The sequence below is a fragment of the Sinohyriopsis cumingii genome, chromosome 5 (assembly GCF_028554795.1).
Source record: "Sinohyriopsis cumingii isolate HCF-2022 chromosome 5, ASM2855479v2, whole genome shotgun sequence".
NCBI lineage: Eukaryota > Metazoa > Mollusca > Bivalvia > Unionida > Unionidae > Sinohyriopsis > Sinohyriopsis cumingii.
Window position 1 is genome coordinate 47175029 of NC_142965.1, and position 127142 is coordinate 47302170.

Genomic DNA, 127142 nt, shown 5'->3' on the forward strand with positions numbered 1-127142 from the left:
AGGGCCCAGCAACGTGGAATGAATTGTCCACTGAACTTAGGCACAAAGACAGAGTGATCACATTCAAGAGGGCTCTCAAAACTCACTTATTTCGACTGCAAGAACAAATTTAAAGACCTAATAATGTTTCCTACCTGAAATATTCTCAGTATGTTTTTTATTTTTTAATGTTTTTCTAATTTCGTGTTGTTTGTTTTTGTAATAATAATATTATGTTTCTTATCTTATAGGTGTTGTCTAATGTTGTAAAGCGCTATGAGCTTCTAAAGATTAGGTGCTACACAAAGTCCTCATTATTATTATTATTATTATTAAAAATCACTAGTGTTGGTATCTCAGGCGTAGTGGGGCTGTTAACAGGACTGGAGTGACACCATAAGTTACCACACATGACTGTCTAAAAAAAATTTGAATTTTTGTGCAGGAAGGGGATTCATGGTGGTGAAACCATGAGTTACCGCACTGGGTGACATCAACCCTAGTGATGCCACTGAAGAAACAACATTAAAAACCTTGCTATATCAATTTGCGAACATTAAATTTTAAATATAAACACCATTTGTTACATACTGAAGTGTTATTGAAACATTTTGGGAAAATCAAACACGTGAAAGGAATGAAAAATGAATTACGTATCTCATGTTGTTTGAGAAAAATAGACTCGCCGCTAGTGTATGCTATGGTATAGGCTATAACTGCTCATCGAAGGAACTTTGCTGGCTGTTTACAGATTTTTGTCAGAGTAATAATGTAAAAATATTCCACAGCAACCTATCTTTTTATTATATGTTATTGTACACATTTAACGTTCAAAACTTCGATTGTGTAAGGATCGCCCAGCACCAATCACACAAGAATTTATTTTTAGATTCTTTGCAATACTTGCCCTACACCCACTTTGTACACAAATCGCACTCATGCCATCTCAATTCCCTGTTGAGAAATGTTGCAAGGAATCATGGTCACTGGATTCATCGCTGATGGCATCATAGAGGCCATCATCATCTGTCAATGTATCGTCATAGGAACCAAACTCCTTGGAATATGTATCATCGTTTCACTGTAGTTCAGTTCAATCATCACTTGGTCAATGTTTTCTTTTTCTGATGCCATTAACTTACCAAAATCTCTCTTCCACGTCCTTGATAACATGACTTTCAACTTTTTCCTATTGAATCGATTCTCTGTCTGGCATGACTGTACAGTGTTATGACGGTATCCGGTATCCTTTCTACAGGAAGACTTGTTTCTGGCACCATACGTCAGCCCAGACTGACTAGGGTTTCATTTACAGTGCCTGGGGTGTAGACGAAGCACATCGTGACCATGTTCAGCTACAAGTTCATCAATTATGCACCCTGGATTAGGATTGGTGATCTTTACTAACCCAAAGAGTTCAGTCTTACACATACCTGGATCATAATGAACTCTGCATCTATCATGCCAGGCTTGAGCCTCAGTTTTATGGCTGGCGCTGGTAAGAGCCTTTGAGGATCAAGCTGGGAATAATAGATTGTCCATTTCGATGACCGAGATCCTGCCTAGATTAGGGACGATTGTGTCTCTGAACCACTCTGTAAAACACTATGTGTCAAAATAATTAGTCTTGCTGGTTTTGGACTCAAATACCAGAAAATTTCTTCTTTATCTGAAAAGAGAAAGAAAATGGAAGATTGAAAAAAAAAATAAGCACCAGTACTATTACGGTTATTGAAAGAAATTGTATGATGGATATTGACGAATCGTTGTTATTATGAGGTAATAGACACAAGTTTTTATGAAATATTATGATGAAATTTCTTCAAAGCATGTCCATAAACTACAATATAAAAAAGACTTGAAATATCTTTAAACATTTTATTGCCAAAAGGTCACAGACAAAATTCTGATAAATCAGAATAATTTATTGGGTTACATCTAATTTTTCTTGGCCCGGCAACAAACTTGCCGATTAGGACACTGCTTTAAGACTTTGATTTCAATTTTTACCCAAATCTTAAATAAATACACATTTCTAATTAACATATTATTTTAATTGTAAATACATCGACACATCCTTGTAAGATATAGCCATCCGGTGCATTTTATCCGATTTCATAAAAACCAGCAATGAGGCATCTGAAAAATATATGCAGTGGAATGGGTCTTTAATTATTTCCACAATTCAAACACCGTATACATGTACCGGTAATATGAATACTGGTTGAATTTTCTGATGTTATCATTGTTATCTCCCTTTGATTTATTGGACACTTTTGTATCTGTAACAAATTTGAAATATTTTTCTCCGTGAATATTACAGAATCAATATCCGCATTGTTTGATATTTGGAATGTTTTGAATATCAATAATTGCATTATTAAAAGTCAATAAAAACTTTATTTAATTCTTAAATCCACGTCGTTTTCAAGGAATCAATGGATGATGGTCTGTGAAATAAATACAACTTTTCCCTCGGAACGACCTGAAACTTGCTTCACTGGCAACGGGCAATATTTAATATGCCCATCCTTTTCACTTTCAAACAATTTTAGCATTTTCGGAATGACATATTTTACCTGTAAAATAATGTATACCTCATTTTCAAATGTTACTTTTACGAAAGATGAATAATAAATGTATACTAAATCTCTCTAATATTATAAGATCACCTTTACAGGAATACAGAATGATTTAAATATAACTTCCTACGCATTTTGTCGCATTGTTGCACTATATATATCTATATATATATGTATATATGTATATATCTGTCTATGTGTATATGTATATGTATATATGTATATATCTGTCTGTCTATATGTATATGTATATATGTATATATGTATATATCTGTCTGTGTGTATATGTATATGTATATATGTATATATGTATATATCTGTCTATGTGAATATGTATATGTATATATGTATATATGTATATATCTGTCTATGTGAATATGTATATGTATATATGTATATATGTATATATCTGTCTGTGTGTATATGTATATGTATATATGTATATATGTATATATCTGTCTGTGTGTATATGTATATGTATATATGTATATATGTATATATCTGTCTGTGTGTATATGTATATGTATATATGTATATATGTATATATCTGTCTATGTGAATATGTATATGTATATATGTATATATGTATATATCTGTCTATGTGTATATGTATATATGTATATATGTATATATCTGTCTATGTGTCTATGTATATATGTATATATCTGTCTATGTGTCTATGTATATATGTATATATCTGTTTATGTGTCTATGTATATATGTATATATCTGTCTATGTGTCTATGTATATATGTATATATCTGTCTATGTGTCTATGTATATATGTATATATCTGTCCATCTGTCTATGTATATATGTATATATCTGTCCATCTGTCTATGTATATATGTATATATCTGTCCATCTGTCTATGTATATATGTATATATCTGTCCATCTGTCTATGTATATATGTATATATCTGTCCATGTGTCTATGTATATATGTATATATCTGTCCATGTGTCTATGTATATATGTATATATCTGTCCATGTGTCTATGTATATATGTATATATCTGTCCATGTGTCTATGTATATATGTATATATCTGTCCATGTGTCTATGTATATATGTATATATCTGTCCATGTGTCTATGTATATATGTATATATCTGTCCATGTGTCTATGTATATATGTATATATCTGTCCATGTGTCTATGTATATATGTATATATCCGTCCATGTGTATATGTATATATGTATATATCCGTCTATGTGTCTATGTATATATCCGTCTATGTGTCTATGTATATATCCGTCTATGTGTCTATGTATATATGTATATATCCGTCTATGTATCTATGTATATATGTATATATCCGTCTATGTGTCTATGTATATATGTATATATCCGTCTATGTGTCTATGTATATATGTATATGTCCGTCTATGTGTCTATGTATATATGTATATATCCGTCTATGTGTCTATGTATATATGTATATATCTGTCTATGTGTCTATGTATATATGTATATATCTGTCTATGTGTATATGTATATATCTGTCTATGTATATATGTATATATCTGTCCATCTGTCTATGTATATATGTATATATCTGTCCATCTGTCTATGTATATATGTATATATCTTTCCATCTGTCTATGTATATATGTATATATCTGTCCATGTGTCTATGTATATATGTATATATCTGTCCATGTGTCTATGTATATATGTATATATCTGTCCATGTGTCTATGTATATATGTATATATCTGTCCATGTGTCTATGTATATATGTATATATCTGTCCATGTGTCTATGTATATATGTATATATCTGTCCATGTGTCTATGTATATATGTATATATCTGTCCATGTGTCTATGTATATATGTATATATCTGTCCATGTGTCTATGTATATATGTATATATCTGTCCATGTGTATATGTATATATCTATATATCTGTCTATGTGTCTATGTATATATGTATATATCCGTCTATGTGTCTATGTATATATCCGTCTATGTGTCTATGTATATATCCGTCTATGTGTCTATGTATATATGTATATATCCGTCTATGTGTCTATGTATATATGTATATATCCGTCTATGTGTCTATGTATATATGTATATATCCGTCTATGTGTCTATGTATATATGTATATATCCGTCTATGTGTCTATGTATATATGTATATATCCGTCTATGTGTCTATGTATATATGTATATATCCGTCTATGTGTCTATGTATATATGTATATATCCGTCTATGTGTTTATGTATATTTGTATATATCTGTCTATGTGTCTATGTATATATGTATATATCTGTCTATGTGTATATGTATATATCTGTCTATGTGTATATGTATATATCTGTCTATGTGTATATGTATATATCTGTCTATGTGTATATGTATATATGTATATATCTGTCTATGTGTATATGTATATATGTATATATCTGTCTATGTGTATATGCATATATGTATATATCTGTCTATGTGTATATGTATATATGTATATATCTGTCTATGTGTATATGTATATATGTATATATCTGTCTATGTGTATATGCATATATGTATATATCTGTCTATGTGTATAAGTATATATGTATATATCTGTCTATGTGTATATGTATATATCTGTCTATGTGTATATGTATATATGTATATATCTGTCTATGTGTATATGTATATATGTATATATGTATATATCTGTCTATGTGTATATGTATATGTATATATGTATATATCTGTCTATGTGTATATGTATATGTATATATGTATATATCTGTCTATGTGTATATGTATATGTATATATGCATATATCTGTCTATATGTATATGTATATATGCATATATCTGTCTATGTGTATATGTATATATGCATATATCTGTCTATGTGTATGTATATATGCATATATCTGTCTATGTGCATATGTATATGTATATATGCATATATCTGTCTATGTGCATATGTATATGTATATATGCATATATCTATGTGCATATGTATATGTATGTATGCATATATCTGTCTATGTGCATATGTATATGTATATATGCATATATCTGTCTATGTGCATATGTATATATATATATGCATATATCTGTCTATGTGCATATGTATATGTATATATGTATATATCTATCTATGTGTATATGTATATGTATATCTATATATGTATATATCTATCTATAGATAGATATATATAGATAGATCTATATATGTATATATGTATCCATAGATAGATATATATAGATAGATCTATATATGTATATATGTATCCATAGATAGATATATATAGATAGATCTATATATGTATATATGTATCCATAGATAGATATATATAGATAGATCTATATATGTATATATGTATCCATAGATAGATATAGATAGATAGATCTATATATGTATATATGTATCCATAGATAGATATATATAGATAGATCTATATATGTATATATGTATATATATGTATATATGTATGTATATATCTATGTGTATCTATATATGTATACATATATAGATATATATAGATATAGACATATATATGTATACATATATAGATATATATAGATATAGACATATATATATATATATATAGATATGTATATATATATATATATATATATATATATATATATATATATATATCGATATCTATATATATATATCTATATATATCTATATATATATATATATATATATATATATATATATATATCTATATGTATACATAGATAGATATATATAGATATAGACATATATATGTATACATAGATAGATATATATAGATATAGACATATATATGTATACATAGATAGATATATATAGATATAGACATATATGTATACATAGATAGATATATATAGATATAGACATATATGTATACATAGATAGATATATATAGATATAGACACACATATATATATATATATATATATATATATATATATATATATATATATATATATATATATATATATATATATATATATATATATACATATATAGATATATATAGAGATATATCTATACATTTATACATATATATATATAGATATATCTATACATATATATATATATATATATATATATATATATATATATATATATATATATATATATATATATATATATATATATATATATATATATATAGATATATCTATATAGATATACATATATATATATATATATATATATATATATATATATATATATATATATATATATACATATATAGATATATTCATATATATATATAGATATACATATATAGATATACATATATAGATATATAGATATATCTCTATAGATATACATATATAGATATACATAGATATATAGATATATCTCTATAGATATACATATATAGATATACATATATATATAGATATATGTATATGTATACATATATATAGATATGTATATCTATATAGATCTATATATTATTTGAAACAACATGGCTTTTAAAGTAATGATATCAAGTAAATTGAAATACTAACAGAACTGGAATATCAAATTGTAGTCCGCCCATGGCACACTATTATGCTTATATCAACATTGTTTCAACTATACGCTATCGATTCTATAGATTAATGATGAATTTCCACTGCATACTCATTGGAGACGTCAGAAAATAGCGATAACAATATTAATAATCGCCGTTTTCTAAATGAATTTAACATGGTACATAATTTCATCGCAATCCTTTCTGCTTTCCGTTTCATCTCCGCCACCCAAACCCCTTGCATATGGGACAAAATACTATATATGTGGAGCGAGAATTATAATTTGGACTTGATGAAACTGGATTTACACCGAGTAACCTACAAGAATCTGGGTCGTCAAGGGTATGTGTACACTTTACTTAGGATTTATCAACAGTATTAATAAAATCATTGATAAAAGTTGCATTAGCCTCTTTGGTAAATTTCTTTTTCACGTGGCACGCGTACTGTAATCTAGCTAATGCTAGGTATTTTTGCTTTCTTGGTTCTTTTTTGTTGTTGCTGTATTTTTTCTTAAAAATATAATAAGGTTCTAAAAACATAAAGTTCTAAACAAAGATTATTTTGAGTTTGAAAGTAGCCGAAGGCCGCCCAACCCTCACTTTTTCTCACTGTGTTAGTTGGGTAGGCAGCACACTAATCGACCAACAGAGAACAAAAAGATTTCAAGTATCAAAAATGTCCTTATTGTAAATCTTCCTTAACGTGTAAACATCTCTCTCTCTCTCTCTCTCGATCGATCGATCGAGATCTCTCGACTATCGGAGGAAGATCATTTTTCGCCTGTGTCATGCGACGATGTCTCTGGGCCTATTAATGATGGTAAAAGTTAACGTCCAACAGACCAAAGGAAAAGGGAAAGAGAGATAGAGATGTGGATAAAAACAATTTTAAGGTCAGCAGCAATGTTAATTAAAGCAGAATAATGACTTCGATCAAATGTAAATACATATGATGTTATTACCTTATGTTGGTTCTTCGTTCCGCTTAGTTTATAGTCCACATGCATTTAAATACATTATAATCGCTGAGCTTTCAGTGTTCAAGAAGCTAACAATGTGTTTGTAGTGCTCAACTTTCATCATTGAAAAACCGTTCATGTTTAAGTCATAAGTGTCTTATATTTATTAATCAATTATTTAATCAATATGAATGAAAATAAAAGTTCAATAAATCAAAGATCCAACTTATCGATTTGCAAAGAAGATTATGATTAGCCGCAAAAGGTAAAGAACTATGTTTTGTAGCGGACGAAATCGGCAGGACTATGATAGCATATTTTGTACTCGTCAATATCAGCTTCTGAACCTTGGTTTGTTACACTATGGATATTGCGCGTGGATGATTGCTTACTATTCTTGTTCTTTTCGCACTATTTCTTTTTGGTAAATTATCCAACTTTCATTTCTGTGTCTGCATCTGATTGTATGCTTCCACCACTATTATTGTCCCTGCTGATAATGCAGGTGGGCATATGGACGGTTTGCATCTGTTCATCCATCCAGATATTTGTCCGTCCATGCTTCCGACCGCCAGCATTATAAAACTTCTAGCATTGACATTCGTTATTAAACATATTTGCTGTGAAGCTTCATTTCAAGACGTTACATTCTGCTTTAATCATATTTAGTTTATCTTTCACTAATATAAGTATGCAGATAAAGGGAGTAGGAGATTGTTAAAATGATTCCATTTATTAGTACAGCTGACAATCTTTGGCAGAAGCAGGCTTATTTTAAAGCGTGACCATATGATCACAACAATAAATACAGGGAAACAATTCATTCTGTTACAGTTATGATTATATAAAAGAGTTATATCCCTTGAAATGTACTGCCAGCGAGAAGGTCTATATTGTATCTGGAAAAAAAAATATTATGGTCGCTCAACGAATTCACAGAAACAGATGAACTTGAGGGTTTGAGCCTTGGAAAGTTATATTTTAAGAGATAAGTACCCATTCTATGATCAAACATACATTTGTATAATGGAATAAGTGTGATACAGGGACAGAAATATTCTCAACCAACGACAACTCAAGTTTTATGATAGTCAAAGCGTGGTAGGTGAAAAGAAAATTGACTCGTTCAATAACCACACACAGATTAATAAGAAATAAGTGATATGTGGTAAGAAAACGTCACCCATGATCACTCAAAACAAAGATGTATAATTGTAATATATTCGAATGCCAAGACAAACTAATTTATAGCGTTTCCATCAGGAGATGCAAACGAATCTTCTCCGAGAAAAGGAATTAAGTATTAAATCCATAAATATTTAAATCTCATGCTCTACCGGCATGCATTGATGGATTGAATAAAGCCCAGCATTTGTTTAACAAGCGGCATGCACTGATGGATCGAGTGAAGCCTACTTTTTGTTTAACAAGCGGCATGCAATGATGGATTGAATGAAGCACATAAGTTTGTATAACAAAAGACATGCAATGATGGATCGAACGAAGCCCAGAAGTTTGTATAACAAGCGGTATGCAGTGATAGACTGAATGAAGCCCAGTAATTTGTTTAACAAAAGGCATGTATAATGATGGATCGAATGGAGCCGAGAAGTTTAGTTTGTATAACAAGCAACGATATTTATTAGATAATACTTACGTTAATTAAAAAATTGTTTCTGCAGTCATTGTGAATGCGACCTTCTAAGTCGTCACTATGTCACACCACAGGCTTTTGAAACTTTAGGAACATAATGTCAGAATAACTGTCAAAAATGTTTAAGAATTTAAAACAAAACAAACATAATATTCAGGAATATATAATAAAGGAATGGTTGGAAGCCAATATTCTAGGCGAGTAGGGTGCCTTATATAAATTCGGCCTTTATCTCGATGCCATTCAAAATATTTTTTACAAATCCTATCTTGCCTAAAACGAATTAATGCTAATCGTCCATTCGCCATGGTAAATACGGACTATAAAATACTAAGCAAAATTTTAGCGAATAGGATAAAAAAGGAAATGGGGAAAATAATAAATATAAATCAAACATGTGGTCCCAAAGGCAGAGATATACAAAATAATATATTAAGTATAAAAACAATTATTGAACATATAAATGATAGTGGACAAAAAGCTGCCATGGTACTTTTTGACCAAGAAAAAGCCTTTGATAGATTAGAACACAACTATATACAAAAAGTCTTAGAGAAATTTGGCTTTGGAAACAGATTTCAAATATGGACCAAAATCCTGTACAAAAAATAACTTCAAGAGTGCAGGTGAATGGAGCAAAGACGGGTAAATTTGATATTAAAAGATCGGTGAGGCAAGGCTGCCCACTATCTATGCTATTATATGTAATAGCGATTGAAATACTAAGCATGAGCATTAAACTAAATAAAGATATTGAAGGTATTAAAATACCGAATATAAAAGAAGAAGTGAAAATGTTACAACACGCCGACGATTGTACAAACTTTATAAAGGATCATAACTCCTTTAAACACCTGATCCAAGAATTTGACAGATTTAGCAAAGCATCAGGATCACAGATTAATCACGACAAAACGGAAATATTCAAAATAGGAAACTGGAGAGGTAACCACCCAGGTTTGCCCCCACATTTAATCAAGAAAAGGGTCAAAGTTTTGGGAGTCAATTTTGGAGAAAATGAAGAGAAGGAAAACTGCAGACAAATAAGAGAAGCAATCGAACAGAATGTGAAAATCTGGGCACTAACGCCACTATGCCTAATGGAGAGAGTACAAGTAGCGAAAACATACATGTACGCCCATATTAATTATATCTTAAAATCTATAGATATTAGTAACAAAGCATTAAGCACAATAGATAATAATATAATAGACTACATTTGGGATTTTAAACTTCATTATATTAATAAAGAAACACTATATAAAGCTAAAGAAAGGGGAGGGGTAGGACTCCCCAGCCCTATACTACTTAAAACCGGCAATATTTTAAATAGATTTAAGAGGCTAAGACTAGAACCAAAGAGTCCATGGGAAGGTATTTACATATACCGTTATGGATTCTCCATAAGAAATAGGGGCGATATATACAAAAATAATAAGTTAATAAAACAATTAGAAATTCCAAGAAAATTCAAAAACATTAAAGATTTACTAATAAAATATAGAGATAAAAAAGAACTATGGAATAAAGAGGAAACTTTAACATATAACTGGATAAGGGAGGACGTAACAAAAAATATTAAAAGCACGGCAGAAAAAGAAAATTTATACGTTAACTGGGACAGAGCATGGGGGCACTGGATGAAACTAGGCTCCCTGAAAATTCAAAGCCTCTGCTTTAAATACATGCACAATGCATGGTTGACAGGAGAGGCTGCAGTGAGACGGCGCATGGTCAGAGTACCGCCAAAATGTCCACTGTGTAAAAGAGGCCCGTTTTCTAAATTTTTTTCCCCCCTAAAAATATTATTACACCGTTACTTCGCCCAAATTTCAAAATTCTTATTCTAAAAGCTTGGAAATATAAATATGTACAAAATTTAGAAGATCCATGTTATAAGGATCACAGGACAACTGGGGAAGAATTCGATATAGACGGCTGTCCCAACACGAACAAACATATAGCACATTCACACATAGCAAACACGGGACGTAGGCAACCTTTAGCCAAGGTAACAAAGATACTAGGAGAGGGACTCCGAGTCAGGTGATCGAAACCGACTCGGAAGAACAATCCTATAGAATACACTAGGAAATAAATACCCCGTCAAAAATTCATTTAAAATTTTTGATCGAAATTCTGTTTAAATTTAAAAAACAAAGCAACATATCTGGGGGACTCAGTGAAACATAAAAACACTCTTATTCTTTGGCTAGGTGGGGGGGGGGGGCATCTGTCTGGTGCCCAAAAAAAAAAAAAAAAAGACTGTAAGGACGGTTATTCCAAAGCAATCCAGAACAAAAAGTGAATCCAGTAGGAACAACATTACGGGTAACTCCATTACAAAGATCAAGGCAATGCCTGTCTGTGCTCACACGTACATGTCAGCATATTGTGGTTGAGTTCTGACTATTCTTATTAGGCTTAACTTTAATTCGCTTCTTGTTATCCAAAAGGATCAAACCATAACCCACCCAAATGTCCCCCCCCCCCAAAAAAAAAAAAAAACCAAAACACGTGTTTAGTAGACAATGTGTGGTAATCTTCTCAGTCGTAGACGGCAGTGACTGATGAACAGTACACACTACATAATGTTCAGTTGCCGTTCAGGATGGAAAAAAAATTAAGTCTAAGGTATAAACACACACACTATATATATATATATATATATATATATATATATATATATATATATATATATATATATATATATATATATATATATGAAACAATAATGAAACTATATATATATATATATATATATATATATATATATATATATATATATATATATATATATATATATATATATATATAGTTTCATTTTTTATGAGTTCACATACACAAAATACGTTTGCAACAAAATAATGCAATGAAACGTTTCTAACACATAAATGATAGGTGCCAGTTTAATCGACCGCATTTGGAAGAGAAACTTCATTCAAAAAAGCGGAAAAGGTCATGCTGGGCCACCATGGCGAGATTTTACTTGCGCTCGCAGAGCTTAGTTCAGCAGGTTTATGCATATTCGTGTGAAACGAGGAAATCTCAGGAAAGGCGGTCATTAGTGATAAAGGAACCTATATAAGTCCAGCATCTTCGCTAGTTCCGATATGTTAACCTATCTACACCTTGGTCATCTTCGCTAGCCAAGGTTTCGATCTATAAGCCTATCTACAGGTTAACATATAGGAATCTTGGCCAGTGAAAATGTGGATTCCCGTGGCTTGCGATAATGCCAGGCCGATCGCGTTCAGAATCTGTCGATTTCTTTTGCAAGTGTACAAAGCTTCTAAGGACGACTAAACAAACGTGACACAAAGAAAAAGTCAAAACAGACAAGCAAAATAAAAAACGACGCAAAAACGTAATCACTATAGCAGCTACACCGTGTTGGGCTGTGAACAACTTACAAAAGCAATAAAAGACAAAAATAAAAGAATAAAAGAGACAAGTTTGTACTGCCCCAAATGTTAGGATGGGTCTTAAATGTTCGCTGGCAATGCGGGAAGTACCTGGTTATAACAAAATTAGGTCTGTCATGAAAGATGTACGCCGCCATCAGAATGATTTTCCAAACTTTGCTATTAAATATTTATCCCGGTTATAATATTGTTTGTTAAATGGCGATAACTTTGCATTACTTAAAGCATTGTTCTAAAGTACTTGTACCCAGTTGTGGTGTGACTTATTAAAGTATTAGCAGTTATGGGATTTAACGACACGTCAGTCAGCTTGAAACTCTTGCTGATTGGAACTAAAGTAACCCCAATGTAATTACAACTAATTAAAAAAAGATTAATAAGATGAAGCTTTCCAAAATATCTCGAAATATTAAGTACCAAATTATAAAACCTACAAATAAATAGTACAGGAATAAGAAAATTAATGGCAGCCAATTTGGACTGTTCGAGACGTAAGCCGCTTGATTTGAGTGTTCGCAGCTAGCGAATTCAACACAGTTCTTTTGATTTTCTATTTATTGCGCTCCATTTTGAGTTCAAGATTATTCCTGTAGTGATTATGTTATTGATGGTGTGGGCAAGAAAGAGAAATGTTCTACTACTGGGACCTTTCTCTGTTTTAACTTGCCAATTTATTTTATTCAGTTTAAAACTTGTTTCTTCAAAATGCTGAATGCTGCACATCTCTTATTATAACAATTCAACTGTAAGGGACATGTATGGACCCACAGATTGAGGCCAAACTATCAGGGTTCCTTGAACCCATAAAAGCACCATTCCCTTCCCCAGTAACAACTAGCAGGTTGCGGTGCAGTCAGAAACAGTAGCACATGCACAATTGTGCGCACGCCACTATAATTAAACTCAACAACAAAAGATACATTATATCGTACTGAAACGTAGTAAAAAATTATTTCAAAATAATAGATATGACAGAAATAGAACTACTGTATGCACAGAGAACTCAAGATGACAACTTATCTTAAACCAAGATTAGACCGCACCGGTGGCCAAAGTGGTTAGAGTGTCCTCTTCGGATGCGGGAGTTGCGGGTTCGAATCTCGAGCGAGTCCTATCTAATATTTATTTTAAACAATGGTACTAACATCTGCCTCGCTTGGCGCTCACATTAAGCTGTTATTATTAGGACCGGTTAGCCTGGTGTCAGGATAATGAGGCTGGGTGGGACATGATGGCCCATGTCTGCGACATGATTTCCCAGTGCTAGACACTACTATAAACTGCCACACTGCACGCGCAAACCAAGATTAAAAATAATATAATATCTAAATGGTAACTACAATAAAGACTTTGTACTAAACTGTGATATAAAAACCTCATTACCGTCAGGAACTCAAACTTAATATGCAATAAATATAACTTCATTTTGGGGGGTTGGGGAAGGGAGATGGGAAACATAAAAATAAATAATTACATTTCGAACATATGAGTAATCGACCTAAACGCAAAGGTTACCGAAGGTCACTGATGCAATAAAGATAAGTCAGTTCTACCTACTTATTGTGGAGTGTGTTGAATTTGCCAGGAAGGATTAACACACACAGTTGCATGCCCATACAGCCAACACGAGAAACCCACCTAAACTCTAAACGTAGCCAAGGTGTGACTGAAGGACATACGGAGTAGGGAGAGACAATGACCCTCTTCCGAAAACGTAGGCTAGTTAAATTGAGAAGAAAACAAAAGTGCTCAGAAGGTGCGTGCAGCAGTATCAATGACTCATGATACTAATTCACTTCCCGTAGTAAACCTATGCAAACACCATGGTATTAAAAATTCGATAACTTTAAATTTCTAAGTGCTCATGATCAAACCAATAGCATAGTTGCATCCTGGATGACAGCTTCTGTGCAGAGAAAAGGATATGAACCGCGGCATTTTCTTGACGTAAACGTGTTTGAAACATGTGCTTTCAATTCCGCTCCAAAGAGTCAGGTGCTAATTTCAGTAATGAGTGTTCCACACTCTAGACTGTTAAAAGACTGAAATTCCATTAAAAAAACCAATGTCTTTTTTTTTCTTCGAAAGATTCTTTTTACTAAATTCAAACTTTCATTATCAACCAATTCTGGTCAGCCATCCCCATATATGCTATATTTTATCTTCACCCATTTCCAGACTGGATCCCATTTTTCCATACCATTTGTACCGTGTGTCTTCAAGGAAACACTTGCAGGAAAAGAAGAAAGAGAACACATGTGCATAAACTGTTTAGTAATGTCTGATATCTGATACTTTTGACGGAGATATTATTGGTTGGCAACTTACATCATATCAGGAAATATTAGAGTTTGGCTTACATGTAGTGACAAGATTTTTGTGCGTTTTTATGTCACAGGACAACCAAAGATTTTGTATCGTCTATGAAACTATTTGCAAAATGTAGTAAACATTGTTTTCGCCATGTCGTAAATATCATCTGAGACTCAGACAACTTTTGAGTTTTTTTTAGCACGAGCGCCATCATCAACCAATCAAAATGTTTCGTTAAGAAACGCAGTCACCTGCCACTGAGTGAATATAAATCTCAATATTAAACTCACGCTCTCGAGATTTATGATCTCCCTACAATGTTCAATAATGAACATGTATATGATCTATTTAAACTAACCACCGAGGCTGTTTCTGCATCCACCTCAGAAACGGAACGGATCATCTGCTGGGTAACATCCAGCAAAAAGGTCATTAACCAACTACTGCCGACTATTCCTGTCCAACAGAAAGGTCAATGACCATCTACTGAAGACTGATCCTATCCAAGTATGATAAACCGTTTCAGACGTACGAATATGTTGTAATCCGAGGCTACACCCCCTCCCCAACGTTGGTCTACCCTCAGACTCAAATATCGTTTTATTAGATTTAATTGTATTAATTCATTTTGCTGACAAAAAATAGCAATATGTTTTCAAACCATATAAATGTCAAACCTTTAGTTAGTTCTTTTGTTTGGTAGATATTGATTATCAAAATCTGAGTTTTAAAGTGTACTCAGTTTCTGGAGTTTCTTGAATATGGGACCATGAACTGCATTTACATAGCTCATCAGCCTGAGTGCATATCCACACTCAAATTTGTATCTATGGTAAACAAAAAAAAAATATTTCTTCAGTTTTTCATGAAACATATTTACTTGACATTATAATACTTTTAACTTTGATAAATTTCAGCCCTTCAAAATTTGCTACATTAACAAACATTGTTTATTAGTCGTCTATTACAAGTTGACTTTTAGTATGCAACTGAGTTGAGGAGTTTTGTGAATACGATGCAAGGTGCAGATGGAGAGGAAAGGCTTTTTAACTGTGATCAAAAGTAAAGGCAGACATTACCAATTCTAGAGTAAGAACTTGTTTTGTGACTCCACAACGCTGTCTGATGTTGGCATGGCAACAAAAATCTTTCTTCTTTAATTTTGCTGCATGCTCACCTGTTCTTTTGCAATCTCAGTGCTACCGGAACATTGCAAATTGCTATCATCTTCATGTATTGCTTAATTCATACGAATGGAGGACACTGTTAAAACTGGTGTTGAGATATTATCATGGTTTTGACAAAATCTGGAGTCAATAGTGCTAATCGATTTGGTCAAGTATAGGGACACACACACACACACACACACACACTAGTGTACATTTGAAGGTAGCAACTAACTGTACATGAAGACATTTTGCAAACATGAAGGTATATATTTTTGTCACTTAGCGTTGTAGACCATCCATCGACTTTTAAGGAACTCGTGACAAGTCACAGCTAGAAGCAATTAACATTGCTTTCGAATTAATCAATAATAGAACAATACACCTTTCCGATAAGGTATAAACCTTTCGTGTAATTTATTTGTTTTTCTAAACCTAATAAGCGAGTGAATCTAATTGTATTCATACGGAACACATCAAAGAAGAAAGCGGGAGAATACGCAACACACATATATTCAATGACGAGATTTTGAATCTGATGATTGTTATCGAGACATTTATTATTATTATTATTATTATTATTATTATTATTTTCTCGTTTGATTACTCATTACATTATTCATCGTCTTCGTAATGTTTATAAGCTTGTCCAGTAAAACAAAAAGATTGGACCTGCAATAATGATACTCAACATTTTGCTTAGCTATTCATACTCAGATTAAGTCTGTCACGACATTTTTTTTCTCAATATAGGGATATAGCTATTGCCTGCTGGAAGCGATTAGTGGTCACCATGGACTATTTCAATGCATAGCCTCTCTACTGACTTCGAATAAAGTGCAGATATAATTCGACGGCAGATCTGGGTCTGTGCAGTTTACAGCTTGACTCTACTAATAATCCAGTATATAAGTTATGTTGTCATTTCAAGAAAACAACTTTTGTAAGGATAGAAGTCAAAGTCGTAAGTTAGTGTCGCCTTTTTGTGTAATATAAATGATTTCTTAGTGACCCACATCCATAATCTTAGAGCAATACGTGCAAATTATGACAACAATGTCTAACTCAACCATAATATATCTAAGTGCAATATGTTAATTTGACAGTTGCTGAGACTCGCTACCGGCCTAAAACTGAGCGAACACTGAATAGCTGACAGTTATCCGCTTTCGTTTTTATCATTTGATTTAATGAGGCGCTAATTGTTCGCACCATTTCGACTCCGGCTATATATTTTGATAAAATGATTGTTCAGAGTATATTTTAGACATAATGATTAAAGAACAAGAGACTCGCGGGGTTCTGAGACCGCATCACTTGACTACAAGCCAAAATAAGACCAGTTGTCTATGTAATTTTTTGTTAAAAGTATTTTTTACCTGGTTGCCAAGGAGATGAAACAGTTGACAGAAAGAGATCTAAAAAAGGTAAACCTTGATAGGACATTTATAAAATACGTCACGTAAAATATTATATACGTTTCTGCAAATTTGTCAGCAAGTGCTTGAGGAGATAAAAACAATTAACCTAATTGTCAAAAAGTGAAAATATTGCTAGGGATCGAAAATGCGATTTGAGTACCACATGTTCAAGTAAACATTCATGCAGAGTTTAGTAAAAACCGTCTGCGTGGTTTTAGAAAACTCATTCATGAATGCACTTTCCTCCAGCTGCTCTGGAAGCTGCACGGTTGTTTAAAAATAAACCCAAAATATACTTTGGAAAAACATTTTTACAAAGTGTGATAAAAACTAGCCTGTCAGCATTTTGAAGTTATACAAAATAAAAACAGTTGATAGGAAAATCATGTAAATGCACGACTTTGGCTAATCATGCTCTTCACAAAATGTATGCAAAGTCTGCTTAAGATTGGCTCAGTACTTTTTCAAGTGGTTGCCAGGAAAGCATCCCGACTCCGCAGAAATGTAAATTTGGTGGAACGTGTCCTGAACAACATTTCTACAAAGTGTGATTAAAAACTGGATCTGCAAAGTTGATGATGTCACATACAGATGGGCACTAATGATGCGAAATGCACGACAGACGCATATATATATATATATATATATATATATATATATATATATATATATATATATATAGAGAGAGAGAGAGAGAGAGAGAGAGAGAGAGAGAGAGAGAGACTCACTAACGAATGTTTGAATCTAATTCAATTTTTGGAAACAATAACTTTCTTTATCCGAAACTGTGTTGTTCTAATTAATAATTGTGTAGGGATTATTAATTATTGTAACTTGTGACTTTTCAAAGTTTGAAGTCAATAATGGTCGATCGTGTACAACTCAGTGTAACACTGATTTTGGTATGGGCCCAATTTAGCAAAATGCGTACATGTACAATCATCTTGACATTTAAGATTGTCATGTATATATTTTGCTCTAACATGTACAATTTTTACAACGTTCATTTGTAGAGCGGAATTACCCCTGCTTAAAAAAAATGTGTGGTGGTACAAATGTATGTTCCTTTGATGCTGTAATATATTAGCTGCATTGGCTTATCGTATTTTATAAGCTATAAGTACTGTTTCAAACTATAAAACATATTTTTAAAAATGTGACAAAATATTTCGTTTCTCCTGCCCAGGCAAGACAAGTCTAATTTGGCGGCCTTGATGTGTCCGTCACTAAGCAAGGCATTTTATTTTCATTTACTCGACACTATCCTTTCATGGGCTGGTCTGCCCTTATAAACCGATCAATCAAGCTAAGCTACGAAATCAGTATGTAAACGTGGATCCCCCTCCCCCCCCTCCCCCCGGCCCAACCCACCATGTGACCTTCCACAATATATTCTGCTTGTTGCCTTATCGTCTACTCCAAGTGCAGTTAGTGATGTAAAAGAAGTTGCGATTTGTTTTCAGATTGTATGGATAGTTAATGGAATTTTCATCCCCATCCTTTGTCAGCTGTCAGTATTATCTTGATTGTTGTCGTGGCGTTCGCCTCTGATAACTAGAATGTTCTATCACGTTACTAACAAGAACCAACTTCCCTCTTTACGTACAACACTTCTCAAAATAAATATCAGTTTCCCTCCCTAAGCTAATGCCTTTTGTGTGGGTGGGTGAATGCATCAGTTTATCCCTAAATCCTACTAATTATATCTCCTTTGCTCTAAGAACGTAATCTTAGAAACTGCAGGCAACGTAGTTTAATGATTCTTACAGCAAGTATTCGGAAGAAGAGTTTGAGGAGAAAATCCAGGACGTAACTCAGCAGGTGTCATTCCAAAATTTCTATATACCCCCCTCCTTTTGGACGAGTCTACTTTTCTTCCACTCCTCTATATTCTTATAGCTACAAACAATCCTGAACTGGGAGTTCATCAGGGAACACTTGTGGGATAATTAGTTTGCGCAAGACTCATCAAAATGCCACCAAAGGTAAGCTGGAGTGGAATCTAACTAGAATTAATTAGTAATTGAATGAATATATTATGTAAGTGTAATGAGCCTTATGTACAAGTGTAATAATTGACATATATGAAACGTATTTTCTAATAACTGTAGAAATGCGGGACATAAAGTCATATATTTCTTTGTATGATTCAAAACGCTGCAATTTCTACCCATACTAAAAATCGAGGCGTCTTATTTTTTTTCTGTATTATTAATCAAACTGGCTTTAAAAGGTCACTCTTGGCGGAGTTTTTATTTTATTTTCCTGTAGACTCAATCTCACTTGAGCATCTAAAGAAGGGTGAAATGCTTTGTATACATGCAAAGAAAGAACAACGTGCTTCTGCATAGGAATTGTTTTCCGTTTAATAATCAGCAAAAGAAGAAAAAAAACTTTCTTAGACCCAATATCTTAAAAGTTTTCAATTTTATCAGTACTCTTAATACTTGAACTTTACAATGTACACAAGTACTCATGTGATCCGAAATGATTTATTTACGTACATTGTAAACAGAAATCGGAGGACACCGTGTAAAAAATAAATTATGGACGTGATGACTCGTCTATTGGGTTTCTTCAAGCATCGATCCTTTTCTGTGTGACAATTTCCATAATTTCTATTATTTTCTCTTTGTGTGTTTGTGTGATTGAAGTTCTATAAAACTGTCTTATTCAGTCTCATGTTAACTTAGTACAATGCATCAGTAGAATATGGAATGTGCCATACATTTTACATGTGGTGTAAGAACTTGCAATACTTTGCTTGATATGGCAGAAATTCAATGCAGTACTGGGCAATAGTAAGCGGAAATCAACTATTTTGAAAACGGAAGGGAAGTCCGAGTCATTTTGTTTAGCTTGAATAATGGAGAATATATGATTCTTCACATAGCCCAAAGAAAAGTGAAAATACTTGATCTTGGATGGGTGACCCCAACCCGTGTGAAACAATTTTATTTTCTTTCATTATTTTACTTTACTGTGTTTTCAAACTAACGAAGATAATGCATTTTCATGTGTAGTGATCATATCTTGCATTATACAGTGCTATTATCCCATAACTGAATAGAAGGGTACTTAAAGTCGATCTGGTCCACGCTCTGTGTCATTTTATTTCGATCTGGTCCACGCTCTGTGTCATTTTATTTCGATCATGACTGAAAGCTTCAGACACTCAAAAGGGAGCCAAAGATTATCTTAGCTGCAACAAAATGGATTGAAGTTGGCACATTGACTGTGTGCCGTCTGTTTTTCTTGTGTTTTCAGACTTATCGCTTATTTCATGTTTGAGTGAATGCGTTGAGAAACTGATCCGTATGCTTGAAGCTTCTTATCGCTGAATCCCGCCAGCTTGACCTCCGACCATTGTTTTGTACAGTTAAAATGTAACGAATGACGTTATTAATGTTATCTGCTATCTCTCTTTTTGGAGAGAAGTAAAAGCTTTATTGTTAACAATGGTAATGAGTCGTGAAATACAAGAAAAGAAAGCGACAAACAACAACACAAAAATAATTTGTGCAGTAAAAACTGAAGTGACATTTAGAATGAAATTTTAATCCCTAATGTACTGTCTTGTCTTATTTAGTGAAACGTTTAGTGTACGCATCAGAAAAAGATTGAAATTTACTTTACTTTAATTTTGGACAAAAATAGCACACAAAAAATCAAATTTAAAAAACGTTCAAACTATTGACTGTTTTAGATATCATGCAAGTTAGGTTTTGTAGGAAAGATATTGGTGGTGTATATGCTATTAACTCATCCGCTGTGTCAACAAAGACAGTCGTAACAGAGGATAGCTCCTATGAATTAAAGTTCGATCACAAAATGGGTATTCATGGATTGAATGGTGTCAAATGAAAAGCTCTGAGTTAGTCAAATTCCGAGTACTTAAAAGATCTAGTCTTCTGATGGTTATATTGCAACCTAGTGATAGACAACTTTCCAGAAGAATATCAAGCGACCACTAAAACTGCGCTTTTAAAAAGTTGTTCAGTTCAGTAATATTATTATATCGTTGACAGAACTAGTGTACTAGTATTGATTTTGCAGCATTTCAAGTAGATCGAAGTTCCACTGTTCCAATTTAGTTGATGGGATTTAAGTTATGGAGGTTCCAAACACAACAGCTCTATTCTACTGTTGGTTTTACATAGGATAAGTATGCTCTTTACCGTAAATACGCCATTATAAGTAGAGTCCAACAGAAAAAACATAGACCCTGATCGAATGTCGTATAATGCGCTTGCAGATTAGGGTCTATGTTGTTTGTTCTACTAATTACTTCTAACAAATTGCATAGACCCAGATCCGCCACTGCCCATTTATCATTCAGGTCTTCTAGTTGTTGTTGGCTTGACTTCGCTTGCGAAGATTTAGGAAGGGGAATGCCCACGTCTGTTGCAGGAGCGCTGGTGACTGACGAGCCCAATAAGTGACATGCACGTCCGTCCACAGAGGCTAAAGGGGAATGACTGGGTTGTGGTGGGTGCTGCGGATTGTTCACGGTTCTTTCGTCGCCATCATTTTTCCTCTAAGCTGGCCCATATGTTTTGTTCAAAAGTGGCAGTGGCCTGGTGAACTGTAAGTTGCCAGCTTTCACGGTCAGCTGCTTGTGATGCCCATTGACGGTAGTCGATGCCACAGGTGGTGAGGGTCTTTTTCAAAGAGTTTTGATATCTCTCCCAGGTGCTCTTCTATCACGGTGGTCAGTGGACAGCTCAACATACAGTGCGATCTTTGGCAGGCGATGATCCTCCGTCCTGGAGACATGCCCTGCTCAGCGTAGCTGTATCTTCATGAGCGTGGCCTCAACGCTGGTGATCACTGCTTTGTTTGAGGACTTCAGTGTTGGTGATGAAGTCACTCCAGTGGATGTTGAGGATGGTGGGAGGCAGCTCTGATAGAAGCGTTCAAGGAGGCGGAGGTGGTGGCTGTAGGTGACCCATGATTTTGCGCCATAAAGGAGGGTGATCAGTACGACAGCTCTGTAGACGCTGATCTTTGTATCCCTCTTGAGACCTGTGTTGTTCCACACTCGTTTATAGAATCTGCCGAAGGCGCTGTTTTCCTTGGCCAGTCTGCTGTCTATTTTATTTCTTTGTCGATCTTGGCATCAGAGGAGATCACAAAGCCCAGGTAGGTGAACTGGTGGACTGCTTTCAGCTCTGTCTGGTCAATGAAGATACTTGGTGGCCGGTACTCTTCCTTGGGTGCAGGCACCTCAGTTTTCTTTAGGTTTTAAAGGATATTCAACCTTCCAGTTTTGCACATCATGTAAAATGCTTCCGTCAGGTCCACAAATATGATGAATATTCCTTTATTTTATTCTCGGCATTTCTCCTGCATCTGTCTCAGGACGAACACCATGTCAGTTATGCCCCTATTGGTTCTGAAGCCACACTGACTCTATGGGGCACATTCTTCTGCAATGGTGGGTACCAGTCTGTTCAGCAGCTCTAGCAAGGATTTTGCCTGCAATGGAAAGCAGAGTCATCCCATGGTTGTTTGAGCAGTCAGACTTTTCCCCCTTATGTTTGTATAAGCTGATGATGACTGCATCTCAGAGGTCTTGTTGAGGTTTCCCTCACTCCCATCAGCAAACGAAGAACTCGTGGAGTTTGGTGTGCAAAGCTGGGCCTCCTCTCTTCCACATCTCTGGTGGGATGCCATCTTTTCCTGTAGCCTTTCCAGTCTTCAGCAGTTCTATGGCTTTTACAGTCTCTTGCAGTGTGTGTGCCTCATCGATTTCCATCGTTAATGGCTGTTGTAGGATGTGGTCAATAACTAACTCCTGGACTATGAGGCTAGTGCTGGAGAGGGTGTGGAAGTGCTCTGACTAAAGATTCATGATAGATTCCCTGTCAGTGAGTAGCTCTTGGCCATCTGCACTTCGTATGGGGCTCTGTTTTTGGAAGGAAGGACCATACACTGCTTTCAACGCTTCATAGAACCCCTTGTAGTCACCGATGTCAGCGTACAGTTGGGTTCTTTCTGCAAGCTTTGTCTACCATTTATTATGTATGTCTCGGAGCCTGCGTTGGAGGGAGTTAAGGCGGAAACTTGCTTTCTTCTGGAGATAGGATAGTTGAGCGAGGTGGGCTTGGTGCGCTGATCTCTTTTTGTCAAGCAGTTCTTGTATTTCTTGGCTGTTTTCATCAAACTAGTCTTAGTTTGTCTTAGTGGTGAATCCAATTATTTCTTCTGAGGTTTGCATAATGGCAGCCTTGATGTGGTTCCACATCTCTTCCGGAGGTAGATCTGGAGGAAAATTAGGTTCTTCAAGTCGAGACTGCAGGCTCTCTTCAAAATCTGCCTTGACGTCTGCAGATAAAACGTTTTTGACCTAGAGCATCCTTCTCGAGGAGCCTCCTTGTTGTCTGGGCCTGGGCTTGAAATGGAAGTCGAACTTGCATCGGACAAGACGATGATTTGTGTGTCACACTGCAATGGGCGTCACTCTGGTATGGAGGACATCTTTTAAGTCCCTCTGACGTACTATGATGTAATCGATTAGGTGCCAGTGTTTTGATCTAGGATGCATCCAGGTCGTTTTCAGGCTGTCTTTCTGTTGCAATACTGTGTTTGTGATGGTGAGCTTTAGTTCTGCTCAATATTCAAGAAGCAGGTGCCCATTGTCGTTACAGTCACCCACGCCATGTTTCCCAAGAATGGCTTTCCAGGCTTCCTAATCTCGGCCCACTCTTGCATTGAAATCTCTGAGGATGAATATTTTGTCGCTCTCTGGGCAGCTCTTGAGAAGTCTACGCAGGTCAGCGTAAAATTTATCCTTTTCAGAAGGATCTGCCTGGAGTGTTGGTACATATACACAGAAGAGTGTAGTGTGTTGTTGGTTCCCTAACGGGAGACGCATGGACATGATGCGGTCGGTATGATCAGTGGGAAGGTTTGTTAACTTGGTTGCGATTGAGTCCTTGACCGTGAAACCGACTGCTGAAAGCCGTTTTCCAGTGTTTGGTTTTCCTGACCAGTACAGACTTCCTTCCTCTGAAATGCGGACTTCGCTAAGTGCAGCAATGTCAACATCAAGGTGAGAGAGTTCGTGTGCGATTAAGGCAGAACGTCGGTCTGGTCTGTTGATGTCGGTTGAGTCTAGCATTGTTATGATGTTCCAACAAGCCAGTTTTAATCCTTTCCCACGATGTGAGGCAGGTGGGGGATGCATTGTTTTTCCTTTTATGTTTTGACCACGTTGGAAGATGCCCTTTGGCTGCGGCAGGCCATTTTGGGGGATAAGGAGACGAGCTTTGGTTAGGCCACCTTTTATATGCCCCTCTTCATGTGGAACAAACAGCGTTGTCCTTAGAAAAGGCTGCTTGGTCACTCATGCTGCTGACGGGTGATGGTTTCGTCTCGGGATCAACATCAGATGACTAAAGACCTGAGTCGCCTGCATGAAGGATTGGGACTGCGGCTTCCAGTGACATCTTTCACCTGCAGTTTTCGCCCCTTTCCCATCACTGCATGGCTTGATAGATTCGTACAGATGCAGGGGTAGACGTAAGCAGTAGACAGTAGACAATTCATTAGTGTCTGCGCAATGGAGCTTTTAGGTGGAGTGCAGTCTGTGCAAACTGGCGCTATCCTTTAGACCTGGGGTTTATCTACCATGGCCCAGCAAGCCAGGACGGTGACAACGACACAATCCTACTGACGCATCCATTTACCCAGAATCCTACTGACCCATCCGTTTACCCAAGAACATAGTGTTAATGTATCTTGCTTCGATCATCTGGCGCATCAAGAGTGCACAGCTTTAAAACACATTCCTTATGTTATTCATATCTATCTATGACCCATAAACTTAATTTGTCAGTAGTTGTATTGTTAATATAAGTAGTTCAATTTTACAAAAATCCAGCGTACCGTACATAGCAATAAAGATTCGTTAAGGAAAGATTGTTGCAATCATTAACACCAAACTTATTTTAAAAATAGTTAGTCATACGTTTTAAGTGCTTCTTTTGGAGAAAGAAAAAACCTTATTGCTTTCCATACTACCTCGGCGTGTCAAAAAACGTTCGAAGTACGTTTGTTTCATTGTTAACATCAAAAACATATTTTTGTCTAATAACGTTCAAAATAAGAGTGTGACATTGTTAACGACAAAAACATATTTTGGTCAAAAACCGTTCAAAGTACGTGTGTGACATTGTTAACATCAAAAACATATTTTGGTCAAAAACCGTTCAAAGTACGTGTGTGACATTGTTAACGACAAAAACATATTTTGGTCAAAAACCGTTCAAAGTACGTGTGTGACATTGTTAACGACAAAAACATATTTTGGTCAAAAACCGTTCAAAGTACGTGTGTGACATTGCTAACGACAAAAACATTTTGGTCAAAAACCGTTCAAAGTACGTGTGTGACATTGTTAACGACAAAAACATATTTTTTGTCAAAACCCGTTCAAAGTACGTGTGTGACATTGTTAACGACAAAAACATATTTTTGTCAAACGCCGTTCAAAGTACGTGTGTGACATTGTTAACGACAAAAACATATTTTGGTCAAACGCCGTTCAAAGTACGTGTGTGACATTGTTAACGACAAAAACATATTTTGCCCAATAGCCTTCTATATTTGAAGTGAACTCTTCTGAACTGTGTCATGTTTTATCTGCCATAGAATTTTGTAATCTGTACTGATTATTTCGGAACAAGGATTCTCAGATTAGGGATTTTTTTTCTTTTATGTTTGGCCCTTGTAATTTCAGGCACATCATGTTTTCTCTTAATATTAACTGATCTAGTTTTAATATATCACGATAAATTATAGAAAATGTCATGAAAGAAAGCGTATATATATATATATATATATATATATATATATATATATATATATATATATATATATATATACAACATTCGCTTAATCAGCAGATACCCCACCCATGAACCCAGAGTGGTGAATATCGGCTTTGTTTAGGATAAGCTACGGTAAGTGGCCAGAATGTTTCTCTTAGCAACACAGAACATGATTGCCTTCAGTTTCTAAATAAACACATGAGTGACTAAATTATTGAATCAACATGATTGGCACGTGGCGATAGTCTGAGTTCACAACATGTTAATTGTATTAGCAGAGAATGTTTATATCTGGCATGATTTAATTTGGGCTGTATGTTCACTTCTCAATGAGCTGTGGATAGGAAATCTCAAGGGTAGTTGCTTTACCGCTGCCGTACGTAAGTGTATGAGGCACCGTAGCGGATAATAGCTGGTCTAATCAGAACGCTGCCGTTGAAATTTTAATGTTATATGTCCTGAATTCCAATTTCACGGGTTGTATCAGAAATACTTGTCCTTAAAGTTCCATTTTCTAGGTCGAGATTTTAGAATGTATCTGTTGAATTAAACAGTAGTGGTTGAAAGTTACATTTTCTATGTCGAGGATTTTGATTGTGTCGTTTGAATTACACGACGATGGTTGAAATTTCAATGTCATAAATCGAGAATTTCTAATTTACGTATTGTTTCAACGAGTTTATGTTGAAAGTTCCATTTCATATGTTGAATATTTTGATTTCATCTGTTGAATTACACAGCGCTGGTTGAAAATTCGATGTCCGATGTCGAGTTTTTAGATTGTATCTTCTGACTTACACGGCGGTTGTTGAAATTTTAATGTCATATGTCGAGAGTTTCAATTTAACATGTTGAATCACATTGATTGTACTCAAAGTTCCATTTCATATGTTGAGTTTTTAGATTGTATCTGTTAAATTACACAGTGGTGGTTGGACATTTTATTGTGCTAGTCAGAACTGCAATTTTTATATGGTGAAATGTTGTGTTGGTGTTAAAGGTAACAGTACGCAATGTCCACTTTAACAATTCAGAATGATATCGAGTTCTAAGATACATCATTCGTGTATTAAATTATGAGGCGCCATTACATTTCATGCATTTACAGTTTGAAAGTTACCATTCACAGGTCGAGAAGTACTATGAATCTCTTCACTAGAGATCGCTCTCATGAACGGACCGCGCTATTTTTAAACAAGGAGGATGCTTCTCGTTGCTGTGAAATTCAAGAGATGAAATCTAAATACTCGTCATATGAAATGGAACTTTCATCACAAACAGTTACATACAACATGTGAATTAGGGATTTTCGGCATATGATATTGAAATTTCAACCACCGCTGTGTAATTCAAAATATACACTGTAAAACGTCGACATAGGAATTAGAACTTTAAACTAACACTGTATAATTCAACATGTAAAATCTAATATCTCGATCTTGAAAATGGAATTTTAAGGTCATGCAGTTTGATCCAACACCTGATACGATATCGAAATTTCAAGAGCAATTTTCTCATTGGACCATCTTTTGTCCGCTACGGTGCCTCATATAAGTGACCAACGCCGCTGAGCGGTGCTAAAAATTTGAACAGAATACAACTCCGAGCCTCAGTCTTCTTTCTCAGCCAGTAAAAGGTGACTTTTGAAAAGTAACGACCAGCTTGAACTTAAGACCAACGGTTTTATTACCTCCATGGGAGCTTCTGTTGCATTGAAAGTAATTTTTTTTTAAAAAAAAAAAAAAACAGAATGAACGGACATTGCAGTTCAGCAGGTGAAACTATATTTTTTATGCGTTTCACGAGGTCTTTGATCTTAGGCGGCATATATCTTTTTCAACTAGCATTTCTTGGTCATTTATGTTCAGGTAGATTTCAACCACAAATGTTTTTTGTAAGCTTCTCGGTGTACTAGCTTAATGACATACAAATTACTTATCAGACTCGTTTGTCAAAAATGATTATTACAGCATGCCTGTAGAAATATACAGAAAGCGAGTCTCATTCACCAAAGCTTTCAGTGAGAAAAGCTTGATGTAGGATGAATAAATAGATCTTGCATAGGATGCCTTATTGACGTCCGCAGACCATATGTTGTATGAAATTAACAGATTGTTCCCGGATTCTTTCAATTTTAAACTTAACCTGTTGAAGCCGAATGTGTTTCCACTGGTTTCACGAGAAAGAAAGAAAATAAATCACTGCGAGGTTACGAACTGAATTTGTTTGTTTATTTATTTATTTATTTATTTATTTATTTATTTATTTTCTAAATTGTATCGTATGATCGCTGACATTATGGAACACTAGAAAAAGAGCTCATTGTCCCCATATTACATCATGTCCAGATTTATGTATTGTCAGCATCTTACCCGATGTCTGCAGATTTGGTTTAAGCGTATTTTATTGTCGTATTTACAGTACATCGGATCGGGGTTAAACGTTTTCGCAACTTAACAACTGCCCCCCCCCACACACACACACACACAAGTAGGTACTTGAAAAGTGGCAAGGACTAATATTGCGTGTATATATTTAAGCGTGGATCAGAAACACGGTACATTAATATAAATGAATAATGGTAAATTCATCATACTAGTAAAGTTAATACAAAAAAGTGTAAATAACTAACTAAATGAAGAGAAAGGAAGCGGAAGAATGGGGAGAATGATTCAGTGGCTTGTGTTGGAGAGAGATCATAAACGGAAGAATGGGAAGAGTAATTCAGTGGCTTGTGTTGGAGAGAGATCATAAACGGAAGAATGGGGAGAGTAATCCAATGGCTTGTGTTGGAGAGAGATCATGCCAGTAGGTACTTTATCTTGGACGATTACTGAAATCTTTTAGTATCTTTAACAGAAATCTGGAAGATTTCAGACATGCGAGCGTTGAGGTCATTTGATAGGTCAGCTGATCCAAACAGCAAGACATTAGTACTAACAGGTTATTACTTTAGTATTAGTTTCAGTCTTGGAGTTGTATATTTATTACATATAAAAATATATCATCTACACGTGCACAATGGGCTATCAGTAAGAAAAAATGATAAAGTCATCGGTTAAATCATTGCGGTTGTTTCTTGTCCTACCATGAATAATTGATGTGTTCCTGTTACCTGTTTCCCGAATGATAATATGGCGGGACATAATCAGGTGCAAGTGATATATTACGTTTGGATATTACATAATCCGTTTTATGGTGTACTGGATCCGGCAGTGTTTCAAACCTTTATTACGCAAGATATAAAGGAATTTCTGGAGATTTATGCTCCAGCATGTAGTTGTTGAAAGTTATTTCTATTTCGCAAATTATTTTATGTTGTGAGTCCAACTAACGGAGGTACAAGATCTTAGAAGTAAGAGGGAGAAGAACATATATGACGTTTGAAAGGTACAGAGTTTATTAAATTTCCTTCTTTCCGTTAATGGCTGTAATATTTTTAGCAGAAGCGCTACGGGTAAGTCCAGTTACAATTCTTTCTGATTCAAGCTGGAGTCTTAAAAAAGTCAGCTGCAGAGCAAATATATGTGGATACTCAAGGAGATGGCGTATATAAGAGATATACGCTTTTTCTGATGTTTCCCTACCTATGTTATATCTAATGGACCTTAAACCATTCAGTATTTCTGGATGCATGCAGGCAGATATTATCAACACATTTCCAAAATCCAACAGAGTTAGTTAATGCTAGACCTAGGTCTTTATGATGTTCAACAAAATGTATATGCTCACTTTGAAACTGAAGCTTAGGAAAAACGGGGTGTAATTTCTTGGAAAAATAGATAACTTTTTTCTTTGAAGAGTTTAAAAGTGCTAGCCATTTTTTGGGCCATTAGTCTGTAGTTTTAAGATCCGAGTTAAGCACATATTCGCCGTCGTTGCTATTGGATGTGGAGTAGCTAGTGAACTATCATCAACAATAAGTATTGTGACCCTTGTTAGATTACCAGCAAGTAAGGAACTGTCAAAAAAGATCATTATTTATCCACAAGTTATTTAACGTCCGTAGACAGTTAGCAATTTCCAGAGACTAAGGCCACTTTTGAGAACGAAAGGACAAGACCTCTTAAAATCACACACTTCTAACTTTACTTTAGTGGAACATGCTTTGACATCTAGACTACACCTAAACGATTTTGTATAGAATCATTAGTTCCGAGGTCTATTTGTAGGGCTTTCCTGTAACATTTGGTTAGGTTACAATTAACCATATATGCTTGTTGATATAAAATATGCGGAGATCGTTCGTTGATTCATAGAACAAGAAAGAAAGAAAGAAAGAAAGAAAGAAAGAAAAGACGATTTCTTGATTTAAAGAGAATTCTATTTGGTTTCCTTTCAATCACACCACAATCGTCCTGAACTGACATTATTATTATTATTATTATTATTGCTGCTGCTGCTGTTGTGGTTATTACCCAAGTGTACTATCCAAAACACATTTGCTACAAACGTTGCAGATAACATCAGCAGATAGGCATAAACATAAACATTTCAAAAATCAATACCATCCTCCACACCTACGATATGGTATTGACTAAATCAAATATTAACAGTAAGTGACGTAATTAGCGTTAGATCATGGAATTTTTTTTGACGAAAGCCCTTACACAGCCCCATATTTAGTTACATAACCCCATTTTCAGTTACATAGACCCATGTTTAGTTACATAGCCCATTTTAATTATATAGCCCATTTTAGTTACATAGCCCCATATTTAGTTACATAACCCCATTTTTAGTTACATAGACCCATGTTTAGTTACATAGCCCATTTTAATTATATAGCCCATTTTAGTTACATAGCCCCATGTTTAGTTACATAGCCCGTTTTAATTATATAGCCCGTTTTAGTTACATAGCCCCGTATTTATTTACATAGCCCCATTTTTTATTTTTTTTTATTTTTGCTCTTGTGAAGAAAGTGATACAAATGTTAAATTTGCTATTTACCAAAACAATTTTTTTTTCTGGTAAAATATTACAATTTGTGTAACCATAGCACTTTAGCAAATGGATAGGTGAGTCATACTCGAGTGTTTAGAGTTTTAAGTATTTGCTCCCCTTCCTAAAAATGGGATCTGCCTCCAAATGAATTAAACGGTATATTAGCCATTCACTAATGGTTTTGAAAGACCTAATTTCGTAGTCAAATTAAATATAGAAAACACCTTAATACAAAGCAGCTTGCACCGAATACAGTAAATGAAGCATATAAAGACTAGTTTAAAACATGTCATAGACCTGAAATTATTGATCTAAATCTTACTGCGATTTTACCCTGTATCGTGTAAATGTTAGAGAAAAGTATTTCATGTTTATGGTGAAACTCAAAGTACATCGTCTTGAGAACAAAATAATATCAGTTTTACCGCACTGGAAAGACATATATTCGTGAGAACGTGACGCATTACAACTACCATATTTAGTCGCTTAAAAGTTAAACTGTAAACTCAATAAACCCAGATTTGCCGTCGCATAGTGTGCTGGCAGGTCGCAGTTTATGCATTTTGTAAGGACTGATCAGTAGAACTAACCCTTCAGACCTTGCGCTGCTGGCGCATTATAACGGTCGATCAGGGTATGTATTATTTGTAGTTGGACCCACTTCAAAAGCAAGTATATATGGTATATGAATCGACTGAATAGACAATGAAAGTTACCAACACAATGCCGCCATGGCATTATCCGCTTTCAGCTTCGCTGTCTTTGATGGTCGTGGCATCTTATTAACGCACGCTTTTACAGCTAGACGCACCAATCATCACAAAGGGCATCTTAAAATAGTTTAAACTTGTTTATTAACGGATTTTGATGTACCGGTATTTCAAAACATCTAAATGAAAAATGTTTGGCTAACTAATAGCCCCACTTCTCTCAAAGACGACTTCATGTAATATAAGAAAGTTTTTTTTTATGGTGAAATGAAAACTTATCTGGATGCTTTCGACCGCTCCGGTTGCCTAGTGGTTAGAGCGTCCGCTTCGGATGCGGGAGGTCACGGGTTCGAACCCAGGCCAAGTCAAACCAAAGACTTGCAAAAATGGTACGTTCAGCTCAGCATTAAGAGGTTGGTGTTAGGACTGGTCGGCCTAGTGTCAGGATAATGTGAGTGGGTGGGACATCATGCTACATATCTACGTCATGATACCCAAGTGCTAGACATCACTATAAACTGCCACACTGCAGATATTGTAGCGACATGACTGAAAATTTTAAAAGCTACGTTAAAAATCAAAATCACACACACACACACACACACACACACACACACATCTAGATGCTTTCAAAAAACAGTTACATTAGGCAGATAATCCAGCGAATCTCAGCAGGGTTTAACAGAAAGATTTAATCTCCTTATATTATAGTTCTCATGATTTTAAAATAGATGCTCATTGGTTATAACTTGTATAAATTTGAGCGGTAAGAACAAACGATGGTACTTAAATTCTGTCTTAGTAAAATCTCATTGATTTAAGTACGGATACTTTCAGCGCGAACATATACAAAAAAATTAGAATCATTCCAAATGCTACAAATGAAATAAGGTGTAATAGAGATTCTTTCCAAATGCTACAAATTAAATAAGTACAATATATATCTATATTAGGTGTTACAGAAACCGAAAAAAGTGTGGAAACAACTCCACATCTTGCACCATTATTCGGTAAAACAGAATACACACCATTCATGTATATCGTGATCTTCTACCAAGTCACTTAGCCTGAGCGTGTACATCCAGTGGCATACCTCAAGGTAACTTCATGTTTTTAAGGAAGCTGCAATCTGGCTTCTGTGTACGGAGGCATTAAAATAGCAATGAATAGGAAACATTTGGCTAGTATCCACATTCCACTATAACATGACTTTTTAAACTGCCAGTATATATGTATATGTATGTACGTTGACGTGTATATGTTTCATAAGACTTGAGGTATTTCTAGTGGTTTATACGAATAAGATAATTTAGGCACTAAAAACGAAAATCATGTCTGGGCTTTTCAGCATGCACTGAACGAGCAGTAAATGCCAGGACTGGTACTAATCTATGTTCCAAAAAGGTAATGAAAGAACATTAATGGAATATAAAGACTATGTACAAATATAAGCCTGTCAGGAAGTACAAGAGTACTGTTTCATATCTGTCAAAATCTAAGTAGTTCAGATTGATGGCGGTGCACTCAGAAATATTGCAGACACTTTCTAATGTAGACGGGTGCTATTCCCTCATATTGCAGTGGCATTTAAAAATGTATCACAAATCAATGTGCCTCCTTATTTCAGGTAACTGTAATTCGAAATATTGATATCCACTTAAACATTCTCCATCAGACAGTACCCCTGCAGTATACACTAGTCCTTCAATGTAAGACATGACCCTACTGTTTATGTGTTGGGGTCGAGGTCTTGCTGCCTCAATAACGGTGCTGTGTAGCGTGTTCATATGTCAATTAACATCGGAACGATAAGTCACATTTTCGGGAATATCTCACTCACCTGGCAGCCCGTATCGATGCTTTGCTACAAATGAAAATTATAATGTTTTAGACAGACTTTACTTACTCTGATATCTTTTTTTATCAAATAATAAATTCAAATTCTCACACAAGCAAATGGATCACTTTTCAAGTTCCGTTGGCCTACTTTTCAGTTTGGTGGAATGTGATGGAGGCCGGGAATGACGAAATCGGATTAAGTTGAAGTATGTTTCTTTAATGTAACTAACAAAATATATTGATATTGCAGAAAGTGATTAGATAGCGTCGTTTCGTTCAAGATACTTATCTTTTAACCAATTTCTCAATAGACACACTTCGCACTGACACACTTGGACTAAAGAACGGATGGGCGCATGAAAGATTGACGTCAGTTAATACATTTTGCAGTATGTTAAATGTCCTAACCGAGTCTTTAATATGATACACTCTCCACATACATGCAAAAGTCCTGAGCAGTAAATCACAACAACCTGCTTAAGCTCGATATTTGCTATTGCTTGTGCCACCTTGTTTCACGAACATGACACGATACCACCCACTTGGCCAAAATCTGAACGTGAGTTACTCTCTTTGGAAAGTAGCTCATCATTTTGATTGCTGAATTCCCATAAACGAAACTGGGGTTCAGTTCCTAGACTAAACCGGGTCGGATGATGTGGTTCGTCCTTGGGCATGAAACATTAACCAAAGTTAATCAAAGTCACTAGTCAAAACACATTTAAGCGGGTTTAGCTCAACCAAACCAGAAATGTTCTTGTCTGTTTCTGATACACACAAATAATCATGTTTCTTTCTGGATAATACCACACCTTTGGCATAGTTCCACCGTTATAAATCACATAAAAATGTAAATAACAGTTTCTTCATTATATTTATATAGAAGAAACAAAACGCACCAGGAACAACTCTACAAAATGTGCCATTCTTCTAAAATTAAACGCTGAAAGTTGACATGCTAAATCTGGCATGCTGCTAGAGGAACAACGCTGAGAAATATGTCATACTGCATTATGAACAACGCTGACAAATATGTCATGTTAGATTAGGAACAACGCTGAGAAATATGTCATGCTACATAGGAGCAATGAAAAGAAATTTGTCATACTACATTAGGGACAATGCTAAGTAAATTGACATGCTGCTGGAGGAACAACGCTAAATAGTTTACATGCTACTGGGGGAACAACGCTAAATAGTTTACATGCTACTGGAGGAACAACGCTAAATAGTTTACATGCTACTGCGGGAACAACGCTAAATAGTGTACGTGCTACTGGGGGAACAACGCTCGATATTTTACATGCTACTGGAGGAACAACGCTAAAACATTCTACATATGAGCAACAACGCCAAGAAGTTCACTCGAATTTCTAGCTCAAAATAGGTTTGAGGGATACTAACTCTGAAATCGAAAGACGCCAAGATATGCAACCACTAGTTTAGAAACAATGTGTCACAACAATGGACTTAAAATATGTAAACATAACTTTGTAAATGAAACTCGGCCGCTCGTTAATTCTGTATACTGCGTTGATGTACTGTTAGTCTTCTGGTTTTCTGTGTCAGATGTTGTGCTCATAATCAAAGGTTCTGACATAGAGAATCAGTCCGAAATTCAAAGAATGCACTGGCCTTATCCACCACCAGACCAGAGTGATGAAACAGTTCCATTGTCTGCTATATTTAAGTTTTGACTCAGATAAGTTGTACTTCAGTGATATGTGATCCTGATAATTTTTAGAGTGCGAAGAGCTGAAGAACACATGTTCCACATGTTTATCAGGTCACAATAAACATGGAATGAGTGAAGAACTGATCAACAAACTTTTACCTCTGTTGTCCATTAAATGATTTCCTTTCCAGAGTACTTCAGGTTTTATTTATGTCGCCAATTTCATCTGTGGGAATTGCCCATTTATATCCATCATTTGATACCACCATCTTATTAGTATGATAGAAAGGATCAATACTTTTTTGCATATTTTAACTTTTCTCAGAACACACATAAGCTGCATACGTACATACATGCATACCTATTTACGTACATACATAACGTGCGTACATACATGCATATGTTTTCTATATCTTGCAAGCATTATAAACGTTTCTGGACAGATGCGTAATCTTGCCTTTAATGGTGAAGCTCTTCTGGCAAACGTATAAAGCATCGGACTTGGCTCAGTACGTGTCCGCTGCTTTCTCTACGATCAAAGGCAAAGGTTGTGGATAAATATCGTTTTACCACTAAACATTGCTTCCAAACTGTACACAAACACTAATCAACAGGGTCTTGCTTATTGGCTCAGGACTATCGCCGCGTGGCAGTGGATGGGTCCCCGACGTATCGTATCATCAAGAAAAGTTTATTTCTAAATTCTGACAGATTTTAATGAGGGTTTAAAGTTTGCTTCGCCGTTTTTAAGCCTATTAATCGTACAAGAGCGATGTTGTTACCATAGAATCGCATTCTAGTTGGCGAAAAACAGGAAATAACTTTAGCCCATACCCAAAATTACAAACAGATCTCACAAACGGACTCACATTGAACCAAAATTTCTGAACTGTATATGAGAGAAACATAAGAAGGACATTCAACATGCCCAAATAATTGTGGTCTTTACGAGAGGGAAGATTAATAGGACATCCAGCGTGTCCAAAGACTCTGGACTTTTATGAGAGGGAAAGATAATTAAGAAAGTCCATGTTGCAAGATGAGTGCGGGCTGAATGAGAGGAAAGCATCAATGGAACATATAGTGTGATCAGACAGATGATTGCGGACTGAATGGTAGTGGACTGCGTGAGGGTGGAGCATAAAGAGTACATCCAATGTGACCAGGTGATTGTGGACTGCATGAGAAGGAAACCTAACTAATACATTCAATGTGACGAGATCAGTGGACTTAGGGAAACATAAGTAGTACTATCCGTGTGAAGAGATGATTGCGGACTGCTTGAGAGGGAAACAAATAGGATATCGATTGTGTTCAGATGATTTTGGACAGCACGTATCAAAGTTACGGAAGAAAAGCAAAACTAAATGTCAGTCAATGAAGAAAAGTGTATTCTAGAATCACTGCTAAAACTTTATCAAATGTGTCCCTCTTTTTTTAAAAAAAATACATTATCATGAAGGTACTTAAAGCTAGACGATGTTAACATACCATCCATTTGGTCGCTAAATATATGTAATTATGCAAAGGGATAGTAGTTAAACAAACATGGTGATGTTCACGCCAGTTCTGTTTGAGGAAACGTTAAATGCTTAAGTAAACGTACCATTAATTACACCTCTCTCTATTTGCACAAGCAATTTAAACTTTCAAAATATGCTTTGAGACTAGCGTTAACCTTTAAATAAACATATCAACCTGTTCTAACAAGACCAGACGCATTAAGTGTAAATGAGATCCGCTGTGGGGGATGTAACTTAGAAAGCACTGGTAATTGTTACCTTATTTCCTACAAGAAAAAAACCAATAGCCCTTTAAGTGCCTCATAAAATGTGCAAGCTGTCCCTTTGTTGGTTGGAAATAATAATCAATCAACAAGTTGTTCTCTGAAAATTAAAGCTTCTTAGTCCCTCCACCCCACCTCACCCCAAACCCCTGAGAGTACCTCTTGAAATCAGGCAAAATCTTTTCAGACCATGCAGACTCTCATGCGAGATAATGCAACATTAATACCACTTATATATTTATGAGAACAAATACAAAGTGCTTCAAGGGCAAGGCTACCGTAGTTTATTGATATCATTTGAGTAACATCTCTCTTCTTCATGAGTTAGTTATACGTGCAAATCAAACAGCCGTGTTGGAATCGTAATCTCATACCTTATACATCCCAGTATGAGATCTTTTGCACGAAACACTTCCGATATACTCCTTCATCACATTTTTGTTGGAATGCCATTTTGGGGGTTGTTAAAGAGCTCGTCCAATGTGGATTTTTAATTCCATGCAGTTTGTACGTTGTAGTGACTCATAGAAAGTAAGTAAGCAGGTTTCCACGAAGTGTTGGGCATCTTTCTCGGTACTAACGAGATTTATAAACGAATATCGCTACAGATCCAACGTTACACACTGTTCTACGCTAGTAGATTGCATAATAATTTAGAGTTAAAAAATGCATCCCCATAGACTTGGAAACTTTTATCGGACTGTATGCATAATGTTAACAACATACAAGACCTTGCGGTGTTCAATTTACATCTAGTTTCACTTTCAATAAAATCAGATGTTTGTGGAAATATAGGACGTCAACCTGCCTGGAGGCAGTTTAATGATAACACTAATAGGAAACAACTGACTTACACTGACATTTCGTTGATCGTTTTCGGGAATATTTGCACATGACTTATAACTCCATCATCTGTATGTGTTCTTATCGTGTGTGCGTGTGTGCGTGCGTGTGTGCATGTGTTGACTGAGACAAAAATGTGGGGTGGACTACAAAAAGTCCTTCAATTAAACATTGTCTTTCTATTTACTGTAATGACTCTGGTTTAGTTCGGATTCCAAAAAGATCTTCAAAAAAACATTAAACTGTATAAAAAGTAAATTCATGTAGAATAATAGAATAAAGAAAATTGTAAAATGCTTGCCACAAGATTTACACTTCAGATATTGATGGTTGTGCATTCATCAATATATTGTTGATTATCATATTCAGGATAATAGTTGAAATAGTTGTTGCAGCTCGAGAACTTTGTTGTTTAACCGAAAAGTCTATGCAGGGCACGACTAAATTATTCGAATTTCTTCACACCCATTTTCACATCTTGTTACTGATTAGCAAGGGAGGAACTATGTTTCTTACATACCAATGACACATCAAGTCCCACGAGGATCAGTCATCGTCACTTTAAATTCGCTTGTTCAATATAACCATAGTATACTTCTTTTTTTTTTAAATTTCCGTTCCTAAAACTGTAAATAAAAAGTAAATCTACCAATTAGCCTTCGTCTGAAATTTTGCATCATTTATGAGTTTCGATATTACAAGCAACATATTACAATCAAAACCCCATAATCGTTCTTAAATTAATCTTGTTTTCTCAAATTTGAGAATTTGTCAGCTCTTGTCTCAGGGTAAGGGTAATAAGCTTCCATGTGTTACATTTTGAAACTAAAGGTGATTTTGCATCCTTTGCTCTCTCTCTCTCTCTCTCTCTCTCTCTCGCTCTCTCTCTGCCAAAATATTGATATTGTTTGAAGTCTCATAAGCAAGAACTCAATTGACGAGAAATTTGAGATTTTTAATAAAACTGGGGCCTGGAATTGAAGGCATTCAAGGCTACGTTAGCTCAGTTGGTGGTACATGAAGTTTATTGTTAGATAACGAACTATCGAAATTTAACAAAGCACGTAGCAAGGTCCCTTCTGGTGTTTTATGCACTACGTATCCTCGGTTATCACGAGATTCGGATTTTACGATAAATCTGTAGGGTCCCAAAAAGTTAAACCGTATACTTGAGTAATTATATCACCCAGTCCATCGGACTTAATGTTTGACTTCTATTTTTTTTCTTAAGGCAGAACAAAATGTATGATTTCATGAACGTTATATTACATACCTTTCACACGTGGAAATAGTGTTTGACACCTGCGGTTGATTTTTGTAATATACTGTTTATCACAATAGCACGTCAGCGTGCTTTATTCTTTGTATAAATCAGCATGTTCTTCACACCTGGCAAAATATGTGGAATGAAAACCCCACAGACAATTTTTAAAACACCAAATTCGTCACTGGAGAGTGGCTTTCATCGTATACAAGAGAAACATATACCTGTTACGCGCATAACTCCTAAGCCAAACCGGAACCAGAAAGCATACCAATCGGAACCAGAACGCATACCATGCCCGTGTCCTGATAGTAGTGAAGGGGGGCACCCTACGGACAATGGGAATTAGCATTAAAAACACCCCTGGGGCACTCTACGGACAATGGAAATTTAACATGGCTAAAAATCGTGGGTCACTCTACGGACAAGGGGAATTTAACATGGCAATAAATCGTGGGTCACTCTACGGACAAGGGGAATTTAACATGGCAATAAATCGTGGGTCACTCTACGGACAAGGGGAATTTAACATGGGATTTTTTTTTTTTTTTTTAAAATTTTTTTAAAAAAGGGGTAGGCAATGGAAAGGCTATCTCTTTTCGAGAAATATGGCTGGCCCTGAAAAGGGCCTTTGGTTTATGTTAATATGCCCTTAACATAAAGGGCATTTGCGACATCTTCTTTTCCTCAAACTTCGTCTTACAGCAGGGCCATACATCAGAGTCCTCTTGAGGCAACCTTGTCTCTCTATATAGACTCTTCTTATCCACAGACTGCTGTTGGTCCTGTAGACAACGGTCCACTTGGATCGGACATACATGAGCATGTCCGTCTTGAACATCATTGTTGACACAAGGGTTGAAGATTCAACGTCGGTCCACATGTTGAGGCTCCGAGAATAGGTGAATCAATGCAGTGAACTGCGCTTATTTATAGGGACAGAAAGGATTGAAACGGATTGAGTTCATTCACCAATCCGAACACGCGTTACAGAATTCAGTCAGCCCGCATCCAATCCGAAGAGAGCAGTCTGTGACGTCACTTAGTCAATATAGATTCGCTAGCGCTTGTGTGCAGTCAATCTATGCGATAGTGATTCAACATGACGGAAACTCAGAAAACGATCCATTGGGGTGCACCAGCAGGGGAGACTGCCCAAGGGAACTCGGACTTACTTTCAGAAGAGGTGAATTGGGATTTTGTGGATTTTCTCTCCTCGCAAGAATTTGTTCCTGAACCTTCGTTACCTTCTTCATTACCGCAAGTGGAAAATTTTAGACAGAGACAGAAAGAAGAATTGGAGAAATTTATACAACGACAAAAGGAAGCGGAACAGGCTTTTCTCCTACAGCAACAGCAACAAGAAGAAGAGGTAAGAAAAAAACAACAACAGCAACAGCAAGAAGAAGTAGCAGCAAAGAAACAAGAGGGTGAAAATCAAACGGTCACGGTACTGTTGGACATTTTAGCAGAGTTAAGAAGTCTGAAACAAATGTATCAGACTTCTTTATCACGACCGAAGAGAATACGACCTTCCCGAGCTAAACACGTCAACCCTGTGACTAAGCCTACCGTACCACCCTTAGTGATTTCAACCCAATCATCATCAACATTACGCAGTCCAGAAGTAGGCCTTGGCCGTGGCAAAGGCATAAGGCAGTTAAAGTTGATTGCTTAAACTCACCCCTACACCATGAAGAAAAAAGGCCCTTTTCAGGGCCACCCACATTTCTCGAAAAGAAATACAATTTCAATTTGCCAATAACTCAAAAAAACCCCACCCATTTTACCCTTATAGTACGTGTCTGTGTATGAGTGCGTGAGTGTACGTTCTTATTTTAAAATCAGAACTCAAAGACTCTTACCTTATATCATTCATTTATTCTTTTCTCCATTTTTTACAATCCAATTCACAATTCACAACACATCACTTTAATTAAAAGTTCATTGACTTCTTCTTTCTCCTTGTTTACTCTCTCTGTTTTTTAAATTTCTTCACCGTCTTTTCCTCATTTTCTTCCCATCTTCTTTTCTTCTTCTCCTCTTTCTTTGCCTCTTGTAAACAGAATTGTCTTTTTTCTTCCTCTTCTTTCTCTGAAGAATCCCTCTCTTCTTCTGAAGAATCCCTCTTTTCTTCTGACTCCTCTTGTTTCTTTTTTGGGCAATCTGGAGACCAATGTCCTTTTTCTTGACAATAATAACAGGTATCTTGACTTTTGTCTTTTTTAGTCCCTGTTTTTGTTCGTTTTTGACGGTCTGGACACTCTGAAGACCAATGCCCTTTCTTCTGACAGATATAGCAAGTATCTTGACTTTTATCTCTAAAGGAAGGAGAGTAGTCCGTAGGCTGGTCTGAAGAGAATTTTCTAATGACCCCTCGCAAAGCTCTGACGAAACGTTCCATCTGGTTAGTCTCTTCCATCGTTGTGCTCGGCTTGAGAGTGAAATGAATAGTGAAAGGACAAGACACACACCCTTTTATATACGCTCGTCTGCTATGACTATAAAGTAGTTTATGGTGTTTGAACTTGAGTCATTTGACTTTTTGCTTTCAAGATGAAACGATCCCATTCATTCGAGAAGAAAGAAGAAGAAAGTAAGAGGCAGAAACGTGATCTATCGCCTCGTACCAGGGCTGAAATCTTGGCACAAATTCATGCCAGTGATTTTGAAGAGGACATGAGTGAACCAGAATTTGAAACCTCTAAACCAAGTTCACCACCCTTAGTCAACCCTGAAAAGTACTATTCCATTCGAGAGACTGAAAAGCGCTCCTCTAGAAAATTTAGAACCACGGCTTACAAATACACGGTGAAGTTTAAAGATTTCAAGGCTGAAGTGCCGTTAGAGAAAGCAGAAGTGTTCATCACCGAGGTGTGGGATTCTTTGCTCACTGCACTCAAGCGACAATGTCAACCCAAAGAAGACGATCGCTTGAGACTTTCCATACAACACGACGGTTTGAAATCCCCTGTTTGGATCGAGTTTAGCACCCCTGCAGAATTGACTGCTTCCAAAGTCATGGACAAGATTCAACACGTACAACAATCTAATGATCAGTTTGACATCACCGATGGTAAAGCCACACTGGACATGACCCACGTCTCTCCTCCTCAAGGGACAGGACGCAAAAAGATGTTATTGGTGGACGACCTTCGCAACACCAAAACGAGTCTCGTCCGAATTAACAACCCTCATGACCAGATGTGTTTAGCCCGTGCCATCGTGGTGGGACGAACCTATGCCAACAAGAACGACACGGTAGAATGGAAAAGAACCTGGGACACTATTCAACGATCCGATCGAGCCAAACAACGAAACGAAGCAGAACTCCTGTTACAACAAGCTGGCCTGCCCAAAGACACACCCTGTGGCATTCCTGAGATGCAAAAATTGCAAGATGCCCTAGCTCCACGATACACCTTGAAAGTGCACCCTCAAGAAGTGCGCGGACCTCTATTGTTTCGAGGGCAAGATTTTAAGGACGGAAAATACATTCACCTTTATCATCACGATGACCATTTCGATACCATTACCAGTATCACTGGATTCCTGAAATACAGTTATTACTGTGAGAAATGTGACCATGGTTATAACAATCGAGAGCAACACAAGCATTGTGGATCGAAATGCACAGGATGTTTGGCCTCTTCACCCTGTCTGAGCGAAGAACCAGTGCCTTGTTCCACTTGTCTGCGCACGTTTGTCAGCCCTACCTGTTACCAACAACATCTGAAAACGCAAGGTTCACAGAAGAAATGCGCTTGTCAACTGCTGAGATTGTGCTCTACGTGTGAACAAGTCATACGTACCAATAATACCAAGGCACACGTATGTTCAGGAAAGAAAAAATGTCACATTTGTCACCACATCGTGGACTTGGAACACCAATGTTACGTGCAAAAATACCAACCCCCACCAGAGAAAGACGACGGTCACAAGAAGAAAGGCAATTTCATCTTTTTCGATTTCGAATGCATGCAAGAAACCGGCATTCACATTCCTAATTTCTGCGTGGCTCATCGAGCGTGCGAGAAGTGCATTCAAGAACCTATCTTCAGTCATTGCCATCACTGCAGCAAGATACCCGGAGGGCGTGAAAAAATCTTTCGGGGACCAAACACGTTAGCCGATTTTGCCCAATGGGTCTTAGACCCCGTCGACAAGACGCGGAGCCAAGAGGACATCGAACGTTACGGAGATTGTCATCGTCATGCCACGGTGATGGCTCACAATTTCTCCGGATACGATGGACAGTTTCTTTTGAGGTACTATACGGAACAAGGCACCGAGCGTCCTAAAGTGACTTTGAACGGAGCCAAAATCATTTTCATGCAAGTGGGACAAGTACAGTTTAAAGATTCGATGAGCTATTTGGCCATGCCTTTGAGTCGAATGCCTAAAACGTTTGGAATGACAGAAATGGCTAAAGGGTACTTTCCACACTTTTTCAATACGGAAGCCAATCAACACGCCGTTCTACCCCATTTACCTGAGGCTCACTATTACGACCCCGACAACATGCGTACCGAACAACGAGAAGCTTTCTACGCTTGGTACCAGATTCACGCCTCGGACCCTTTCGACTTTCAGGAAGAAATGCTAAAGTATTGTCGTTCCGACGTGGACATTTTACGGCGTTGCTGTGGAAAATTTCGAGAACTGTTCATGGAACACGGAGGGGTCGATCCTTTGAAAGAAGCTTGCACCATTGCCAAAGCGTGTTCCTTAGTGTATCGACAACGATTCATGCCTGAAAACACCGTGGCTGTCATCAGTCCTCAAACGACCCACATTGTCAAACGTCAATACTCGGTCAAAGCCCTACGTTGGTTACATTACTTGTGCGACAAGGAAGACAAGTGGATTCAGCATGCCCGCAACGGAGGGGGCGAAAAGACCATCGGAACGTATTCGGTCGATGGCTGGGACTTAGAAAACCCCAAGATCGTGTACGAGTTTAACGGTTGCTTATTTCACGGATGTCCCGTCTGTTACCCTGACCGTGGCACTAAAAATCAGTTTTTACAACGAACCATGGAAGACTTGTACCAGGACACTTGTCAGCGACGCCTAAAGTTAGAACAGCAAGGATACCAAGTGGTGGAAATGTGGGAACACGAGTACGATCACCGTATGAAAACCGATCCCGAGTTTAAACGCCTCGTGGAAAGTTACCAGTTCATGGACCCGCTGAACCCGAGGGATAGTTTGTACGGAGGAAGGACCAATGCCACCTGTTTGCTGTACCAAGCCGACGAAGAGAAAGGAGAAGAAATCAAATACTTGGACGTGTGTTCGCTGTATCCTTACGTGTGCAAATATTGTCGCTTTCCCGTAGGGCACCCGCAATTGCTGACGGAACACATCGACCTGGTCAACATTCGACAATACGAAGGCTTGATCAAGTGCAAAGTTTTGCCTCCCACGAACGTATACCATCCCGTCTTACCTCACCATTGTCAAGGCAAACTGATGTTTCCCTTGTGCCGTACTTGTGCCGAAACGTGCAACCAAGACCAACCTTGTCAGCACAGCCAGGAAGAACGGGCCTTGACGGGAACCTGGGTCAGCGTAGAATTGTTCAAAGCTCTGGACATGGGATACCAACTGTTAGAAGTGTACGAAATTTGCCACTTTCCCAAGACACAACAATACCGCAAGGGTGACCCTACTCAGAAAGGCATTTTCGCCGACTACGTGGATGCCTTTTTGAAACTGAAACAAGAAGCCAGCGGCTATCCTTCCTGGTGTCACACTCCCGAAGACCAAATACAATTCAAAGAGAAATACTACGAACAAGAAGGCATCACTTTAGACCACATCGAGAAAAACGAAGGCAGGCGATCGTTTGCCAAAGTGATGTTAAATTGCTTGTGGGGTAAAATGGCACAACGACCGTGTTTACCCAAGACGGAATATTTGACAGAACCTTCCCGCTACTTCCAGATGATTCACGACAAAACCAAATACATGAAACACGTGGACGTCGTTCGAGAGAATTTGATCTTGGTCAATTACGAAGAAGATCTGGACTTTGTACAAGACGACCCTTTTGGAAATGTCATCATTGCGGCTTACGTGACAGCCCATGCTCGCTTAAAATTGTACGAAGCTTTAGAACTGTTAGGGGAACGCGTCCTGTACTTTGACACGGACAGTTGCATTTACATCCATCACCCGATTCAACATCACCCTAACATCGAAGGAGACCGTTTAGGAGCCTGGACAGACGAACATCCCGACGACAAGATTCTAAGTTTTGTCAGTGGCGGTCCCAAAAATTACGGCTACGAATACCGTGACAAACAAGGAGAAGTGCACACGACGTGCAAAGTGAAAGGACTGACTCTGAATTATCGTACCAGTCGAGTGGTCAACTTTGGGGTATTGAAAGAAGCCTTGCAATCGGGAGAGGATGGAAACTTTAAAGTGACCACCTATCAACCGAACAAGATTGTACGTTTACCCACTCACCACATCGTCAGTCGACCCTTGGAAAAAGTCTATCAAATCGTGTACCAGAAGCGAGTTCGACTTCCCAATCATTTCACCTTACCGTATGGACACGTTGGTATAAAACATTGGTTGTAAGATAGTTACCCCACCAGAAAGATGACTTCGCCACAGCAAGAATCGAGTGAGAAACCCGATGAGAACTCCAAGTTCAAACCCTACCATTTTCCAGTCTTCTTACCTGACTATTGTGATTGTGCCCGTCGATTGGACACGTTTCAGAAATGGCCTACGGATAGGGAAGGATTACCTTCTTCGCATGTTTTAGCTAGAACAGGATTTGTCTACTTGGGACCTGAGTCAGGATTGGGATACGAGGTACAGTGTTTTGCTTGCGGACTGAAGTTACGAATGGATCTATGTATCTATAAAGATTCAGCTATTCTGGAACATACTCGATGGTCTCCGCACTGCCCTTACCTTTCTATGGCCTTTCCACCCATCACACTACGGTACAATGTTGACGGTACCTTAGAGACGGTACCTTCCGAAACAAGACATAAAAAACGTAAAAAAGGAAAGATGTACAAGCTGGAGACTGCATTGCGACTAGTATAAAAAGGGGGCTATGGTCAAGATCGATAGTTCATTGTGACTACCAAGACCGAGCGAACAAGATGAATACTTTGAAAAAGACATCGTTTCAGTTTGGGGATTGTAAAAAAGTTGTATCTTCCTCTAGTGTGACTAATATTGGATGGATAAGACCCAGGCATTGCGACGGAAAATGTCCGGAAGGAAACTGCGATTGTCCATGTGGTTACCATTGTAATTGCGTAACGGAGTTTGCAGACGAGTGCGATTGTGAGCCTTGCGATGGGACCGATGCTGTACGTTGTGACCTGAGCGATGCCGTAAAGCATCATGGGAACTTTGTTCTCACTGCCCCTGTCATGGAAAGTGATGCTGTGCGTGTCAAACCTGAGGGATGCGAAAGCGATGCCGCTCGTCCTCTTAGACATTTTACCGGGTTTAAAGGGGAATGTCAACCTTCACGTTTACCTCCCTACGGATGTCATCCAGCCCTGAGCAAACTCCTGTTCCTGTCACCCAACCCTCATCGAAACGAACCTGTGAAAGACGAATATTCGTTCCCTGTGCGTTTGTCGGAATACTGCGACTTTGAAAATCGTCTTCAATCGTTCAAAGGAAAATGGCCAAAGTATCTGGGAGGACCGACCCCCGAAGAATTAGCCAGAGCCGGATTTTTCTACTTGGGCGAAGGAGATAAAGTCAAGTGCTTCAGTTGCGGTGTGTCACTTCACCACTGGGAACCGCAAGATTCGGCCTACGTAGAACATGCTCGATGGTCACCGAATTGTCATTACTTACCCTTAGTGGGACCGAGACATTGAAGTAACTTCTTACCATAATAATCTGTTCATGGATACTTTACAAGAGAACATTCGTGCTTTGCCTGTGGAGTTGAGAGAACGTATTTATCGAGAACTGGTCAAAATACAAGTGAAACGTAAAGAACAATTGCATCCGTTACGTCACCGGTGTTTGAACCACTGGTACCTGAAGGCTATACAAGGATTGATTCAATTGAAAGTGTTCCATCGGACAGACATTGATCAACGATCCTCTAGTTTTAAAAAGGATTGGTTTGGTATGGACGATTGTAGTTACATCATTGTAAACGTACTGCATCGAATTCCAGAGGAAGAGTTAACGAATTACCAACATCTTGAACACAATGTCAACTTAGTGAAAGAGGAAACTTCTGAACGAATTGTAATGTGTAGATTAGTGACTCAACGATTTAAATTCGACACTGAAGTGAAACCATGTTTGTGCAAAGAGTACATTTCTTGTGTCAGACCAAAGAGGATTTAGTATGACCTATTCATGGATACTTTGCTAGAGAACATTCGTGCTTTGCCTGTGGAGTTGAGAGAACGCATTTACCGAGAGCTGGTGAAAATACAAGTCAAACGTAAAGAACAATTGCATCCGTTACGTCACCAGATCTTTAACCACTGGTACCTGAATGGTATAAGAGAACTGATTCGTCAGAAATTGTTTCAGTGGTCAGACCTTGTTCAACACTTTGAGTTAGTGAATGATCGAAATGTTCATTATTTTGGTTACTTCGAGATTCACCTACAGCAATACATTGAGGAAGACAAGTTAAAGGATTATCAACATATTTTACGTGGAATCTACTTAGAGGAAGAGGAAACTTCTAAACGAACTCTGAAGTTTCGGTTACAGGATGCAAGATTTAGATTCCCTACTGGAGAACGAAGATCTCTGGCTAGAAAGTACGTGTATTGTTTCCGAAACAAAGAGACTATAAAAACAGGCTGCCATGCCACGACTTATGTCACATGTCATCCAACAGATTCCGTGGAAGGAACTCAATGACCATATTCAAACCGTGGATCATTACCATCGATTATTACAAGAACTGTATCCATTCAATTTGGGACGACAAGTGGTGTGTGTCTTAGTGACTTGTTTTTTGGGATTTCGTTTACCAGCCGATTCTTTGTGGACTCTTTACGATCAGTACTTACCACCTCCATGGCCTTAAATGGTCACGAAAAACTCCTTTTGCTCAAAGCCTTGCGTTTTCATCTGGATACTTCTCGACCTCAACAGGAAAAAAAGATTCGTCAACTTTTAGCTACCCAAGACGTGTATGACGATGTGTGTGTAGCTTGTGACTTACATCCCCATTGGACAGATGTCCGTGCCTGGAAAGAATGGGATTTTGAGGCTTGGACCCAAGAAGTGGCCCAGTATGCACAAGAGTTGTTCAAGGAAAAAAGTTACTTTTCAACCTGTGTTAGTGACGGTGCCAGAAGAACCCGTCACCGAGAACAACCACTCGCTTCAGGACAGGACTGTCGTGGACATTCCTGAAAGGTCATTCCGGGAGGACACTTGTGTGACAATACCTCATGTAGAGACTGTAAGAACATTACACACTGTCCCTAGGACATCTTGGTTACCCAAAACATGTTGTACAGACACTTGTTTATATTCCACTTTGATCGCTTTGCTGTGTTTCATATTCCTGTACATCACTATTTGGGTTGTATGTATTTTTGTCTTTCGTGTTCATATTTGAAACATTCAATAAACGTGTTCTGAAAAAAGTATATAAACTCTTGTCTTGTTCGTTTTTCGTGTCACAAGTGACATTTCTGACACCATGGCTACCTCTGCTGTCTCTGCTCCCTCTTCCTCTACTGTCAAAGTCATCGACGAACACTTAGATCGTGCCAGTTGGGAGGCTTTGTATCTTCGCCATCCCTTTAACATGCTCATTGCTGGACCTAGCGGTTCAGGCAAAACCGAATTCGTCAAACGTTTGATCGAACATAAACATCATTTGATCGATCGGCCCCCTCAACGGATCGTGTGGTGTTACAAAGAGTGGCAATCGGCGTACAGCCTTTTGCGAGAAAGTCAAGGCGATTCCATCGTGTTTGTGGAAGGCATTCCTAAAGAAGACGACGGCATCGTCTCTGACTCCCGTCAAACCCATTTGGTCATTTTCGACGACATGTTAGGAGAAGACGAAGAAGAAATTAAATTGTGGTTCACGCGCAAAGGGCATCACCGTAATGCCAGTGTCGTTTACATCACCCAAAATTTGTTTCAACAAAGTAAAGCCCATCGCACCATCAGTCTCAATGCGCATTACGTGGTCTTGTTTAAAAGCCCTCGAGATAAATCGCAAGTGCAAGTCTTAGCCAAACAGTTAGGAACGCCTTGGCTGACTCAGGCGTACGACGATGCCACTCAAACGCCACACGCCTATTTACTCGTCGATTTGAAACCTACCACTCCCGAGGATTTGCGATTTCGTACCCACTTGTTTCACCACTGGTGCCAAGACGGAGGGCCTGTCCTGTACACGTCTCCGTCCTCGACTTCATTTCACTCCCCATCAAAAAATCTATAAAAACCTCAGACCCTTTTTCGTCTGTCTCACACTCAGTGCGAACATGACGTCCCTTCAGTCGCATCTTCCCGTCAAATTGATTCGTGCCTTGTATGGCATCAGTCGAGAAAAAGATCCAGAAACACGAGCTCGTGTCTTAGAAGCTAGTCTCAAAGAAGTCTTACGATGGTTCACGGTGACGGCACGTCAATTACTCCAAGGAATCATTCAGATTCCTCATCAAACCCAACGCTTTTTCTATCGAAACAAAGTCGCTTTGGTCCAACTGGCCGATCCCCGCATCGACACTCAAACCAAAAAACAAATCATTTTGAAACCTGGAGGGAGCGGTGCTCTAGGAGGGGTCATCATTCGCTCACTCTTAAGATGGGATCCTAATGCCCCCAAAGTTATCCCTAAGACAAAAGTTCAACGAAGCCCCAAGAAGAAAAAGACCAGGTCCCCAAAGAGAAGAACTTCTCCAGTGGCGGGACCCTCCTCTTACCAGACACCACCCCGAAAAAAGAAAAGAAGCCCCCAGAAAAAGAAACAGAGAAAAAGTCCTCAGAAAAAGAAAAGTCCACAGAAGAAGAAAACTAGTCGCAAGAGAGGCACTTCAGCCAGGACGCAACCTTACACTCGCAAACCACGACCTGCCACGGTAGTGACTGCGTCTCCGGCATCCTCACGTTCATCCACTTCTCCGTTGATGACACCAAGAACTGAAGAGTACTTGGAGACGTTGATCACACCAAGAACATCTCCGTTGATGACCCCCAAAAGAACTTCCCCAGTGGAAGAACCTTCCCATTTAGCGGCAGTGGCTGCTGCTCACAAAGTACCTTCTCCCAAAATCAAAGTCCATGAAAGATCGGGCATGTTACAAAGTTTACTGGATTTGTCCAAGCAAGAACTGGCTCGATTTAGTCCGTTACGTACCCCTGCACGACGTGTCATGCCTGTCCTCAAACTGATACGCCGTAAAGACAATCAGTGGCGACGCGTTCCAGTATAAAAAAGGCCTGTGACCGAGTAGGATATCAGTGTTTTTTGGTGCTCCTAAAGACTCAAAGATGTCACCCTCCAGAAAACCCCAAGGAAAGAAAAGGAAAGGACTGCCACCACGTTTAGCCAAACATGGGGACATGTTATCTGTCCTGTCCAAAGCTTCTCCACCCCTACGAAAAAAACTCATTCAAACGGCCTCCAAAGAGGTCATCGATACCGTGTGCGAATGTTGTTTGAACGTTTTGAAAGGCACGATCCCTTTGTCCAAACACCAGAAACAATGCTTAGGCAAACATCGTCACGTTCTTCGGAAAATGGTTCAAAAGAAAATTCCCATTCGTCAAAAAAAGAAGATGTTGGTCCAACGTGGAGGCATTTTGCCTCTCTTGTTAGGCCCCATACTGAAAGGAGTCTTGGGAACCATGTTGGGAGGACTGGTGGGAGCAAGATAAAAAGGCCCTCGGAAGTCCCAAGATCTCAGAATCGGCCGCTGACAACCCATGGAAGGACGAAAACTAGCTTTAGTGCCTTACAAACGATGGATGGAATACCATCGGTGGCAAGAACAACGCACCCCGCATTTACCTCCCAATCCCAATTTGAGCGAGATGTCCCAGTTACAACACGAATTGCAATCCTTGATGGATCGCCAAGATTTGTCCGAAACAGAAAAATCGCAAAAGTACGGTCAACTCTTGCAAAGACTGCAACTCTTTCACCAGAAAGCTTTAGACGAAACAGCTTTACCCACTCTGAAAGATTTTAAGACCTTGATGAAAAGTCCAGCACCATCATCATCATTACCACCAGCACCACCACCACTACTGTCATCCCCAACCGTCACCAGAGATGCTACCCCACGAAGACCTGAGGAAGAAGAGACGCGCGAAGTGTTTCAAACACCGTCAGCAGCTCCCATTTCGAGTAAGATTGCAGCATCCTTATTGACCCCGTCCCCCACACCCCAACGAGAAGAAATGAAAGCTTGGGTTAAAAAGATGATGTCCACACCTCCTTCGACAGAAGTGAAAAAGAAAGAAGGGAAACCAGAAGCGAAAAAAGAAAAGAAAACCAAAGCCATTCCATTGCCACCTCCACCACCACCACTACCTTCGACTTCTACTCCCGTAGCCCATCGGCCACGTAAATCCGTTTCCAAACCACCCTTTCGACCCACCCAAAGTAGCATCACCGAAGAGTGGGTGACTTATTAACACACCAACACAAAAAATGGAAAAAGTCTTAGCCAGCATTTACTACGATCCCTCGCATCCTGCAGGTTACGCAGGAGTTCAAAAATTGTATCGTGCTGCCAAAACTCGACTGAAAAGTCTCCGTTTACCTCAGGTGCAACGATGGTTACAAGAACAAGCTACCTACACTTTACACAAACCCATTCGACGCAAGTTTGCCAGAAGTCGCACCCGAGTGGAAGGCATCGATCATCAATGGCAAGCCGATTTAGCCGATGTCTCTCATTTGGCCAGCTACAATCGTGGCTACAAATATTTGTTTTGTGTCATCGACGTCTTTTCCAAATTTGCCTGGGTCGTGCCCTTGACTTCCAAATCGAGCAGCGAGTTAGTGCGAGCCCTGCAACGGGTGTTGAAACAAAGCGGTCGTCACCCTCTTCGATGGCAAACGGACAAAGGCACCGAATTTCTGAACCAAGCTTTCCAAAAAGAATTAAAGAAACGTGACATTCATTTTTTTACCACCGAGAATCCCGAAACCAAAGCCAGCATCGTGGAACGTTTTCAACGCACTTTGAAAGAACGCATGTGGAAATATTTTACGCATCACCACACTCTGAAGTACATCGACATCTTACCGCACCTGGTGCAAGCGTACAACCAATCTTACCATCGAAGCATCGGACGTGCCCCGCAAGACGTGACTCCCGACAACGAAGTGCTGGTGTTCGAGCGCTTGTTCGGTACGTCCCCGACGAGGGCTGTCCCCAAGAAAAGTGGAGAGTTGACCGTAGGAGATTGGGTGCGCATTGGCAAAACCAAACGCACTTTCGACAAAGGTTACTTACCTAACTGGACGACCGAACTGTTTCGCGTCACTGGACGAGTACATGGCCGTCATCCTGCCGTCTATAAATTGGAAGACATGAACGGAGAAGTACTCAAAGGAACGTTTTATTTGCCCGAGTTACAACGTGTCACCAAAAAAGAAGACGACGTGTACGACATCGAAAGCATTCTCGAACGCAGAACCCGTAAAGTGGGCAAACGACGTGTCAAAGAAGTCAAAGTACGTTGGAAAGGATATCCACCCAGTTTCGATTCTTGGATCGACGCTTCGCAAGTCATCGACTATAAAAAGAAGAAGTGACCATCATGCCCTTTCACACATCAGACGCAGCTACGTCGACCAGTCCTTCTTCCCCTAGTTCTTCTGTGCAAGATTTACAAAAACAACCCTTGTGGGTGTGGTGTGGAGAACGTGTGCCTAAAACGCAAATCGTCTTTTTCTGCCAAATCTTCGTGGTGTATTGTGTCATCGGGGCAGCCATCGCCAATTTGAGTTTGCAACAAGGAGACAAACAATTGTGGACCATTTTATTGAGCAGTTGCATCGGTTACCTGCTTCCCAATCCCTCCCTGAAATTCTCCTCAAACGGGAACGTTGTGTCCAGTGCCAGTGTCAGTGCCAGTCACCACTCCAACAACAACCACAACCAGAACCCCATTTTGGGCGGAGACACACCTCTGACATCCACTAATAATCCCTCGGACAGCCACAGAACTCTGGAATTATGAGTCACCAAAACCAATTTTACTTAACCTTACCCAGTGACAGTTCCATGGAGGTGTTTCCCAACAACACGTTGTGCTGTTACACGGCCAAATTACCTCAAGCCATCGCGTTAGATCACGAAGCCCATTGGGAAGTGGCTTTAGTGGAAATGATTCACCCAACCCAAGTCCACAATGTCCTTCCCAATCAAAATACTTTTACGGTGGAAGTTTATGACGAGCCATTGCAACAATGGATGGATACCCATAGCAAATATAAGCATAAAATCCCTAACACAAAAAATCCAAAGTGGACCGACTATCACTTGTTCATTCCCCCAGGTTATTATTTTAGTGGCCAACATTTGGTCAACACCATAGCCAACAGGTTTAATGGTGTGTTTGGGAAAGCTTTTGACATTGTCAAGAACAAAAGTGTCACCCTAGAATACCACAAAACAGCTCGTCGCTTCCTGATGAAATTTCCTGAGGGGGATAAAATCATGGGTTTCTATTTCTGTGATGAATTGTTTGACATGTTGGGCGGTAACATGAAGATGAGGAAGAAAATAGAACAAGAAAAAAAGGAATTATCAGTCATTTACAACAACGAGTCTTTTGGCCAGTATTTTCATACCCCAGTAGAACTGAACCAAGGACTGAATTTGATGTTCGTGTACTCCGATGTGGTGGAATACAACGTGGTGGGACACACCTCCGTACCGTTACTGCGTGTCATTCCTTTCAAAGTGGATTCTGCCGCAAACGCTGACGAGGAAGGTGGAAACACTTACCACGTTCACCGCGAATTTGTCCATCCTCACTATTTACCGGTCAGCAAGTCGTATTTGGACACGGTCAACATTACTATAAAAGGAGATTTGGGACAAAATATTCCATTCACCAAAGGAAAAGTCACGGTGAAACTCCATTTTCGAAAACGGTTCTCTCACGACTCGTAAGTCATGTATCCAGTGTACCAAGGGGTTGCTCGACAGCGAGGACACGGTTTAGGAGATATGTTAAAATCGGCCTTTCGTTCGGTGGCCCCGGTGTTGAAACCGATGGTGACACGCGGATTGCACGCCTTGAAAGATTCGGCACTGACGCAAGGCAAAGAATTTCTCCAAAATGTCATCATCGACAAACAAAACCCTAAAGAAGCCTTCATGAGGGCAGGCAAAAATGTCTTGCTGCAAACGGGCAAAGACATTTTAGGCCGACGAGACACACCTATAAATGCCCTGCACGCTACCGAATCAGGCATTCAGCAAGGACAAGGCAGAAAGAGATGACGAAGAAAACACCCTTTCACCAGACTTCAAGCGAGAAAGGCCAAAAAAAGAAGAACCGTTCGAGAGTTAGACGTTTTCGATTATTGAAACACAGAAAAAATGATGCACCGAGAGTCTTGCGCTTGTTCCAAGACGGAACTGGATATGTTTGCCATGCCCCCCACCATGATGACCATGCAAGAATCCCAGTGGGTGGAATTTCATCCCGTCTCCTCATTGACGGATTCAGCTCCCATCGAGTTTGAAATCAAAGGACAACCCGAAGATTACATCGATCTGAATAGCAGTTACCTGTACTTGAAAGTCAAAGTAACCGAAGCGAACAACGGTCCCATAGACAATGATGATGTAGTAGCTCCCGTCAACAATTTCATGCATTCCTTGTTTAGCGAAGTGGACTTGTACTTGAATAACAAACTGGTCAGCAGCAGCATGGATACTTACCCTTATCGAGCCTACCTGGAGAATCTCTTGACGTATGGAAAAGAAGCCAAGAACACTCATCTAGATGCTTGCGTGGTATGGAAACCTGACCAAGCCACTAGGTTCAACAAAGTTACACTTGTTGCTGGGGAGGATCCAAATACAACGGGATTTGTAGAACGACGAAAGAAAATTCATCTAAGTCGTAGTTTAGAACTGATGGATCGCTTGCATTTGGACATGTGGTTGCAAGAAAAGTATTTGTTGAACGGGGTGGATATCCGCTTGAGACTGAATCGCAGCAGTGCCGCTTTCCATTTGATGGCTGCTCATGATGCCACTTACAAAACCATCATCGAAGAAGCCAGACTTTACGTGCGACGTGTGGAAGTGTTACCTAAAGTAGGTAACGACATCAGTCAGACGTTGAGCAGAACGACCGCCAAGTATCCGATACGACGCGTAGAAGTGAAAACCTTCACCATTCCTGCTGGACAGCGATCCATGATCCAAGATCATCTGTTCCAAGGACAGTTACCCAAACGATTGATTGTTGGTATCGTCAAGAATTCAGCCTTCAACGGAGCCTACCACGAAAATCCTTTTGAGTTTCAACATTACAAAGTGTCCAAGATCGAAGTCAGTCGCGACGGCAAGACCTTGTGTACCCGACCTTTCGAGCCTAAATTTGATCCCGAGAAGAATTACTTGAGATCGTACTTGTCCCTGTACGAAGCTACCGGACAGTTAGGAACCAACACCAGTCACGGCATTACGTACGACGAATATGCAGGAGGCTATGCTTTGTGGGCTTTTGATTTCACTCCTGACCAAGGCAGCGACGAGGGACATTTCCACCCTATAAAATCTGGCCAGATTCGTGTGGAAATTCAGTTTGCAGAAGCTTTACGCGCAGAAAACACAGTGAACGTCATCCTGTATGCAGAATTCGACAATACCATAGAAATCAACAGTTTGAGAGAAGTCATTCTAGATTACTAGAAGTCATGGAAGACTGTTATCCCTCTTTACCTAGTGGAGAAACTTTGGACATGGAATGTGAGGAGACCGTGGAAAAAGAAGAAGTGATCATGATGAAGTCGAGATGGCCAGAACAAGAAGCCCATTTAGTCTCCTGTTTTGCCAAACACTTGGTCGACAAAATAACAGAATTAATCAAGAAAAATTGCTATGGATGTCAAAACGATCATCCCAGTCAAATTCAACACGATAAATGCCTAATGTTAAGTCAAGAAGAAAAATTGGACGAGTATCTGGACGAAGCTTGGAGTCTCATCTCGGACAAAGACGTGTTGCACCAGTGGTATAAAGACTTGCGTGAACATTCTTGTCCACCATTAACCACTCAAGAGATCCATCGTATCGAAGCTCTCCTGAATCAGAGTGAGGAAACAGAACGAATAACCGTTTATTCGTCAGACATTTTCAAGCAAAAAGTCAGGATCGAATTGACAACGTATTATTACCTGTGAAGAAGAAGAAGAAAAAACACAAATCAATGGATACCTGGGAACTTTATTACCTTTTGAACCACAGTTCGTATACGGCTTCTTGGAATCCTGTCGTCTGTGCTAAAGATGAACTCCCTCATCGCAAACCTAAAGACCATCAAGCTTACGTGATCAACACGGATGACAGTCATCTCCCAGGAACCCACTGGGTAGCCGTTTACTTTCCTCAAGAAGGATGTGTGGAATATTTCGATTCGTACGGATTGCCCCCTTTGGAAGACGATATCATTGACTTTATGAGAAGAAATGCTCAAACCACCCGATTCAATAATGTGAAATTACAAGGCACAGATTCCTTGGTGTGTGGACAATATTGTGTGTATTTTCTGCATCATCGCAGCCTGGGCTATTCCTTAGAACATTTAGTGACTCATTTCGATCCTCGTTCTTCTGCTAGAAATGATGTGAAAGTAGATAGATGGTTTTGTGACCATTATGCTTATCTTTTGTCTCAAGCTAGGAAACGTAGTGTCCATCAATGGCCTAATGATTTCCAACAGTGGAAATCACAATTTCATTCACAACGTTGTCAGCCCTGTTCAAAGTAGATTGTAGATTGAGAAAAAAATGTTTGTGATTTGAAAAAAAATGTTTGATGTTATAGTGTTGGATTATTGTTAAAAATGTTAGAGTTGTTGTTTAGTGTTAAGTGATTTTTGAATAAAAAAATGTTGTGTTTGGAAAAAAATGCCTTTGTGGTTTGTTTAGCTAGAAGAATGTTGGATTCATGCTCTTTCATTTCTTACTATCCCTCTCATGACACTCACTGAACGTTGCGACTCGAAAACCGTGTGGGGGATGTTTTCCTTCACGTCCGCGCTTTGACTTTAAGAACCGGGGTTGTTCCCAGTCTAACCATCCATTGTCGACTCATCCTCCTAAGAAGATGTGTTCCAAACTAGCTAAGCTCAACGAAGCCTACGTGAATTTGCATAGGGTCAGACACAGTCTGATACCGAAGCCAGAAGAAATGGAGAATGTGAGAATGTTAAAAATCACTGAAGACCTGATAGAAGAGCTCTTCAGAGAAGAAATGAACAGGGAAAAAGAAGAATGGACAGAGAAGTACAGACTTCAGAGACAGCAGCAACAGCAGCAACAGCAGCAGCAGCAGCAGCAACCTGAAGCTGACAGAGGCTTTGTCGATTGCCGTATCGACACTAAAGAGTTCTTCTTCTCTTTCCGAAGAAGCAGACCTATCGCCAGAAAGTCTATCCTCAGAGGACATCGCATTCTTAGAAACTAAAAAAAGAATGCCATAGCAAACAAAAAAAACAGCCCTTTTCAGGGCTACCCAATACTCTAGAAAAGAAATAACGATCCATTTGCCAATGTGTGTAGATAGAGTAGTGTGAAAATAAACACTAACTCTTTTTTAAAAAAATGTGAGGGTATGTGTTTGTGTATAGGATTGTGTGTTTGTGTGTTTGTAAGTGATAAAGTAGGTTGGTGTGGATAGTAGATTAAAATGATGTTTTTTGGGTTTTTGAGGTGTATATTTGGAGTTAGACTGGATTGTTTTGCTTATGTGGATAGTCTATTGAAGTGATTTATAAAAATTTTACAATAGTGATGGGTAGCATAAAAAAGTGAGTGAGTGTTTCTTTTAGGTCCGCGCATTGTTTTTTTGGTCATGATCTAGGTAAGATGAATTTTATGTTATTAGGGGGATGTTTTCCTTCACGTCCGCGCTTTCAGTATAAATTGAAACTCGTTCGGCAGTCAAGCTACCCTTGTTGATTGATTAACACCAAAAAATGAACACGAGACTTGAGAAATTGTTGGAGCTTCATGTGCATCTGGAATATGCCAGGCGCATATTAAATGAACTGGCCGCTGAAGCCATTGTCGAGGAGGGAAGGATAAGAGAGGAGGAAAGAAGAAACAAAGAAGAGGAGGAGAGAAGATATAAAGAAGAGGAGGAGGAAAAGGAGAGAAGAAATTTCAAAATCCCAGAGAGCGAAAATTGGGATTCTGAAGCGACATATCCTGCCTCTGCTCTCTCCCCCCAAAAGGTAAAAAGTAACTGGGGGATAAGATGCGTATGTGGCGCCAGGCCTGGAAGGTGCCACCATTAACCAGGTGCCCATGAAGTTCCAAACAAAACAGCCCTTTTCAGGGCTACCCAATACTCTAGAAAAGAAATAACGATAAATTTGCCAATGTATGTAGGTAGAGTAGTGTGAATATAAACACTAACTCTTTTTTATAAAAATGTGAGGGTATGTGTTTGTGTGATTGTGTGTTTGTGTTTGTAAGTGATAAAGTAGGTTGGTGTGGATAGTAGATTATGGGTTTCTTAGAGTATGTGAAGAGTATAGTTGGGGTTATATTATATGAAATGAAAAAGTAGGGGGATGTTTTCCTTCACGTACGCGCGTTGATGGGTCAAGATCTAGGTAAGATTAATTTTATGTTTTTAGGGGATGTTTTCCATCACGTCCGCGCTTTCACTATAATAACCCACAGTATTCGTCGTTCAAACCATTCTGCAAAGAATAAAAAGAAGATGGCGTCAAACCAAATGGACAAAATACAAACCTTGCAAGACGTTTTAGACAACTTAGGAATAATGGAACAGATGCTATTAAGACTGGTTGAAGACCATTATTCCTATAGTCCCCATCGTGTGAAGATGGAAATTAATAACTTAAGGAAAGCAAAGGACAAGATTAGTGGTGTAATGAAAGAGATCAAGGAGGAGAAGGAGGATGAAGAGGAAAGAATAAGAATACGCAATTGGAACGAAAAAATTGAAAAAGAAGAAGAAAATGAAAAGAGGAAGAAAGAAGAGGAGGAAGAGAAAAAGAAAGAAGAGGAGGAGAAGAAAAAAAAGAAAGAGAAGAAGAGTGTAGGAGATAAAATAAGAACTTGGTGGAGGAAAAGAAGAAATTAGAAGAAGAAAACCCAAAGGCCCTTTTCAGGGCCAGCCATATTTCTCGAAAAGAGATAGCCTTTCCATTGCCTACCCCTTTTTTAAAAAAATTTTTTTTTAAAAAAGAAAAATCCCATGTTAAATTCCCCTTGTCCGTAGAGTGACCCACGATTTATTGCCATGTTAAATTCCCCTTGTCCGTAGAGTGACCCACGATTTATTGCCATGTTAAATTCCCCTTGTCCGTAGAGTGACCCACGATTTTTAGCCATGTTAAATTTCCATTGTCCGTAGAGTGCCCCAGGGGTGTTTTTAATGCTAATTCCCATTGTCCGTAGGGTGCCCCCCTTCACTACTCCTGATAATTCTTTTAATGTAAACTCAATGAGGAAACTTTAGAATAATTTACAACCAGAGAAAATTTTGTTTTTTCTTTTGGTTGTCTTTTTTTTGGGGGGGGGGGCAGGAAGGGGTATTTTATTTTAAGGAAATGTGGTTTCTACCACAGGTTTTAAGGATTTGACATTTTTACCTAAACATCTTTACCTTTCAACGTTTACCCTGTGGTGCTTCATACTTACGTTTATTTGAAAGGCTTTATTTTCCCCTAATTCTTTGCAATTCTTTATATTGCCATTATATAACCTTAATTATAATTGGCACCATATAGCCAGTATTGGCTGACCCTCTGTTAAGCCCTATTTACATACATGTATTATACAGTTCAGTAGCATGTTCAGAGTGTTGTTTTTTCTCGTTATCACGTGAATGTCGTGTCTCCAAATATGAGGACTGAATATGGCTTTAGGTCAAATGAACATTTTCTCCGAGGCATATTTTCATTATCTGTTCAAAATCGTCTTCCTGTTTGTCAGTTCGTTTTCTTTATGACACATTCCACTATTGTACTGATTGGTATTGCTTGGCGCTCAGCATTAAAAGGTGAGTGTTAGGTATGGAACGCCAGAGCTGTCTTAAGATGAGAATATTTATTATATGCTGTGCTTTTGTACTTATATGATGTGCAAACGTCTTTATATGCTGTGCATTTGTACTTATATGATGTGCAGACTTCATTATATGCTGTGCATTTGTACTTATATGATGTGCAAACTTCTTTATATGCTGTGCAAACTTCATTATATGCTGTGCTTTTGTACTTATATGATGTGCAAACTTCATTATATGCTGTGCTTTTGTACTTATATGATGTGCAAACTTCATTATATGAAGTGCATTTGTACTTATATGATGTGCAAACTTCTTTATATGCTGTGCATTTGTACTTATATGATGTGCAAACTTCATTATATGCTGTGCTTTTGTACTTACATGATGTGCAAACTTCGTTATATGCTGTGCTTTTGTACTTATATCATGTGCAAACTTCTTTATATGCTGTGCATTTGTACTTATACGATGTGCAAACTTCATTATATGCTGTGCATTTGTACTTATATGATGTGCAAACTTCTTTATATGCTGTGCAAACTTTATTATATGCCGTGATTTTGTACTTATATAGCTACGATGTCGTAGCCTCAACTTGATTTGTTGTGGTTGAGGCTACGAACTGATCCCATATCAGGTAATGGAGCAAAAAAAAATCATCACTAAAGTCAAAAAAACAAACAGTGTAGAAATCAACTACATACGTATAATCATGTTGTGAAAGAAGTTTGGCTTATTTTGAATTTATTAAGCCCTTACACGATAAAATAAATTGGCATGGTTACTCTAACCGTATCCTGTCCGCCATGACAGATAACGAGAGACTCTCGCCGTGACCCCTTTTCTACGTAAGGCTTGCCAGACCATATTTTGGATATTCTACGCTAAATTATTATCAATTAAGTGCGAATAATCGCTTCTTGGTGGAATTTCAAAGTTGCTGATAAACCGTATTTACTTTTATTGCGCAGAATTTCTGACCCAAACGGCGCCAAAATTTTTACTACGATTTGTTTACATTTCCAAATATGGCTTCAATGTCCTTATATGGCACACAAACAAACGAGGCTGAGACCGGAAGTAATCATTATTTGAAATAATATGGCGGACGATCTAAACGAAAATATCGGCTAAAAAAGGTAAACCAGATTTTACAACTATTTCTACAATGATTTTCGATACTTCCGGTATTAAATAAGAGGACTACTCAATTTATTGGATTATATGCAAGGACTATGTTTAAAGTGTTATTATTAGGCTAAAAGAATGCCGGGTGTGATTCACACCCGGCTTGCTCCATTAACACGTATATGCTCATGTTAGTACCCTGTCCACGAGGTACGAGTAAGGGTACTAATATTAGTACTAGTACTTATATGATGTGCAAACTTTATTATATGCTGTGCTTTCTTCCTTATATGATGTTCAAACTTCTTTATATGAAACTTCATTATAATGAGATGGCCGATAGCTGCCGCCAGAATACAACATCAAAGTAACATGAATCTGTCATCAACTTGTTATTAGCAAGTGTGAATTTCATTCATGTCAAAATTAATTTCTTTTAGACTCCCAGCTAACAGCCCAGCTAGAATGCCCCTAGTTCAGTTCCCTGTGTTTGAAAGCTAGCTTTATATATGGGATTTCTATATTGTATTGTGCATAATATATTGTAGGTGATATTTTGTACCAAAATAAGATTAGCTGACTGTTATTGTGATGTGTTTGATTGACAGGCACTCCAAATACATTGTCTGAATAGTGTTGTGATTTTTTTAAATACAAGAATACTTAGCTTTATCTTGAAGACACGGAGTATGTAATATAATCAAGAATTCCAAGAGGAAGAAATGATAAGAATTCTATATTATTTGTATTCAGTATTTTGTAATATCACATATTCAATGTATCACATACCTACACATACTAATGTGAGCCTCAGTTTGATATATATATATATATATATATATATATATATATATATATATATATATATATATATATATATATATATATATAAATTACATAGCTTTATACCACAGTAATTTTTTTCTGTTTATAGTATCAATTCAGTTTAAGTTCAATAACAGTTCAATAGCAGTAAGTTCAATAACAATGCTCTCTTCAAAATCAATTTTGACAATTTGTTTTATTTACATATCATCAATAGGAAAATAAATATCAAGTTCGTTAATTGGATGGGGAGATAACATAAATACGTAAGTCAAGTCGGCAGCTCATTTGCAGCCCAAGTTACGCATTTGATCTCCAATGCTCATCTAACTGTGACAGGCAGTCACCAACATGCCAACCTGTTTTCAAGCCTAACTCAAAGTAAATCTAAACCACATCATAGATTTAGCTTATGTATGAATTTATAAATGCTAGGCTTGTGATAATTAGGTTCATGTTTTCTACCTTAAAAATGAGGGGGGTGTCAAAATACGAAACTATCCAGTGAGACCTTGAGCTAATTCAAACATACTATGTAAGGCTGCACAGCATATAAAGAAGTTTGCACATCATATAAGTACAAAAGCACAGCATATAATAAATATTCTCATCTTAAGACAGCTCTGGCGTTCCATACATACAAATCAGCTCATACGACGTACTGACTGAAGTCTGCGTTTTTAAACGCAACACAAAGTGCTGCTTGAGTGGCGAATATCTTTAAACGGAGTCTTTGAACGGCGAAGCGAGCTGTGCCAATCCATTGCAAATAGTTTATGAAATCCCCAAAACGAGTCTAAAGAATGTAAGAAGACATTGAAATCATAAGAACCTTGGAGTTTTAAAAATCGAATATCTTTCAAACGTAAGACCCAAAGAATCTCAATGACCTTTTTTAATAGAAGATAACCATCCATTTATATTTGGTTAGGAGGAGTTGCGATATCAGCGATAACAGGGATATATATATATATATATATATATATATATATATATATATATATATATATATATATATATATATATATATATATATATATATATATATATATATATTCGAAATAATCATATCGATGAAAATGACAAAGATAGTTATGAAAAGCATGATAATCCATCCACATTTAGTGGTCTACTTAGCTTTACTCTATCGAAAGCAGCGCGATAGAAAACCTTTCATAAACTGGCCAGAGTGAATGCCAACGAGGACATTAAGCTGAAAGAAAGACTAGAAGTTTTAAAGAGAAACTTTAATTGAAAATTTCTGCTCACCGAGTTGACAACCAGTTGTTATTATATCAGTCAACGACCGTGACCTTTGAACCCTCGACCACCAAATCGATAGGTTTCTTCCTGACTCCAGCTGCAAGTCATCCAAAACCTTTGGTGACTGTAGAAGTTAGAAAATTCCAGTTATTGTATAAGGATAGCAAGATGTCAAGATGGCTAACACGATGGCCATATTGGTTGTTGGATTTTTGACTATGTTATAAAAGAAACATTGGGTTGAAACGCTAAAAGCTCTATGTTGATATCACTTGCATTCAAAAAGGCAGTGAAAAGATTTTAAGGATGACTGACACGCTGGCACAAATGGATGTCAATTTGGCACCATCTTGTACATTCTGAAACAACACTCAACTGCTTGTGTCAACAAGACTTAATTTACAGTGGTATCTTGGCAAACATAGTTATAAAATGATTTTATTACGCTGCTGTTATATAATAAATGTCCATTTGACAGTGAAAACTCTTTGTGTGATGGGGACCGGAGGATAGCTGAGAATGATCAGTCGGGCAACTTTGCATATTGAAAGTCATCAAAGGAACAATCAAGCATTTTATGGTGCATTTACCTTGGCTGTTGAACAGAATTTGAATTTAATACAGCCGGACATGCATACAGACACGTAGGTTGATGGATGTAAAGAAAGACACACAACAGAGATTATTAAAATATTAGGAATTGTTCATCTTGGGGATCATCAGAATCCTTGGCATTGACATTATTCTCAATATTATTATCACCAACATATATCTACAATTTTGTCATTGTCTTGCTCATAAAATCATGTGTATGGCAAGTATAGGCCTCAATACCGTTTATTTGGATCTACTTTCCAGATTAAGAATGACCCCCACCCACCCACCCAATGTCGTTGTTTTGCCAAATATGATTGCATGAAACAGTTATGTTCAATTTTTTTTAAATTTTAAACAAAATCCAAATCTTCTTAAAGATTTTAGAGCTGCACCATTTTTATTTTACACTAACTTGACAACATAAGAATAATTGTGAAAACCACATGTTGATATGTCCAACCATACAGGTACAGCGATAACAAAGAATTTCAAGATAATGGCCATAAGCGACGTATGTGCAGTATAATTTTCATTTAGGAGCAAACAGACATCAAAATATGTCTTTGAAGGAAAGCTTCATGCTGATACGGCCATCCAGCGATAATAATAGTTTCATCATGATCGCTGTAGTAACCATATTGGATGTCCGAGCAACACCAGTTTCATTTAGGACCAATTAGTAGCGATATCAAACTGGTCTTAATGGACGGATAGATGTCGGAGGACGGAAAAAAAGGCCTTCCCGAAAGTTATTCTGGTCTAGGACCTGTAGAGCTTAGAACATGTGAAATTTAAACATTTTGAGAAGACTCTAATTATTGCTCTCAGTAAAACTAATTCGACATTCTGTAACTGTATTCAGGATGAAATTAAACAAAGTCTTTGTTCGATAAATTTACATGGCGTCCAGTTGTATAATACAATGGATCTCATCAACACATTACTCCACTAGATGGCGTATGTGTGTTTTCGAAATTCTGCTACTGGAAGAAGTAATCAGAATATACATATTTTATTATTAAAATGATGTTTACTCACGCCATCTAGCTACCGACAAGAGCGATGGCTGTATGTAAAACTGACTGTTTTGGGGGGTGCAAAGGTACAGGTGAGACCAAAAACAGCTACACCCCCAGTCTAATTACGCTGAAAACGAATGCACGCAGCACTAGTCTTCGGGAGAAGTAGCGATAACAATATTAGTAGATCAGTTTAGGATATTCCCAGAAGAAAAGATGCTGCAATTAAACAAGAAAAAGGAGATATAATTTAAAAATATATTTTAGTCCATGGTTCCTGTCGTAAGGCCTAGATCATGGATGGAAATCAATCCATTCTCCACTTAAGCTTGAAATTTGTTTTATTTATGGCTTTAAATGCTACCTATTTATAACATTTTATTGTATAAGCTTTTAATTGCTTAAAATCCTCCAAAATGTACAACAGTCTAAAACTGTAGCTCGCTGATTTCTTTTTTGTTTTTCTTCGGGGTGGGAGGTGTCAACATCAAAACTAATATCTATATGAGTTGATGTGATCCAGAATCTAATTATGCCCAGAATACATTTTTTTTAAAAGTTGTCATTTATATTTTTTTCAAGAAACTATCCAGTGAAGGGCAATAAAACAAATATGGTAAAAAATATTTGTGCAAAACAGGCCTCGTAGAAATATATTCGTTATTAAAATTCAGTACCAAAAATTATTGTGAAGTGTCTTAATTTTTCACTGAAATTTTCAAACAAATCCTTTTACTAATCATTTGTCCAAATATGCCTGTTAAAGTTTGATCAATTTTAATTCATAGGAACTCTGATACATTTCAGTTTCACTATTTGCCCATTATTATTATTATTATTATTATTATTATTATTATTATTTAATGCGTGATATCTATATACTATCGATAATACGTAAGAAAATTGTTGTGCGTATTGGTATACGTCAAAAATTCTTTAAAGAACACAAACTCAACATAATTTAAATTATCTACACCAAATTTAATACTGGACTTCCCGTATTTGTTTTACGAATATAATCATTCTTGGTTCTATATCATAAGAAATATTGCATGGTGGACATTCTTGTTACCCTGCAAAATATTTAAAACTGGTTTTGAAAACAAATTAGAAGAAGAAAAGAATAGGGGTTATAATACTTGAAGTAAATATTTAAATACCCGGATGATACACCTGCTTCTTACACCATTGTTTTACATCTATGACTTTATTTCGAATGTCAAAACTTAATTTAAATCTATTAAAAGGCAAAATAATCATTAACGTTGACGTAGAAAATAAGAAATAAATCTACGCTAAGTCCATGTAAAGTCCTAGAAGGGTATGCCCAAATGGGTTCTTTGATCTCCAGGTAACCTGATACCCTAATTGCCACATAGATCGAACTATGTCTACTCTATTATCTTTTCTGTTGTGAAGTTTTGTACCAAAGCTTAATTTTGTGTTCAGTATGCTCCACAGAACGACAGAGGCTCGTATCGTTGCTTCAAATTGACCTGTCATACATGCACTATAAAATAACTAGTTATTATATAGTACATGTATGACAGGTCAATTTAAAGCAACGATACGCAACTAAGCAACTAGTTATTATATAGTACATGTATGACAGGTCAATTTTAAGCAACGATACGAGCCCCTGTGACCTTCGCTCAGTACGAAACAATCTTACAAGCCGGAGTAAACATAGCCAAGATTTAGAAATAAACCCTCTCAGCGGATACAACTAAAAACGAATCGACATTTCCAACAATCCGAGCCACATTCGGACCATGCTGAGCCAACAAACTTCGCTTAATCCTGTTAGTTTAGGAACTGGAAGCAACTGACTTCAGTGATAGAAAAATATAAGCCCTGGACCTTGGCTCAGCGAGTTCTGATACTTGTAAAGTCAAGTTCGAGGGTAGTCAGTTCGCGAGTACGGCAGTACCAATGAAAGCAATGATATGGTTATAGTAAAGACGTGTCACTGTGGAAGCAAGACATAATGCGTATGTCTGTGATTTTGTTTTTAGAAAGACCACGTGGCAATGCAAGTCAACTGAATACAAGATGGTGGATGATCTCACGGAAATGTGAAATTTAAATAAAATGAGACACATGAAGAGGGCATCAATCTGATGTTATACCAAAATGACAGTCGTGGCTTTCTAAACGTTAAAGGTCATTTTCTACCACATGCAATGCGTAAAGCGAGACTTCTTATCAAATAAGACCAAAACTGCTGAAAACAAAAATTACGCAAAACGGAAACAAAATTTTGTTAAAGCTATAAAACCAATCGCTGGCAATTAGGCAGACGATGGTGTTCCCATTAAAGATCAACACCTAAAAACAAAAACGGGGAGCGTGCGTGCACGCGCGCGCGCGCGTCTGTGTGTGTGTGTGTGTGAATCTCTGATAAGAAATGTATCTGTTTCAAACAGGCTATAAATAATTGTAACAGTGAATAACCATTTTTAATTCTACTATTTCAACTAGAACTGGTAAGTTCTTTAAAAATACATACGGTTGACTAGCATACAAGTCTTTCATAGGTACACAATTCTTACAACTTAAATGTGAAATAGTGTTTATCAAAAATAACTCACAAGAGACTCCATATAAAGCTAAAAAATATGCAAAATAGATGGTATTCATATACTAATGGTTCCTGAGGTAGAATAGTTACATTTGCGGAGGGGGAAGAGTGGAGTTATTAATATGAAAATGTTGAAATTTATTTTTGAACTTCCGCTTTGTTCCGACATTGACATTTGAGGAAATGTTGCAGAAGTGGACAATATTGTCAGAAACTGAATCAAACAACACCAGTTTCATAAACGATGTATTGCGATAAGTATTGAAAAAAGCTTGACACTTTGTAGTGCATTTGTATCTGGATTTCATGGTCGCATGGTAGGTGTGTATGACAGATACAATGCAGTTTGTAATGCATTTATACATTGAGTTCACGGTCAGATACAATGCAGTTTGTAATGCATTTATACATTGAGTTCACGGTCAGATACAATGCAGTTTGTAATGCATTTATACATTGAGTTCACGGTCAGATACAATGCAGTTTGTAATGCATTTATACATTGAGTTCACGGTCAGATACAATGCAGTTTGTAATGCATTTATACACTGAGTTCACGGTCAGATACATTGCAGAAATAAATAAATCAGCATTAAAATCAGAAATTGAGGGATGACGAAAAATCTTTATTTAATAAAGCGATTTTCGAGGAATATTAAGCGACACTCTTGTGTTTCACACATAACAATTGATGTCTTAATTAACTTCTGTATTCTTCGTGTTATTTTTGGTGGTGATGGTATTGTATTAATTCAGTAATGTGGGGTTTTCTCCAAAGAGTAACTACACAGTGTGGAGATCTTTGCCTGTGATATGTTGCAATTAACTCCAAAAATGTTGATGCAGAGATAACGCATCTGCAGAAATTCTCTTTATCATTAATTAGATAACTAAATACGATACAAATCGGGAAATCAATTAATGCAGTAATAGAAAAAGAGGTTGTTTACAGGTACGATGCCATATGGCATTTAAAGCACTAAATAATGAAAATTTATCAAAACATCAAATTTTACATGTACCACATGGACATATCATTGTTTACTAGTATTTATCCATAAAATTACATGTACCAATATAAATAATGGCCATAATCGTACCCACTGGACAATGACGGTACAACTGGGCTGTCATTTGTTCCACCGAAAATGATGTTACAAGTAGACATAGAGCGTCATGTTGTACTGTTACTCTTATAAAAACTGGCAATCTTATATTATCGGCCAGTAACTACTGAAATCTGTCTCCGGATCGGTTAGTCAACAATGTCATTCGCACAACTGTAATGTCATTCCCGTAATGGCAAATACGGAAGCTTTGCTTAGACTTGTATTATTAGCACAGGGGCTCGCATTGTTGCTTACAATTGACCTGTCATACATGTACTATATAATAACTACAAGGGAAGACACTTGTCTCCTTGCTCGCGCGACCTATTTAAGAATAAACGCTGATATTTAAGTTACGCTTAGCGTAGCTTAATAAATTTGGTGCCGATATTTAGCTTAGGCATTCGACTTAATATCATACCTTTACAGAAGGCCAAATCATTTTTCCACGCTACTGCTCGGCATGGCCCTGATCGCGCTTGCTTAAAATGCAAGTGAGATCCCACTAAATGGAATACTGTCCTCTCATTGGTTAAAGAAAATGACGTCCTGTATTTATTTATAACTTATTTTCAGTTGGCCAATAAGAAGGTAGTATTCCAGTCAGCGCGTTGATCTTGCATATTAAGCGGGCTCGATCAGGGCCATGTCGAGCGGTAGCTTGGGAAAATGATTTGGCATTCCTTAAAGGTATGATATTATGTCAAACTTTTGATAGGGATACACAGTCGAACGCCTGAGCTAAATATCTGTACCAAATTTGTTAAGCTACGCAAAGCGTAGCTTGAAATACCAGCGTTTATACTTAAATAGGTCGCGCGAGCTTGGAGACAAGTGTCCTACCTTGTAGTTATTATATAGTACGTGTATGACAGGTCAGTTGTAAGCAACGATACACACCCTTGTGGTTATTAGCTGGTAGTCACATCGGTGCGGTGCATCATGGGAAAGAAGTATGGAGATTCGTTAATTTTGCGAAGATGGAGAATGACAGTTATCTCGAGTTTCGCGAGTACAGTAGGTGTGATGCAGTTGTCAGCGAATACGTAATTTCGGTCCACTAGTGAGAGTGCATTTGTCCATTTAAAACGGGAGTGGGCAATAATTTTCAAATGGTGGGGGGGACACCCCACGCATTCAATAAGTCGTCACGCGCCGCACATTTCTACGATAATAATGAAATTACATTACTATCTACTGTTTAAGGACAACGTTATGTTCTTTCCACAACATAGTAACTACACTTAATAACGTTTTGCTGAATACACATTTATCTAAAGTTTATCTTAGAAGTCAGTTCATATTGTAAATCAAATAGTTTCCTCATATGTTGGGAGATACGGCAGGCCGGATGGAAATGTAGCGGGTCGTATTTTTGCCCACTTCTGAATTAGGTCATTGAACCCGTCACGTCAAGCGGGCGCAATAATTCCCATGCTGAAGGCAGGAATATAGCTGGCAATGGATTCCTTCCTTACAAGCAGGGCCGACAAGTGGGGGGGGGGGGGAACGGGGATGGATTCCTTCCTTACAAGCACGGCCGACATGGGGAGGGGGCCAAACGGGGATATATTCCCGTGGCCCGGGCCTAACAACACTTTTTAATTTTATAAAAGAAAAAAGAAATTGAGCAAGAACTAGGAGAGGCCCAGGTGTTTCTTACCCCAGGGCTCGTGATCGCTCTCTACGTCCCTGCTTACAAGTTGGGAAAGTAAGCTGAATTTGGTGTTGGCATGAAAAGCTGAATACCAGAGCTAACATTGGTGATATATTCATTACATTTCTCGAAATGTGGTTCGGAATATTACGGTGTCTTTTGAAATAAGTCGTAGAAGATTTATGAGAAGTGTCCTTTCTTATGTCGTGATATATGGGTTATATATTTTATGGGTATATTGGAGACGGTTATAAGGGCCCATGCGACATTAACAGTGATGTATACAGCATGAGTTAAGAAGACCAGTTTCACTAGTCAATTAGAATCAAACGATTATTCAACATTATGAAGTTCAGTATCGTGTGAATTTAAATGCGATCTCTCTATGGGGTATGGGGACTTCATTGCGATCTCTGTATGGGGTAAAGGGACTTAAATGTGATATCTTCATTGGGTATGTGCATTTAAATGCAATCTCTGTAGCGTTATGGGCACTTAAATGCTATCTCTCTATGGGATAAGGGCATTTAAATGCGATCTATGTATGGGTAAGGACATTTAAAAGCGATCTCTCTATAGGATGTGGACATCTGAATGCGATCTCTGTATGGGAAATGGGCATTTTAATCCAATCTCTCTATGGGATACGGACACTTAAATGCGACCTCTCTATGGGCACTTAGATGCGATCTCTATGGGGTATGGGCATTTAAATGCGATCTCTGTATGGGCTGTTGGCATTGAAATGCGATCTTTCTATAGGATATGGGCATTTAAATACGATCTCTGTATGGGGTATGGGCATTTAAATGCGATCTCTGTATGGGGTATTGACATTTAAATGCGATCTCTCTTTAGGATACGGGCATTTAAATGTGATCTCTGTATGGGTATGGGTATTTAAATGCGATCTATCTATAAGATATGGGCATTTAAATGTTATCTCTGCATGGGTGTGGGTATTTAAATGCGATCTCTATATAGGACATGGGCATTTAAATGTGATCTCTGTATGGGTATGGGGTATTTAAATGCGATCTCTCTACAGTATATGGGTATTTAAATGTGATCTCTGTATTGCTATGGTGTATTTAAATGCAGTCTTTCTAGAGGATATGCACATTTAAATGCGATCTCTGTATGGGTATGGGTATTTAAATGCGATCTCTCTATAAGATATGGGCATTTGAATATTATCTCTGTATTGGTATGGAGTATTTAAATGCAATCTCTCTAGAGGATATGCACATTTAAATGCGATCTCTGTATGGGTATGGGTATTTACATCCGATCTCTGTATAGGATATGGGCATTTCAATTCGATCTTTCTATAGGATATGGGCATTTAAATGCGATCTCTGGATGGGTATGGGCATTTAAATGCGATCTCTGTATGGGTATGGGTATTTACATCCGATCTCTGTATAGGATATGGGCATTTCAATGCGATCTTTCTATAGGATATGGGCATTTAAATGCGATCTCTGGATGGGTATGGGCATTTAAATGCGATCTCTGTATGGGTATGGGTTTTTCAATGCGATCTCTGTATGTGGTAAAGGGAATAAGGTATGAAGATGAGCACAATGAAATCTCAATGTTAATATCGTAGTCACAAAAAGAATGCGTATTTTCAAAATACATATATAAACAAGTACTCTTATTTCAAGATATATTAACTTTAGCTATTCATACATCAAAATATTTGCTACACGAAGGGTGTTTGAAAAGTTCTGAATATTTTGTTATTACGTGTTTGTTTCTTTGAACCCGTCAACAAATTTAAAAATGATTGATATACTGAAAGAATGTTCTGTAAAAGTACGTAAGCACGCCCGACACCCGTATATAATATTCCGGCATATTTTATCAACTGTCAGGAACCAAAGTGGGCTAGCTATGGTCCATTTTCAGTCATCATATTTATTCATGACAATATTATCATTCTACGCATGCAACTTTAATAACTACAATAAAGTACCTTAATAAAAATATCAATGAAGTTAGCACCAAACGTATTTTGTTGCACACCTTTAAACATGTATAGATTTTTAACAATACTTAATTATTAATTAGTTGATCGCCTCGCTTGTGTTCAAATGGATCAAAGTTGAATATATAATCTGGTGACAATCAGGTTCTTATTTTATACTTGCAAGCAAAGATGACATTGTATACTGAAATGGCGGTACTGTGCTTGTACAGCACATAGCCCTGATTTAACAAGCTTTATCGGAGCAGCCTGCCAGATTTTCTCCCAAACCTCATCTTTTTCTGTCAACATTGAAATAGGTGTTTTAACAATCTTTTACTGTTCTACATATAGTATATTTTGAGATTATTATTTTATACAGAATAGTTTTACCTACAAGTCGGGTTTAGTTCTAAACAACAAAAACTCCCGATCTGTCGTTGCATAATGCGCCTGCAGATCACGATCTTTGTTGTCTGTTTTACTGATTATTTCTAATAGACTGCGTAGACCCATATCGGACTTCACATTATACGACGGCAGAACCGAGACAATACAGTTGCAACTGCCATATATAATGTAAATTGTTCCTATTTGTAATCCAGATAACATAATAACCAACAAAAATGTGCTGTCATTTTTCACGACTTAATTTCTATCTGCAAAACATCCAACATTTCGTAAGAACAACCTCGTTTTAAGTACAACATTAGCGCCTAGATCAATACTTTTCTACAAATGACGTTAATATAATGTTGTGATTGTAACGATTTCATCAGTATGTTAAGATATGGCTGAATAACCACATTCATGTATCATAATTCATGGAGAGAGAGAGAGAGAGAGAGAGAGAGAGAGAGAGAGAGAGAGATTTTAAAATATTCCGGTTAATTTGAAGAGTTTTCCACATGCCCGTTTGACTGTTTGGACACGGTTGCTGACACAAGCTACACATACTGATACTAATAAGCATGTCTAAAAAGCCGCGAGCAATAACGGCAATATGACGCACTAGATCTGCTGATTTTATGAGAATGATGTTTCACTCAGCCGAAAAGTTCTAAAGATGCGTCATTCTTTCATAAATCTTCGGAGCTGCATCAACTAAAGCGAATTTGATTGTAAAGAGATATTTTGGCATATTCCAGTATTGCAAGTCTATGGAGAAAAAAATAGTTCATTCGACTAAAACTGAGCAGGATGCTTCAGATTTTGTTATCATCATCCTGTCAAATAGATTACATAGTTAAACTATGCTAGACATGTTTCTCCGACAGTATTTCAATCAGTATCTTCGCTAGCCAAGGTTCCGAGATGTTAACAGTATCTACTCTTTGGCGGATCGATCAGATATTTATCTTCCTCGAGTCTTTAAATTTCATTGGATGCGCATCCACCACATCCAATCAAAATCAGGTTGTTCAAATCTGAGCACTGTTCCCTTATGATCGAAACAAGGCGAACACACAACTGGAATGGACTTATAAATAAGCAAGTGTCCACTGCCAGTCCGTGTTTGTACAAATACCTTTCACTCAAATACACCTGTAATGGCTTCCCTCTGGCATATAGTGATACTTTCGGTGCTAAACTTACAAAATATCGTTTTGAAGTCACTTGCTACTACTATTTTGACCGATGTACAGTGCACCTCTGTTACGCGTTATTGTTTAGCTGGCATTACATACTAAGGGAAGCAACTCATGAAATCCAATCGAGGGCACTAGAACAAAATCACTGAAATATCTGATCGATCCGCCAAGGTGTAGATAGCGCTCACATATCGGAACCGTGGCTAGCTGAGATGTACAACCCAGATACATGAGGAGAGAAAGAATGTGCTTGTTAACAATTTTTTTATGTATTGAGAGAGAGAGAGAGAGAGAGAGAGAATTTTTAATGACGAAGATATTGTCGACTTCATAATGTTCATTACAAAGTGTGTTTTAAATATTTAACTGATTTGGTGGTCTGATAAACTTACTTCTAGAGATTATTGACCAACATGGATTGTCTGATAAACCTAATTCCAGAGATTAATGTGATTTATTGTTTTTGTGATCAACCTGGCAAAATAGTAGACATGCAATTTATATCCAAAGAAAAGAGTCGTTGTTGCTTTGGGTTAACGCCATTTCTTAGCGCAAGGTAGGCTATGCATGGTGGCCAGTGTAACTGGCTGAGAAAGAACCTTGGAAAACCCGGAAAGAACCAACGACCCACGGAAGCTACTGGCAAGCCTTCTCCCATACCCACATTGGTCGCGCCCGAGACTAGAACCCACGCGGACAGAGGTGAGATGACAGTGATCAGTTAAGGTGAACGCTCGAGACCACTCCACCACCCATGAAGTGTCTGCATGTGGCGACAAGCACTCAGATTGGCAGCTTTAACGGCAATTGTATATACGGTATAGAGATTATCTATTTGTATCTATTTGCATTGGTGGAGTATAAAATGTGTGTGTGTGTGTGTATGCGTATGCGTGTGTGATTTTGATTTTGACGTAGTTTTTTAGTCATTTTGCTACGATGTCTCGCAGTTTATATTAGTGTCTTGCACTGGGGCATCATACCGCAGACATGTGGCATCATGTCCCACCCAGTCAAATTATCCAGAATGAAGTTTCATATAAAGAAGTTTGCACATCATATAAGGAAGAAAGCACAGCATATAATGAAGTTTGCACATCATATAAGTACAAAAGCACAGCATATAATAAAGTTTGCACAGCGTATAAAGAAGTTTGCACATCATATAAGTACAAATGCACAGCATATAATGAAGTTTGCACATCATATAAATACAAAAGCACAGCATATAAAGAAGTTTGCACATCATATAAGTACAAAAGCACAGCATATAAAGAAGTTTGCACATCATATAAGTACAAATGCACAGCATATAATGAAGTTTGCACATCATATAAGTACAAATGCACAGCATATAATGAAGTTTGCACATCATATAAGTACAAATGCACAGCATATAATGAAGTTTGCACATCATATAAGTACAAAAGCACAGCATATAATAAAGTTTGCACAGCGTATAAAGAAGTTTGCACATCATATAAGTACAAATGCACAGCATATAATGAAGTTTGCACATCATATAAATACAAAAGCACAGCATATAAAGAAGTTTGCACATCATATAAGTACAAAAGCACAGCATATAAAGAAGTTTGCACATCATATAAGTACAAATGCACAGCATATAATGAAGTTTGCACATCATATAAGTACAAATGCACAGCATATAATGAAGTTTGCACATCATATAAGTACAAATGCACAGCATATAATGAAGTTTGCACATCATATAAGTACAAAAGCACAGCATATAAAGAAGTTTGCACATCATATAAGTACAAAAGCACAGCATATAATAAATATTCTCATCTTAAGACAGCTCTGGCGTTCCATAGATTTGTTTGTAAAATACAATAAAATTGCAAACGGCCATGTCACAGCAAGCCCCGCACAAAAGAGTCAGTGAAAGATTCGCACTAAATGCTATTAATAACATTAGAGAGAGAAGGTCAAGGTCAGAATGCATAAAAGAATCATCTAATATCAGATCTGCTACTTTGCCACGATTCGTGAATATGAAAATTGTATGTCATAGCACAGTTGTAATTTTAAATGATTTTAATGCTAGAAAATTGAAACAAGATTCACACGTGATACAGCCCCACGAGTGTAATGTGCCGCCATGTTATAGTCTATATTGTTTGATATACTGATTACTCCAAACAAAACTTCATGGTCCCAGATCTGCTGAAGCATGAGTCGACGGCAAATCTCGCTGCTTTGAAATAAACGTTATATGGATAAGGCTGGTAATATTTTCCTAGCTGGAATCTACTGCATGTTATGGTCTGGGTTGTACGTTATGGCACGTACTTTTGTGTTTCAAGTTTCTCCACAACCTCTAACGTGTAACCTGTAGGATCAATTATAGCTATAGAAACATATCCCATTTCAACAACTCCTCTCTCCATGCACTGACAGATAAATATCATAGACAATGTTGTGTTCGGAGGAGAAACCTTGAAGTCCTTATCATTACAGGTTTGGTTGTTTATGAGAAATCATTCACTGGGTTACTCCCTTGCCAGATTGATTACTGAAACAAGCTTACAGGAATCCGAGTTTTGAAAGGAATTTTCTTGACCAAAGCTTCAGGTTGTTAGACCATCTTGATGTCCGGCAAATTATTATACATTCGAGCCTTTACTTAGATAATATATATTTCGGTGGTGGCTAGCAAAGCAGAAAGTGACAACATCTAGGAACCCTTTTCCGTAATCGGTCTTTTAAATTCAATCTCTCTTTAGAACTAAAGATTAAAATTGTATGGTGCTTTGAATGTCCTTTAGAGCGAGGTTTCGTTGTCTCGATGGATATTCAAGTAATAATTGCAATGTATTGCATCCGTAAATGCCCATTTTGCTTTCAACGGTCATAGTTGAATCTTTCGAGAAACGAATAATTTTTTCAACTATTTCAATTACAACTTTTTGAATCGAAGTTTTGATCTGAGGTTTTCGATATTTTACAGGTTCATCGAGAAAGATTGTTAATTATTCTCACAAGCAATTAGGTTCAAGTATTAATTGCAATGTACGACATCCGTAAATGCCCATTTTTATTTCAATGGTCATAGTTGAATCTTTCGAGGCTTTTCAAGATAGTTTAAAATGACGTGATCTTTCAGACTAGACCGTTTTTCGTAAAGAACCAATAATTATTTAAACTATTTCATTTCAATTTAAAAAAATTAAGTCGAAGTTTTGATCTGATGTTTTCGATATTTTGCAGGTTCATCGAGAAAGGTTGTTAATTATTCTCACAAACAATTAAGGGTTTTGTAAATGAAAGATAAATTAAACTCAACTGTAGTATGTTGCTAGATGGCTTCTAAACCGGATGCCTGTTCACAAGCCTGCGTCATTTGCAAATATTCTGAAACGGAACCATAAAACGGGCCCACACACACATACACACACACACACAAAGAATCTACATGTTGCGTGGGTATGTTCAGTGGCTATGTTTAGTGGACCTTATTTGAAATTCGGAAAGCATCATAGATAAAAAGATTGAATGAAAAAAATGACACCGTTTTTGTTGACTCCTAGGCATATAGTGATGTACGTTTTCTGTCTGAAGTTACCGATTCCTGTGTCGATATCTGCATTGGAAGGGCCGATCATAAATCATCATAAGACAAATTTAATGTAAACTTGCGAACTGTAAATAAGGGGAATTGCTGAAGAGAAAACAATATGCCCTTCAATCATGAGCGGCTACTATTCTCCAAGATCCGTGCAGTCAATCTCATCTTTCTACTGGTCATAGACCAGAAGAGTTTGTAGATGGTCTATTGTCCGTCGTCAGCTCGTATCTTAGCTAAGATTGTTATTCCTCCTAAACTGGAGGATTGCCAGGAATCTTAGTACGCATATTCGCGCCAGGGTGCAGTTGGTCCTAAGTGAAAATAGTGCTGCTCAAATTATCCATTACGGTCGCCACATCAACCATAAATCTTGCTATTGTTACCCCTCCTGACTGAGTGGTCATGTTAGATTGTGTTTTCACTATAAAAAAAACATATTTATGTCCAGCTGGTTCTAAATGAAAATGGTGCTGATGTCAGTTCCAAAATGGCAGCCATCCTGAAAATCTTGTTCTCTACTCCTCCAACATTGTTCATCATATATATATGGGGTCTAAACTAAACGATTCTCTTCAAGTCTAGCCAGTTTTAAATAATAAAAATAGTGTCGATCTGGTGCAGAAGCCGTCTTGAAAATCTTGCTATCGCTACTCCTCCTGAATGGATGGTCATATCAGCAAGGAATTTTCCTTGAAAGTTTTCTTAATGATGTCTAGTTGGTTCTAAATGAAAATATTGCCGATGTCCGGTCTGATATGGCTGTCATGGCAGCCATCTTGAAAATATTGTTATCGCTACTTCTCCCGAATTAATCGTCATATCAATACAGGATTTTCACTAAAATACTTCTAATGTCTAGCTGGTCCTCGGTAAAAATGGTACCGATCTGACATCCAGTATGGCGGCCATGGCAGCCATCTGGAAAATCTTGTCGTCAAAACTCTACTTTAACAGAAAGCCATATTGACTTTGGGTATTCACGAGAAGACTTCTTATGATCTCCAGTTGGTCTTAAATGAAAATGGTGCCGATCTTACGTCCAATATGGCCATCAAAGCAGCAATTTCGAAAATCTTTGTCATTGCTACTCCTGCTCAATAGAAAGTCAAATCTTCAAAATATTGTTATCTCTGCTTCGCTCCAAATGGATCTCAGTATGGGGTTTTCACTAATAGACTTCTTATGAAGTTTAGTTGGTTCTAAACCAAAATTGCACTAGTCATAAATCCAGTATCGCTGCCGCGACGACTGTCTTAAAAAGTTATCACTATTACTCTTGAACAGATGATCATTATGGCATGAGGTTTCCACCAAAAATACTTTGAATGATGCCTACTTTGTCATAATTGAAAATGGTGCCAAGCCGATATCCAATATGTTCACCATGGCAGCTAATTTTAAAATAGTGTTATCACTGATGGCTTCAACACTCGACAGTTAAAAGGAATAAATGCCCTTATCTTCCTGTAAATTCTTTTCGCCTAGTAGAGCGTCAGTCAGTTCTATCCTATCCAGGGACTCTTGATTGATCGAAACCACGGCATTAGTAATCGGATATTGTATTAAAAGTGCTTGCGTACGTGTACTTCTGTGTGAACGTGCATACATTTGCTTTATTTCTATCAACCGGAGTCTGGTCAAGGTCTGTATAATTGTTACCGGTAGATGTCGCTCATTTCTTTTATCTCTGGTTATCTTTCTTTAATTCTATTGTTGTAGTTGTTTTGTTTTAGTTCTTTCTGTCGAAAATGCACCATATATACGGTAACGTCTATCAGTAGGATGTGTGTATAAGCGATAAATGCAAACATTTATAATGTATTTTACAGATATTAGACTATTTTAGTGCTTATTCACGTGCCCCTTTATATGTTCTCGTAAGTTAGTGGAAAGCTTCCATTTCTATTTGGTTCTACGTATTTCACATTAACAGGGTTTTGATGAGCAGTGTGCTCACTCTTTCTTTCACTGGTCGTATTGAAAATAGTCTGCTCTGACATCCACAATAGCTGCAACAGCTGCCCTTCTGAATGGACGGTCATATGAGCATGGGATTTGCATCGTATGGTGTCTAGTTTGTCCTAAATCACATCAGCGTGGGATTCTCAGGAAAATACGTCGTATGGTGTCCTGTTGGCCCTAAATGAAAACTGTACCGATCTGACGTTCAAATCCATCTTGAAAATATTTCATTCTCCATCCTCCTACATAGATGGTATATCAAAATTGGGTTGAACCAGTAGACTTCTCGTGATATCAAGTTTATCGTAAATGAAAATGGTGCCGGTCTAGCGTCCGGTATGGCCGCCATATTGAAAATCGTATGGCTACTCCTCCTGAAAAGGTGGTGATTATGACATGGAGTTTGCACCAAGCTACTTTTTATGATATCTAGTTGGTCCTAAATGAAAATGGTACCGATCTGAGATCTGAGATATAAGACGGCCGCTACGTTGGCCTTCTTTAAAATCCTTTTCTCACTAATCCTCCTGAATGTAGATCATATTTCCTTTAGGTTGTACCAGATGAATTTTTACCTTGTCTAATTAGTCCTAACTACAAATGGTGCCGAACAGATATCAGATATAGCTGCCAAGGTGGCCAGCTTCAAGATAATCTTATTATAACTTTTACCGAATGAATGGTCATATCAGCATGGGGTTTTCAGTAAAAGATTTATTATGCTGTTTTGTCAATTCTAAATTAAAACGCGATAATCTGACGCTGATGATGTTGCCATCTTGAAACTCTTGCTGTCACTACTTCCTGATTGGATGACAATTATGCAATGTAGTTTTCACCTAGAGACTTCTAATGATGCCTACTTTTATAAACCAAAGTGGTGCCAATCTGACATTCAATATATCCACCACAGCAGCTAATTTAAAATTTAGTTTGAATACCATCAGTAAAAAGGAAAAAAAAAATGACCTGTTGAATTTATGGAACTTAGTTTCGACTAATAGATCGTCAGTAGCTTCAAGGGGATATTGTTGTTTTCTTTGTATTATATTTACCATTTATCGTAGAGTGTACAGTGTATAAGGTATGGGTGACATTTAATATCGAAGTTCATTCAATGACAATTTGCACAGTTCGTGTGGAAATCTAATTTAAATAAACTGAAACTTCATACCTACTCGCTGCAACTGGGATTTTTTAAATATTAGTGAATAACACCTTCTCAGTTCTTACATACATGTACAGTGATTGCATATTTTAAGATCAGTTTAGCCAGATGGATTAGTGCAAATTGTATTAGACTTCGCGTTCCAAAGTTTCAATATTTTCATTGTTATGCTAACATCTTCATTTTTTTAAGGAGTAGTGCGAAGTTTTGTTGTTTTTTCATAATTTTTTATGCGCGTTCCGCATAGTGCTTCTTGCGGAAGTATACATAGGCCTTGATTATGAATTTAACATTAGATAAACATATACTATTTTTGCTTTGTAGATTAACATAAAAGTGAATTACTTACCTGCATTTAGAATAAAAAGAAAACCCCACAATGTGCATTCGGTACAAGTCTTTTAAGTTTTAACTTCTTAAATTTTACAGACCAATCAAAATGGAGAGAATAGTTGGGTTGTGGTTGTCTCCCGTTTTTAACGTAACGGATTTACCCGCACTGCAAGAGGAAAAATAACTGTTTACTTGTCGTTTCGTTACGGTTAAAAAGTTTTTTTGTTGTTTTGTTTTCCAAAGTTATGAAAAGGTGGATTACTTTGAACATCTTCAAAAGGTCAAGCATTGATCAACATCCAATACGTAAGACGTTTAATGCCACTGCTTCAAAATGCAGTATTGGAGTGCTAGAGGGAATTCTGTTCGAGGAAGAGGTTCTGAGCTAAGAGCATTTCCAAGTATGTTTAAAAGAAGTTATAGACGAAGATTCCTTTAAGATCTGTTATGTCAAAGGTCATCACGCATCGTTTACCAGTATATACCCTTCCGAACACGTATTACAATTCCATAAACAAATGACATTCCTTTGAATTAATAGTTTAGAAGAATACATTCAGAATCATTATAACATGGCATTTTTACAACAGCAAAAATCTTCTAATGATGTTTACTTTGTCCTAAATAAAAATGAAGCCAATCTAAGATCCAATATGTGTACCGCAGAAGCTAATCTGAAAATCTTCTTAACGTTAATGAATTTCAGAGATGGTTTAAACACTCGACAGTTAAAAGGAACGTCAGTCGGTTCGAGGAACTATTGTAGGTCACTGGGACGACAATGTTGCTGTTGGTTACACGCTTTAGGACACGTACGACATACAACATCATATTTCCGTGGGAATGATGAGGGACACGAAATGATACAAGTTCGTAGTTGTGTTCCATGTCGATGTGTTCTGTTAAAATTTAGGTAAATCGTGTATATTTTTGGATAACCAAGGTTACAACGAACACACATAGATATACATGTATTTCAATTGCTCTTCGTAAGATTCGTCAGCTTCGTACAACCAGCGTGAAGCAATGCTCCGTCCTCCAAACAAACTGCTGCGCAGACTACAAGGTTCGATTTCCCATATTATAGTCTTCGATCATGCGATGAAATTCTTGATTTGTTTTCAAACGTCGATCACATTCGTATTCCTACATTTCTATTAATTGGTATCCCTTGACCTTCTAAACTCTGGAGTTGTTAATAAATTTTGTCGTACAATTATTCAGTGGTAAACCATGTCAAAAGATTTTTTCGGGTCTCGGTGAGGATAACATTTGAGGCATCCATGAAAGAAACACCCCACAATCTTTGTCTCTTCTAAATCATAACCATCGAGGGAATAAGTTTCAATTTACTTTTCTAAACCTTTCTAGCATGATGTAGCAATCTCCTCATTGGTATGTTCCATCACCGTCGGGGCCGTAGTAAGGAACTTAAGACAAATACGGGAGAACGACGTGCTGATTTTCTTTTGTATTAAAAGTGTATGGAAAATACATCCATTTACGTTATTCCAAAAGATTTAAGCATTTTCCTCAAAGGCATAGTAAAAACAAACAACTGATGAAATCTTCAAAATTATACTTGTCCCACTTTATGTAAATTATTTTGGCTCCATTCAAGGTGGCTTCTGGACATACGGGTCCTTATTCTGAAATTTGTTACAAAATAAATGTTCCGTCGTACCCCGAGAAATTGTGGGCCGTTGCAGTGGTGTATTGATGACAGTGGCAGTAATGATATTCTTACGCTTTGTTCCAGGTGATATCGGTGGAATCTTAAACCTACTGAGCGAATTCAGAACGAGTATCGAAGCCATGAAATAACTTCGCACGCCTCCCCGCCCCCCATTTAAATACGACACACTTCAGACAATGATAAATGCTAATGCTAATCCTATGGATGTTTCTGACATTAAATTCCCTTATCCGCCACGGTACTATTTTTACAAATGGAGGCATAATGTTAAATTCTCACAACCGCCATAGTGACCTTTATCAGGCATATCGCCACACTATACAAATGACACTTAATTAAGCAAAACTTGCAAGGTTGCATTTTAAAGGCAATAAAAGCTATTCTACTGTCTCTGTTCCAAACAGGCTTATAGACTGAAGATTTGGGTTGGGGAGTGGTAGAGATGAAGGAGAATATGAATGGTAAACAATCAAAACCCCTTTGGAAAAGAGACAGCAATTGAGAATTTTAAAATGAAGTTTGATTAACCAAAATGATTCATAGTTAGTAAATTTAGACATGTATCCATTTGTGTAGCAAAATTATTCTTAAATGATCCCATTGATTTCATCTGGTTCAAAGCGTTCAGTTTTGTGAAGCAACCATGCTCAAACGTAGAAACTGCACATCACAATTCGGATTAGTTGTGTGTGTATGCGCTCATCAAACAGTTTTTATGGTAATTTCGTCATTAATTTTCTTATTTAGTAACTGATCATGTACGAATAGCAATTAAATAGGATTTGCTGAGTTCAACCATTTTTTTGCAACACTAAGAACAGAATAAGAACATTCGTGCTCAAACTCCTGAAAACGTTCACTGGAACACAAAAAAGCATGAATAGTATGAGTCAAATTCTGGCAAACATTTGAAAATTTGAACAAAGTCGTCCGCGTTTGATCTGATATTCAAAACAGAAGCAAACTTCCAAACTTAACAAAACAAGTTCTTAATTCTGGTGTGATATCAGTACCTCAGTTCCTTTATATATCTCTTGTTGATATATCTATTGTATTCATATATTATTAATATCAGTAATTCAGTCCCGTTATACCAATGTTCATATAATATTAATATCAGTACCACAGTTCCGTTATACCAATGTTCATATATTATTAATATCAGTAATTCGGTCCCGTTATACCAATGTTCATATAGTATTAATATCAGTAATTCAGTCCCGTTATACCAATGTTCATATATTATTAATATCAGTACCTCAGTTCCGTTATACCAATGTTCGTATAGTATTAATATCAATACCTCAGTTCCGTTATACCAATGTTCATATAGTATTCCGTTTATGGATTAAGATTGCCATTGAACATATATATGCACACAAAAATACGCGAAAAGAAAATATATTCGGTTTCACTGGTTCAGCTAATCAAATGGATCTAGCCAGCTTGGCTTGTATTTTGATCAACAAATCTCTAAATAAACGAGTGTACTGTAATGAATTTACGTTTTCAGAATATTCCCTAATTTATTGGTGCAAATGTAATGTATCTCTCTAACTGTAAGGAACATATATATTATGCATTTGTCAGTCAATCATCCTGTACTGTCCAATTTCATTCTTAATATATTGAAAAGAAACGCGCTTTGTGTGTGTGTTATCGTGTGGATAAAACAGTCATTGTTAGCAATGCAAGGTATTCTAAGATATTCTAATTAACTTTTATGCAATCTATAAATATCCTCAACATCCCACTTATTATGTATAGGTACGTCAAGCATTTGATTGTCATCAGATTTCGTCTGCTACATTTTGATGAGGTTTATTTCGGCGCCGCTGTCTCGAAGCAACAGTTGTAGACTTCACGGCAAGAACATTTTCTAATCACCATCGCAGTCGGTGGTAGATGCAGGAAAGCATCCATCACTTGGCATGAATCCAGCACTATAAACCTCAGCTGTAATTATATGTTATGACGAATCTATGTATATTATCTCTACAGAACCGTTCTGTGACAATCCACTGTTTTGTTTGATTTTCCTCACAAATGACAGCCATATTTGATGCAGAAACGGACTCGGTCTTTTCTGTTATGCCTATTATATTAACAATGTAAGAAATGCGAAGAATTGTACTGATATGAGATTTTTGAAAGAGAGTCATTTTCATATATATTTTGAAACAGTATGTCAACATATCTTTCTTATATATATATATAAGTCCTAAAGATAAAGAATGACTATCAGGATGTAAAACGAAAAGCCGGTAAAGAATCAACAAGATTTTTAACGGTTGATTTGTTCTGCATACTTTCTTGCCATACTCATCGTTGGCAGTGATAGCTACTTCAGATTTCGTGATTCTATCTGACATAGCATCCACGTATTTTCATGAACTCAATGTGATCGCGACAGAACACACTGTTTACACCAGATGTACTAATTCGACGAATCTATGTTGCCAGATATTGTTAACTGTACGCCCGAATTATATTCCCGATAAGTCATGTCAAATACTATTATCTACTTGGACAATACTCACTCCAATAGTATATCGCAGAAATGTTCCTACAACATTAAAACTGACAATGATCAAAAGATCAAAATTCAGTCTGTAATATTTACGAATCACCAGGTTTCCATTTTTCTTTATACCACCAGTTGTTGTACAACCATTGTTTGTTGGAAATTGAAACTAACCATCAACCGGTTTCCATCCGGGTTCTAAGTAATTTATTACATACTTGCACATTTAGTTCCAACGTTGATTTTACTAAGAGGCAGGTCGTCTTACTGACAATGAAACGCTAAGGAGTGTTTATTTCATAGCACGTGCAGTACCGTGTTGCTGTCGCTTTAATATATTCCATCCAGTATCGAGAAATATTTTTTTTTAACCGAAATATTCTGTATATCGAAGAAAAGAAAATCAGACGAATTCTTTTAATTTTATTGAGAGACTCTGACGAGAGAGTTTACGTTATCTTCTTAATGATGGCATGTACTAAATTAAAATAAATATTTTTAGACACCACGGGAAAACATATCCTATCCCTAGCTACGATATCGTAGCCTCAACTTGATTTGTTGCGGTTGAGGCTACGAAATGATCCCATATCATGTAATGGAACCAAAAGAAATCATCACTAAAGTCAGAAAAACAAATAGTGTAGAAATCTACTACATAAGTATAATCATATTGTAAGGACGTTTGGCTTATTTTGAATTTATAAAGCCCTTACACGATAAAATAAATTGGCATGGTTACGCTAACCTTACCGTGTCCGTCATGATAGATAACGCGAGACTCTCACCGTGACCCCTTTTCTATGTAAGGCTGGCCAGACCATATTTGGATATTCTACGCTATGTTATTATCAATGCGCTTAGCATTAAGAGGTTAGTGTAGCATGTAGCATGATGTCCCACCCAGTCACATTATCCTGACACCAGGCCGACCAGTCCTAACACTAACCTCTTAATGCTGAGCGTCAAGCGAGGCAGCTGTTAGTACCATTTTTGTAAATCTTTGGTATGACTCGGCCGGGGATCGAACCCACGACCTCCCTCATCCGAGGCGGACAATCTAACCACTAGGCCACCGGAGCGGTCAAAATAGAAGGTAAGGGTCACAAAATTTATTGAATATTTTTCACCCCTCCCAGTACCTCAAAGTGCAAGGTATTGCTAAACGATAGTGTTTAATAAACTTGATGGTGTGTAAGGGCCCTACAGCGAGGATTCAAATAGTCTACTGATGTCATCATTACTGACGGACTAAGCTATTTGGGGATTGTTGCCTTGCCATTCCTTCTTCACGTCTTTCTTTTATCTTTTTGAGGCCAATCTTGTTTGGTAAATTTCAGAGCCACAAAACCATGTTGCGGGTGTATCTGTGTCGTCTCAGGTACCGTTCAAACTTCCCATCATAGGTATAACATATAACAGCGTGAAGGGCTGTATAGCTGGGGGTAATTTTAGTAATACAAATAACAAAACTCCATATGTATATTAGACCTCTTCATTTATTATTAGCAACCAAATGGCTAGACTTTGTGTGTGTGGTCTGTATGTCTCTCTAAAAACGTTTTGTTTGGTATGTTATCCAGTTGGAGAGACCTTACCTTGCTTTATACGTAAAATTCGTTTTATCCTATCTCTCTTGGTGGATGATTTTTGTTTCTGTTGCTGTTGTATATTAAACAACTCCGTTAGGCACAGCAGAAGACAATAAGAGTTGCTTCCCTTGAGAAAAGCATTTATATATATTTATATATATATATATATATATATATATATATATATATATATATATATATATATATATATATATATATATATATATATATATATATATCGCAAGGAGAGTGTAACTGAGACAACCAGACTGAAACAAAACAGTAATACTTGCAAAATAGCTAGATTTATGTGTCGTATTGGTGGGTAAAAGAAAGTTTTGTTCTGTTCTATTCTCTTCAAACAGTAAAGTGTAATTATCAAAATGCTTGCTTGTGTGCCTGTGCAAAATTGGGGTTTTCAGCATACTAAATTTGCATATCCCTTAATACATTTGCTATCTTAATTAAGGAGAAAATCATATAAAAATTAGAGGCTATTACTTTAGGACTTGAGTCTTCCAGTGCTGTCGCTCTTCACGTGTGCTGTAAATACAGTGTCTTGCGTCTACGAGTAATCCTAAAACCAATATTTAAAATTCAGTCTTTTTTAACGTTAATTTTGCTGTTCTTTTGTATATAGATTGAGCCCCTATTTACTGGAGGGGGAGTACATTCTCATGTAAGACTTTGCTGGTTTTCTATCGTTTGATTTCACCCTCTGTAATACCACTTAAATCTCGCTTAATTTACGTAATCATTGCATAGATTGTATTTTGTTTTGCATTTTTCTGTGGTGTCTGTCAGTTTCGTTCTGTTGTATAGATAACATTTACAACTGATAAACGCTGCCTTGGACAAATCATTCCTCTGGAATATTTCACTCACGCCACGATTCAACTTCGATCCCAACATACCATATTGATTTAATCATTTGTGTAGCCTAAGTTTAGTTACTACTAAACATAGAATGAAAGTTATTAATACACTGAAGATTTTACTGAATCTTGCTTCATCTATATGGTGTAAATATGCCACATGGCCTGGGTTTTGTTTGTTTGTTAAGATTAATTTTGAGGTAATTCTTTGTTAGAAAAGGTTTTATAGATGCCCACGAAAAAATATTTTCTTTCAAAGATAAAATGCGTTGATGGTGGTGTTGATGATGGTGGTGGTGTTGACACATTTGATAATGCTATGTTTGTATTAAATTCAAGATAAGTTTACATGATCCCATCATCATTTATGTGATTCTCATGACATTGTCTTTAGTCAAGCGTGTTGTCTTTACACTGTTTATTTTAAGCCCCACTGGTCATAGACTAGAGGAACTTATGAGATAGTATGTTGTCCGTCGCCCGTCCGTCAGATAGCTCTAAATTGTTAGCGTTACTCATCATTAACTGCTTGGAAGATTGCACTGAAAATGTACACGCCTATAGTCATAACTTGGTCCAGTTGGACCTCAGTTAAAAAATTTGTTCTTCCTACTCCTGAATGGATGGTCATTTTAATATAAGGTTTTCACTTAATGACTTCTTATGATGTCAAGTTGTTCCTTAGTGGAAATAATGCCGATCTGGTATCCAGTATGGACCACATGGCAGCCATCTTGAAAATCGTGTTATCCACATTGAAAATCTTGTAATAACCATTCCTTCTGAATTGATAGCCATATCCACAAAGGGTTTACTCTGAAAGATATCTTAAGATGTCTAGCTTGTCACAAACAAAAAGTGCTGATCTGACATCCAATATGGTCGCCACAACATCAGTCGTATTTACTATTTTGAAAATATTGCTATTCATCTTGAACAGCTTGCTATCCGTGCTAGTCATACATGGATGGTTTTATCAGCATGGAGTTTTACTGAAAGACTTCTAATGATTTCCAGTTGTTCCTAAATAAAAATGGCATTTCTGACGTCCAATATAGTCGCCACGGCAGCCATCTTGTAATCTCCGCTCGTCCTCTGTGGATGGTCATAAAAACATGGAGTTTTCACTTAAAGACTTCCGATGAGATCCAGCAGATCCTAAAAGAAAATGGTATACGTCTAACTTCAACTATGGCCACCAGGCGACCATCTTGATAATACTTTTATTCCTACTCCTCCGATATAGATCGTCATATCAACATGGAAGTTCCACCAACAAACATCTTATGATGTCGAGCTGGTCCTAATGAAAACTGTGCCGATCTGACGTCCAAAATGGCCGTTATAGCAGCCATTAAAACAAAATCTTATCATAACTCTATCTGAATAGGAAGTAACTTTGATGCTCGATTCTCACCAGGAGACTTCGTATGATGTCAAGTTGGGCTTCAGTGAAAATGGTGCCGATCTAACATACTTTACGGTCGCCACACTGAGGCCATCTTACAAATATTGTTTGCATTACCACCCCTGAACGTATCGTCAGCTCAGTATGAGGTTTTCACAAAAAAGTCTTTTTATTTTGTCTCCTTTGTCTTGATTAAAAAAAAAAACACGCCGATCTGAATATGGCCGCCATGGCAGTCCAATATGGCCGCCATGGTAGTCATATTGAAAGTCTGTTTAATGCTACTCCTGAATGTAAAGTCATATCTTTAAAATATCGCTCTCTCTACTCCTCTCTAATGAATGGCTAATTCAATAAGGTGATTTCATCAATACACATTTTATGACGTATATTTCTTTTGAAACGTAGGTAAGTATTGTTCTTGGGAGGGTCATACAAAACAATATAAACTCACGCAGAGAAATCGTAATGGTTTATAAATTATGTTTACGTGTGATGAGCAAGACAGTAGTACGTTCATATATTTAATTATTTATTTTCCGCAACTTGCACTATTTTTCTGGTCATTTTTAACATACGAATAAATTCATATATATTTTAATATTTTAAATTTCATGTACTGGTTATCATGTGTTGTTTTGAATCCAACATTGCTATCCATAAATTGTATATCTGGAAATTATAGATTGATCATGTCACTTATGCAATATATTCAAGTTATATTGTAAACGTAACTGAATGCAGATTTGTGTATCTACCCACCTCGAAAACGTATTTTATTCATTGTTTGTACAATTTCTATCATCTCCCCAAAAACCGCTGAATTCAAGACAATATAGCTTTAGTCACGTTTTATGTTGTGCAAAATAAAAAAATATAAACAACCCACAAAAAAGCACCCAAAACATAATCAACGTTTTGTTACCTAAATGGCTTCAGAATCTGTCTGATCTAGTAATTATCTTTCTTATATTTTTATTTTTAACTTTATCGTAGCCATACAGGAGATGATAATACCCCAACAAACTGGACTGATCTAGTGATTTATAAGTTTGATTTTCAGAGCACTGCCATGACTTGTTGGTCTAGTAATTTTTTGGTTTCGATTTTGAGCGTAATCGCATCCCTTGCGGCGTATACAAACACAGACATAAGTGGTTGAGCCCCGCGTCTATAATTCTGAAGCATTGATTATAAACGTTATTATATAATCAATGGTGCCGTATTTCATTTTTAGAAAACAGGCACAGAACCAAAACATTCTAAATATTTTTCTTTCTTTTGAGGACCTTTCAAAGCCAGATTGTTATTTCGCTGCAGGGTTGGATCGGGGTGGGGTGGGGGTGGGCAAAGGATCCGGACCGCCACCCACCCCGGGCTAAAAGCCAGCAAAACACTCACACACACACACACACACACAAACGTACAGTCACTTTGTTACTTGAAATCTGACCATCGTTCTATTCTTGCGCACATTCAATGGGTAGTAGACGTTTGCTTTGTTGCTCTTTGGGGGAAAGTCAGGGCCCTTTTGAAATTTTGGAACGTCCCCCACCCCGCCCCACCCCACACACTTGAACTGATCAGGCCCTGCGCTGATGTGGAGCACTACTGACCTGCGCACCATTCTACAGTCAAACCTGTCGTCGGCAGCCACGTCATGGAAGATAAAAATAACTTCGAAAGACTGGTGGCTCCTAAATTAAGCTATCATTTCTAAAACAGTTTTAGAGTAATGGAGGTTATAGCTGAGCAGTGAGAGATTTTTATTCAAATATCACTATACATGTAGTCTGAACAAAATATTTTCCCTTGACCCAGTATGCTGATCTAGTACAATTTTCAACAAAGATATCCCAGCGGAAAGCCACAAATAAATTTGATCCTTTATCCTTTCCACAAACGATTTTATTAGCGATGTACACAATAATATCCAGAGGCGAATTTGGGGTGAGGGTGGGGAGGGGTTGGCAGAACACCAGAGCTGCAGACAGGATTTGTGGACCCTATGAATTGCAAATTGTGACGTCGGTAGGACCTCTAACCGTTGTGGGTCCCCGGAATTTTGTCTTAGTTGTAATAACATGTCCGCGACCCTGCCATTGGCGAAACAACTGGAACATTCCCAAGAGTACGTTTTCTTTACATTTAGATGGTTAAAATTAGGCCCAGCACAGGCTTAAAATGTAGGAGTTTCCTGGGCCCAGGTCTCCGCTTGGAGTTACGTCCACTAGACTGCTCGATTACTTCTTTGTACTCCCTTTAAACGATACTAAATTATATTTCTTTATCTTGCCCTGGCAACTACTCTAAAGCCATTGGGACCATGAGTTTGATTTTATCTTGAATATGTTTCAGAGAGAACCGGAGCTCGAGGAACAAGCCCTCGACTGGATTGAACAAAATCTCGGAACTAAATTGGACAGGAGTAAAGATTATGCTGACGTTCTGAAAGATGGAATCGTGCTCTGCAAGTAGGTGATCTCACATAGACATTTCAAAGTATAGCATACCGTTATTGTTTTCTCTAAATAGTGAAGGATGCTGTGGCGTGACGGGTTGTTATGCTGTCACTGTGGTAGGTGTGGGTGGGGTGCTTCCAATATTTTATTTAAATTATTATAGAAGTCCCACCCATGATCGATTTTGGTTGGAAGTTAAATTAGTGAAAGAAAGATGTAAAGCTAGACCCCAGTCAGCAATGCCGACGGTTAATTGATTGTATATACAAAAAAAGTGAAATTCAACGTATAACAATTTGATGACAATTCAATAGTCAAATTATTACAATTTTCCAAGTACTCTCCTTCCGCTCGACGCTGTGATAGCCTATTTCATCATTTGATTAGTAGTGTGAGATAGCTTTCCACCTGTCCTTGTATTATATTCATTTGTGTACTCTTCTCTCCTATTCCTCCAATTCCTTCTCCTCTTCCTCCCGACTTTCTCCAAATTCCTTCTCCTCCTCGACTTCTCTATACTCCTCTTGTTCCATTTTCTCCTCCTCGACTACTTTTCCTCCTCCTCCTCGGCTCTGTACCGATTAGACTTGTTGACTCCGACTGCTCTGCTAATCTTACTTCCGTCTCCCCTCTTAGAGACTCGGGACTCACTGAAAAGAAAGTTCTGTCCCCCAAAAAGCTTCCTGTGAAAACACAAGGACATATCACGTGAATAAGTGCACTAGTTTACTACGAAGTAACCTATTAGCAAATGACAAATTAATTCTGACCACAAGCTAACAATCTACATAATTCTCTACATAATACTCAAATTCATTTGTCAAATACGCATGTAAATTTAACACTACAAAGGTAATTCTACGTAATAAACGATCCTAGTAACTAAGTATACATACTACACATAATTACAATTACAATGCCGTAATATTCTGCCAAAATCGAGCAACTAACTTACTGACCTTTACGAAGCTTTGTCTTTCCTTAGATTCTCTCCTCTATGTTTTACCATCGAATTATGAGTTGCACTCTTGGCGTAACCGTTATTGCTCAGCGTCATAAGTCGGATCGAAATTGTTATCACACCCTCTATTTCAATTCCGATTGGATATCGCTTTGACCCGATCCAATCAAACTTAGCGGATAATGTCCTTCTCGCTGTCTGTCCACGTGGGGACGGATTTAGAACACTCCCCGTTCCTCTAATCTTTGGACAAAGTTGTAACAGATAGGTGGGAATCGCTCGATCTAACGCCTGTGCCGATTCAAGATGCCTGATCTACTCTCTGTCACGGTAACCTTGTGTAAGAGATTAACCCTAGCCTGCGGCTATGTTCAGACATCAAACCATGGCTTGTAATAATATCTTTGTTTATGCACGACTTACTAACTGGGACTGATCAAACGTGACAGATGCTTTGAAAATAAAGTACAAAGTACCAATCATCAACCAAATCTGCCGAACCTGATGAAAGTTATCTTGTGACGAATACATAGTGTTATTCCTTGTTTCTTTTTTAACATCCTTGCAAAGCAACACATTTCCTGTAAGTTCAGCGTAAGTTTCTGATATTATTCTTCTAAATCTGGAACTTGTCATATACCTTTTTTTTATAATAATAATAATAATAATAATAATAATAATAATAATGAGGACTTTGTATGGCGCCTAATCTTTAGAAGCTCTAAGCGCTTTACAACATTAGACAACACCTATAAGATAAGAAACATAATAATATTATTACAAAAACAAACAACATGAAATTAGAAAAACATTAAAAAATAAAAAACATGATGAGAATGTTTCAGGTAGGAAATATTATTAGGTCTTTAAGTTTGTTCTTGCAGTCGAAATAAGTGAGTTTTGAGGGCATTCTTGAATGTGATCACTGTGTCTTTGTGTCTAAGTTCAGTGGGCAATTCATTCCACGTTGCTGGGCCCTGGTATGCAAAAGAACGCTGTCCATATGACTTTGTTTTCATAGTGGGAATAATGAGTATACGATTGTCAGAAGAGGAGCGTAAGTATCTTGCTGGTGTGTACACATGGGTGAGGTCAGATAGGTATGTTGGACTGGAGTCCGACAGTAAAATGTAGCACAGAGAACAAATTTTATGTTTGATTCTGGATCGAATGGATAGCCAGTGTAGGGTACAGAGCAGCGGGGTGGTGTGCTCTGATCGTGGTACTCAAAGTATGATCCGAGCAGCTGTGTTTTGAACTTTTTGAAGTTTCTGGAGTAGATATTGAGATGAAGCAGACAGAATTGAGTTACAATAGTCCAGTCTTAAAAGTACTAATGAACACACAAGTGTTTTAGTGGCATCAACTGAAAGATATTTGCGAATTGAGCTGATGCGTCTCAGCTCAAGATATGCAGCCTTGCATATGTTCATGACATGTTGGTACAATGTGAGAGTACTGTCCAGAGTAACACCTAGTTTTCGTACTGATTGTGTGAATTTAATGTTGGCGTTGCTGATATTTATTGTTTGAGGTAAAGGATGTGAATGAGAAAGTCTTTGTGTTGTGATCAAAATGGCCTCAGTTTTATCATCATTCATTTGCAGCTTGTTACAGGTCATCCATGATTTCACATCAGAAATGCACCTCTCTACACCTTGGATGGTAGCATCAACTTCAGTTGGGTGGCTAGATTTGTATATTTGGGTGTCATCAGCGTACAGTTGGTGAGACACTGGATGATGATCTATGACACTTGAGAGCGAATGAGTGTACAGAATGAAGAGAACATGTCCAAGAACAGACAACATAGATCAACTGGGCTGGAGTGTATTCCATTTGCAGATACAATTTGTGTCCTGTTGACCAAATAGGACTTGAACCACAGTAATGCTGTATCATGAATGCCAAATACATGCTGGAGACGGTGAAGTAATATATCATGGTCTATTGTGTCAAATGCTGCAGACAAATCAAGGAGGGTGAGGATTGTAATATTTCCGCTATCCAACGCAGAGAGAATGTCATTAACTACTTTTAGAAGAGTAGTTTCAGTACAGTGGCAAGGGCGATATGCAGATTGTACATTGCTAAAAAGACTATTTGAATTTAGATGAGATACAAGATGGGATAGAACAACCTTTTCTAAGATTTTTGAAATGAATGGGAGATTAGAAACTGGGCGGTAGTTCTTTAAAACGTTATGGTCTAGTGTTCGTTTCTTCAGCAGAGGCTTTACAATGGCAGTTTTGAAAAATGATGGGAATTCCCCAGATGAGAGAGAGGTATTAATAACATCAGTTAGTGAAGGCAATACTGGATCTAAGCACTCAAGCAGCATTGATGTTGGAATTGGATCAAGTTCACATGATTTTGGTGCACTCTTCATCAGGATTGTACGTACGAAATCCATAGAGACAGGTTCAAATGCTGCTAATGGTTGCCGCTCAAATTCTGTATCCCAACTGTATGGTGACGACGAGTCAATTGAAATTGTGGTGTCAAGCTTATCTCTAATTGTTTGTAGTTTGTCACGGAAGAAATTTGCAAACATGTCCGGAAGGTCGACTGGAGAGAAGGTAGTTGGAAGTGGTGTTGATTTGTTCCTTGACATTAGCTTGTTAGTAATCTCGAAGAGCTCTTTGCAGCTGGAACTTTCCATGATCTTAGTAGTGTAGTGGGCTGATTTCGCTGCATGGACTATATTTGTGACATTCTTCTTAGCGTCTTCATAGATTTGCTTATGAATAGTGAGTCTGTTGGAAAGCCAGAGCCTCTCAGCTTTACGGCGGTCTCTTTTAACAGTGCGAAGCTGGTCCCTAACACTGCTATACCATGGAGAACACTTTTGAATTGATACTCTGCACTTAGTAGCTGGGGCATGTTTGTCAAGTAATGAACGCAGACAGTTATCGAGTTGTTCTGCTGTAGGAGGTAAACAAGTTGTTAGGTTAGCTTGGATGGCGTACATTAGTTTGGTTCTATTTATCATAGGGAGGTTTTTCTTAGTAGCAGATACAGGTGGAGGGTTAGGGACTGATACGTCAAGATGGCCTGTAATGCAGAAGTGATCTGATACAAGGTCATGGGATACCAGGGAGGACCGTAGAATGTTATCATCAGGTCTGTGAAGAATCCAGTCTAAAATGTGACCATGTTTATGGGTGGGTTGGTTAACTGACTGTTTGAGGTTGAAAACATTAATGGAATCTATGAGTTTTCATGCATTTGAGTTTCCGGGACAGTCAAAGTGAAAGTTGAAATCTCCAAGAATAATCAGGTTGCCACCTATCGAATTTCCATAGTCCAGGAGATTCGGAAACTGCTCCAAAAAGAGAGAGTCAGCCAGCTTGTTTTTTTCTACTAGGAGGAGGGCGGTACAGGCAGAAAAAGATGGACTGCCCTTTGCTCCAGTGTGAGTGTGGTTTGGACTAGTTCAAACGATGTGTGGTCGAAATTGAATGTTGTGGTATTGTTAAGATGTTTTATCATGGAGTTCTTTGTGATGACCGCAATTCCACCTCCGCGAGAATTACGGGGGAACGACTTGATGGAGTAACCAGTGGGTGTTAGATCCGCACACTTGGGCTCATCGCCTGATGTTTTTAGCCATGTTTGTGTCACGAAAAATATGTCAACATTTTGGTCGTTGATAAAATTAACTATTTCTGTGCGCTTTTCCGGTGGTCCTACTGACAGGGCATTGAATAATGCAATGTCCAGAGGTATTTCTTGGATAGTTGACACAAAGGTTGACGAATTAATTGGGATTTGAATTAGGTTATCTAAATTAACGGTCGAAATATTTTTAAATGGTTGTGCCGAAATAAGGGAGATAACTGGAATTCTTCTTCCTGTTCTACGCCGGCCAGCTTTGAAATAACTTTTCTTTTTTCGCTTCTGTTTACATTTAGGTAATGATGAATGTAGTCCCATTTCGTTTAGTCTAGAGCACAATGTAGTGTGGAGAGCCAAGGAGTGAACATTTAAGGCAATTAATGAGGGTCCATCGTAGCATAAACGGGTTGACTGGCGAGTATCACGTGATGGCGGTTTGTTCAAAAACAGTGGAGCAAGACAGCTGAGAAAAAGTCTAATTATTCTCGTTTCCAAAACAAGGAGATGAAGAAACACATACGAATTTAACAGCCAATACGTAATGAACACAATAACAGAGATGAAAACAGGCAACAAGAACAAATATCATGAAAACGGCACTAAAAAACGAACAGCTGCTTCAAGCCGGTTAAGCGATAGCAGCCATCTTTTTTTAAAGATGCAAATCATGCAACTGTCTTACCACTTTTATGACGTCAACTAAGTATCAATCAAACGCAGCGAAATCGAATCCCGTAATTTCGAAACTCTTACATCAGGTGACACTAGGTAAATTCTCTACCTTTTCTGTCGTAAGCTAGAAAAATAGTGGTCAATGTTATATGCATTCATGCCCGTTATTGTTATTACGTCATAATAACCTCATTGACGTCAAAATGGATTGACGACGTGCTATCACTAATAGCAACTTAAGCAATATTTTTAACCTTTTTACAGTGAATGAGCTATTTAATTCTTTTTATTTCATAGTTCCATGAATTACAATAAAATAGGATTTGGATTTGGATTCTTTTTAACGTAGCTTTAACAATTATTCAGTCATTTCGCTGCGATGTCTGCAGTGTGGCAGTTTATAGTGACGTCTAGCACTAGGGCATAATTTTCACTGACGGATCCAAAACAACCGAACCCCCCAGAATAGCAGCTGCAGTGGTTATTCCTTAATTCAACATACAAATGGGATCCAGATTACCAGGCCACTGCTCTACTTTCACCACAGAGTTCTGAGCAATAATAGAATCATTAAAATGGATTAAAGACCAAAATGTTCCAAAAGCAGTTATCATGAGTGACTCACTTAGTGTAATAGAATCCATCAAATCTCACAGCACCAAATCAATAGAACAATTCTTGGCTAGAGCTTTTTATATGCTTAAGGAATTATCCACAGCGGATCAGATAGTTGAATTCATGTGGATAGTGTCGCATATATGAATCCCTGGTAATGAGCTAGCCGACAAAGTTGCAAAAAACATGTTAGGGAACCCTAACCCTGCCCCACTCAGATATAGCATAACAGAAGCCCAAAGCATAACAAGAAACTATATTAACAAGAAATGGCAGGAGCACTGGAACTCCACTACCAATGGCAGGATACTCTACTCCATTATAAAAGAAACCAATAGGTCCATCAAACCACCCAAAGTGAACAGCCTGGACCAAAACATTATCAATCACATCGTAACCGGAAAAACAAAATTAGCAGGAAGTTTTGGCAAACATCTAGGACCGAAGCCTGCTAATATCAATTGATATCACTGCAAAACCATTGAAGACCTGCCACACATATTCAATAGCTGCTCATAATATCAAGAAACTAGAACGGAATTTCAAAAAGCTCAAAACAAAATTGGATCCCCTACCACTTACCCAGATTTGCTTAAAAATAACAACCCCAACATAAATATTACCTACCAAAACATACTTAAATTCCTAGACACATCCAATCTAAAAGAAAAAATATAAAACACCCTAAAAGCATAAAATAAACAACCCGACCTCACTTAAAAATAAATTTCCACCAGCAGATGGGCACCTTTGACATGTCCTGGGGGACCTGAGTACTCAGCAAAGGTGTCCCTCTAGCTTAAAAATAACAACCTGTAAAACATACATAACCCACCCAAATACTCTCTAAAACCAGATTAATATACATAGACAGACGGGCGCTTTTGATACGTCCCTAGGGACCTCAATACTCAGCATAGGTTCCCGTGTTCTTAAATCCCAAATATATCGTTAAAAAATAAACAAATATAATATTTTTAAAAATCTTCTTCTCTGCTCTCTTCCTAGCCCTAACATGAAAGACAGCCAAAGTAATACTGCAGCATAATTATGTGATACAGACCATACTAACACTAAAGCAGCACAGAGTTTTCCATCCAATGCAACCTAGCTCATCTTTAGAACAATTTCAGACACAAGAACCAAAACTCAAAATTCGTGCAAGTACAACCATTTACCAGCACCCTGGAATGAGCGGGCTCTTGCCTGCAGATGGTCGCCTGCCTTCCTGGTCACTACCTCTCTTGCCTCATTCAGACACAAATAAGCGTGCAACGCGCTTGAAATACCTAACATAAATAAAAGCAAAAATAAATGAATAGCGAGTGGCACTACGGTGTCAGAATCCTTACACAATTCTGTCAAAAGGCCTACAAGAACTATCCAGTCCAGCAGCTAGTAGAAGCAGCTAACTACAATTTTACGCTACACAGCTACCATTTCTCCGAAATTACCTGAGAGAAAAAAGGAATGTGTAGAAATGTAAACAAGCAGAAGAAAAACGGGAAACTTCTGCTATAAAAATAAGCCCTTCTAAGGGCTACCAATATTGCCTCTTATCCAGGGAACCATTTTGGCTTGGTATCCCGTTTCGATAAAACTATTATGTACACTAACTTGATCCGTCAATCCACCGGTTCAAAATTCAAACCTTTTATGACCTAACAGAGACCAAACTTTTTATATGTCGCTCAGATATATTAGATATTAAAAAGTTGTAGGGCATCTACAACGTACACTATGTACTAGAATTTTTACGATTGTTAGGACGTAGGAACATTGTACAACTTGTTTTGATTTGACCCAGTTGCACAGGTGGCTAACACATTATTGGCATTTGTTATTGTCCGTTAGTTCAACTAGACTAAATTTGACTATGTACGGGCGGCCGCTCTTGTGAGTGCACGACATCCATGGCTGGCTTGCCGAGTTCCTTGCCCTCTTGTCTCTCTCGGACATGGTATAAAGGCGGAGATGTGGAACAATTTCCACCCGTCTAAAGCTAGGTGTCCAGATGTGACGTCATCGTTGCGACCAATCGCAACGGGCGTTACATGCTGCTTGCGTCGACACCTAGTACAGAAAATACGGACTGAAATCAACCCATTGTTAACATGAGTGTGTGTTGGACCCATTCCCACTCATGAAAGTCCTTCTTTCAGGTCGTTAGAGACATATAGTCCTATGACCTGACGACTACATTAGCAGTGCTCCTTGAGCACATACACTACTGCGGTATGTGGCACTAGTTCCTTCCCCAGGAACATTTAGCATCCCGCTGTGCGGGAATAAACCCGTCGCACATGCCCTTTCTGTGCGCACGCGACGTAAATCCAATCAATCAATCAATCAATCAACTAGGGCATATCAAGCCGAGACTAATATAATCTATGTTGGGGTTTGGACCGAGACAAGGAAATCCCAGTCAAAGGGTTATATTATTTGTCTCCCCACGAGGATATTCCTCGTTTGAGACAACTAATGTAACCCCGTGACTGGGATTTCCTTGTCTTGGTGCAAACACCGACAAACAGATTATTTTTCTCATCCAATTTTCTCTTACTAAATTAAAATTACCCTGCGCTCTTGCAATTTAGTTAGCCGATTCAAAACACGGTATTTATCAGGTACTATTATTGCTTTTCACTCTGTATAAAAGTCATCAGGTTTTGTACTCTTTGGGAGAAAATATCAAGAAAAGAGTTATAACTGTCACGTGTTCGAAGTATTGCGCAATGAGCTTTTCGAGCCACGTGCTTTTGTTTTTCCAAATACGTGTACTGCGCATTAAAACAAATATATTTAAGAATGTTAAACTATGTATCATAACAGGAGTCCAAAACATTCAGGCTGTCCCACTGTTAGTTTGATGACGAGCGAAATGCCAGCGTAGAAACATGTACATAGAAGGTTGTGGAGGAAAGAAAATATGTTCTTTGTTGACGCGTTAATTGTGATTTTTCGTTATTTTTGGTTTAAGGCTAAAGACATAGCCCGTCTTCCATTATCTCAACATAAGTAAACTGTTTATTGACATATTTCGGATGGGGAAACTATCCAACGGATTTTGTTCTGGTAACAGGAATGATACCTGATAAATAATGCATTCCATTTGTACAAAGAAGATGATGCATGAATACGTCATACCGACTAAGGTCACATTTTGTTGGGCACTTTTTGAGAAGTTTTGACAGACTTGTTTTGGGGAGGGGGCAGTTTTACATATCGGCATCTGTATTGTATGTAGAATTAACGGTATTTTGGATTTAAAGGCTTTGATTCGAGTCTGGTTTTATGTTCACTTTAGGACAATGTTTAGCGTTATGTGCGAAGAAATCGTTTAATGTTTTTCATATTTGGTATTCTTTCTAATGACTATCTTGATGGATAGTCCAGAATATTCGAATGAGCATTTTTAAAGATGTCATAAATATATTTCTGATCGTTACACCACCCCATGCATATATCCCTTTTTTTCTGCAGCCTAATGAACAAGCTTATGCCAGGTTGTATCAAGAAGATCGACACCAAGGGTGGGGGCTTTGCATTGATGCAGAACATCGAACGCTTCCAGGTAGCAGCCAAGCAATATGGTGTCCCAGTCAACGAGGTTTTCCAGACAGTAGACCTTTGGGAAAAGAAAAACATCCCCCAGGTTACTCTCTGCATTCACGCTCTGGGAAGAGTGGTAAGCAATAACACCATTTACAACAAACTAATTTACGAAAAAAGTGGGGTCTTTTTCTTTCCTTCCATCTTTCCTTCTTTATCTCTCTCCAAAAATCTTGGGAGTCTGCAACAATAATTGGTCTATATAAAAAATATAAAATTAAAACGAAATGAATATTATTGTACAAAATGAAGTCCTGAGGTGAATTAAAAACCTGTTCTCTATGTACAGTTTCCTCCTCCTCGTAGTTTGTTATGTTAAGGGCAATGAAAATGCAGTGTAAACAATCAAATTATAGATACAAATTGATGTTTGCCACGTTTCATTTAACGTTCCACAACCAAATTAGAAGTTCCTTAGAAGCTTAGATTGATTATCAAACAATAATTTTTGGAACAATGTTATTTGATTCTTCCTTTTTTTACCATTAGGCTCAGACGCGATCGGACTACAGCGGACCGATTCTGGGGCCTAAGATGGCAGAAGCACAACATCGCGATTTTACAGATGACCAGCTTCGTGCGGGTCAAAACGTTATCAGTCTTCAGTATGGCAGTAATAAAGGTGCCACCCAAGCCGGCATCAATATGGGCAAACAGAGGATGATCAATGATTAAATTGTGTCGCATGTGGGGGCGGGGGTGCAGCAGTGGCATCAATGTAAAGTCTCTGTTTTCATCGAGGGTGTGTTTATGGCAATTAAATAGAACAAATTATTGTCGTAACCAATGCTGGACAGGCTTTTATTTTTAGATACAGATATTGAAGGGTCATCTGCTTATATTCGTTATGGTTGACAACGGGAAAAAGATCGTCGAAGATCATGAAATTTATAAATAGTCTTTCTTTATAAAGTAGCATGTGTCATTTCAATATTCATAAACCATGCAAAGTCCTGCAAATCTGAGTCATTTAACTGAAGATAAAAAAAAAATCATCTCGAAGGGATTTACAAAAGAATTCATAACTGAATAATATTGTATTTGTTAAAATTTCAAAACGTTTTGCATACTAGCAGGGTTGATCAAAAAGTTCTATAACAAACGCTGTAAAGAAAAGTTACATAGTTGCTTACAGCAATGTTAAAAGTCCTTCTCAACGTAACTTTCTTTTGACTTAATACACTTCCGCCATTACCCAGTGATTACATTTCTTTGGTTCTTCTCTGCTTTCAGAATGGTTTCCCCGGAACAAATATTTCAGTGTTGGAAAAAGTCATTTGTCGCAAGGAGCTACAGCTGGGCTGTATGGTGGGTGCTTGAAGGTTTCAACGCTGAGTTACTCTGTACAAACGTGCACGTACGTCTGCGTGCGTTATCCTGGTGCAGAATGAAGCCGCCTATCATTATACTTGGGCACTTTCTGCAAATAGCTTGACGTAACTTTTGTCTGATTACTGTGGCATAGTACTGTACTGTTCTTTGGAACCATGGTACATTATTCCTTTTGTGTTGAAGAACATAAAGCTTATAGCTTTTATAGTAGATTTGAAAAGATATGCTTTATATAGGCGATGGTGAACGTGTGTGCTCTCATGGAGTCCTTATCTCTTGCTCTTTGGTACAAAGTAGTGTATCGAAGTTTCATGGTATTTAATGCTCTTTTTGGAGAAACTATAGACTGCTACTTTGTACCTGTAAAATATTTCCATGTAAATCTTTACCCTTAAACACATTTGTTCTTTATCAAGCGATTCGGGCACCCAAAGGGGTACAAACCCTGTTCATTCATAAATCTTTGGTCAGAATTTACTCTGCACTTGAATTATCAAATATCAAAATTGACAGCTACCTCTCGGACAGAATCATGTCTGACTTCCTTCACACATATGCTTAGGGGCCGTCCATTTCGTACGTTCGCATGTGGGGAGGGGTAATCCAAATGTATACACTTGCGTATGGGGGGGGGGTCTATTGATAATATACGTACGCATAGGAAACGGGGGTTAGGGTGAAACCTTGATAATAAGTTTTGTCAAATACGTAACCTGTTCGACTGGGTTGAGTCGGCGTTTGAATTTTAGCGAACACTGGACAAACTGTTTAAAGTTACGCAGCTTATTTCTTTGATGCAGCCAGACATTCACGTCGGTGGACTATCTGTTTTATTAAACACGTTAATATTATTAATCCTTTATGGTTTCTGCGTGGATTAAATATAGGCCGTTCTATAGAATTCGGTGGTGGGGGGAGTGCGTCAAACGTACACATGCAGGTGGTGGGGGGTGTAAAAAAGTACGCATGTTTACAGGGGGAAGGGTCAAGCTTTGTCAGATTATTGCGTACGTACTAAATGGATGGCCCCTTATAGAAAATTGACTGTTTCTTTGCAAAGAGATGCATTTGGCCTACTTTTTCTTATGTCATGTTTAACTATCTCCCTTCTATCACAAAAACGTTTCATCCACCTAGGACTCTAAGCAGCATCCCAGTTAGCTTTTATCCGTATAAAGGATTTGTCTAATTTTACGTAAATTTCTTTATCACTCTCTGTCCGAAAAAAAGAACTCATCTGCCGTTTCGCCACCGGATGTACATGAATGTCATAGAAAAGATGGCATCAGTATGTATGCAGCGTCATCAAATTACAAATGGCGTCAGGTTCTAAACTGGAACCTTTTCCTAGAAAGGAGAATTTTTAATGAAACTGCATTGCTTTGCTTAGAGGATATTGGATTTATTCTCGAACTTTTCGATCAACCCCTGTATGTTTTCACTGAAGTTTGTGTGTCATTTCACCGGAATATAATTTTTCTAGTAAGAGGTGTAATTTTAAGAACGCATTTTTCACACACACTAGTCGATAGACCAGGAAATATATTATTTTAGTGGTGTTTGTAGCGTCGTGTGATATGTTTTGGGCAAATGTTAAAGGTGGAAATGTAATAACGTGAAAGTTTTATAGTTAAAACCATTTGCAAACCTTGTTTATTTTTGTAATAAGTGATGCACAATAACGTTGTAACCAATTTGTCAGAAACTGTAACATGCTACCGTCCAGTAAACAGAAACCAGTTTGTCAGAAACTGTAGCATGCTACCATCCAGTAAACAGAAATACCTAACTTACCTTGCGAAGGTTGAACATGCGTTTCTCGTACTTCTAAAGATCCACCTATCGATACCGTTTGTAAATGTCTTAGATTGTTTGACAATGCTTGTATTATGCTTGTTCTTTTAGGATAAATATAATCTTTTTCCTATGTAGACATGCCATGCGTTTTCATATGCAAACATGCCATGCTCTTTCCTAAGCAGAGATGTCATACTTTGCAATGTTTAGTACTGACAGATAAACTGTAGACCGTCTTAATAATTTCCGGTCTGGGCTTTCATATTAAATATATCTATCACTTTTATGTAGTGATATTCATTTATATAGTCTTTATAAAGAAAAGTATAATAATTCCAGGTGTTTATTTTTAATGCATCCATGAAAGATTTTTCGTTATTCCTTTATTCCATTTTTTCGTGCCTTTCTCTCTGTCTGTTACAAAGACCATCGCTGATTCAGGATTTTTGAGGATACAAGTATTTGGTTTTGATCTTTTGCTCTTTCTTGAATATAGGGCGGACTTAGTGCATCCGTTATGTATCTACATAATAGTAGATCGTATGCATGCAAAAACATTTGTATTTTTAACGCAACAGTGTTTACCCATGCGCCATACAACGATCTTTAAAAAGGCAGGGAAAAAGGTAGCAACAGACTACAATATTAGCACATTCAGGTCTACCTTGGCTATTTCTGCTCGACAAAAGTATGCCTCTGATGCATGTTGGAGCAGTCACTTACAGTAAAACATATTTTTCGCCGGAAATTTCTCTACCAAAAAAGAGGGAACCAAATCTGTTCTGACCATCTGGGCTATTATTATGATTTAATTGACTGATTGACTGAAAGGTTTCAAATAGAATAAAGTTCGATCATTCGTAACTTCTGTCAATCCTTGTTTCGTAATAGATAAATAGCCGAAGTGATCCGAATGGCGGCGAGCGACATACATGAATCAGATCACAATTATTTTTCCTTTATGGTCTCAACATTTGCTTCTTTGAGCTTTCCACTGTGTCCAAATCCTAATAAAGAATTCTGTTTATCTAAAATACCTTCAAAGATGAACTCACTGTGAAGTTCTTGGCATAGCTTATCCGGCATCTTTTTTGGAACGGCTGGACTGTAATCAAATCACCGTGCAATGGGTCACAGATTTCACTTCCCGATCAACATTAATGCCTCATTACTCACTGTGCACTGTCGCCGAAATACACACAGACTACCACACTATAATGCTCAAATTCTAAAGAATAAACAGCTGCATTTGAGTCAATACCAAGCATGCTGAAATCTAACTTTTGTATCACCACCAAAATGAGGGAAGAAAGAATGCTCTAAAAATAGAAGTGAGTTATATGCGAGGGTACTGAACCGGAAGCAAAAATTCTAGCTCGAGTCCAAACATTCAAGGTATGATCCACATGATTTAATATACTAGGCAGACCCAGTAGGTTGGACATGTATCTATTTAATCGTTGCTCTGATTGTATAGATGCTAAAGACGTTTTCATTTGTGATGTCATAATACGTAACCCTTACATCTTACATCGAGCTTTACAAAGTTCAGGTAAAGCCTAGCAAGAAATGTTTTTTTTTTTAATTTAAAAAAAAATATTTCTTTATTCCTTTATTCGGTTTTTTTTCCGTCCCATTCTCTGTCTGGTACAGAGATCATCGCTGATTCATGATTATCGAGGATACAAGTTAAGTATTTGGTTTTGATCTTTTGCGCTTTAAAAAAAAAAGGAAATAAAATCCATCACTATATTTAAAGTTGTAAAAAATAGAAAAAAGAACATTTCACGGCAATTAAAAAATGTTGACATGAATCAATTTTTTTATTTTATTAGAACGGCGTTCCTCTTGTCTGGTATGAGGATATTTCCAAGGGAGTAAATCTTGTAGGAATAAATTGATGAGGAACAATTTATAAAATTAACCAAAAGAAAAACAGCAACCAAAATATGAAGAGTGAACTGCGTTAGTCAGCATACCAATGTCTCTGGTTCGAGCCCAGCAAACAGCTTGGAGGTGATACGTCAGAAGAGTCAACATTCCCTCCGATAGCCGACATATGTATTCCCTATCTCAGAGCTCTTCAGGTGGCAACTCTACTCCCGTTGCTCTGTTGTTTTGAGTATAGATATTAAAGAAGTAGGTTGTAAATATAGAACTCTCTGTTCAACTTAAATGCATGATCATGACAGAGGAGCCCTCAGGTTGACACTGTACCTCACCAGTTAAAGATTCTGCGATAAATTACCGAAGGACTCAACAGATATGTAAGATGACGTAAGGACGGTATTAATATATTTCGCCAGCAAGAACGAGACACGTATAACTGTTACGGTGCAAGCATAGCTGACGTTAAATTCATTTGAAAGGAAACCAAACTAATTTAAAAATGTATCAATGTTTAACAATTGACACAAAAAAATATGCCCTTTCATAGCAATAATCCAAATTTTGACAGTAGCCTGATTTTTGTTCAAAAATTATTCTCATCTTTAAGAAGATTGCACAAAATGAGTAAACTGTACTGAAATTGCATATGAAAAGTCCAGTATGGCGAAAGGGCCATATATGATATTCTCGTTCCGTCAAGTGAGAATGAGATCTGTGTCGTCTGCTGCAGGCTGTCACATTAGCAGTTATGAGATTAAACTACTGAGCCAAACTGGGCAGAATGTATGTCTTCAATTAAATAGATATAGACATTTTAAAACAATTCGATTAAATTGTCTAGCTCAAAAAAGAGACAAAACAACACAAAGACAATAACAAAAAACAAAAATATTGCACAGTCATGTAATACTTAGCTAATAAAGACAGATCTATTAACAAGCAAGGATAAATTATATATTGATAGTTAGATTTATTCAACTGTTGTCATTGCTTTAGCATAGTACGCCATATATTCTTTAGTACGCAGATATTTCAGACTACATGATATCGTACGGTAATTGTACGAAATTCCAAATTTCCTATTACTTGCTATCAATAAAAGTAGGCCAAAGTGATCCCTGACACGTTTATATATATACTATCATGAAATTTTATTATTTCAGTATTGTGTTTACCTTTGAAATCACCGCAGGCGGAAAATACACGTAACTAGAACAGGTTGGTACAGCTCATTACAAATATCACTTGATGTGTACGCTGGGTTTCTTCTAGCAGAGTTTCAAGGGTTTCTGGCCCCAGGGCTTAAAAATAATACACACACTCTAACGTACAGTCACTTGTCACTTGCAATGTTACCGTCGTCTTATTCTTGCCCGCGTCGGGTATTATGCAAACTTTGAGTAAATAGACGCATAGACTTCTGCTTTGGTGCCCTTTCGAGGAAAGTCAGAACCCTTTTGAAAGTTTTTAAACCCTGAGTCCCTCACACCCCCACCCCCACCTTCAACACTTGACTTGATTCGGTCCTGTCAGTTCTAACTTCCCACCACAACACAACAGTCCATATATCTAAAACGGGATGGGAAAGGAAAGATGAAATTAGAAATAGTACTTTTCATGCCCCATTTATTTTATTTATTTTTTTTTTGGGGGGGGGGGAGGGCGTTTACATTCAAACCACTATTGCTTGTATCATCATGATGAAGCTCAAATATGCAATCTTCTTTGTCCCTTGCGTATCAAAGGTCATTGTGGTTGAAGTGACCTACAATGCAAATATGCAATCTTTTTAGTCCCTTGCGTATCAAAGGCCATTGTGGTTGAAGTGACCTACAATGCAAATATGCAATCTTCTTTATCCCTTGCGTATCAAAGGCCATTGTGGTCGAAGTGACCTGCAATGCAAATATGCAGTCTTCTTTGTCCTTGCGTATCAAAAGCCATTGTGGTTGAAGTGACCTACATTTCTTGCTATAGTAGTAATGCTCAGTTTTTGGACCATGGACAGGCGAAACATGCGAAAATTCACATTTTTAAAAAAAAAAAAGATTTGTTTCATGCTTAGCACATGCCTTAACATTGTCATAAATTATAAGCAAGTAAAAGGTGAAAATCATTAATAGTGAATCCATTTATTTTATGGAAAACACAGTAACAACTATGTTTCATCTAATTTCACTCGCGGCCTCTTTAGGATTGTTCTGAAGTAACAACATTTATCTTGTTTTGTGACAAGTATGTTTTACAAGAGGAAAATCTGAGCTGCACGTGGAAAAGTGCCGAACTCACTTAAGCATTATACTGTCACCAGAAAGATAATGTAATTTCAATACTACAATTATAACAATATCTCAAAGTTATTTATTTTACGCTCGGCCGTAAATTACTGGGTTTTCTAAGGAAAATAATCTTGATAATTCACTGGAATGAAATAAAATAAACATATTATCACTTTCGGTCAATAGACATTGATATCATCAGGATTAAGAAATTTCAATTTATTTGATAACTGTGAGTATGGCCGCCTCGTTTTAGACCAATCGAGTTAAAATCCAAAAAGGTGCAAACTCATCGTTTTCTGTTCCTTAATGTGCTATTTTAGTTTGAATCGAGAAGAATTTTATTTACTGTTTATATTTTTTGTTATTAGATTCACAAAACACAGCAGAACAAAAACAGGTAACCGCTGACATCGCGTTGGATCCATTAAGAAATCTGCTTCTTCAATATGTTACACATATTGCTAAGCAATACGTTTGAGCATAAAATATATAATAAAAAAATCACCTGCTCCGAGTGAATAACGCAAATATTTCATCTCTAGGATGAAAAACTCAGGTATTTTCACTCGTGGATTTGTCACGCTCGAAAATATTGAGTTCTTCACCCACGAGATGAAATATGTCAGTTATTCACTCGGAGCAAGCAACCCTCTTCTCATTATACCTTTTTGCTAGCTTAGTTGCAAATCTTTTTTCCAAATGACAAAGTAGATAGGCTGTGTGACACAATTGATATGCTGTATGACAAAGTAGATAGGCTGCATGACAAGTAGATAGGCTGTATGACAAAAGTAGATAGGCTGTATGACAAAGTAGATATGCTGTATGACAAAGCAGATAGGCTGTATGACAAAGTAGATAGGCTGTATAACAAAAGTTGACAGGCTGTATGACAAAGTAGATATGCTATATTACAAAAGAGATATGCTATATGATAAAAGATATGTGCTGTATGGTTTAATTTCGGTTTACTAATGTTGAATAAAGTAACATCTGATAAATTAGTTGATGTCAAGCAGTCATAGTCCTGTGTTTCAGTCGAAATTAGCTCCTCCATGTTTGTAGGTGTGGCCCATAATAGTATTGTTATAGAACAGTACACATGTCATTTCAATTTGTCTAACCACTCCTGTCTACAAAAATAACAACACACTTCACTTAAAAACAGACAAAACAATTTTAAAGTTCTAGTGGTGCGAAAACTGATCTATGTGTCTAAGTCAGTTATATACGACGACCTTATTTATTATCGTCTGCCTGTTGTTGCTTAATGAGTAAAAGTTAAAATTGTGCAAATTAAAGACAACGATAAAACAATACAATAATAACAAGGACAGGAAGGCGTAATAGATCCATTTGTCTTCGTGACGTGTAAATGTACGTCATCAAAGATCGAAATGTCCGCCCCAGTGGCTTGATTCAACGTAAATATCTTCGAATTTCTCACCTGCAACGAATTAACGGTAACATGTAGATAACAGAGTGCGTGATAATTGAAAAGAACCTCTGACGCTCTAATAGTTTGCACAAATATATTCAAATTCACAAACGCTCGACTACCGTGATCTGTGTGATCCAGTTCGTCGTCAGACAGGGCGTGCGTGATGTGCCCTGTACTCAAGTATGTCAGAATTTGACAGAATATTTATGAGGAATTGAAACCATCAAAACTTTGATCTAGAGTTTAAAATGAATTCATTACAGAAGAGAAATTGCAAAATGTTTACCTACAATTGTGCCAATATGGCAGACTTTTTTCACCGTGTCAGTATCGATGCATCATGACGTATATTTCGCTCTTCTTATTTGGAAACTAACATACCTGATGCTTCCGACTTTGAACATTATCATTAGCAATCACGTGTTTATTAAGTTCTCTCGTTTCATGGCAAGTTAAGATATATGTCTTTATAAGTGAGGCCCTTCCCAAAGGGTGTCGAAGGATTAAAGGCACGAAGACATTCATTGTCAGGGAAGGCTTGTTGATCACTTTGAAAGAATAAGAAAACAAAGTACAAACTTTAGGGACAATTTTAGAGAATGTAATTTATACGTCTATGAAACAAGAAACCCATATTAATGCTTTCAAAAACAAAGCAACGCAAAGCCAGTCGATACACCCTTCGCCCTCTCTATTTGTAGAAATGGAACTGAAATGGGATTGTTTATTCATGTCGTCTCCCTGTTTTCGGGGGGGTGGGGGCTCTACCTTTTAATTATCATCGATTATGATAACAATATGTTTAACAACAAATCAGAATACAATATGACCAGCGCAGAAAACGAATTAAAATATGCCGTGTCAAGGTTTTCACGTAATTTTTAATGGATGTGTATTAAAAAAGGACATATCACTCAAAAATACAGAAAGAAAAATAAAAGGATAGACAGATAAATTAAATCTTAGTCAGGTAATAACTCCAGTAAAAGCAAACAAGTTAGAGTGTACAACTTCGTTCTGAACTTTGAAATTTTTAAAATATCGTGGTATTAAGATCGTGTCACTTCTGTAGGATAAACTCTGTAATTCGATAGATAGGGTAGGATGTGCATTATAATATAACAAAATACTTATACAAACTATTAAGATGTACGATGTCTAAATATCGTGGTTAAATAAACTAAGTGCAAAGGGCAATTTACAAATTATAACATTTGCAAATCTGATGAACATTTTATCATTTTCAGTTGGAAAAAATCTACCATTGTTCTGGTGACACATAAATTAAATTATTATTTGACGGGTTCATATTCATCCCAAATGGCAAACTCCAAGATATTTGTATGTACATAGTCTGAATGTCAACACTGCTACAGCGTGCAAACTGCAAAAAGCTATCGGTCGAGCACGAAATCTTCTTAAGCAAAACAAATCTATTGATGTTTTGTTTTGCTTTGTTCTGTTGTTTGTTTGCATTTTCTTGTTGTTGTTGTTTTCTTTTGTGGTGATGTGCGCCCGTACCTTCCTAAGGTGAGGCATTCTTGGGCACGTGATATGGATCATGTTGTAAAAAGAATATTTGACATTCACTGATTAGAGAATAAAACGAATGCCAGTTTGTTCAGGGGGAAAAATTGGACGAGTACTGGGAAAATAATGATCCTTGTATAAACACAGAAAATGAGAGAGAGAGAGAGAGAGAGAGAGAGAGAGAGAGAGCGGTCTAAGGAAGCGTGATACAAAAGAACTACACAATATCATACTTTTTCAGCATTCTGAAACAATTAGTAGTTTAACACTAAAGGCCAATTTACAACTCACAAGATAGAGATTTAAGTCTTTGCCCCAATAATCTAACCACAAATTAACATTAAAACTGAGTTGAACCCGGACCCTTTAACATGGCTCTACGTAAGACACCTACATGTCAATGACCGTCGATTTATGGGAGTGAGGGTAAAGTTTATCAAATAATGTATAGTGTATGTTACAAGTATTTGTATATTGATGCGGAGCCCCTAGGTAGGTCGTAAGTGGAAACGCAAATATTCAAATGATCCCGTGTCTAAATTATACGATACAGAATGTATGTGTATCAACCAAAATAGAAATATAAGTATGGATTGTGAAATATCCTAAGACATGGGTGTTGGTAGGGGTAGCACTGGGAATTTATTTTACAGTCAGTGAGAATAGAATTGCTTTTTCTTTTCATTTTAACCACCTAATTATATGGAGTATATGGAAGATAGACATAATGCAAGGGTCGAAAAGGAGGAAGGGGACAGCTCACAGTAGATGTATTATTTTCGGCAACAAAGGGTTTGAATTTAAGGATTTAAAAATAAATCCACCTTCTCCTTTTTGTTCTCTTCCCACTCAAACAAGCGAGGTTTATAAAACGATTTGGTCAATAAGAAAGTCAGCACAAGGAGAGGCACACAAAAAGATATGGAATCTAAGCACTTTAGAGAGAAATATTGATAACATCAGCTAGTGAAGGCAATATTGTTTCTAAGCACTAAGCAGCAGTGATGTCTAAATCGTATCTTCTTGTGACTCGTGGGCGCTCTTCATAAGTTTTACGTACCAAATTCATAGAGACAAGTTCAAAAAGACAAATGCTATTAAAGGTTGCCGTTGATATTTTGTATCACAACTGTATGGTGATGATTAGTCCATTGAAATTGTGTTCTCAAAAAGAAATAATATCAGGCGTTCTGGGGTCAAACAAAAATACTAATTTAAAAATGCCTTTTGGGTTTAATAGTGTGGGTTGTTCTGGGGCATAAACGGAATATGTAATGTTAAAACTATATATACTATCCAACACCCCTTTTATGGAGTACTATCCAACACTCATTTTATTATTATTATTCAGCACCTACCTTTTGAATACTATCCAACACCCTGGGTTTTGAGTACGATACATCATCTACTTGTTCATTACGTTGAAACATCCATTGTTTGATTACTATCCAGCATCTACTTTGATAAACCAGCAACACGCCGTATGCAGTTCCCAAGACCCCTTACACCAACTAACCAACGAAAGGGGGTGCAGTGCTTCCACACATTATACTTACAAACACACAAACAAACCCGCTCACGTAAGTGCGGCTGGATGTGAAGAAGGAGAATGAAATCTGCAGTTGGTGGTGGTTTACCAAAAATGGTTAACACAGGTGGTGCCTTTCTCTGCAGGATTCTACTTAGAGCTTATACATGGACTATTTTTTTAAGCACACTTCTCTGTCGACATGATATTTCTCTTCCAAACTGCTGTATTTGTTTTTTTCGTGTGATCGCCCACGTAGCTTTGACATACTCTAGGTAGGCTGGATTAACAACAGAGGATACACAACAATCGATTAAGCTTGTCGGGTTATATTCAGAATAGGTCAGACATCTATAGCCAGATCAAAACTGATTCGGAACGTCGACCAGTCAGAATGCGGGTACTCATGGCCTCACTTTCGTTATATAAACCTGCGAGCATTCCTACGATTTACCGATTCTGAAGTGCAATCTGCATGGTTCATAAAATGAAGACAATGCATTTTAGGTGTTCAACGTTCAACGACATCAACAACAACAGCAACAACAAAAGAGAGAAAAGAAAGCAATATGTGGAGAAGAGAAAAACTTTGAACAGTGAGCAAAAGTTAGAGAGCGAAAGCAGAATGTGTTACAAGATATTTTGGCCAAGTTAAAACACTCGGGACAAATGTATCAACCATCTTTAGCGAAATCTAAAAGAAAGAGTCATTCACAATCTGTGATTTCTAAAGCTTCTATGACTGCATCGACGTTAACCACCCAGACATAGCTGTAGCAGTCCCCACCACTACAAATACTACTGCAAAATCATCAGCAGCAGGAATCGGACTTGGAAGAGGAAAAGGTTTAAGACAGGTACAGGTAAAAAAAATCAAGTAGTTTCTTTGTTTTTATTCAAAATCCAACGGCCATATTCAGGGCCAATCCAAATCTCTTCGGAATGAGATGATACTCAAAAGAATGCCCAATCAAACAAAACTCAAATCCCTCCATTATATATATATATATATATATATATATATATATATATATATATATATATATATATATATATATATATATATATATATATATATATATATATATATATATATATATATATATATATATATATATATATATATATATATATATATATATATGTGTGTGTGTGTGTGTGTGTGTATGTGTGTGTTGTTTTGAATTTCTTTTCTGGAATGGATTTTCCTTCTCGCTCTTTTGAAATATTTAACTGGAATGGGTCCCTTTCTCGTGTTTGCTTCTGAATATTTTTGCTCCCTGTTCTCTTGGGACACTCTGAAGACACAATGTCTTGTTTTTTTTACATAGATAGTCTCTTGTTTTGTTTCTCTTTGCTCCTGTCTTAGAGGTTTATTTTATTTCACGTTGTAGACATTATGGAGCCCGGTATTCTATTTCCTGACAGGCATGATAGGTATCTTGACTTTCATCTAACGAGGATTAGTCAGAACTGTTATTGGAAGTTTACTTTAGATTGGCTTTCCGTAAATCTCGGAAGAAAAGTATGATCCTCTGTGACTCATCGATCTAAACAGACTGGAACGGAATGGGTGCATTATCATATGCTGCTGAGGTGTTCTGTACTCTAATCAAATTAAATTTTAAATAAACATGCAGCGTTCAAACGTTTCCAAGAAGAAATTAGATGATGAGTGAAAACGATGTTTTATGTCCCCTCATACGCTAAGAAGTGTTGTCTGAAGTTCACGGCAACGAGTTTGAAGAAGACATGAATGATCATGATTAAATACCATCTACCTCTACAACTAGACCGAGAGAGTCAGGATCAGCCAAGAAAGAAAGTCGTTCGTTAGTTCCAGAAGATTATGTTCACATTCAAGCTAGCCAAAATTGACTTTTAGACATTTTAGAACGACAGCTTACACTTTCATGGTCAAATTTAAAGATCTCAAGTCTCAAGTTTCATAGAAAAGCAACCGTCCTCCTTAAAAACTAATCACGATCAGAGGAATTGAAACGACAGTGCCCCAGATCAAGATCCTCTGAGACTATCAATTACTCGCGACAATTTGAAATCTCCTGTGGGGATCGACTTTAATACACATGCAACATGCAACTTCTTCCAAACTCTCAACACTTCTTATTCTTCCAATAATATGCTGGGTTCCTCTGGAACATACTCGCACATGGGGGCTTCCAAAAATCCAATGATGAGTTTGACATAATCGAATTTGACATGACCAAGGATCAGTTTGTCATGATCGAGTTTGACATGACCAACAACAAGTTTGACATGACCAATGATGAGTTTGACATGATCGAGGTTGACATGGCCAATGATCAGTTTGTCATGATCAAGTTTGACATGACCAATGATGAGTTTGACATGATCGAGGTTGACATGACCAATGATGAGTTTGACATGATTGAGGTTGACATGACCAATGATCAGTTTGTCATGATCAAGTCTGACATGATCAAGCTGGACATGACTCTTCATAGTATATGTGTTTCACCTTCAAGGGGCAGCTGACAACGCCATCTTTATTGTTGGATCAGCTTCGTAGCTCGAATGTATGCAGAAAAGAAACATGCAGTAGAATAGAAACAAGAGCATGAGGAAATTTGTCGGACCCAAAACAAGGAAGAGGCGGAACTCCTTTTGGAAAAAGCAAGCATTTCCAAAGAACTTGTTTGCGAAGTTCCTGAAATGCAAATCCTTAAAGACATCACGTTATACATTGAAAGTAAACCATCAAGTAGTTCGTTGAGATCTCGTGTTTCCATGATATATTTTCCATGCGGTAAATACATCATGCTTATCATCAACTATATAATTTCGAAGCTATTATAGATATCGGAGGATTTTTCTTTCCGAAACAGTTAATATTAGGACAAATGTGACCAATGATTTTGCAGTCAGGACCAACATATGGATGGTAGAGAGATATGGCGTGGCTTTTAAAATTTAAAAGAATTCCTGAAGGACGAGAAAGTTTTCATTGTTCTACTTGTAAGAGAACATATTACAAGCGACATTGCTGACATCTCGTTCGTACGAATAACAAAGATTCACACGTTTGCCAAGGAAAGAAAAGATGTCGTTTTGTGACCAACGTAGTTAACTTAGAACATCAATGGTAGATTTAAAGATAAGAATCCCCATCTCCCTCCCCTTTGGTATAATTTCATAAAAACTTATTTTTAGATCCCCTAGACATTTTTCCCTTCATGATTTATTTTATTATTCTTATATCTTGCCGAGGACTACCATAATTGTTGTGCTTTAGCAGGAACTACTCAAAATAAATTCATAGTGTTCATTACATACATGAAATTTTGAATTACTTCAAAATATTAAAATATCTGGGGTGAGAGATGAAGTTAAGGCTCTAGCCCGCGCACTGACGGTACAGACCCCTACTTGGGTTGTATACAGAAGCCCTTCCCCCCTCCCATCTCCCTCCCTTTTGAGATAATTTCATAAAACTTATTTATAGATCCCCTGGACATTTTTCCCTACATGTTTGATTTTAGTATTCTTATAACTTGCCCGTAGGCTAACATAGTTGTTGTAATATAGTCAGATATTTTTAAAACTACTTATTTTCAAAATTTACGTCTATATATAAAAAAATATTATTTCTGTGGTATTTATACTTTTTACATATTTCCATAATTAACATTATCCTTTTAATTTTTGTATTATCACATTGGACGATCGTAACGAGTTTTGTGAAATTAGCTACTTTACATAAAGGGGACTTTGGTATTATCCTGATCATACGACGTCTAATAGCTTCTTCGCCTGTGAGCCAGGCGTTGTGTAGATATTTAATAATTATGTTTTGTACTTTTACAGATCTTATTTTTTTTTTCCAATGTAGCCAAGTTCTTTCCCAGTTTACCCCCCCCCCCCCCCCAGTTGTCCTGCTCTACTTTACATCTTAATTATTTGTTATATCTTCTCTTATCTTGTCATGTGTTTTTTTGTATCCAAGTGATTCCCACGATGTCTTCGGTTCGGGTTGCACTTTTTCAACCTATTATTTATGTTACATATTTTCATTGGGGGGGGGGGGGGCTTGGTAATCCCAGACCCCCTCTACTTTTTGCTCTGTACAGAGTTTCTTTAATTATATAATGTGTTTTATAGTACCATATATAGTCTATAATGTTTTTGTCTAGTTTATTTAGAGTTTTATTTTCCATATCAATTTACATAATAGTGTAGTTTATATTTGAATAGAGATATGTTTAGGTCACTTGGGCCCGCTCCATTATGCATAGTGGCGTTAGAGCCCAGATGTTTGCATTTTCTTTTAAAAAATTATTTTGTGCTTGTGGTTTTCTATTTCGTCTTTACTTCCAAAAAAGTATTCCTAGAGCTTTTACTTAGTCTCACGGGAGGTGCGGAGGAGACCCCGGGTGGTTACCTCGCCAGTTGCCTATTTTCAGAATTTCGGTCTTGTCGTGATTTCTTTTAGAACCTGATGATTTCCCGAAATTTTCAAATTCTTTCTCTAGATGTTGGTAATATTTTGCATCTCTTATGAAGTTTGTACGATCATCTGCATGTTGGAGCATTTTAAATTCCTCTCTAAGATTTGGAATTTGGATACCTTGTATTTCTAGCTTGTGTCGTAATTTATGACTTAGAATCTCAGTTGCTATTACGTATAGTAGCATTGATAGTGGACATCCTTGCCTCACTGGTCGTTGTATATCAAATTCTTGGCCCTGTTTGTACTCATAGTTGTCGTCCCGTCTTATTAGATTTAGTTGCTTATAAATATTATCCAGTGAATGTTTATTTATTAAATTTATCGTTTCAGTTTTAAAAAGCTTATCATTTATTGTGAAATCGGTTATTCTGTCAATTTCGTTCCCAACCCAGTTAAAATCTCTCCCTATAATTAAGTTTTCCATTAAAAAAAAGCGTAGATAAGTGTATAGCTTTTCAATAAAAACTTGTTTTTACTTCTGTTAGCCAGAATGTATATATTAATAACGTGCCAGTTTTGTATCTTGATATGTAATAGACGCCCTTTTAAAAAAGAACCTCCTTATGAAGTCTTTCCCAGCTTATTCCCTGTTTGATTTTTATTATTGTAGCTACCCCTTCCCTAGTATCTTCATTTATGTAATCATTACATATAACAACTGAGTTTAATTTGTCGTCTAAAGGTAATTTAATTCTGGTGTGATTCCATTATGCGTTTCCTGTAGCAAAATTACATCAAAGTTTGTTTCTTTGGTTAGTTTGTCTACTTTCACTTTATATATTACAGTGCTGTTGATAGTCGCGATTCGGAAGTTTATTCCTTCCACTTTTAGGCTACACTTCACCAGGTGCCGCATCACTTAAATTTCTGTTATTTATATTTGTGTATTTAGTATTTAAAGTTATATTATAAATTTATAAATTTGTAGGGCTCTGGATTGATTCCAGAGCATCTTTCGACTTTTTGATTTCTTCTTCTGTTATTTCCTCTATTTCTGATTCATTCCCTTTACTTCTTTCGTACGTTGTAATGTCATTTTTATTTTCGTTGTCCGTTTCCAAGTCCAAGTCATGTTCCATGTCCGTGTCATTGTCATTATCCGTCTCATCAGTTTTGTTTCCAGTTTGGTCCATTTGTTTTCCTTTCGTTTCCTTGTCTCAGTTGTTGTCCTCACTGGTAGTATTATGGTTTGTTGTGTTTTGTTTGGTACAAATTCGTCCACGCTCAACTCTCTTTCTAGGGAAGAGCTTTAAGAACACATATTGTGTTTTCTTTTTTTCTGGGCCGGTGTTGAAGTCAGGGGTTTGATTCCTATTAGGTCTCCTGGGCCTTCTTCCTCCTGCGTTCCTTCATTTTTTAGGAGATTTTCGTCCTCTATATGGAGGAGAAAATATGGATTAGTTTCTAGGGTTCTTCACCCGTATCCCATATATTCTGATTTACAGGTTTTCTTAGGGGTCACAAAAGCTTCCCATTCCAGATCTTTGCCTCCTGTAATATCGTTAGTTTGCACTTGTGTGCTGTTAACATCCGTATTGTCTATGACTGAAGGGATAATTATTATGTTGTCTATCATTTGAAATGGGATTTGGTCATTCATGACCTGACTTTGGATTTCTGAATCATTTGCAATGTCTTCTTCATTTGGTTCGAGAGTTGCCGCTGTCGTAATTGCATATGTTCTCGGGAGATAAGGGTTCGTGCGATCCTTGGGCGCATTTTCCACCTAGAACACAAAAAGGTGGGTAGTTTGACTGTGTCTTCTTTTGCTACTCTGATTATCCTTATCCACATTTTTATCGTCTGGTACCCCGACACGGTTACCATTTTCTGTCCCTTTATGTTTAGTTTGAATTTGTGGAGCATTTTCTCCGTCAAGACTTCATTGTCTATTTCGAGAGGGAGCCCCGACATAAAGATATCTCTAGTCTTGGGCTCTACCTCTCTTGTTATTGGTGGTCCACCCTCACATAGGATTTTAGCCCCTTTACTTATATCGCATTGCCCTCTATCAGGGTGGGGGGTGACAATGTCCATGGGGTAGATTATATATATATTTCTTCCCCCATTTTGTATACCTTCAATCTTGTCGATTGGGACCCCCCTTATGTTCAAGGCTGTGATTATGTCGGACTGTCAGGGGCATTTACTGCTCCGAAGTCCAACAGCAGGCAGCCTGTGGGGTGGAATGAAACTAAGATTTCTCTTCCATCGCCTTTCTCCATTCTCGCCTCAAAATTGTTTTCTAAACCCCACCCCCGTGAATAGTTTTCTTGACTATTGTCTCCATTTTGCTTTCTTGGAGGTAATAATGTGTGGAAACACTATAATCACTGTATTGATGAGTTCTATAAATAGAGCTCACTGAGCGAAAATGAATTTCACTCAGTGGCTTTAACACCACTGCGTAAACAAACACAGTCTTACTAGACTGAACTTTATATTGCAAAATATCAAGAAAGTAACCGAAATAGCGAAAGCAAACTGCAAAAGACAGTTTGCACAAAATGGCTGATTGGATAAACACAAAATACAAAATGAAAAATCATGAAAATTATGAAAAAAATGGTAGACAAAAATATGATAACAAATGTGATAAGAAAATGTAAGTAAAGAAACCTTTTAAGTAAGTACCTTCAAACTCTCTTACGAGCAGCCTTGGTTGCCAATTGTTTTCTCGGAGCCTTTCCTCCGGTGGACTTTCTTTTTTTGGGGTGGAGATTCCCCGTCTGATCTTTTCAGACCCCCTCCCTAATGTTAGGATTACCCGAAGGTATACGTGGCATACATGGCCCGAATGCTTATCTGTGTGTTAAATTGCAATATTTTCCATTTAGTGTTTCTGTAATCTTTTTTTATTCTTGTATGTTAGTGTACTGTAGGTGTAGTTATATATTTTTCATTTTGATTTAAAAATAATATTTTTTTTGGTATAATTTCAGATTACATTCTGCAATTCAATGTCTCTGTTGCGTATTATGTTGTATCCAGGTCTTCATCGTATGTTAGTTTGTACACATCTGATTTTTCTTTTTCTTTCACTATCGTTTAAGGTTACTGTGATTGGTCCTTTTGCACATTTTTGATGTAGGGATCTCCGTATTTTCTTTTTCTTCTTTATCCTTTGGTTTGTCTGTTCTGTCTTTGTATGTTCCTGTTCTTCTACCTTTTTATCTTGATCAGCTTTGTTTTCCAGTTTTGTTACCTCTCAGTTCTAGTTGTTTTTGCTTCGTCTTTTTTACCTTGCTGTTTATAATCTAGTATTCCTGTTTATTGTTTTGGTTGTTTCTCGGTTGGCGTTTGAGTTGTTAGTTGATTTTTCTGTTGATCTCGTATCTCTTCCTGTCGTTTGCCTTGCTGCGGTATAATATTCCCTTTTCCTGTTTCGCAGTTTTGGTATAGGTGCCTTTATATTTCCTTTTTGCTGTGTTTCACTTTCCTGGGTCGAATTGGGTTTTCTGGTTTGTGTATTGGCTAAATTTTTAGTTGTTGGACACTTCTGAGGAGTATGTCCTACATTTCCACATTTGTTGTATTTTCTAAGAAATATGTTATAACAAGGAAACCATGGAGAAAGAATGACTTCTATAATGTTCTACGTTTTTCTTTATCTATCTCTAGAATTCTCACTCCGTTTTTTTTTATGGCGCAGCCGGGGGTGGGGGGTGGGGTGGGGTCCATCCTTTCCCTAGTTACCTTGATTTTAAATTTCTTCTCAAATTACTGTAGCCTCCAGTGGAATCTGTAACGGAATATCTTATATATGAAGTTCCGCAGTTCTTTGTTTTTCTTAGAAATGATGCTGGTTCCAATACGTTCAGGGTGAAGCTCCCACACTCTAATTTCCCATATGGAAGTATGGGTTCGTTTCCTTTGGGTCTTATGATATAGATCTCGTCTCCTTTCCTGTTTAGCGAGTCTGCAAGGTCAATGAACTTCTTGTCCATAATTCTTAAGATTGTCAAAATTCTTGATATGCTTGGTCTGTTTTCAGGATCTATCTCCCTCATTTTAATTTCTTGCGTCCCTAGTTTATATCTGAATTCTATAAAGGCTCCTTCCTCAGTTTCAATTCCTTAAATGTTGAAATATTTCTCCAATTCGGTGACTTCTCTGTGTCTTGATATTTTTGCCTTGCACGTGCAACCTGTGAGTACTGTTCAGTCAGTTTGAAATCTTCAAGTTTGTATTTGGTATACAAATTTATACTAACACGTATAATATTGCATGATTCTAATTTCATCTGTCGAATTAAAGTTCCATATCACACTTTAGTTTCCCGTTTCTAGCGTTGAATTCTATAGTCCGGTGGACTTTCTCGCGGTTTGCTTTGTACGTGCCATTGCCAATAATAAAGTAAGACATCACGTCACAAGATGGAGGAGTATCAGAATCGTGACTTGCAAGCAATACAAGTATTTCTTTATTGTCTGCGCATAAAACGAGATGCTTCAGACGAAATCGGCGATAGTGGGTCTTGAATTTTTGTGTTTTATTCATCGATAAACAAGAAAATCGAGGATTTGATTGAACTTGTGGTGATCTTTGATGTTTTCATTAAAGTTATCCTGGCTATACTTTTGAATGGTATTAATAGTAGGCACTATGTCACGCATTACTGGTTTCTCTCGATAAGTAGAAACGAAGCTGACATAATAATAATCCCTTTTGCTGGATGCGTCCGATAGCCAATTCAGGTATTGAATCCGTTGCGTAAGACAAACATGGCCGATGGTCCACGCCTGTAATCATTATGCCGCGGTGCCACGAGCTAATAATGAAACTTTCAGTGGCCACGGTGACCCAGACCAAAGCTAATTAAGAAGGTAATTTGGGCATGATTTGAGATGAGAAGGCAGGGTAGCCAAGACAGGGGTAGTAAAATTACAGATCAGTTTGGAGGTAGAAGATATAAGTGTACTGCTGCATAAGCATTTGTTTAGCCGTGCAATAGTAAATAAAGTGATTAAAAGAATAGACTCTATGATCTACTAATACAATGGGGAATAACATACGTAAAAAAAAAAACATGGGTCCGGGGTCACCATGACAATTATTTACATATAATGTGTACACTAAGTAGGCTTGGCGAATAAAATGCGGAATTGAAGAGCAGATCAGTTGGTGCATTCAAATTTGTTGGATGCGACTGAGTGTGATGAAATAATGGAGAGTAAAAGAGAGGAGGAGTACGCGTTTCTATTATATGCCGTTGAAATCATTCAAATGTTCTTTTTATCTAGTGTACACCTCTTGAATATTCTACAGTATGCTATTTTTAGTTCCTTTGTGCCGAAATACAATTATTTACGAGTTTTATCTGTGTGTGTTGTTCTTCATCGTTCCATGAAGTACACACTGCTTTATGCCGAAACATAATGAAACATTTCTTCTCCGATCCGTTTTCCATCATTTTCCACAGACCCACCGCCTATTTGCGGTTCCCCTTAAACGATTTTTCTGGATCTTTCCTCCCCCTTCACCGGCTCTGAGTAGTTTGTCGAACAGTTTATTCCATATTTTAACAGCTGAAATTACCCATTCCATGAAATATTCGGTAATTTCCAATATATTGCTGACAACAGATCGGGGCCCTGGGTGATCTTGTGTTTTGATCTTTTCCGTGGTATTTATATAGGATGAACAGGCGTTAAAAGGCTTCCATCCACCACCTCACATTCTCCATCAACACAACTATTCCGAGTTTCCTCTGACTCTTGCCACCCCATATATATATATATATATATATATATATATATATATATATATATATATATATATATATATATATATTTCGTTGGTGTATGGGGTCAGAGTCCATTGCCTATCGAAATGGTGGAATTCGCGGAGTGTCGGCATAGGATATCCGCTATGTAGTCGGCCTAGCAAATTTGAACGACCTTTCATCGAGATATACCTGCATGAAATCGATAGGAATATGATTTATTTTCCCAGAAATTGCGAGCATAATATTCGCTATATCTTTAAACAGCTGACAGACGAGACGAAACTACATCGTTGATTAAATTGGACCTGAAACTCACTGTTTGCATTTCCTAGTCACATGAAAATACAAATCTCGCAACCTACATGTCAATAGACTGACCCTACACTAGGCCGATAAATCAGCCCTTCACTCGTGATGATACTGATATTTTCGGTGAGGGGCTGATGTCACTTATTTATTAAAAGCTGCAATTATCTACATCAAATTTGACTGCATACATCGGTGTACATGTTATAACCTTACCGGTATATCTTGTGGCTGTGCAGCTGAAGGGTTCTTTTGGTGACATGCAGCTTATATTTCCTGAGCAAATCGTTTATTTGGTGACTTGTAAATCCACCTGGAATAGCACAACCATCTGTCCTGCGGCCATTTTGAATTTCGCGTTTGATATGGCTCTTACCGGTATGTGTCTAAAGAGTACACGGGTTTGTTCCGGAATTATTTGCATGCAGCAAAATTGCACATTTTAATGAACAGGTGACATCATACACACAATATTGTCCATCAGTATCAACACAGATTTATGGGATTGATTTTTCAGACTTACCCTACACCCCAACGTAAATGTCCAAATATAAAAAATGTGGTGGCAAGGGTCAGAGGAAACTAGGATTACAAAACAACGTGACTATCTCGCCCATTGAATTTGGGCCATTGACAATGTAAGTTTATGTAAAAATAAATTTGGGGGGGAGGGTGCTCTCGCTGGTTGATCTTCTCGGACCATTTTGGGAGGCCCTCCTGCTCTACTTGTGTTTGTATATGTACTATTTTTTGTCTTTATTTATACTTTTCCATCATTTATATGAATTTCAAATTATAATCTTTGTGCATATATATATATATATATATATATATATATATATATATATATATATATATATATATATATATAGTACTGATTTTTTTAAATGTACATATTGTATTTTTTTTATAAATTTATTTTTGGGTATTTTTGTTTGATTTGTTATAATATTTTTTAAATCTTTTTTTTTCAAATAAGATGAAAGTCTATTCAATGCATTCGTCGTCTTCCAGAAGGTAGGTTTCACTCATTTTAGCCTCTTCTCTCTTTTGTCTCTTTATAGCCATCCTTTCTACGTCTGTCTATTTAATTCTTCTTCTAGCGATGTGCTTTGGTTTGGTTCTTTTGATGTTATCATTGTGATTTTCTGGTTTTCCAAACTGTATTCCGGACAATCATCATAGTCTTCCAGATATTTTTCTATCTCTATTTGCATTGTTTTCGTTATTTGATTTGTTTTTGCCGTTGTTTTTATCTTTTTGCTACTCTGCTCTGGTTTTTGTTTCAGTTTTGCTTGTTGTGTGTTTTCCTTCATAACTGGCTGTTTGTTTCTTTTGTTTCTCTTGGACTACTTCTGCTTTTGGTTTATGTATTCCGCCTACTTGTTGTTGTTCCTTCTGTTGTTGTTGCTGCTGGATTTGTTTTTTGTACTAATTGGTGTTGCTGTTTCTCTTGTTGTTTTTTTTGAGCTTTTAGTTTCTTGCTTTTTGTGTTGTTTTAGTCTCTCTGTCTCTTGTTTCTGTTTTCCTTGTTGTCGTTGGAGTTTATTTTGTCCATTTTGTTGCCTTTGTTTTTGCCCTTGTTGTCGTTGTTCTTGTTCTTGTTGGCTTATAGTCGGGAAGATTTCCAGCGTTGCTTTGTAGGTTTGTTCAGTGCTCCCTGAATGGGTTTCCGCCGGGTGTTTTGGGCATTTTTGTGGGGTGTGCCCTGTCTCTCCGCATCTGTTGCTCTTTCGGTGGCATATACATCCCTTGTACCAAGCTTTTGTCAGAAAACCATGTAAGTAGAAAGCTCTTTTGATCCCTCTTAGGTTTGTTTTTTTTTCTTCTTCAATTTCCCGTATTTTGATACCCTTGTATATGGAGAATTCTGGAACCGTCGCCAATCTAGTTTTTCTACCCTCATATCGAAGCGGTCGACCGTTTCTTCTAGGGGTAATTCAGTGGGGATATCTGATAAATGGAGTTCTCTTGTCTGTTTCTTGCTCTTTTTTAGGAGTGGTACTGGGTTTTTAACCATTAACGTCTCTCCCGAAATATCTAGTTCTCCAGACTGTAATACCGGCAAGTTCCCTCCTGGTCTTATTATATATCCCTCATATCCTTTTCTGTTGATTGAGTAAATTTGTTGTAAAATGTCCGGATTTCTGGTTTTTAGGGCTATTATTACTGTGGACGTAGTATGTACTCTTTCCCTCGGTATGTGTTTCATATCCAATTCCTGGGTACCTTCCTGATAATAGCATTCAAGGTATAGCCCTACTTCAATCTCAATTCTTCTTGTTTTAAAATACTTTTCCAGTTTTCTTATTGCTTTTTGAGCCTCCGCCATGTTTTCTCGTTTTCCTTGCTCGAGAGCAGTATTCACTCTGTGTTTTCTTGTTCTGAAGATTTGTATCAATTATTGTATATATTTTATACTTTCGGATTCTGAAATTATGTCTTGAAAGTTAATGTGCACTCTTAAGAGCTGTCTTGATTGTCAATTGCTTTCGAGGAGCCTTTCCTCCGGTTGATTTTCTTGCGGTTTGCTTTGTGCATGCCATTGCCGACGATAGAACAAGAGACTGTACTTCTGAAGAAGGAGTATCAACGTAATTTCGTACTAAGTTTCTAAGATTATCGATATTTTTTTTCAGTAGCCCAAAACCAACTGGAATGATACACTCTCAACTGTTTTATGTATCTGATGGTCATTTAATAGATGCGATTGTTCAAAGTTTCTCCGCTTAAACTTGTATTTCAGCTTGAATACATACACGCGTCCATTTCCAGTATGTCACTCAGTGAAGCGTTATTGTTCATTCTGATTGGTTGTAAGCTGGTCCGAATTAAGAGGGGGACATAGGGGACACGGGCCCCCAATT

General features: G+C 37.4%; 1 protein-coding gene across 1 annotated transcript; it reads left to right on the top strand.

The window, feature by feature from the left end:
* The first annotated feature begins 19802 nt into the window (after positions 1-19802).
* LOC149799096 (myophilin-like) lies at positions 19803-105414 on the top strand. Its single transcript, XM_089958083.1, has 4 exons — positions 19803-19961; positions 92371-92486; positions 101824-102028; positions 102442-105414. The coding sequence occupies exons 1-4, from the start codon at positions 19950-19952 to the stop codon at positions 102625-102627; spliced, it is 519 nt and encodes a 172-aa protein (XP_089814209.1). The 5' UTR covers positions 19803-19949; the 3' UTR covers positions 102628-105414.
* The last annotated feature ends 21728 nt before the right edge of the window (positions 105415-127142 follow it).

Coding starts and splice junctions, on each gene's coding strand:
- LOC149799096 (XM_089958083.1), top strand. Junction 92,487..101,823: donor GATGGAATCGTGCTCTGCAA/GTAGGTGATCTC, acceptor TTTTTTCTGCAG/CCTAATGAACAAGCTTATGC. Junction 102,029..102,441: donor TTCACGCTCTGGGAAGAGTG/GTAAGCAATAAC, acceptor TTTTACCATTAG/GCTCAGACGCGATCGGACTA.